General features: G+C 41.8%; 5 protein-coding genes across 13 annotated transcripts in view; 3 read left to right on the top strand and 2 right to left on the bottom strand.

Annotated features, from left to right (window-relative positions):
- The window catches only part of NHLRC2 (NHL repeat containing 2), a 34,083-nt gene extending 30,195 nt beyond the window's left edge, over positions 1-3,888 (top strand). For 2 of the 3 annotated variants that reach the window (XM_083504795.1, XM_083504796.1), the window contains exon 11: positions 1-3,888. This exon is cut by the window's left edge and continues 1,187 nt beyond it. The gene's annotated coding sequence lies outside the window, so the exon portion shown is untranslated. The other variant, XR_014526631.1, reaches the window with a different exon arrangement.
- A 27,904-nt stretch (positions 3,889-31,792) lies between these two features.
- On the top strand, positions 31,793-103,311 carry LOC310707690 (uncharacterized protein). Of its 3 annotated transcripts, XM_083505040.1 has the most exons (6): positions 31,793-32,035; positions 32,223-32,278; positions 41,372-41,439; positions 64,135-64,196; positions 98,617-99,666; positions 99,910-100,947. In XM_083505040.1, the coding sequence occupies exons 1-5, from the start codon at positions 31,984-31,986 to the stop codon at positions 98,724-98,726; spliced, it is 348 nt and encodes a 115-aa protein (XP_083361166.1). In that variant the 5' UTR covers positions 31,793-31,983; the 3' UTR covers positions 98,727-99,666; positions 99,910-100,947. The 3 variants fall into 3 exon arrangements, 1 of the variants encoding a protein (XP_083361166.1); XR_014526646.1 differs by lacking the exons at positions 31,793-32,035; positions 32,223-32,278; positions 41,372-41,439; positions 64,135-64,196 and adding an exon at positions 76,578-76,712 and having other exon boundaries at positions 97,680-99,666; positions 99,910-103,311; XR_014526647.1 differs by lacking the exons at positions 31,793-32,035; positions 32,223-32,278; positions 41,372-41,439; positions 64,135-64,196 and adding an exon at positions 96,719-97,990 and having other exon boundaries at positions 99,910-100,976.
- ADRB1 (adrenoceptor beta 1) lies at positions 76,866-80,769 on the top strand. Its single transcript, XM_083504974.1, has one exon. The coding sequence runs from the start codon at positions 77,787-77,789 to the stop codon at positions 79,071-79,073; it is 1,287 nt and encodes a 428-aa protein (XP_083361100.1). The 5' UTR covers positions 76,866-77,786; the 3' UTR covers positions 79,074-80,769.
- A 23,499-nt stretch (positions 103,312-126,810) lies between the features above and the next one.
- On the bottom strand, positions 126,811-139,157 carry LOC310707670 (uncharacterized protein). The gene is made up of 2 exons (XM_083505010.1): positions 137,655-139,157; positions 126,811-127,042 (listed from the first exon to the last, which is right to left on the bottom strand). Exon 1 carries the CDS (start codon positions 139,115-139,117, stop codon positions 137,933-137,935), a length of 1,185 nt encoding a protein of 394 aa, XP_083361136.1. The 5' UTR covers positions 139,118-139,157; the 3' UTR covers positions 126,811-127,042; positions 137,655-137,932.
- A 902-nt stretch (positions 139,158-140,059) lies between these two features.
- CCDC186 (coiled-coil domain containing 186) overlaps positions 140,060-144,179 on the bottom strand; it is a 46,335-nt gene continuing 42,215 nt past the window's right edge. For all 5 annotated transcript variants that reach the window (XR_014526626.1, XM_083504777.1, XM_083504780.1 and 2 more), the window contains one exon: positions 140,060-144,179. This exon is cut by the window's right edge. The gene's annotated coding sequence lies outside the window, so the exon portion shown is untranslated.

Here is a 144,179-nt window from a genome sequence, read left to right as displayed (position 1 = left end):
ATCACTTAGATTTATATGTTACTTTGAAAGTCTTAGGGCATCATTATCATTGATTTGTTAATAATACTCAAGTTCTTCCAAGAGGCCATTAAAATCATTGTTCACCAAAATTACTAGTTGCTGGAGTCTTATGATGGATTTAACACAAAGCTCAGTGGAAGTAAATCAATAATCTTTGCATTTGGTTTCCACCAGCCTTACATAAAGAAAAGCAAAAATGTTAAACCCGAATAAACACAATTGTAAAAGGCTTTTCAAAATAAGCATCTTATATATGTTTGAAGAGACAGATCTGGATACACATATGCACAATGATGTGCACCGAAGTGGCATATCTTCCTGTGCAAAAGCTATGAAAAATCATATTTAATATACTTGGAGCAGCATGTTAATTGTAATGACCATTCTTCTGAACTACTTCACAGCTTCACTAACACTCGGAAGTTAAATTGCTAGAATACTGGTCTGAGACTTTTCCTGCTCTAAAACTATCTTAAGATGTTGCTGAAGAATTGTCTAATGTTTGTGTTTGAAGGAGAAACCATATGGTGTGGTATGGCTTTTTTTTCCTCTTCACAATCACTTGCCAGCATAGCAGAGAGTTAAAAGGTCACTCTAATACCAAAAATAACAGTATTCCTTCCAGCACTGGCTAAAAATTGAATAGTTCAGCAGCCTTCCTGGCCTATCATTCAGGCCAGGTTTTGGAACTCTTAAGTAAGTTCATGCATGTGACAAAAAAATAATAGATACAGAATTTTCTTTGCTTTTTGAAAGCTTTTTTAATACAGAGAGAAAAATGCTCTATTCCAGAGTGACAAGACAAGGGCAAGTGATTAGTAATTCATTTTTTTAATAATGTAATTTTTTCTGCCTTTTTACAATGCTCTTTTTAATTCCTTGTTGGCTGAAATCCAGGAACCAGTTCACACGTTTTCAATCACTAGGTTTAAAAAAGATTTCTGTTTTTCAAAGAACTCTCCACTAAGTCAAACTGTTCTCTTAGCTCAGGAAATTAATGGGCTCTGTCCATTCCCAGTGGACAGGATACTAAAAATATTGATTTAAGCAATTCTGTATATCTGCAACAAAGTTTTTGTTGGCTATCAGTAGAATTAGGATTATTGAAATGCAACATATGTGCACTGCAGTATTTAAAATCTAGACTTGAATTTTGTGTTTAATCTCTCAGTATCTATTTTATATGCATCTATGTTTAGGGACTAACAAGCTGCACTGGAGCTTTTTAAATGTCTGCTGTTTTATAAACTTTTTCAAACCGAGAGGCTAATATAGGTTAACAGCCAGATGTCCTTGTATATGATTGTGAGTAAAGTGGTGCCCCGCAAGACGAATGCCTCGCAAGACGGAAAACCCGCTAGACGAAAGGGTTTTCCGTTTTGGAGGTGCTTCGCAAAACGAATTTCCTATGGGCTTGCTTCGCAAGACGACAATGCCTTGCGAGTTCCTGCGGGAGTTTTTTCCTTTCCCCCCTTTTTTCTAAGCCGCTAAGCCGTTTATCAGCTGATCCAATCAGCTGATAAGCCGCTAATCCGTCAATGGGCTTGCTTCGCAAGAGGAAGAAACCGCTAGACGAAGAGAATCACAGAACGGATTCTTTTCGTCTTGCGAGGCACCACTGTACATGCTCATAGAATCCAAATCTTCTTATTCAAACCTTTAAAAAAAAGTTATTAGTAGAATCTAAAAATAACTTTCTTCTGGACTCAATGTTAGTTTGCCTCTTTTTTATGAGTAAAGGTGAATTTATTGCTTTTGTATAAAAGCCATTAAGGGTAGGTGATAATTTGCCATTTGCTTTCTATAAAAAGGCCAAATGTTGCATTATCTTCTTAAGTTTACTTATATTTATTTTACTGCATTTGATTGGAGACTTAGTTTAGAGTGTGGGAAATAATTTTAAATTAGTGGTATAGAATGGATTCAGAGTATAATTTAGTAGTTATTAATATTAAGTTAATACATTTATATCTAGCCTTGCTTCCATCATAGAACTCAAGATGGGATACATGTGGTTTCCAGGTGACCTTTACATAAGCATTCCGGACTTGTTCAGTTGCAGCAAGGTGGCTGCATCGCTAACACTTTTGAAAAACCAGTTTAAGTAGGCCACTTTAAGTAGTCACTAAAGTGATTCCTTCTGGATTTGATTACAACTCAAATCATTTCTGACCTTCATCAATGTTGGCTGGGGATGATGGGAGTTGGAAGTCCAACAGCAGCTGGAAGGCAGTACATTGGCTATTCCTAAACCAGACACCAGGGTACTATGCTATACAGGTCTTTTCAGAAGTAAGTTCAACGGAGATATTTCAAGGTAAGTAAATATAGGATTTCAGCCTTCGTACCATTCCCCCACATTGCAAAACCAGCTATATTTTTCAACCACTTTCTTTCTGCTCAAGTAGCTTTCAACATTGACCTTGCAGTTGTTGTGGTTTAAACATTTTCAAAGGCTGGCAGTCACTTGTCAAATCTTAGAAAAGTAAGGACTCCAGCTTGGAATGTTTGTGTAAGTGTAGTTTATTGATGATTTCTTTTACCTCTTTGATGGCATACCGATTTTAAACATGTCAGAATGATTGTCCAGCGAAAAGCCCTAGAGCAAAAGGCGGGGGGGATTTCCCGAATTGTATCTACCTACCACACTGATAGCTATGAGTAAAACAGTAAAAAAATGGCAGTACACTTGTACAAATACTCTGTCAGCCGCAGAACATTACACTGAAACAAAATCAATAAAATGTGTGTTGCTGAGCTGTTATTCCCCACCCTCCTATTTTAGCTTCTCCTTGATATAAAACTGAATAAACAGGTTCATGTTGGCCTGGTTCCGACATCATGGCATACCATAGCTTAATGTGATGAGAATGAACCACAATGAGCCTCAGGATCACATATTCCCCTCCTCTTCTGCAGTGGCCATGAGCAGGAATTCAGAAGCTTTTGCTTCTGGCTTAGATTAACCACAACTTGTTTTAAACCATAGTTTATGAAGCTGGCTGGCTTAAGCAAACAGTAGTTTACATTAAGCAGATTTATGGTTTGGACAACCTGCTACACTATCTGATTGAAATTGGAAATAGAAGCTTTTGATCTCATGATCGTCCTGGAGATCATGGGGGGAGCACATGAAACTGAGGCTCACTGCAGGTTGTTCACCTTATGCTAAACTTATGCTAAATCAATAAGCAACTATGCACGTGCTTAAAAAATGCCACTCATCACTTAAGCTGTTTTTCACTTTGGGACATCCTATTTGTGTGTGTTTTCTGTTTATCTCTCTATAATTTTCATTTGTTAACAGAGTTGACTAGAAGTATAGTTTGAAGGTCTAGTCCAGTTTTATGTGGGTTTGTTTTATTAAGACATTTAAACTCTTTCAAGGCACCTAGACTTTGTCAGATAAATGACATAAAATGAAAATATAGTTTTGTTGCTACAGAAGAGGAAGTAAAATTGATAGCTTTCCTTTAACTTACTTAACTTTCCATTAAACTAGAGTAAGCTGGATCAAAATAAACTGGCTGAGGTCCTTAATTAAGATAGGTCTGGAACTGATTTTGTTGTGTTTTACTAGCATATGCATTAGCAGAAAATCTCAAATTGAAAGTCATATTCCAGAAGGCAGAAAATTATGTAAGATGAAGGGGGAAAATATGATTTAACCTCACAGTGAACATCTTGAACTGTTGTTTTACTGTAATTGATTTGTTTGTCATGCTCCTGCTTTTTCATGATTATTCTGATGCACAAGAAGATATTCTCTTCTTATAGTGACTTAATCACAAGCATAATGTGTGTTTGAGCTAATGCAGTTTAATTCTGTATGTGATATATTGCAATTAAAGGGCTTTTAACATCCCATCACATTTTCAACTTTTCACTTTTTGTACTTCATATGCAGTTTTTGTTTCCTTTTTTATTTCTTCACTTTATCCTGTTTAAATATTTTCAATAAAATATGAATATTAACAAAAAAATTGAAGCTTTGATACTAAGAACTTTGGGGTCCATGGGGCACAAATAACTTATGTATAGTGATTTTATTTTAAATTTAGATTGTTTTATTTTTAGATTTAAATTATATTCAGATTTAAAAGCTGCCCACTGTTGCTGGTACTTTAGTAAGTTGTGAACCTTAACAGGTCCTGTTGGTTTCAGTTGTAGGAGTTATATTTTCTACTACCTGAAACAAATCAAGTTTCCTACAGCTAGCGCTGCTAGGGTATAGAGAACCTACTTTCCCGATATTTCTAGATTTTAATTTACCTCACTTCAAGATGCTTTATTACTTCCTCTTCCTCGAATACATCTGATAAATTTCTCAAAGGAGTGCAAGATTCTTTCAGCTTTTGTCAGAGTCAGGTTTGAATTGTACTGAGGAGATGCACAAAGAGCAACAGATCATCTTTCGCTAACATGGAACATTCCAGTTGAAATTCCTCATTGTAGAGGGTTGGACTAGATGACTCTTAGTGTACTTTCTAGCACTACAACTTTATGATTCTATGGTTCAGAGTTAATCCCAGAATATATTTAAGTGAACTGTTGAATGTGCCTTTGGAAATGTAATCTCTGCAATAAGGGTTGCGATCTTTTAAATTTATATAAAAAGAACAGAGTCAAAGTAATATGTTTGAAATATTTGGTAATTATTTTACAACAAAGATAGTTAATAATAGAAAAGCTATATTAAACTATATAATAAAACTAAGAACTAAAACTGTTTGAGTGTTTTATTATAATTCCATTTTTTTTTGTTCTGTTATTATATTTCTCTTTTGTATGTAAATAAAAAAAAGTTAAAAAATAAATAACAAACATTTGAAAAATGTGTTGAATGGGCCCAATCCAGAGAAATATGTACATGACGGTGGATTTTCCAATTGCAGACATTCTCATGTCCCCTCAGCAACAATTAGACCACCTGTTTGAGGTACAGGGAGCCTTGGTTCAGTTTGCTAAGTCCCAAAGAACTTATCAGTACCACAAAAGTGTATTAAGTGCATTTGACTGGTGCTGTGTTTGCATATAATAGTTTGGTAATGGGAACTGTTTACTTTCTCAGCCCACCACAAGGGCTGCACACATGGCACTCATTTTCACAAATATAGTTTCTGATCCATGCAGCCTATTAATGTATGAGCATCATTACTTGAAAATGTATAAATCAAGGAGAAATGGAAAAGCTATGTAAATAACTTTTTTAAAAAAATAAATGAGAGTGGGGGGGGGGGAGAAATACCTAGAAGCACAATTTGTATGTAGGTGTTGTTGTTTTTATGGTTAATCATTCTAAAATGTCTTATTAAATTTCTGTACTGCCCATCATCCGAATATCATGGGGCAGCTTACACACGCAACAGCAACAATAACATGGTGTGTGGACCGGGGGGGGGGGGGAGTTCCAAAAGATGGGAAGAGGAACTCCTTCTGTCCTCTTCACCTACAGCTGCTTTCCTGTCTCATGGCAGGGCTTCCATCTTTATGGGCAATCACCAAGGTGAGTGGTCCTCCCTTAGGCTGCCCACAGCTGTGTTCCATTCAGCTGCACTCCACACCCAGTTACAGGTACAGCAGGTTTCTTGGTGGTTCTTGCCATTGGTGGCTGGAGCTTACTGGTCATCTGTTTTTAGTTGGCACAAAATTGTTCATTCTCCATAGATGCTTGGGTTTACTGTTCTCCTCAAATATACTAGAATTCACCTTTTTTGCATTCAGGGAATGATACCCTGTAAACATACATATGTATAACTTCTAGATGCATCTTATCAAACCTAGTGGAAGTGTCCTGCTATCAACAGTACTCCCTATATGTTCACTTACAGTGCAATTCCTATGCATATTTTCTCAGAAGTAAGGCTGACTGAGTCCAGTGAGATTCACGGCTAGATACAGAATTACAGCCTTAAATGCAAGAGAAGCCTAGAAAGTTGTCCAGTGTTGAAGGTGTGAGGCTATTTATTTTTAGTTGTACACTGAAAATCCCTTAATCAAATCTCAGCACATCCCCTTGGGCAAACCAGCCTCTCTCAGTCTTAGCCCATATGGGGTGCCTCTTACTCTCCTACTTGGATTGTTATCACGATATCTGTGGGACACTTTAAACATGTAAAATAATTGAGCATTTGTAAATGCTTGCATTAATCAGGCAGCTTGGAGCCTCTCATGTTTCTACAGCCCACCAGTAATACATTTACTAATTATTTTCTAAAACTAGTACAGATAATCGTAAAAATCTAAAGCAAATTAGATAACACCGAAAAAACCAGAGAAAGGTAGACTCAGCTGTGTTAACTATACATACAAAGGTAAACATGAAGGACACTCCTTATACTAGTGATGAGGTGAATGTATTTTATTTTATTTTAAATTGCATTGATTTTGAACTCCACAGTACAGATCCATCTGTCATCTTATCTGAATGTCCATTTTCTATCAAGGACAGCTTCCCCATTATGAAATGAGTGTTTATCAATATCCTTACTCCTTTTAAATCCTCTTGTTGCACTCATGGGGAAAATTTAGCAGAACTAGAACAGCAGAATATTGCCTGTAAGGCAGATTTTGAGCACAATTCAAAATGGCATGAGTGGACTGAAAGTAGGGGCAAGGCATTGCAATACTTGGATTCTGTGTTTCATGTAAGATGCAGCAATCTTAAAGTGAAGGATTATCAGAATTAAAAACATTTATAAAACTTGTGGTTAGTCAGCAATCTGCCAAGTAAATCGTTTTACATGCAAATCACAATTTCAAACTGCGATGCAAGAGAAAAATTGATTATCTGCCCAGGAAATGTAATATCCACCAGTCTCTAGATTCCTCTGTCATTACCAAATAGAAACGCTTCATGATATATACACTCCCAAGACTAATTGCAATACTATTTTGTGCTGCTTAATTTAGATCTGTCCCCGTATCCCATATATGAAAAAAATGTACCACAGTATTTGAAAACATTTCACAAATGCCAGAATGGCATGCTACAATAAACACTTAGATTTGAAGTCCATTTTTGGGGGAGGGAGATACAACTTTACTGTGGAAGGCATTAAATTAGGTAAAACTGGGATTTTTTTCTAAACCTCTAGCCTATTAAAATTCCGCAGCTGCTTCATGGTTCCTTCCTGAGCAAAGCTAACAAAATACCAGAAAGATTTTCTGAATATTTTTTAAAGCACATGCCGCTTTCAGTCACTGTTCAGGTTTGATGTTTATAGGGTCTTTCCTCTTATCTTTGTAGGTAAATACTGAGCCAGGAGATTAGGAGATCCTTATGTTTATCGCAGCTCCTTGGCCATCTAAAATTTAGGCAAACAAATTAAGGGGATTGAGGGTCCCAAATGAGAGGAGAAATCTGCCATTTCTGTCTCTCTGTTGAGTGTTCAGAAGTAAACAAGTTGATGCATCCCAAAGGGGTGGGATTAAGTCACCAGTTTAGCAATTTTATAAGCAATACAGAGTTCAATTGAAAGAGTATCTTTCCAGGTTTTGGCCCCTCAAGCATCTATCAATGTTTCTCTCTACAGTTAGATTTTTTAAAACCAGTTGCTTAATCTTTCGCTTGTCAAGATTGTTGAGGAATGCAGAACTACTAGCAATATTTAGTTTGAAATGCTAAAGAGCTGCCTAGAGGCTGAGTCTACACACAAAGAATCCATGCAAGGTCTGATTCGCTACCACTGTGGGCCATTTGGTGATAAGGCTTGCAGCTCATTCATGGAGAGCTACATATAAACTTTAGATGCCACCTTGTACTTTTCAGTGACATGAAACCTAAAATACATGCCATTTTACAAGAAGTATAAAGTGGCAAATATACAGGTAAAAGTAAAGGACCCCTGACAGTTAATTCCAGTCGCAAACAACTCGGGGGTTGCAGCACTCCTCTCGCTTTACTGGCTGAGGGAGCCAACGTTTGTCCGCAGACAGTTTTTCCAGGCCATGTAGCCAGCATGACTAAGCCGCTTCTGGTGAACCAGAGCAGCACAGGGAAATGCCGTTTACCTTCCCGCTGGGGCGGGTTTCGAACCGTCGACCTTCTGATTGGCAAGCCCCAGGCTCAGTGGTTTAGATCACAGCGCTACCCGCATCCCTATAAAAAAATATACAGGACTCGATAACAAACAAAAAAAAAACAATGGAAGAGCATCACGCAACACTTAGAGATGGGGATAAAACAATTACAATTAGGAAAAAGAAGAAAAGCTTACAGTATTCATCAAACAAAAAACCTATAAAGTGAACCACACAGACTGGTAAAGAAAAAGAGAAACAAAATATAATTGGTTCTTTACGAAATTCAAAACATCTCAAAACCATACTGTATGTTTGGGAGAATAAAGTTCTTTTGTCAGTACTCAGGACAGAATCTAATTTACTACAAAATTATTTCATTTTTATCCTGTGTCTTTTGACCTCAGCAAATCCGTCAACTAGAATATTTTAAAGGGGTGGAAATGAAAGGCAGAGGAGACGGGAGCCAGAGGCAGACAATAACCCATTAGGGAGAAACAAGAGCTTCACAGTCTCAATTCTTAATTTGTTACGTCCCTGAAAATTAAGCAATGACCATCTCTATACAACAAGAAATAAACCTGTGGTACAATGGGAAAGCCTTTAAATAGCTTTTTGTGCTTTTTTATCTTGACTCATTCAGAATTGTGCTCTGGAATAACCTTACCAAAAATCTTATGTCTCTGGCTCCAAATGGCATTCTGCATTCCACTGTTGAGAAAACACTGTTGTTACAATAAAATAATAACCTCATCCCAGAATTCCCTCAGGATGATAGGCACCCCATGCTGGGATGGAAACTCGAGTATTGTCTGAACGGCATAATTTGGTTTACAGATGGATGGATGTTTGGTACAGCAAGGGATATCTTCTCATTGACCTGAAAGAGTCACACAGCCAGAGTTTTACTCTTTGAGGCATAAGATCTTTGAATGCTGTTATTTGGCAAAAATGCCACCCTGTAAATAATTGTGATTATTCCTCCACAGTGATAATGCCCTCAGCAGGAATAAAGCCTTTACTGTAATTACACAGGATTGGCATGAACCATAGTGAAAGCAGAGTTAATAACACAGGTGCATCAAATCCTTCTGTGTCCTACAGCTTGGAGTTTATAAATTGCTAGCTATTTCTGGCATTCAAATATTCCGGTTGCTATTACCATGCACATTTTCCATATACATAATTTAGAAGTCTTTAGTCGTAGTAAGGTAAAGGTAGAATTAAAAGCAATTACACATCAAAACAGTCCCAAGGACATTATCAAACAACATTACTATAATAAGTTACAGTATTAGAAATTAAAGAAGCAATCAAAATACAATTCATAAAATCATAGAGTTGGAAGGGACCCTGAGGATCATCTCATCCAACCCCCTTCAATGCAGGAATATGCACCTGTCCTTTACAGGTATTAAACCTGCAACCTTGGCATTATCAGCACCATGATCTATAATTAAAAATCAGTAAGTCGTAGACCCCTGAATGAAGTTTGCAGACCAATGGTGGCTCACAGGCCACTGTTTTGGAACTCCTGCCTTAAATGTTTACCTCACCTTCCTGTCTTGCGTTTCGTGCCTATGTACCTCGGGTTACAAACGCTTCAGGTTACAGTCTCTGCTAACCCGCAAGTAGTACCTCAGGTTAAGAACTTTACCTCAGGATAAAAACAGAAATCGTGTGGCAGCTGCGCAGCGGCAGTGGGAGGCCCCATTAGCTAAAGTGGTACCTCAGGTTAAGAACAGTTTCAGGTTAAGAATGGACCATAGCTGTCCACATTTCCCTTTTTTAAAGAGAAATTCCCTTATTCCAAATAGGATTCCTCGCAAGAAAAGGGAAAAGTTGACAGCTATGGAATGGACCTCCGGAACGAATTAAGTTCTTAACCAGAGGTACCACTGTATTGCATTGGCATAACACCGCTAATGGTTTTGTTTGTCCCGCTTGTTTCATTTGGCTTTGGCATCCCGATAGCCCTATTCTCTTGTGGGTATCCTGTGCTGCTTTGAACAGCTTGGCAGTAGAACAGCCCTACAAAGCAATTAGGGGCTTTGTGGGAAGTAGTGAAGTGTTGTTTCTGGACTTAACGTGAGCATACAGCGTGTAACTCAGCACTCACCCGATGGGTCTGAGCTCTTAACTGGTACTTTCAAGCTACTAAGCCAATAGTGATAATAATAAATGTCAATAATAAGGAGCTACTTTGTACAAAAAGACAAGTAGTTTCTATTTAAAGCTATTGCTTTAGAAAAGTCTTGGCTACAGACCACCACTTCTCCAAAATGAGGGGAGAACTCTTTCTAAGCAGTCAAATTTGTTGACAGATATATGATTATATTTAAATAGCCCTGTCCAAAAAATATCTGTCACCTAAAGTATGGGAAAAAATATTCAGGATTTACCCTTCACATGTGCTCTGTTTTATGCCACTCTGCTCCTGTTGTATAAAGGCAAGTTAACAGCAGCATCCTATACGTACCTACTGAATAGTAAGTTTTATTCTGCTCAGCTGGACTTACCTCTGAGGAGATAATGTATAGGGTTGTGCTGTAATTTTCTTCCCTGGTGGAAAAATGGGAGAGAGGTTGTGGAAATTGGCTTATGTACTAGTTGGCTATTTAAGCTTTAGGGCTGAGGTAAATAATTGTTACAGAATGGCAGAGGTTTATGCATACAGCTGCCCCCCACTAGCTATTTTCAAAGCCGTGGTGAGCTGGAGACCTGCCTTCTCCCTTTCTAGCACTGTGGCAGTATGGATGGTAGTTTTTGTTAGCCTTATTCTTTTACACAGTGGTTGGCTTAAAACTGTCTCAGGCACATTCAGTCCGGAGCAAGACTAACAATATAAGTAATTGCAAATGTAAACATTTGTCCTTTATTCCCCTTTTTGTCAGTTGCTGACTTAATCCCAGGCACCTGGTCTACAGATTGGTAGCTGGGATTCCCACCTCCCTTCTCCCGTTGAGCAGCTCATGATGCTGGGGCAAGCTGTTTGTGTTTGTTTTCAAATTTGGGAGGTTGCTTGGCCAGTGGCCAGGATTGCAGTTTCTAGAAGTGGACATCTCAGATAAATCAATTAATGTACAGAGCTCACTACCTAGTCCTTTGCAGCAAGGAAGAACACCATACATAAACATACATAGACTTGGTCTCTGGAAGTAAACAGTTGGAAAAAAAGAGTATTAAAAGAGGGGTGTGGAAACCACCGGCCCCTGGCTACTCCTCCTCACCCTGTCTGCTCCTCCTCAAGCCCAGCTTCTCCCCACTCCACCCCATATGCCTTTCCCAGCAGAAGGTAAATATCAATATTTAAAGGAACATTTTACTAATTTTGGATAAATGTAAACATCACACCAAAAAGGATTCCAGTTCTCTTTGCCCTCCCCAGAATATTCATTATGAAACTGTAGACCAAATTGTCTGAATCAGCATACTGTAAAATTGGTATGCAAATGTGTCCAGACATGTTGCTATTTTCTGTAAAAACAACAAAAGAAACTCGGATGTTCACCTTGGCATGCCATTGAGAGGGAGCAGCTGGCTGCTAAGAAACAAGACAACAGATAAGCTATGTCAGAAAATGTAGTGATTTATAGAAAACAGCCATAGGCTGGTTGGTTGTGTAGGATGCCTTTAAAGATTCTCTCTGTGTCAGTCTGTAAGATCACGTGCAAACACTAAAGGACCAGGGGGGCAACCAGAAAGCACAGGTTATTGAAGTAGCTAAATGAGAGAGATCAGAAGAAAATGCTTGTGGAAAACCAAGACCCAAAAAAATGGTTGGGGAAGGGAAAGAATGAGAGCTGCTGGTACATTATAGAACCCAAAAGTCCATAGTATACACTAAACCAGAATACTTGAACATAGAAACAGAGATTCAAGTTGGCTGACCAAAAAAAAGGTTCCACCAAACACCAAGTTAGCCTTCTCCAACCTGGTGCCCTTGAGACGTTTTGGAGTACAACTCCCATGAACCTCAGCCAGCAAAGTGAAGTCCAAAACATCTTGAGGGCACCACGTTGAGGAAGGCAGTGGTAAATTTTCACATTGCTTCTTGTTGTATTCCTTGCCAATTATTGCAGATTTGCAGAGTTGTTACACAAAACGTTAGACCACATGTGGTTCTATCCTACACATGATTTCTCAGAAGTAAGCCACTGAGTTGCATCCAATGAAGTCATTGTGCTGACACTTATGTAACGGAACCTCTTCTCCCTCTCACCCTATTGCAGCCCTTCAAATCTGCTCCAGAGGGTTGGGGAATCCTCAGAAGAGGTTTGGGTGTGTGTACCGGATAGTTCTATTTCATGAGGGACTTCAGTGGATACTGTTGGGAAACTGCCAGGGAGATAGTGTCCATCATGAGCCCCCAAGCCGGAGTTCTGGACGATCCATCGATCTTCCGTAGATAGGCAGATCCAGCAGTTAGCGACACGAAGCCTCTGGAAATTCCTAGCCACATTCCAGGGCTGGGTGTACACTGTTTATCAGCAGAAACACAGCCAAAAGCTTGCACCGCAGAAGAGCATAATTTACAGACTTTATTAGCGTTTAACAGAACAAAAGAAAACGTGACCGTTCTGTGTCAGCATCTTCGGCCAACTGAGAAAACGAAAGGAATCTCAGACCATAAACATCCTGTGATTAGGACATGCGCAGACTCTGTGACTCCCCAAAGCCTGCTCCCTTTAAGGTGGAACGGAAATATCCTAACATCCTCCCCCTTTCCGTGTAACCTGTTGTACCTGTGGTTCACCCAATTGCAACCTTTGTACATAAACCTTAAGTTGTTCTTTGTTAACAACCTTAGACAACAGATCAGCAGGAATTTCATTTCCTGCCATGTAGGACACCTGAATCAGTCCTTTCTGGATACACTCTCTTGCACGATGTAACTTAATCTGCAAGTACTTGGTTCTCTGCTTGCAACTCTCGGAGTTCAGCAAAGCCAAACAAGATCTATTGTCTTGATACACTTGTATAGGACATTTCACAGAAACCCTGATGTCCTTAAACAGTTGCATCAACCATTCACAATCCATGAGTGAAAATGACAGAGCATTGAGTTCTGCTTCACAGGAACTTAGGCTCACTGTTGTCTGCTTCTTGCACAACCAGTCAAACAGGCAGTGGTTGTACATGTAGCATACTCCAGAAGTGCTTGTACCATCCGTGGTGTCACTTCCAAAACTTGCATCTGCAAAGATTTCAAGACCTCCAGTCTTCTGACTGGTGAACCTCAGCCTGTAGTGCATAGTCCCTTTCAAATAGCGGGCTATGCGCTTCAGAGCTTTCCAATCCTGAACCGTAGGATTGTTGGCATGTCTGCTAAGCAGATTACAGCTTACAGCTATGTCAGGTCTTGAACATCTGGCAATGAAATTCAGCTTGCCTAGAATGCATCTGTATAGCGTTGTGTCAGAAAACGCTTCAGCAGTACTGTCTACCTGGTAACCTGTCACCATCGGTGTGTCTGCTGGGTTTGCATCAACCAAATTCAACCTGGTTAACACATCAGCAATTTTCTGTGTTTGGTGTACCAGAAAATTACCTGCTTGGTCCTTCTCCACCTGCAGAGAAAGATAGTTGGATACCTCACCAAGATCCTTCATGTCAAAGTGCTCCTTCAGCTGAGCTAGGGTGCTTTGGTAAAAAGCCTGATTCTTCCAAAACATCAGAAGATCATCAACAAAACATAAACAATACAGTTTGTTTTGCCCCTCCTCCTTGACAAACACACATGGATCAGCTTTGCCCTGGTGAAAACCTAGAGAAAGCAGTGTCTCAGTGAGTTTTGTGTTCCAACACCTGGCACTCTGCTTAAGACCATATAAGGATTTCCGCAATTTACAGACCATACCCTTCTGTATCTCCATCCCATCAGGTGGAAGCATGAACAGCTGTTCATTCAAAATCCCGTACAAAAAAGCTGTATTAATGTCGTGGTGGGAAACATGCAGTTTCTCCTCCGCAGCGACCTTGAGCATCAGCCGAATGCTCTCATATTTGACTGTGGGAGAGTAGGTCTCGTGGTAATCCTGTCCTGGTACCTGTGAAAAACCTCTGGCAACCAATCTGGCTTTGTGTCTAACTACCTTGCCATTCTGGTCTGTCTTGGCCTTGAAGACCCATTTGCTGCCAACCAGTCTCATTCCTGGGACTACCGGTACCAATTCCCAAGTTTGGTTCCTGTTTAAGGAATCAACTTCAGCCTTCATGGCATTAAGCCAAGGCTCAGCATCTTTAGAGGTTAACTCCTGAACCTCTTTGAAGCTTGAAGGTTCCCACACCTTCTCTGAGCTACTAAGTACAGCAGTTGCTGTCTTAGCAAACTCATCAGCATACCTCTTTGGAGGTCTGCCCTTGGTCGCCCTTTCAGATCTGCGTACTAGACGCAAGTCTTCTGGACTCATCTCCTCTTTCTTAGGAGAAAAGTGGCCAATGGTGAACAGTGGTTCTTCCAGTTCATTGTCAGACGCATCAGATGGTCTGACTGAGGCCTTTGCGCTCTGGTAGTCTGCTGTGTCATCACTCTCACTGACATCAGCAGCCGCGCCGCCCACTGAACTGGAATCCGAACTCTGATCATCATCATCATCCTCATCATCATCATCAGCATCCTCATCAGCAGCAGCTTTCTCATCTTTAGCTGCTTGCTTGACATCACCTTCTTCCTCCTCTGGGTAACTCTGGAAAATTCCCACATTTTCCCCCCACTTAGGATTGTACTCAACACTCCTTGTGAACTTAATGGACTTAGAGTCAGTCATCCATACCCTGTATGCACCTTTTTCGTACCCCATGAACAAACCATGTGCCCCACGCTTCCCAAGCTTGTTGGTTTGTTGTGTGCGTACCCACATGTCCGAACCAAAAATCCTCATGTGTTTGGTGTTGGGTTTCTTACCAAACATCTTCTCATAGGGGGTACAACCAATGGGTGATGACAATCTGCGATTAACGGTATAAACCAAATTCCCCAGAGCTTCCCCCCAAAACTTATCAGGGAGATTGGCATCATGCAACAAGGTTTTGATTCCTTGCAGCAATGTTTGATTTGCTCTCTCCGCAAGCCCATTCATCCATGGCGATCTGGGCGTTGACATGTCATGCTGGATTCCCTTCTCAGTCAGGAAAGCTTCAAACTGCTGAGAAGTAAACTCCCCGCCCCGATCAGTAAACAAACAAGAAATACGTTTACTGTGCACATTCTCCAACCAAGCACAGAATTCCTTAAACTTTGGAAACGCTTGCGATTTCTGTTCGAGCAAATACACATGAATGTACCTAGAAAAAGAATCAATCAGAATCATGAAGTACCTTGCTCCTCCTATAGAGGGCGCTAGTGGACCAACCAGGTCCGCATGCACTAGCTGGTAGGGCTTGGAAGCCTGCCTGCTAGACTCCTTGCCTTTTGGAGCAACCTTCACCTTGTTCTCTGCACAAGATACACATTTCATGTGAAATTTACAAGGTTTGATGTTCAAACCTTCAACCACCTCTGGCATCTTGGCCAGTGCCTTCCAAGAGAGGTGACCAAACCTTCGATGCGCATCGTGAATGCAACCTGCATGAAGAACTTTGTTAGTTTGTGCAACACAACAAGAATCAGCATTATTCACAGCAACAGTGTCATCATAAGTTATATGGAACAAACCATCCATAAACTTTGCATGCAAATAGTCCTCTTTGCCTTTACTGATGACACAGACGCTCCTCTTGAAGGAAATCTGAAAACCACGCCCAGTAAGCTGTGGGACGCTCAACAAGTTGCTTGCAGCGCCTGGAACATATAGTACACCGCTGATGGTTGTGTGCAAACTTGCAAGTTTCACAGTCCCTTCTCCTGCAATTTGCAACGTCCTTCCATCAGCCAGGTGGATCTCACCTTCTTGAGGCTTGAAGGAGATAAAGAGATGCCTGTCTTTGGAAACGTGGCGGCTGGCACCTGAGTCCACAATAAACCTGCCTTTGGCTGTTGGAGCAGTCCTTACAGCAAGCAAACCCTTGTTTTCCAGCGGTTTGGGCTTTTGCAGCTTGCCCCCCTGCTGCTCCTGGCCAGCAGACGTGCCTTTAGCCTTTGGTGAAGCTGTGCCAGCAAGCAAAACCTTGCTTTCCACTGGCGTGGGCTTTTGCAGCTCGCCCCCCTGCTTCTGGCCATCTGCAGACGTGCCTTTAGCCTTTGGTGAAGCTGTGCCAGCAAACATCGCTTTGTTTTTCCCTGGCTCGGGCTCTTCACCCCCCCTCTGCTCCTGGCCATCTGCAGGTGTCTGCCTGTGGCTCTGTTTACCTTTGCCTTTCCGGCCTCTGCAAAGGCGATGGCCTTGGTTCCCATGAGAAACATAGCTCTCAGCTGCCGACTCCTTGGCTCCCCCTGGAGGCTGGAATGCTGCCTGGGATGACGTGACGGTCAGCTCCCCCTGCAGCTTGCAACCGGTGCCCTCAGCATCCCTGCACTCATTCGCATTCTGGGAAACAGCTAGGACCTCCGATGCAGTCAAACTCTGGGCTGGGATTATTGGTTTGTGAGCTTCCATTAAAGCAGACCACATTCCACGTGCAGTGGTGTTGCCAGCCAGCGTCTTAATTTCCTCAAGAGATACGGATAGGACTATTATGTCAATCGCTTTCGAATTCTGGCCTTTCCATCTCTCTGTCAGAGGAACTGGGGGGGCTTCAAAAACGACATGCCACACCCCAAACTGACGCAGTAAACTCTCACACCATTTTGCCCAGGGTTCATAATTCTGCCCATCCAACTTAAGGCACTGAGCATCTCCATCAGCTTGGAAAAATTCCATTTCAGCTTTTGGCAGTAGCCGCGAGTCTTATGCCTTCAAAGACCCCTTATCTTGGCAGCTCATTAATCACGAAGCCTTTCTGGCTCGGCTCCCAGGCCAATTAATCTGCCGGAGATCAAAGAGGTAAAACAGAAAAGCCAAACACCTCCCTTTTTTTCTTTCGCTTTTCCCACCATACCTCTTTAACGCAGTCTGTTGCAGCTTTACTCTCCTGTAGGTGCCGTGAATCTGGGCCCGAAACCTTGTTGTTGGGAAACTGCCAGGGAGATAGTGTCCATCATGAGCCCCCAAGCCGGAGTTCTGGACGATCCATCGATCTTCCGTAGATAGGCAGATCCAGCAGTTAGCGACACGAAGCCTCTGGAAATTCCTAGCCACATTCCAGGGCTGGGTGTACACTGTTTATCAGCAGAAACACAGCCAAAAGCTTGCACCGCAGAAGAGCATAATTTACAGACTTTATTAGCGTTTAACAGAACAAAAGAAAACGTGACCGTTCTGTGTCAGCATCTTCGGCCAACTGAGAAAACGAAAGGAATCTCAGACCATAAACATCCTGTGATTAGGACATGCGCAGACTCTGTGACTCCCCAAAGCCTGCTCCCTTTAAGGTGGAACGGAAATATCCTAACAGATACAACCTTCTGAGTTTAATGGGAGTTATTGTTTATATAGAACTACAGCCTAAGAGTCCCTTAATTCCTCAGCTGGTGAACAATATGGATAAAGTACTGGTGCTAAGTAAACAGAGCCGTACAACCAAACAGAATACATATAAATAATGAAGGAAGTTGAGAAAGCAAATAAAGTGTGTCTCCAGCAGCAGCCAACAATTCTGCAGCTTTGCAGGTGAGAGAGCAGAGCATTTTCCATTAGCCTGCAGGATGGTGCCAGTGTGGTGGTGGTGATTGTTTATTACTATTATGACTGTCATTATATTCATTTAAATATCACTTAATTGCCAAAGTGGCTGTTAAACTGTTTAGAAATATAAAACCAATTATGAAAAAAATTAAAAACATAGAATTAAAATACCCAATAAGATAATACTATCAAAACAATAAAATAAACATCCACAATTAAAATGTGCAACACAACAATCCCATAAAAACAGTTAAAACAGCAATTGAAACAAATAGGAAGTTCAGGTCAGTAGATTACAGGATTGCAATTTGAACAGATCTACTGTATCTTCAGGAACCAGCAGGAAGGGCATTCCACAACACTGGTTGCACAAGTGAAAAAGCCTCCATGATACCACAGGCTGGTATCATTAATTCCATGGAAAACTAAGCAGGTTGCTTTTCTTGATCTTAATGTCCTTGCCAGGCAATAAAAGGGAAGATTCTTCCTCTAGGACTCAGGTAGCAGCCAGCTGGCCTGCATGCGACAACAAAAAGAAACCCTTTTTTTCTGGCCTGATTTGACAATTATTTACCATTACTTCCCCCCATCCTATTCTTCCCCCCTTTTACTCATTGTTTTTTCCTTCGTACATGTTGTCTCAAGACTTCATCTTTACATTATAGCACTGGCAGTGAAGCCCATGCTACTTCTAACTTCAGAACAGTGTGCTGAGCATATTTTAGTCACCAAACATGTTTTTTTCCATGGAATTCTATCAAAACGAATCTAACCAATTGATTTAGCAATATGCACTTATCACAGGTGATGTTCCCTCCACCCTTTGTTGGCAGCGTCAAAGACTCTAATAACCTGGCAGAAATCACAACTTACTAGAAGCATGACTGCCTGATAAAGCACCTATAAATCAGGACAGAGTGTTATTTATGGCCCTTGCTGGCTGCTGATTCAATATCTTTATCAGACAGTACATACAGTAAGATCAGCACTGGGTTCACTCCCAGATAGCACTAATGGATTGTTTCAGGAAGATGTTGAATGTGATCTATCTGGCCAAACATTCAGAATCATATTGTCATGCCTGCAGAACTGGGCAAGCACTAAGCAGTGTAGAACCGCAGGATAAAAGCCACTTGAAACAGCCTGTGTGTGACAATTACTCAATTTTCTGGCCCTACTGAATGGAGAAGCTTGCCATGTGGATTGCTCCCAACTTGTGGAAATAGACTCAAAAACCCCTAGGATCTCTGGGAAGTATCATTCTGTGAGGGAGCCTAAGGCTTTCTGACAGAATTGTTAGCTACTTCACCAAACTACAGTTCCCAGGATCCCTTGAGGGAAAACCATGGTGGTAAATGCCTGAAACCTTGAACAGTAGTATATGAAAATGAACAAATCATCTGATCTGGCATAAGGAAATAGCCAGTTCCTGTTAGTACATTCTGCTTCTCATTCTCCAAGTCCCCAAAGAGGCTAACAATATATAACAAAGCCTCAAATAAGTAAGCTTAAAAGCAAGAGATGACATTAGCTCTTATCTCAGAAGCTTGGTCCATTTCTTAAAGGTCAAACTACACCTTTGGGCTCTCAGAGAAAGCAAAGCATTTCTAAAATAGTCTGTCTTCAGTGCCCCAAAGAGAAAATCTAACTATAGTAGAATATAATGTAATTTTGGAACTAATTTCTGCATTATTTGCTTCCAGAAAAAAAAAATCCACCTCCAAACAATTTCAGAATGAGTGCTAAACTTGTGCTATTTTCTACCAGAGTTCCGGAAGTGGCTTTTGTGTTGTGTGAAAGTTCAAAAATAATGTGCAAAATAACATGGAAACATGGAAATGGAATAAGCTGCCATGTGAATGCAGTCTTGGTGTACCAGTCATATAAAGTACCCAAGACCTATTTATCGTTTTGCTGTCTGAGGCAATGAACAAGATGGTGCTTCCCTAATTCCATAGAAAGAAGCTGATTTGTCTAGTAGCTGAAACTTACTCCGACACTGGTGATGGGATAGCACACCTGAGGGCAGCAGGCTTAATACGGGGGGTGGCACTGTAGGTTGAACCACAGAGCCTAGGACTTGCCGATCAGAAGGTCGGCAGTTCGAATCCCTGCGGTGGGGTGAGTTCCTGTTGCTCGGTCCCTGCTCCTGCCAACCTAGCAGTTCGAAAGCACGTCAAAGTGCAAGTAGATAAATAGGTATCACGGGAAGGTAAATGGTGTTTCCGTGTGCTGCTCTGGTTCTCCAGAAGCGGCTTAGTCATGCTGGCCACATGACCCGGAAGCTGTCTGCGGACAAATGCCGGCTCCCTTGGCCTATAGAGCGAGATGAGCTCGGCCACGACTGGACCTAATAGTCAGGGGTCCCTTTACTTTTACCTTTAAGGCCACATCCACACCTTACATTTAAAGCACTCCAATACTACTTTAACAGTCATGGCTTCCCCCAGAGAAGTTGTTAGGAGACCCCTGTTCCCCTCAGAGTTTTCTGGGAACAGGGATTGATAGATAAACCACTAAGAGAACTGTAGCTCTGTGGCATCTCTTTAAATGTATGCTGCAGGTTTGCGGTCTGACACATACAACTCTGTCATCCAACACGTTGTTGCTGCTCCCCATATCCTAGCATCTGCTGATAGTGCCAGCCCTGCATTCGCTTATTTTCCTGGTAAAAGTGCAAAGTACGAACTTAAGAGTCGAAGGTCAATCTTTCTACGGTAATATTATCGATCACCTTCTAATATGTGTTTAATGGGCCTGACCTAAAAAGGATTACTCCCAGCTGAATAACTGGAACAATTAAGTCCCTGGTTTAGCAACACACTCCCCTCTCTTTACCCTGAAGAATGCATTTGGTCAATTGATGTCTCATGAATGCAAAACTAGCGCTTCATCCATCGATCTGTCCACCTGCTGTATTTCAAATGGTTTTTCTTCAAAAACATGTTACCTCACTGAAATGTAAGTACTGGAAAGATGCTCTGTTGATTCAGTGGTTTTTTAAGTGAGCACTGCATAATGGGGTCAAATGCTGTATCCATTTCCAGTCTGAATTCATTATGCTAAGGAACCACTGAGCCTGGCTGTTTTTATTCTTCTTCACCCTGACATTGAAAACAATGCAGTAAATTAGATGAAGCTGTCATCTGAAGTTCAGTAATGACTGACTGCCCATTCCTTTATGTGGCTTCAGGGAAGCTCTTTGACCCAATGAGTCCTCTCTGAAGTGAGGTACAAAAACAAAACCCAAACCCTTAATGCTTTGAAGGCATGTTCTTAAAAAAAAATAAAATCTGGCGCACCTTATTAACAGCTTCTTGCAAGCACTCACATTTCCTACATATTTCCAACCTATAAGTTTTCCATTTAGCGGCCAGTGTTTGCATTTGACAAAGCAAACACATTTCTTGTAACACATTGTGTGGTAGGTGGGCAGAGAATCTGCAAAACATATGTATTGCAGGCTAAAGTTAGCCGAACAGGAACAGATGTTATCATGCCAAACAATCCTAAAAGACCTGCTTGATTCCAAAATAACAAATGCCAAGGCTACCATTCTTGTGTGTTTGGGGGCAATGCAAAATGAAATACTAAGTTTCCTTGTCAGAAGGGAAGGTAGTTAGTCCTAGTGATGAAATTCAATTCAGTTTGCATTGAAGGCCAAATTTATCAATTTTTCACTTTCCTAAACAACATGATACAAAAAATAGCCATACTTCAAACTTTACACTTATCTGAATGTTGTAATGCAGTTCTCCAAGTAAACAAAATTTAGAAAAATGGATATATTAGGTAAGTGAAAAATAAATATATTAGTGTAAATAACATACAAAAATGCATTATATTAGGGAAAATGGCTTGCAAAAATGTGTATATTGATCTAAACTGCATGCAGAAACATGCATATTAAAGTCAGTTCTTCACATTTTTGTATGAAAAATTCTTCAGCATTTCTCTTTCATTCGTTCTTTCTTTCTTATATATGTTCCTTCTTCTTATCTTCTTCTCTCTCTTCTTTTCTTTTCCTTTGATGTCCCCTGTTCTGGACCATTACTGGGTACCAAAATTACATACCCATGAAGGTGGTAGATGGAGGGACCCTGGGTCAGAGGCCGGGATGGGAAGATCTCCTGGGGTGAGAGACTGGAAAAGAAAGGAAATCTCCCAGGTGAGAACTAGGAGGGTCCACCAATTCCTGTGTGAGACAAGGGTTAAGAGCTAACTTTAAGAGAGAACTGCATTTCCCCCCCTTCCTTTCTTTTTTGTGATACCATAGGATAAAAGAAACTAATCTAGATAAAAACGAAAGCGTTTTTATCTAGATTAGTTTATTTTCTCTTACTGTATCACGAAAAGACTTTAATATAATTTTATGAGAAAAGAATACTTCAGCATTTTCGTACTAATTTCCCCTGAGGGTTTTTTAAAAAAAAGAAATGTGGAGAATTGAATTTAAGGTTGGGGAAATGAAAAACGGAGAGAAGCAAAACTGTCAGATCCTTCCATTCCTAGACCTAGGCATATATAAGTCCAAGCAAATCACATTCAGGCATCCCCCAAATAGGGTTTCAATGTAGTGCTGTAGGCAGAAGTGACCTGCCCAGTGGGGCAAAGCCACAGCACTAGCCTCCAGGCAATAGCACTGCTGGTTGCTTACCAGGAAGGGAGAGATTAGAGCAAAGTCAGGGCTATTTGGGCACAATGGCAGAAGTACCAGATTGGTTCCACTAGTGCACCACAGCCTTGTCCCTCCCCCTTTTTTAATAAGCATCAGTAATGTCATGCCAGGAGGCTAATGCTGAGACTTCTACCTCACTAGGGAAGCCAATTCTGGCTGTGGGAAGTGATGCAAGCAAAACAGAAACACAGTCGCTGGCTATCCTCCTCTTTCTACACAACACACACACACATTAGACCAGGTGTAGGCAAACTCAGCCCTCTAGATGTTTTGGGACTACAATTCCCATCAGCCCTGACCACTGGTCCTGTTAGCTAGGGATCATGGGAGTTGTAGTCCCAAAACATCTGGAGGGCCAAGTTTGCCTATGCCCGTGTTAGACACAAGGAAGGAAGTGGAACCACACTCCAAATGCCTTTGCTCCTGCTGCCCCTGTCCTCTTCTTAGTTTGCTATGTGATTTTCTCCCTACCATCTTCTGCTTTCCATACTGGTTTCCCCATAATTCCCCACAACTTCCCACAGCCTCACATTTTGACATCCTTTTGATTCCAGCAGCTTACATCATCACTTTATCCACGAAGGTTCTGGGGAAAGTTCCTTTTTGTCATTTCGTAGTCTGACGTGGGTGAAATTAGTATTAAGCCCTATCTTCCTGCTGCCTCCCCTTTTTCTTCTTTAAAGCATCCCCACCTGACGCATAATTCAGACAAAGTGTCAACCCACAAGCATGCAGACTTTTAAAAATGGAAATTAAAAGTTACCCCTTTTGATTAACCTTTGTGTCGGGGATTTGAAAATTAATAATAATAATTACACTCGCTTCCATGTTAAGAGAGCAATAACTCGTTTTACAGCATTTGGGTGCCTGGAGCTCCGTTGTTTACTTACAATGGAAGTTATTTATGCTTGATATTCTCTCAGGCCACTTTAATATTTTACAGGTACACCTACATGAGTAAATGAGACAATACAGTCAATAGAGAACAAAAGCCAGCCCATTGTATCAACTACACTCCTACCTGCTAGCTGTTCTGTGCCTTTGACACTCAAGACTTTAAATAGAATGGTGACATTTAGGCTAAATGTACTTTAATTTGGGGAATAAATAAAGCAAACCCTTTTATTTCCAAACATCTTTATTTCCCTCCACTTCAGTTTATATTCAGTTTCCTTTGCACTTGAATGCAAAACTTCCAAGTTAAGCAAAGTTGTCAGAGCCAAATTATAAGAAAGCCCCTACAAAAATTAGAATCAAATGAAGAGTTCTTTTGCACAATCTGTCCAACACAGAAAAAAGTGACCTCTTGTCCAGGGATGGATCATTCCCTAGTACTTCATAGGCTTTATTAGAACTTCTGTGAGTCAGAGGACCACCTCTAAATTGCACATTTCAGAAGCACATAATTTAATCTTCTCACAAGTAGGGATCATGCTGGCAATTTGCATCCAATTCTGTCAGAAAATTAGAAAGGTTACTGACTGAGAGGAAGAAACACTTAAGACACATAACCTTTTTAGGTGCTACAATAATCTTAATCATACCATCTCACATAGCCCCCTTTACTATTGCGTTTACTATCTGTTCTAAAGCTAGAAATTGGCTCAGGGCATGCTGCTGTCCTTTAATCTTTATTAGGAAGTAATATAATAGGGAAAATAATGAGGTGCTGCCTGACTTCGTGTCCTACACAAACAAATGGCTACATCTCATCTCCTTTGGCCTGTACACAAAGTCTCAGACACAGTTTCTTATAGTACAATCTGAGTTGATAAAACACAGCAGAGATACTTGGGGGGAAATTATGTAACTAGAAAACCATGCAAAAAAGTTTTTTGGGTGGTTTTTTTTTAAGAACTGGATGTTAAATCTGAACTTTGTTCATTAGCCAAATGTGTAGGAGGCATCCTGCACAGAATACTAATGGTGAATTGTATCTTAGGCGTAAGAAGACTCTGACAATCGCTGCTGTAATAAAACAAAACTTTATTAGCTTCCTTCAGGATCAGCAAGCATTATGAAAGCTTTATATATATATTCCCTATCTAGTTTTCTGCTTCACAGATTAAAATGTTCCAGAGGTGTTCTAGCACTATAATTCTGATTACCAAATGCTGCTTTGAGGCCCAGCAAAGTGCACAAAACATGCTACTTTTTGTGTTTGGTGTATCTGAAGAAGTGTGCATGCACACGAAAGCTCATACCAAGAACTAACTTAGTTGGTCTTTAAGGTGCTACTGGAAGCAATTTTTTTTACTTTTTGTACAGTGTGTCTTTAGGTTGCCAGCATTGTGAGGTAAATTTAAGACCCAAGACAAAGGCCCCATCTGCACTATATGTTTAAAGTAGTAGTATACCACTTTAAGGGGACACGGGTGGCGCTGTGGGTTAAACCACAGAGCCTAGGACTTGTCGATCAGAAGGTTGGTGGTTCGAATCCCTGCTCCCGTTGTTTGGTCCCAGCTCCTGCCAACCTAGCAGTTCGAAAGCACGTCAAAGTGCAAGTAGATAAATAGGTACCGCTGCAGCGGGAAGGTAAACGGCATTTCCGTGTGCTGCTCTGGTTCACCAGAAGTGGCTTAGTCATGCTGGCCACATGACCCGGAAGCTGTCTGCAGACAAACGCTCCCTCGGCCAATAAAGTGAGATGAGCGCCGCAACCCCAGAGTCGGTCACGACTGGACCTAATGGTCAGGGGTCCCTTTACCTTTACCTTTATACCACTTTAAACAGTCATGGTGTTCCCCAAAGAATACCAAAGAATACCAGGAACCGTAGTTTGTTAAGAGTGCTGAGAGTTCTTAGGAGACCCCTATTTCCAGGGCTACCTTTTCCAGAATGGTTTAACAGTCAAGCCCTCTTCCCAGAGCTCTGGAAATAGGAGCTCTTTGGGGAAATAGGGGATTTATGTTGTCAACCTCCTTGCAGGAGCATTGCTATTATAAGGAAGAATGACCAAAGTCCATCTGGAGGGCTGCCATACTAAACCACTTAGTAAATTAGCTGCCCCATCTGTTTGTGTTCCTCAGACTTAAGCCACTTCTTAGGCTGATCTATTACAGAATGTGGGTGGCTTGGTGCTCAACCACAAATCCTCAAGATTTTGAATGGTATCCATCTTTGTACATTGAGAGTGCACAGGCAGCTACTGGGAAGAGGAGGGCAGGGTAAAGTTCCATAGAAAAGCAGAACCTCGTTATAGTCATATTGAATTACAGTGGTACCTCAGGTTAAGAACTTAATTCGTTCTGGAGATCCATTCTTAACTGATACTGTTCTTAACCTGAGGTACCACTTTAGCTAATGGGGCCTCCTGCTGCTGCCGCACGATTTCTGTTCTCATCCTGAAGCAAAGTTCTTAACCTGAGGTACTATTTCTGAGTTAGCGGAATCTGTAACCTGAAGCATCTATAACCCGAGGTACCACTGTACCTGGAAAACAGTGGGTGGAGCACAAACCTGGGAGTGTCTACGTTATTTGCCACATGTTGAAAAAGCTTTTTTCCTGGTCTAGTGTCTTTTCATTTTTTTAAAGTCCATCATCATGGAATAGGCAACACCTATTTTCCATCTTAGCTGAGGTGTGAACAAGGTGAGAATTTTATTCACCCTAGTAGTATCTGTATGCTACAGCTGAGAGAGCACACAGATAATTAAAAAATATGTGCTGTTTGACAATAAACAGGCTTTCAAATCTCTGGAGCTTTTTTCTCTCGGCTTCCATGTGCACTCAATTTATTCAGAATTAATATATGTTAGTAATCTTGGGAGGGATAGAAAATGGTTACTCAGTTCCCCATCTAGCCTTGCAGAGTATTCTCCTTCTTCAATTTACAGGTGAGGAGGATTTTTCAAACCCTTTTATAAAGTCCCAGTTATTCCCCATTCACATAGTCTGAAGAACAAAAATAAGCCATATGGGATGGTAGCTCGGGCACTTGACAGCCTTTTAGCAGTTCTTTATTTTCCACAATCACACCAGAAATTCCCAGCCGTACAATCTGGAACAAGGCTGTTTCTGTCTCTTTCAAGTCTGACCTATCAAAGAGCCAATTACTTGAGAGCACATAATAACTGAAAAATAAGTAGCATGTCAAGCAAATAACGAATTCTAAAAATAATTTGGGCAATAGGTCTTGCCTTGGTAGTTTGTTTAAATGACAGATAAACACACACACACAAATGGATTCTGAGCTATGACAATGAAATGAATTACCATGCTACAACTGAATGTTCTCTTTGTGTGTGTTTTCATTTTTTAAAAAAGTACACTGCTAACTGCAACTTAGCATTTTCCCCTTTAGTTCCATGTATGTGTGCTAGAAACTCTTTTTTCCTATTAATTGGGTAGGTGCAAGTTAAATGAAACCCTCCCCGATTTCTCTGAAATTTTGGGGAGTTGCTACTTTGCTTGGTTATGTAGATGAAGTGGCCACAAGGCTATTGCTTCCTGGACACCCTGGAATACCTTGGGAGTGACACACCATATTGGTAACATCAACAATATCAGAAGACTGACTAATATCCCTCTTCCCTCTAGAAATTGTGGCTCTTTGTGGCAAATAGGGGCCTCCTAACAACTTTCAGCGCCCTTAACAAACTTCAATGCGCAGAATACTTTGGCAGAAGCCATGACTGTTTAAAGTGGTATTGCAGTGCTTTAAATGTATGGTCTGGATGTATGGCGATAGTCAAGGCAGTAGAAGCAGCAGTGTGTTGCTTGAATTATAAAATTGCTATCAGCTGGTGAGTCAAGTGACATAATGCCCTTGTCTTCTCTGGACCAAATGTATTCAGAAACAAGCACAGCAGTGCAGTACATGAAGTGCTGCTTTATTCATGAATAAAGTTACTGGAAAGGAGACATAACAATTTGGCACACATCACAAAGCATACTTCCAAGAAGGTACTACCTCTTCAAAATTTCTTACAACAAAGCCTGACAGTCAAACACTAATGGCCTGAAGATAACAGCCGGTTCTCAGTGGCTTCTGTGTGGTATGCCTTGAAAAATAGCTGCTGCTGCCTGGCATAGTTTATCATCTATAAAAGATGTGAGTTGTTATGGCTCCTTTTACTATTGTGAAGTCTGAGATTGAATTCAAGAATTATTACGCTCATAGAATGTGACTGGCATAGTGTTAGAGGGTCCATTCATACTTATCTAAAATGTGAAATAACGTACGCATCTTTCTAAAGTGTATACTGATTATAGTGTGATATCATTGAGCTCAGATCATGTTTTCCCAATTGACCGCCAGAGGGCTTCTACTTGGAAATAATTAACATGCAAATATATAGTTCTGGGTAGAATCTACACACATATAAAAACTTTTCTGAAAATCCTTTTCTAGTGTCACATTGTATATAGCACTTAAAACACACTTAAGACATTTTATTTGCAGTTGTATAGCTGAGTCCCTGGTTTGTCTAAAAATTACACGTGGGTAGGTGAGTAACGAAAGAACTGCCTCACATATCCATAAGGTCCTCAGCCTCAGACGTTGCTTGTGCAGTTGAGAATTACTGGTAAATTAAGATGATTTCCTACTGTGCAAGAAATTACCGGAACTCAATTCTGGTACCTCTCAGGTGGGCGCCATTGCCATTATAAGAGAACAGGGGCGGTGTTATTGGTGAGTTCTGGCACCTCTTTTTCTAGAAAACTACCACTAATTCTATGGTTTAGTAAAAAGGCTAAGATTGCAGGATCTTCAAAAAGTGGGTCAGAATCACTTCTGACCATTTCCATTTAATATCTTGCCTTCTTCAGAGTGAACAAATAACCAGCTTGTCTCTTCCCAACCTCTGTCAACTGCATAAAAATGTCCCTACTAATTGCATTTCATTGGTTCTGCAGTATGTACAACCATAGCCAAACTAATACAGCTTCGGGAATCTGAAAGTATCCCCAGCTGCATACATAGGGAAAGCAACTTATTCAAATTTGTCATGAATTGGGCCATATTCCATTTTCTCAGCTTGTTTGGAGAGCCAGGAAAATATCTTTTGCATTAGCACTGCTGTGGAAAGTGCTAATGGAAACCCATTGTGTTTGTGTGAAAGGGAAGATGATCATTTTAAAATGTCATTGCACCAGGAGAGGCTTGTGTTTTTTCCCCATTGCAGGCAGGGTCATATTGAGTAAAAGTATTATTCTGTGCCCAAAGAGGGAGCTTGTTGTTTAAACTGAGGGAGAGTGGCTTGGGGATTTAGTGCCTGAAAACCAAGAAGTCTGTTAAATAATGAGGGCATCATTAATGAAGAACATTTATTGCCTTGTGGATTTCTAGTTCTGGTTTTTTATCTCCTGCAGCAATAAAACTAAAAGGCCCTTGAAGAAGTTCCATGTCCTCTTTTTTTACATACATATTTGATACAAATGTACATTTCATATCTAATTGGAGAAAACATCAACTGAGGTGTTTTCAATGGTTCGCCTTCCACATCTTCCTGTAATGTTTATGTACAAGTAATTCTATTTAGCAAAGACCCTTTCAAATTGTTAAGATTTCTGTTTGCAGGCCCTGCCTCTTCATGGCTTCCTTTTAATTGTGCTTGAAGGATTAGATATTCATAGCCTCTTGAATTTTGTTGTTTAGTCGTTTAGTCGTGTCCGACTCTTCGTGACCCCATGGACAAGAGCACGCCAGGCACTCCTGTCTTCCACTGCCTCCCGCAGTTTGGTCAGACTCATGTTTGTAGCTTCGAGAACACTGTCCAACCATCTCGTCCTCTGTCGTCCCCCTCTTCTTGTGCCCTCAATCTTTCCCAACATCAGGGTCTTTTCCAGGGAGTCTTCTCTTCTCATGAGGTGGCCAAAGTATTAGAGCCTCAGCTTCACAATCTGTCCTTCCAGTGAGAACTCAGGGCTGATTTCCTTAAGAATGGATAGGTTTGATCTTCTTGCAGTCCATGGGACTCTCAAGAGTCTCCTCCAGCACCATAATTCAAAAGCATCAATTCTTCGGCGATCAGCCTTCTTGATAGTCCAGCTCTCACTTCCATACATCACTACTGGGAAAACCATGGCTTTAACTATACAGACCTTTGTTGGCAAGGTGGTGTCTCTGCTTTTTAAGACGCTGTCTAGGTTTGCCATCGCCTTTCTCCCAAGGAGCAGGCGTCTTTTAATTTCGTGACTGTTGTCACCATCTGCAGTGATCATGGAGCCCAAGAAAGTAAAATCTCTCACTGCTTCCATTTCTTCACTCTTAATTGCCCCAATGTCAGTTTCTGTTCCATGAGAAGAGACGGGTTATAATTACTTGTTTCCTTAGTTTTTCATTTTGCTGTTTTTATAATGCAATAGTGATATTATGCTTAAAATTAATGCAAGGAAACTAACAATTATAGCCCTCTCTGTCACGATAAGAACAGAAAAGGGCACCGGATCAACTGAGACTGTTTAAGGGACAAAGCAGAGGTTACTCATCACAACCCCTCTCTGTCTGCAATCTGAAGCTTTAAGCTTCAGTTGTTCTCTGCCTGCCCAAAATGAAAATGTGGGTGTTGCAACTTTATTTTATTACACACCCAAAATAAGCACAAATCAGGTATGACGGCAGGGAGGGAGAGATGGGAGAGCAGCACAGAAAACACTCAACAACACCAAATTGAAAATGTGCATTTTTCATAAAAGTTGACTAAAAAAAGGGAGGAAACTGGAAATATAAGGGTAGCGTCACATTGCTCAATGTATTATTGGTGAGAAGGAAGATACCTAAGAGTGTCTCTTCAAAGTATTTTAACAGCACGATCCTGAACATACTTAGAATTGAGTGCTTACAGGTATGTCTACTCTACATAATCACACAAGCTGATTTAAAGAACCACACAATTAAACTCTTATTTGTTGAGTAAAGATGCAAAGGTTTTCCAGAATCAAAATTCAAAACAATATTGGTGTGCTTTCTTAAAAGTTTTTTTTTCAGATTACATCAACCACTTTATTATTCTTTGTTAAAAATGTATCGTATCTAATGTTTGACTTTGCTTTAGTGCAAAGGGCAAGGAACCTTTTTTGCCTGCTCAACTGCACCTGCCCACCTAAATTAAGATAAGGACAGCTCCCTTTGGTTTTATGTGCAATTAATTCATTCACAACCTTTTAATAAAATGGGAATTACAAATGCTACAAATGAAGTCAGCCTTCTGATATGACAGCAAATATTTGTGATAGGGAATAGTTCTAGGAACGATCTTGGAGCAGAGCTGCCACATCACCATCGTTGGTTGCTGGATGAGATATTGGCAAGTTCTCACCGTACTAACAGCACCCACTCATTGGAAATCCTAAGTGGTTGCTGTTAGAAACGGAAATAAAAGGACTGTCCTGTTCACTTTTTTTCTAAGACATGTTTTTTTCAGTCAATTTCAGCTAAGATTTAAGTAACAGATAGTTAATACTTAATGACCACTGCAAACATTTGTGAGACTAGAACTTCATCACAGAATCACAGGCCTCCTGACATTTTCTGTGGGCAATAGAAGATAACCAGTTAGTACTTTAACTCTTTCAAGAACTACTCGGGAGCTACAGTAATGGAGCAAGTTATCCAATATATCAGCCTTCACCAACCTTGTGCCTGCCAGATGTTTTAGACCAGTGTTTCTCAAACTTGGGTCTCTAGCTGTTGTTGGACTACAATTCCCATCATCCCTAGCTATAGCAGGACCAATGGTTAGCGCTGATAGCTAGTAGAACTGCAGCAGACTTGAGTGGTGGTGGGAAGGTTAACCTTTTCTTCTCTGGTACAGTCCTGAGTCAACTCTGAAGGTCAGATTTGTTTTCCACTGGGGAAATTGGAGCCAACCCACACCTTCAGAGGAGGGGTTTCCTCACAACCACAGCAGGGGAGGAAATGGTTGAATTCTTCCTTCATGTATGATGCATTCATAACCAGTATCAGCAGCCCTTCCTTCCATAGCTGATGCTATTTGCAATTTTAAAGACCTGAACATTAAATGCAAAGACATATTTTAGCATCCTGTGCAGTTTGCCTTTCGCTTGCTTGTGCCCTCACAGGTAGGAAAGTTTGGAAGGTGGTGCCTCACGGTGACATAGTAGACTGTACAATTTAACAACTATGCAGGAGAAGACAGCACATGACAACTCCACCTAGCATCTAATGCAGTAGATAGCTTGTTGTCCACAATATTTACTGTAAAGTGAGCTTTTTGTTTTTAAAAAGGAACATTACAAAAGGAAATCAAATGACCAGAACATTTTCTTGTCTGCAGCTGGGATGGCTTTGTTAATTGTTCTGTGATGAGCTGATACAAGACATGCTTTCCTTTTCTTTTCCACAACACCTGTTTGTGTCACTAGAGTCACACCACAGCAGTTATTGACTTTGGTTGAAGCAGTGAGTGCTGGTGCACTTCTCTTTGTCCAAGGTTGCTAAGTTATAAAACCACAAGTTCCACAACAGGCTGGTAGATGACAATATTTTGTTGTCGTCTCTGAACAATAGACAGTACTGAGGCCTAAAGGGCTGAGGCTTGTGAAGCAAAGAGAGTTTTGAAGGCAGACCAAAAATGTACCCTGGGACTATAAAACACAGGCCAAAATTCATCACAGAGTTTTGCTGAGAAATGGTGCCATTGTTTAGAAAACCTGGACAGTTTAAACTCCCTCAGGCTGCCGGTAAGAGTATGAAACCAAAACACAGTACAGAGGGATCCATCTGTTGACACATCACACATTCCTGCTTGTTTGTTTGTTTGTTTCCCTGTGGTGCATAAAAATTAGCCTCATACATTTTATTTATTGTCTAACAAAATTCTATGTGGCAGGATTTTACTTTTTTAAAATTATCTTGCCTTGTCTCCAGGTGTGTTGCTTCTTCCTGCAGGAACATTCTGGAAGGATCTGTGTGATATCTTCAAAGTAAGTCAGTGCAACCAAATTATTTGATTTTGTTGTGATGGCATGATTACAGACAATAAACTCTAAAACTTTTTTTTTACTTTTTTTAAAAGGAGAGCGCTACATTTCCTGAATCAAACCTAAAACATGAATGTAGTGTAACCTTTAAGAAAGTATGCTGATTATGTATGGAATTTTACTCAAGCAAACAAGAATTTGGGAGGGAATCTAGATAATTTAAATTTACCCTTAATCCCATGATTCACAAAGCATGATGTTGGTTCAAGATGCATGCAAAGGAAATATGAGCAGATATAGAAAACACACCTGGAAAAGAGAGAGCAAAAAATTAAAAGGGAAGCAAGCCTACAAAATAATGTTTCTTTTATTTTATTTTCACTTGATTAAGGAACCAGGAAAAAAATATATATAGCTAAAAAACAAACAAACCCAGGGGTGGGAGAAACTATCTATCAATCTTAGACATAAACACATAAAGCTGAAGCACATAAAAATAGTACGTTAAGAAAATACAGTATATCAATTAAAATCAGCATCATCCAAGAAGACAAATCCAAGCTATTAAATTAATTATGGCAGGTATAAATCACTTCATGAAAGGGAATCTTTTTGAAAGCACAGGAATATCGCTTTAAATTGCCAGAGGGAATTTCTCTCTATATTGAGAATCACATCGAGGGTACCATCAAACCCTTTGGGGAGCGAGTTCTGAAAAACAGGCTTACATAATTCTTGGATATATCTTCATATAGGTTATCTGTAGCTATGAGTGCCTCCCCACCCCCAATGTAATAATAAAAAGATTGACTTTCTTTAATACTTGCTATCATGCAACCCAATGCTATGCATGTTTGCTCAGAACAAAACTCCACTTCCCAGTAAGTGTGCCTCATATTATTACTTAATATATTATCCATTGGATTGTAGCATCGTTAACACTTGGGGAGATTCACTATGATTGGTTTTGAGAAAGTATTCTTTGTGCTAATATAATGTTTACTGCAGGTAGCAATGGCTGCAGTTCAGCAAAACAATTTCCTCAGTTCCTGAGGCACTATGAAGCACAGACGCAGTTTGCAATGGCATGCACCGTGTCCTTTGTGTGCCAGCATGAATGCATGTGGCTGGCCCACCAGGGACCATAGCTGGGAGCCAAGATAGGCAAACAAATTTCAGTGGCCCCATAGGGTAACTACTTCATGCATCACCAAAAAATGACAATGATTTGCATAAAACCTCCATATGTTAACTTACATGCATAGACACAGATTTAGAAATAATGTATATACTGTATTTCTCCGTCTATAAGACGCCCCCATGTGTAAGATGCCCCCTATTTTAAGGGACTCAGATTTAAGAAAATAGGGAGAGACACTATCTGTGGATAAGATGCCCCCTAATTTTTGACATTATTTTTTAGGGGGGAAGCCTAGTCTTATACACAGAAAAATATGGTAACTTACACAGAAATACATCTCACCATAGCACGGAAGACTGTTACCTTGTACCTGCTCGGTCTGATGTCTATGTCTAAGTGCTAACCGGTAATAGGCAACTTCAAAGAACCCTGCTCTCCTTTCTTAGGGTTATCTTCAAACAAGGCAGCAAAACCAGCTGTACCAGAGTGTGACACCTAACTCAGGAGGCAGACCCTATAGGATGGCGCCTGCCCTGTGTCCGCTAAGCTTCCCTGCTGTGCTCAGGTTCCATGAAGAATCCTGTGCTATTGCCAGTGTTGAAGTAAACTCAGCTGCCAAACCGTTCAGTTTCTGTACATGAAGTGCCGGGAGGAGGCCATTTTGTCATTTGCCTCAGGCAGCAAAATGTATTGGGCCAGTCCTTCACAGAGGACTCCTTCAAATAGAAGATTGCCTACTGTAAAGTAGGATACATGACCCCTTGGGGATGGAGTAGGGGGGGGGGGAAGGGGTTGTTTAAAAATTTGGCTACGTTAATAACAATAGGTGGCTTTTCCATTCATTGCCTTTCAAGATATCACAATAACAGTTGAGACACCTTTCAATAGAAAGCTTCTTTCCAGTATTAACCAACCAGTCTTTGCATATACCTGACTGCATGGAGTGACCTTTTCAAAGTGCTTGATATGCCCAAAAGTGGGAGGCAAGAGCAGGGTAACAATCAGCATTTGAATGCCTTTTGTTATTGCCATTCTTTGATATTGACAATATGCTTTGTCTGTCAGCCTCACACCTGGGAGTTCTGCCTATGCCAATGACTAATAGTGATATAATAGCATAATAAGGGGCAGAGATTGGATCTTCCCTGGCAGATCTAAAAATGAATTTCAAAAGTCAGCTTCTCAGACGTTTGTCATTTCTCTGTTTATGAATGATTCTGAAATGGAAGTTTTCTGGAAGCAGTGAAGAAAACCTGGCAAATGAGCAGTTGCCACTTTCAAATTATGTGTTAAGTGGTTCACACTTAGATCCCATTGCTTTCTATCAAATCTCTGCAGATGAATCTTCATACATTATGTGCAATATCCTGCAAGCCTGTGGTTTCCAACCATAAGGAATCTGCAGTGCATTATAATTTCTGATTCCTCAAGAACACCTACATATGGCAGTTCCCTCACTGCGAGAAGCCAAGTTACAGGGAACCAGGCATAGGGTCTTCTCGGTAGTGGCGCCCACCCTGTGGATCACCCTCCCGCCAGATGTCAAAGAGAACAACAACTACCAGACTTTTAGAAGACATCTGAAGGCAGCCCTGTTTAGGGAAGCTTTAAATGTTTGATGCATTACGGTTTTTAAATATTTTGCAATCTAATCTTAAATATGGCCAAGATCAGAATATTCCTCTTTGCTGTGAGTCTTGCACCCCACCCAACCTCAATTGCACTGCTATCAGGATTAGCTCTGGACCCATTCCAAAGATGATGAGGTTCCCATCAGCTCTGCACTTGGTCCCAACAGTGACCGGGTAAAGCCTTCCTGCACAACTTCCTTTGCACTAAAGCAGAGGTGGGGAACCTGTGCCCCTCCAGATGTTGCTGGACTAGCACTTCCATCACCCTTGACCATTGGCCAAACCAGTGGGAGCTGAAGTCCAGCAACATCTGAAGAACCAGAAGTTCCTAACACTTACTCTAAAGCGCAGCAGCAGCAGCAGGAGAAACATGAGCTGCAGGTTTAGCCTATGACTTACTGCATGCAAAATCTATACTGTGACGCCTTCTACGCATCTCAACAGAGTTATTTAAAAATCAAATGCAGAGACATATTTTCTTCCGAGTTTTTAAAAAATCACTTTCTAGATGTACTTCACAGGGTTTATAAAAAAAATGGCGAGAAAACTTGCTATATCAAACAGCTGTCCATGTGGGATTTGTGGGTTTTTATGGAGGGGGTGCATAACTTCAGTTTTTCAGTTTGAACATGAATTATAGTTAGTTTTAACTGACTCTAGTGTTGTTATTTATGATTATGTTGTTTGATTATTAGTACTAATCACTTTCTACAAAACCCAGCAGATTTTTTAATTTTATAACAGTACAAATTAGTCATCCACAGCAGAAACACACTGCATTATATTTGATATATTTGTTTTATTTCTTTTTAACTTTGTATTCTGGCCTGGTATCTTTGTAGCTGCATGACTATCTAGAAGAACTTTTATATATCTTTTTTATTTTATATATTAAAAGATAAAAATATATATTCAAAGGCGATATTCATAAACTTTGTAAATAAAATGTGCATTTTGACACTTACATGTTGCGCATATTGTGAGCATCTTCTGTGAAGCACCCAGTGCAGAATTCACAGGCTACATTCAAGGGGCACAGATAGCATTTACAACTACCTTCAAAAAGTTTCTTTTCTCCAGAAATCTTGTGGTATCCAGCCCTGAATATACCCATAGGTTATATATTAACTTCCTTTTCCCCTGCTGTCACTGTATGAAGTAATTTGGAATCCAAGCTGCTAGAGACAAGTATACAGATCTGCCAAAAATAAATAAATAAAATAAATATTTTTTTTATTTATACCCCTTCCTTCCCGGTTCAGAAAACTGGGCTCAGGGCGGCTAACAACAAATTTAAAACACTTAATTGATGCAACAATCAATTCATCAATTCATCTCATATCTCTTCGCTTCTATCTGTGATATAATCTTATACGGACATATGAGAGTAGAAACAACCTCTGTGGCACACTTATCAGGTGGAAATATCTCCTGAGTTCCCTCTCAGACCATCCGGCTAGCAGTTTCTCCACTGACTGGTACAAAGCTGCCAATGTCATACACAGCACCTGTCCTGTCCTGTTCTGTTTTACTTTGTCAGCAAAGCAGATCAGGTTGCTTCTGGCATTTTCACAGTTACTGAGCCATCATTACTGGAAAACGTTGAAGGTTATTAACTAAGCAATCTGAAGGCGGCAGGGGATGTGGCGGGGCAGGAACCAAGTTGTAGTGCATCTGGCATATCCAGCACCCTGCTGGGATCTTGCTGGCACTGCAGGTGGAACAGGACAAGAACAATCCTCTGTCCTTTTCCAGTTCATTTTCTTTTTACAGTTTTTTCTCCCACAGGGAAATTAAATTGGATAAACTCACATGGTCCAACAGAGCCATTCAAATCCACATTATTATTACAATATGGTGACAGGTGTGATGACTGTGCCATATCCGAGTGCAGTATTTCAAAGTTCAAAACATGGAGGAAAATGGAATGAAAAATACTAGGAAGGATGCTGAGAAGATGCAGCCATTTTTAGCTTCAGCAGATGTAACTTCAGCTTTTCAAAAGTTAAGAAGCAAACTTTTGCCATCTTTGCCGCTTCATGACATTGACGATCAGGATAGCAAAACTGTAACCCTCTAGGTGAAACCCTGACAATTGGATAATCCAAGTTGGATATCTGTGATATGTATAGCAAGTTCAGAGATGGACAAATCTGTTAATTTCAGTTTCTCTCAGCTTCACGTTTTTCCCAATCTTAAATTCAGTTCACCACACTCCTACATCAGTTTGTAATTTTTTAAGTCCCCATGAAATTTTATCAGCATTTTAGTGCCCGTTTCTCCTCATATCCAAAGTTTTGTATGTTATTTTTGCATTTTTGTATATTATTTGCACTAATATATGCATTTTGTGCACATTTTTTGGTTGGAAAGCTGCATGACAAAATTCAGAGATGTGCAAATTTCAGAGAGTAGCGGTGTATGTTTCAGATATTGGTTTGGGGAACAGCACATTAGGTAAATCTGCATTGCAATGTGAATCAATTCAAACTTCTCCTCCATCCCTAGCAAGTAGCATCAACTGCCACTTAGTGGTCTGGACATTAATACTGACTTTTTGTAGAATGCAGCAGCCTGAGATTTGCAATAAAAATAAACAAGATATAGTGCGACATTGCTAAGATTTTTTTTAACTTGGGGACCTTTTTTTCTCTGGGAAATTCATGATCTTCTTTTCTGTTTGTAAAGCTAATGATATCTTACTCCTCAGAGGATGGAAGACTTACGTTAAACTCTATTTCAAAACATTGCCTAATCTTGGGGCACAATCTAGGACAGAGTTTGGTTCATGCTCAGGTCCCTTAAACACTTTAGACACAGAATATCTTGCTTGCTGACGTAGAATAAAACATGCTAACAAGCTATCTGTTTTTTATGTTAACAAGCTATCTGAGAGTCAGGGCAAGTTCTGTTCTTTGTACTGCAAATCTCAGCCATTATAAAACCTAGGCTGTATTTCTTAATCATAGCATGCCAATGGCTTATATCTTCACTATAGTATAAATTCCATTCTTGCAAACATACAGCCAGTATGAAGGCAGTGCTTCGTGTCCCTAGAAGTCCTGAGAAATGTTCTACCAATGCAACCTTTCTTTTACTTAACAAAGTATGTTTCTAGTGCTTACGGTGAGTAATCACTTGTGGTTTTGACTATGATTTTGTAACCCTCATGAGAATGAACATTCAAAAATGACAACAGCCCAGCTTCCAGTCATTGCAGGAAGTTAGGCTGTAATGAAGAAAACTATGGCATTTGAAAGAGGGAAAAAATGGTGTAAAGATACTAAAAAGATAATGTGTGAGAGTGAGATAAAAACATTTGATATGAGGGTCATCCGGTAAAATCAATGAGCGATAGGTACATACATGTGTGAGAAAGTTTATCAACAATATCAAAATACTATTGCAGATGGTCCTCTTTGCAGACATCTTTAGAAAATCGCAGTGAATGTTTTGAGCTGCTACTGCAAAGGTGGCAACCTCGTTTGTAATGGTTTTATTGTGGTCTGTCAACAGATCACAAATAATACCAGTCAGGGTCCAGCCAGCTCTTGCTCTCAAAAGGTCTAACCCAAAAGAGCTCTGAGATCTCTATACAAAGGACAATGCATTATGTCTTTCACCTCCCCAGTACCACAAACACATGTCTGCTGAGTATAGAGGGTCCTTTTATACTTTTTCCTCCAAATACGGTAGGTTGAGGCATTGCTTGGAAACAAAGGGCAGTAAAAGCTTTTCTAAGGGCAACAAAAGTTAGGGAAGTTAGATCTTGAAAGTACTGTTGAAAATATTGCTCTCTCTCTAATAAAATAAACCAAAGGTAAAACGCTTGGAGTTGGCTAGCAAGAATCAGCTTGAATGAAATGCGTAATTTAAAAAAAAATGACTATGGATGATTTGTGGAGAAGCTGAAGGAAGTCCTAAAGAAAGTAATTTGTGATAATAAGATGTAGAATTATTATTTTGTTTTGGTGTAAATTAATAAAAATTATGTTTGAAAAAAAAAGAATCAGCTTGAAGAGATGGGCATTGGAGGTCCTATTTTAGGGTGGTTTTGATCCCAATTTGAGGATTGGTTTCAGATAATAGCATTGGATGATGATCTGTTGGCCATCTAGAGATTCAGCTGTTTTGTGCTGCAGGGACTATCTAGTCCCCAATGCTATTTAACTTCTGTATGAAGCTGTTGGGAGTAATTATTAGGAAACGTGGGGTGAGGTGTCATCAGTACACTCTATCTCTCTGTAATAAATGAATCAAGCAAGGCCACTGCCTTGACTTGGTGGTGGGTTGGATGACAGCCAATAAACTGACCCTGAATCGTGTCCAGATGGAAGTGTTGTAGATGGGCAGTTCCTGAGTGATCAGTTGCCTGCTTTGAGGAGTTATCCTTCCTTGAAGGAGTGGGTTCATAGTCTGGGAGTGCTACTGGATCCATCACTGGCACTAGAAGCTCAGGTGATCTGTGCTAGGAGTACCTTTCACAGCTGGCACTCAGACAACAGACTGAGCAGGCACATAGTCTGGTCACATAGTTCCACACCGGTGAGATATATTTCTATTTGAATTAAAGCAATTTCTAAATTTGCATCTCAATTTGCAGCCTCTTTTGTCCTCTTGGTAATGCATTTTATCCTTTTTGTCATAAATACGTTACCATCCTTTGCTCTAATCACTATTAAAGTTCAATGTGCATATCTTTGATTGTTTCTGAAACCAAGCATCTATTGTACCTACAACAGGGTTGGGATCTTACAGCCTAGTATAAAATGAACCATTTTGCACTGTGTGCATTTGAAACTCAGTTCCTCCAAGAAGATTCTTAGCAGGAGTCTGCAGGTTTCTGTAAACAATAGTTCTGCTTTTATGTTCATACAGTATCCAGATGCAACGTCCAGTTTAAACAATGTTTGATGTATGGTTCACTGATCATTTGTAGCATCTCAAACTCTTTCATAAAGCACCCCAAATCCTAAGCAACTTTCTGGAAGAAGAAAAGACAATTAGCAGTTACCTTAATTTTCTGCAAGTTGCTAACTTTTGTCCTTTTGGCATTTGCTTTTTAATTTATTTTTTTATTTTTTGCAATTAATAAGTGGCTGTATCAAGATTGATTTTCTGCAAGCCGCAAACTGCAGTTGGTTCTCTTATGTGGTAAAAGCAGATTGCTTCCTTTATTGCAGGACTTTATTGCAGGCCTCCATTATACCAGGAGGAAAGGAAGGCAGTATTGATGCAGTTTCATTATTTGCAATATCTGATTTGCTGGACACAACTGGATGCATTTCGGGGGGGGGGAGTGTTTAACCACTTTCAGTCTTATGTCAGGGGCCAAAACCAGTTGATATTAATCAGATTTAAAATTAGGCCGCGGTCCAGATTCAGAGTATGGCGTGTAGGTTACTGGTCTCCTTCCAAAAAACCCTTGAAAAAGAGGTGATTTTCAGCAGGAAACTGGCCCCCATGCATCATGCTCCCGATCTGGATCAGGTCCCCGTGGGGCTACTTCTTCTTCAAAATAAAAGTAGTAGCATTAACCATGCTTTTTAGAAGTGTGCTTAATGTTATTTGTCGCTTTCCTCTTGGAGTGTTAGATATCCTCAAAGCACATCATCAAAGTTGTCAAGAATATGCATGTGTGTGACCTTAGGTGCCTATATGCATGCATACATCTGGCTTAAGAGAAAATAATATTTAAGAAGAACTGTGAAAGATCCAGGTACATCACCTTGCAGCACAGGAAGGAGAGTGTCAGTGGATACTAGTAAGGATACTTAGAACAGAAGAAAGAGCAAGTGCCTAGGCTAAATACTATGAGTACCAAGAAGTATGGCGCAGGAGCAGCTATGATTCTACAGACCACCCAAAGAGAGGGAAGCAGAGGGAGCTCTGTGCTCCTGAATTCTAGTGGGATTCATCTGCTCTGCTTCTAGGCTGCAGCCGCCACACTTACCATGAAGCAATGTGAAGCAATGGAGAGGCAGATCTCAAAATGGTACCAGTTTCTTGTGCCTACATATGGAAGAAGCAATATTGTCTGCTTCCTGTTTATAGAAAATGAGAAACTGGGCGCAGGGGAGGAGGAGATTATTTTCATGATTTTCTGAAAGCTCTCAACAAGTTTTGTTGGTACTTTGGCATGGCAAACCAGAAAACAACATCAGAGCTAGGCTGGCTTAGCACACATCCTGTTTGCAAAATGTGGGGTTTTCAAAGCACAGGAAGCACAAAACTTCTAGTTTCAGTTGTCTTGGACAGTCTAAGACCCAGATTTGTCCTTTTTTAACTTCTCAATTTCCTTTTTATTTTTATATTGATTTTCAGACAAACACAACACAGGAATCCCCTCTCCCTGCCGACAGATGGGTACAGCACTCTGTACTTGGAAAGGGGTGAGTTAAAAGCTTGTCAAGTCCTATTGCCCAACAAATAAAAGTTTATTTCCACAAGTCACTTTGAGATGCTGGAACTCTTCTTTTGTCAAAACTGCATGAAATTTGTCTGATCTCTTACTGGGTTTTTTTATTTTCATATTTTCATTGTCAGTTTTCCCATAAGAATTAAATCCCACAATTGTTGAAACCATGTTTCCATCAAGTTGGTATTTAACTATCTCCAAACCTTAGCTATAGTTAGTCTTGTTGCTGTCATAAGATGAGTAATGAGATCTTATGGAGTGAGATCTTGAGCTTCTGAGTCCTATATTGATTGAAATATTTCCAGGGAAATCTTTTGAGTAGGGTTCAGTTCATCCAACAGCACTGGGTTGGTTAGCAAGACCACCTTTGGGAAAGAGAACTCTGTTCCTGCAACAGTTAGCAGTATTTGTTTGGGTGATCCTCCTTAATAAATTTGTCTTTAAAATTAAACATCTTAATCTAATTTTTAGTTGTTTAGTTGCAGTTCCAAAGGTCCAAAGGTCCTGGGTTCTCCCTTAATAGATGCATTGGCAAATGTGGGAGGGGGAAGAAAGGAATCCTATAATGTTCATCATATCTACAAGTTACAGGATGTATCTGGCTAGTCCCACCTGCCCCATCAAGAAGCAGCTGGGGAGTAGGGGTGGGTTTTGAACTGGGTTGAATGGTGGGAAATCCTCTTTCTTCTGCTGCAACCTATAGAAATCTAGGGGCCTGTCCAACATGGACCAGACCAATGTTTTCCAGCGTTTGGTTCAACCCTGATCGCCCTTTTTGCCACAATGTGTTACTCAGATTGCCTTGTTATGGTGTGGTTGCTATGAATGCAGAGATGGCCCCCACTTCTCAGGGTCAGGAAAGGATGTTACCTGAGATCACAACTGGTGGCTGGGATTTGCAGAGGCGAGGTTGCCTTCCTTATAGTATTTTTGTGGGCATATATAGTTAGTCTGTTGCCCCTGCAGGGTGGTGGATTCTTCTATAACTATCCCACTCAGATGCAGGCAGAATCTTTAGTAAAGAAGGAGTAGGGATGGGCTTCATAATCCCTCGCATTGTGAGAGGCCTCAGGGACAACAGCCCTGAGAGTGCCATCCACTTTCAGAAAGGTGGCCTCCTGTTCACCTTTCCAGCACAACCCAGCAGATAGACCCGGTCAAACTTTTTTCTCACAGCACTGGGACGTGATCTTCACTTGTGTCATGTGTATGTTGTTTTCCTCTGTCCTTGCCCTGCTCCCGCTTGCTGGCACAAACGATAAACAACTCTGCATGGAGGTAATCAAGGAGGAGAGAAGATGGTATTTGTGAATTGAGTGTAAATGACGTACAGACATATTTCAGCAATGTCTTTAATCCTTGTTCAATAGATTTATAAAAAGCCAAGAACAAAGGCATTAATTAGAATCAAAGAACAGGGCAGTTTTGCATTGTTTTGGATGTGAGGATTTCAATTGTGAAAAATAACTGTTGATGCTTAGCACATTTCTAAATATAAAAATCACTGCAGTACTTTTTGTTTTGATACTCTGGCTCTCGGCATAAGAAGAACAAACCCACTGTTTCTCAAGCAGGGACAAAATGCACACGATAAAAAGGAAATAATGATGAAGGGGTGTGAGTGAGTGAGAGTTTGTAAAATGGCTTTGGAATCAAATCCCTAACACCATCTGGTAAGATTATGGCAGTATTCAGATGATTTTTTCAAAATCTGGTGGCAGATTAATACTTTGATACTGACAGCACAATCCTACACAGAAGTAAGGCCATTAAGTTCAATGGGCCTTGCTCCACAGGTTAAATGTGTATAAGCCTGCAGCCTGACCATGCTTCTTTGCACACGTAAATGTCCACCCAGTATCCCATCATGAAATCCACTTTCCCCAATCCAAATCTGGAATATGATTTGAAATGGCTACAGCAATTTTGGATTCCGCAATCATGGCCAGTCCTACCATTAGGCACAGTGAATTGGCTGCCTCAAGAGGCAGTTGCTGGGCAAGCAGCACCAAGACAGTGGAAGGCTGACCTACCAACCCTCCATCCAGCCCCGCAATAGCCAGATGCCCTTAGCTGCAGAGGTGAACATCAGTGTTAAGTAAGATTTAACCGTCAGGCCAGTTGGGTTTTGTACATAAAATGATTGACACATCTCATCCCTTGACTCAGGTAGCAAAATGTCCTGGGTCAGCCCTGTCAACTGTGTTATAGCTGGGGGGGGGGGGGGTTTCACACATTCTGTTTTTGGACGCAATACAAAAATTAATAGCTAGATTTTTGGCAATTCTTGGGAGTAATTGGCTGGATACAATGCGCTTTTATATCCAGCACCATAAGCAGGCTTTCCATAAACAAAAGCCAGTTCTCTCTGATCTTCGTCTCTTTGGGAACTACTGCTACCCTTTGTTTTGAAGATATTCACTAGGGCATAGTTAGCAAGAGGGAGAATTTGAAGACTGTGGTGCCACACCCGTGCAAGAAGAACCAGTGTTTCTTCCTAGCACTTCTGCTTTTAAAATAGAAATAATATGTAACTGGATTTATTAATTTTTTTAAGTAAGCCTACTCATGGAAGAAGGAATTAACTCAAATTAAACTGCAGGGCCGGATTAACCATTTTGCTAAGTAAGCCAGGGCACAGAGAGCCCCAGTTGGTTTCAGAGTTAGTCAGAATCTATCCCACTGTAGAGGCAAAGGGGGAGAGAGCTGCCCAAAGCAGGCGGCATATGAACCATACATTTAAAGCACTTTTTTGCCTCAAAGAATCCTGAGAATTGTAGTGTAAGGGTGCTGGGGTAAACTACAGTTCCCAAGATTATTGAGGAGTGTGTGCTTTAAATATTTGGTCTGTATACACCCAGATCTTCCACCTCCACACTCCAGCCACTGCCTAGCTTTAATCTTTGTACCAACAGAGTTCTGCTAATGCCATGGTGATGCCAGTGCAACTCTGAGCTAAAACTAACGAGGATCCTTCACACCAGCACATCTCTGGTTTCCTACAGCGCAAGTGGATTTCACAGCAATCTGCACCTTGGTGCCTGCAAACGATGGGATTGTGCTGATATTAAATTAGCTCTTCAATCAAACAGCAAGGAATTTCATGCCTCAGAAAAGAAATAACAGCTCCCTTCCTTCCTTTCTCCTCTCGGGATAAGTTTATTGTCATCCACCTATTAGGAAAGTGCATTTCTTTCCCTTTGTTTCAGTTTTAATGCAAAGGTTTATTTTACAACGATAGCCAACAGAAACAAAGCCAAACTTGTTTCAGCATGCCTTCTGTAAACAAAGGAGAAGCTGTTGAAAACGGGATGCGAAAAGGAAAAGGAAAAAGAGCATTGAAGGCTGTCTGCCTCTCCAGCTTTGCCACCACATTTTTCTTAAACATTTGGCATCCGGCACAGCGTGAATGAAAGTATTGTTCAACTTTCCAGACTGGTACTAAGGGTAGCTGAGTCTGGGAAGGAAAGGGAAAAGATTCTGAAAGGATGGAAAGGTATGCTCTCCAGGTGTGTGTGTGTGTGTGTGTGTGTGTGTGTGTGTGTGTGTGTAATGGTACCACAAATACCATTTCACACATCACCCCCTGGCCTGTTCCAATCAAAGATTCACCTCTGGATTTTGCTTTTATTTGTTGCTATTGTTTTGGCAACCCTATATAGCAGAGGTGGGGGACATTTCTCAGCTCTTGAGGTCTGCATTCTGTTCTTTGCAGCCTCTCCAGAGTCATGTCATGGGCAGGGCCAGAGACAAAGATTGGGTGGCAAAATGTAAATGGTACCTTTGCACACGAGGACACTTTCTACACACACTCCCACAGCCCGCTCTATCTTATCGCCAGCCAAGCAAGAGGCATTATCTGAGTTCAATGACACATCCTGGCCAGGCTCAGCAGGGACAATGGGGCATGTAGAGATGTGGGTATAGCCTTGGGAGAGTACCCTAGGGACAGGTAGAGAGAACTGGAGGACCACATTTCATCCCAAGCCTGAGATCCCTCACCCAAGCTATATAGTGTGTCTATCAGGTGTCCTCCAGATGTTATGGATTACAATTCCCATCATCATGGGGTTGTAGTCCAAAACAGATCTTGTCCGTCCCCAATCTATGTATTATAGCATCATGTGATTCCGTCAGTTCAGTTTGAAGGCGAACTCGCAAAAGTGTGCTGTGCTTCACTCTGCTTTTAATATGCACACACTACCTGTTGTGAATAATGCTACTGGGTTGAACAAAGCAGTGGGGGAAATGGCTTTCTTCTGAGCTGGGAAATTTATTGTTGGTGATTATGATGTGCAACTATGTGCAACAAAAGGCAGTTAGTTCTCGTAAGCCTCTTGAACGCGAATCACATCCTTCTGCTGTAGGGGTCAACATTTGACTTGCCCACTTATTGGAAATGAGTCATGCAGAACTCTGAGCAAACGTCCATAAGGTTGAGCTATAAGTCTTAAGTTGAATGGCAAGCTGTTTGGATTTTGAAAGAAAGGACTGATGTGGCAGAAGGATTTAGCACTGCTTGCATGCATGTTTATTTCTGCACTCTACTAAGATCAGCTCAACTTCTGCATTTGTAAATAAACCAAAAACCACATGCCTGCGGTGTTTCTTTCCTCTTTCTTTTTAATCTTTAAAAAAAGATGCAAATGTTTGAAAAAGAACAACTAAACAACCAAACACGCAGGTTCCCAGAGATTGCAGTTGCAGCACTCTTTCCTTGATCCTTCTGCTGCTGACCTACTCAGGGCTAAATTATGGTTTGGCTTGGCATTACGTCTGAACCCAGTCTTGTGGTTTGTCTGTCCCAGACAAACCAAGAACATTGCTTGGTTGAGTGACACAAACAATGAACCTGGGTTTGAACGTAATGCCAAGGCAGGCCATTGCTCTGCCCCCCATAGGGCAGCAGCAAGAGGGCCGAGGGAGGCATACTGCAGCTGCAATTCTTTCTGCAACCTGCACATTCACTTGTTTGCATTAACCCAAAGTTTAGCTTAGAGTTACATGCAAACTGGGCTATTGGGTATCAGCTTAGCTCAGTTCTGCTGTTCCCTCCACATCAAGTTCTACTCAAGTAGCAGCAAACATACCAGTGCAATTATCTACTACATAAAGCAGGGTGTATCTCTTCCTCTTGTTAATCAATTAACCTTGGCTACACCATCAGTATTTTATGCCTGACACCTGAAGCAGGGTGGGCTTAGCATAACTGGCTTATTTTAGGAAGGTCTAGCCTCCTCTGCCCCTTATCTTCTAGGTTCCCCGGTGTAACAACTTGTGGAACAAGGGGATTTTGAAAGAGTACCATGCAGTTTGTTCAATTCAGTTCCTACAGAATTAAACCCAGGCTAGATTATTTTAAGTCTGCAGGAATCAGCAGTGAGGTTTTCTCATGTGACTTCCTGATTGAAAGTTAATTGCAATAATATGTTTTTCAAAAATAAATAAATCCTGGCAGTTCTAAACTGTAGTGCGACAGGTTTCAAAAGCAACTGTTCAGCTACACAACTGATCTCCTATGTCATATCTAAAAAGAACTTGATCTAGTTCCCTGGATCAGTTTTTACAGACCCTTGCCATCTTTCTTACTAATAATAAGCTTTTTGATAGAAAATCAGATGTTATTCTATCTCTAAAAATATTCAGCCAGATACACCACCATTGTCTCTTCAGCTATTATCAAGCTGCCAACTCAGGGGGAGAAATCCAAAAATTGCAATATTGAGGATCAATCCATAAAAATCTTTTTCTCCCACTGTCTGTGTAGAGGGGGAAGAATAAATTTCTAAATTCAGTATGGGAGGTATTTTAAACCTGTGTCTAAACATTAAGTATCAGAAAACAGAAAACATTTCAGAGAAGTTTTAAAAAGTTATTGGATTAAATATATGTTACCCACAAACATGCAATGATATATAACAGCAATATAGCAATGGACATAGCATTGGGGTGACAGTGTGGTGCAGTGAATAGAATAGTTGATATGGATATGGGAAAATGTGGCTTCAAACATTCTGATCTCATATATAGTATTTACCTGGTGGTTTGGGGCAAGTCATGATCTCTCATGAAACTGTAGAGCTTTTTTAAAACAATATATATCAGGCAATGTGGTGAACATGATGCCTGTGATGTTTCTTTCATGCCTGCAAGTCATGACTTGATGTTGCAGCCTCGCCCTCACTTTCATCTTGATGTTACCCTGCCTTACTTTTATTTCCATTTAAGAATAGTGTGTTGGAGATTAAAGAGCCTCCCTTTATTTTTATTTTTAAAAAGTATAAAGATTAATGGGGAGAACGAAAGAGCTTGATTACTGCTGGGAACAAACTGTAATTTTCAAGGACTGCATATTTAAAATATCATTGTCCCTGATCACCAACAGCCTGGTGATGGGCTAATATTTTGCTGTGCTATTCTGCGCTGATACTAACATCTTCTTTTATAAATCACAGGTCAGTTGACAAAGAGATTAGAAAATGCTCCAGCATGTGCCAAACATCTTTAATCCCCTTACTTGTCAAAGAAGATAAAGGTGTTTGGGGGCATGGGGCCAGAAACTGTAAAGAAACTCAAAGAAAGCAGGAAGTCAAACATCTATTTTTAAAGATATTTTTTTCCCCTCCAGCTTCACCATGAAGGGAAATACAGCATGATTTGCAAGGACTCTCACTTACACAACCTGTGCAACTTTTGAAAAGGGCCTTGAAATTTAGAACATTTAGCTTGGCTCTGTTTTAAAACTTTTGCCCCAACTCTATACACTGGTGCTTTCCCAGTTGTTCATGTGATTTTTCTTCCTTGCGTACTATCATTCCTTCGTCAGGCAAGTTTATAAGAGAAAAGCACAAAGGAACTCATCCTACGTGAAGGGTGACACAAGGCAGAGGGCACTCTACAATCTACCCATAGCCCCATCTCTTTTACATACAAATTTTACTGTGCACCTTTTCCTTCCCACATGGCTGTCCAGGTTCCCTCTTAACCAAGGTTTTCTGTTCACCAGCTTCTTACTCTGATTTCAAATCCTAGTTAAGGGGGATTTGGGTTTTTGGCTTTTTTAAATAACCTCATATTTTGAAAAGAGAATCAAACTTATTTCTACATTTACTTGAAACAAGGACACCATCTCACCTTCTTAACTCCTACACATCTTCTTAATTATCTGTAATGATGCCTTTAAAATGTTCTGATCTAATGTTGGTTAATGAGCAAAAGCTGAGACTTCTGCAGTTTTTGCAGCAAACACCATGGTAATCTCTTTCTTTTCTTAAGGCCTCATCCTGTCAACTCCATCTATTAACCCCCATTATCTCAATTCAGCTATCAGTTGTATCACCTAGTCTGTTAGGTATTTAGGGCAAGACCATCTCCTTCCATTGTTTGCTGGTCTATACAGAAGTTTCTGTTGTTGTTGTTGTTGTTTAGTCGTTTAGTCGTGTCCGACTCTTTGTGACCCCATGGACCAGAGCACGCCAGGCACTCCTGTCTTCCACTGCCTCCCCCAGTTTGGTCAAACTCATGCTGGTAGCTTCGAACACTATCCAACCATCTCGTCCTCTGTCGTCCCCTTCTCCTTGTGCCCTCCATCTTTCCCAACATCAGGGTCTTTTCCAGGGAGTCTTCTCTTCTCATGAGGTGGCCAAAGTATTGGAGCCTCAGCTTTATGATCTGTCCTTCCAGTGAGAACTCAGGCCTGATTTCCTTCAGAATGGATACATTTGATCTTCTTGCAGTCCATGGGACTCTCAAGAGTCTCCTCCAGCACCATAATTCAAAAGCATAAATTCTCCGGCGATCAGCCTTCTTGATGGTCCAAGCTCTCACTTCCATACATCACTACTGGAAAAACCATATCTTTAACTATATGGACCTTTGTTGGCAAGGTGATGTCTCTGCTTTTTGAGATGCTGTCTAGGTTTGTCATTGCTTTTCTCCCAAGAAGCAGGCGTCTTTTAATTTTGTGGCTGCTGTCACCATCTGCAGTGATCATGGAGCCCAAGAAAGTAAAATCTCTCACTGCCTCCATTTCTTCCCCTTCTATTTGCCAGGAGGTGATGGGTCCAGTGGCCATGATCTTGGTTTTTTTGATGTTGCGCTTCAGACCATATTTTGCGCTCTCCTCTTTCACCCTTATTAAAAGGTTATTTAATTCCTCCTCACTTTCTGCCATCAAGGTTGTGTCATCTGCATATCTGAGGTTGTTGATATTTCTTCTGGCAATCTTAATTCCAGCTAGGGATTCATCCAGCCCAGCCTTACCTGAGGCCTAATCCCCGATTAGTTTAATCTGTGAAATAAGTGATATTTTTTAAACCCAGTATGTCTTTGCTGACACAGCTCTTACAGACCTTAAACCTATTCAGGTACATATGACATAAAGCCCCCCATCAAAATCCAAAAAAATTTACATCTAGGGTATCTCTTTCTGCAATAGCAAAATCCCTCATTCATTTAACGCATCACAAATGATAAAACACACTCTGTTGTGTGCTTCTGAAAAGCAACATCAGAGAAGGGGCTGCAGTGGGAGCAGCATCAGGAAGAAAACTCTTTTCCCCATAATTGGTAATGGACACCCTGACCAGCATTATGAGTTTATATCTAACTTGAGGTGGTGAGGGTTGTACAAAAATCTACAGTGCACAAACTCAAGAACAATGTCTGGTTTTTTCCTTCCTTGACTTTCAGCTTTCTCCAAACAAAGAGATTAAGACTTGTGTTTGCTTCATAGCTTTATAATGACCTTCATGACACAAAAACCAGGATGCCAGAGTTTTGGAGCCTAGATATACACAATGCTGTCATTCCACTAGACAAAAGCATTTGGAACGTTCATCGGCGTCTCCTCTCAACTATCATTCCAAGACGGTGCAAATTTTATATGCTGCAGTTACGCTTCCCGGTGGCTGCTCCAAGTCATTCGGCTTCATTAGCTCCTACCTTTGCGATGTTTACCAAGCTGCGAGGAAACAAACATGGAGGGTCAAATCCTGCATGGGTGTAAAGGACACGTGGCCCCATCGCTCTCAAGCAATTTCTTTACTGTGACACCGGCAGCTAATTTGACCCAGAATGAATAACTCAGCAAAGGATGATTACGTCTTCCTGTAAATAATGAACATCTGGCAAAATGTTCCCATTCAGAGCTATTAAGCATGCAGAGCTTAGTGGCATTTGTGTGCAGCCCCTACCTATAAACACTGTCTCTTGCCACTGGGTTTAAAAAGTGGACTGCCTGGATACAAAAGCAACTCCCAGGAAAGTTGGATTCTGTCTCCAGGCAGTGCCTGTCTTACACAATGTTGTTTATAGCATTAAGATTCCCTCCCCCCATCCCCAGCTATGGTCTGTATGAGGAAATGGCCTGGTGTCATTTAAGTAGCTGTCAAACCACACCAATTTGCAACCGTCTGTTTAAAAACCTCCAAAGAAAATGTTTAGTTAAATGAGCATTAAGTGGTTTCCAAAGGTAACATGTTGGTTACACAAGAGATCTAATTTCTCACAGCTCCTCAGCCAACCTGTGCACTCGACTTTAGACTCCATGAGTTCACAGTCTGTGAAGTCATCCACAAAACTGGAAGATTCCCAGGGGGATTATTTAAATTTGATCCTTCCTCCTCCATAAATCTGCACTGTGACTATGAGGTATTGACAATGCCTTTGATGTTTTGGAGTGTACAGGGCATTGGAGAGGGAGCTGCTTGTGAATCAGTCCAGCACAGCATCAACATTTCTTTCCTGCCTTTCCATCCAATTCTAGGTCCTCCCCAGCATGCATAATTTGAAACCAGCCAGTATAACAAAACAATTAAAACCTGAATCTGAGGCTGAAGAAGGAAAACAGTCTTTATAGGCTTCCTAAAGGCCAGAAGGGATCCATCAATGAATGAGGGTCTCAGCACAAGGCCAATAGCATTCTGCAAAAAAGGGCATCACCACTAAAAAGGCCCTAGTCCTTACAGATGCCAGCATTGCTTCTTTACCCGGGCACAGAAAAAGTGGGTAGTTCAAAACACAAAGGAAAAATTTAAATTAAAGTAAAAATAAGTTTCCCTTCAGCATAGTACACTACAGGTCCCCCACCAATGGCTTAATGGTTGGGGTGTGGAAAAGGATTCCTGGCCGCCTCACAGCAGGTTTTACTGCAGACTGGACTCTGCCCAATCTCAGAAGCACTTTGCCTTTAGTGTCAAATGGGGCAGGGGTGGGTGGGAGAATCAGGTGAACAAAACAGGTAACCATCGTGATTAAAAAATAATACATACAATGTGACACCATGACGACCCACTTTCTCCAAAAGTGGAAGGTGGGTGGTGCTGCATAGGATGCACAAGTTAGGATGTTTCCAGGGTGCCTGGTAACCAAGGAATCCAGCAGAGCACCGGTAGCAACCACCATGGTAACAGCTACGAATGCCTCCAATTCCCACTAAAAGCAGCAGGGCAGAGAAATAGATGCCCAAATTAAAAGTGCTTCTCAGAAGGTTCATGGGAGCTTAGTCAGGGCAAGGACTCAGACGCCACAGCTCCAAAGGAAACATGAAAGTATAACGACAGAGAGTAAATAATTGACAGATCCAGTTGAAATGTGGGCAGATTTTGAGGTCAATGGCCTCTCAGGCCTAATTGAGTGGGCCACATAGCTGAAGTTCTGGAATAGGTGTTACAAGAAGATGAGCAAATCCACCTGGCCACTTCACATGCTATAAAATCCCCCCATTGATAGTACTTCTATGTAGGAATAAACATTAAATGTGTTTGTTGATTTTAATATCTGGAACATGCTATATATGCTGGAAATATATCTATATATAAATCCTACATGTGTTCATCTCATTTTATAATCCATGCAGGGGCTTCATGTAAATTCCTATAAAGATGTGACTTTTATTATCAATTATTATAATTATTCCTGTTGTTATTTATAACGTATTTGAGAAACTATTTACTACCATAGTACCCAAAACGTTATGGCATGTGAGGCTGAGGGAGCAGTATTCCTTGGCCATTGAGTTCTGTTGCTTACAGGGTCGCCGGTGTCACCATCTAGATTGTTGTCGTAGTTCTATCATCATTGTCGTAGTTCTGACCATTGGCCTTCCTGACTAGATCTGAGATGTGCTAAGAGTCCAACATAATCTGGAGGGCACCACATTGACTACTCCCAGCTGAGTCTGTTACTGGCTTGGAGAATCTTTTCACAGATTGGAAAAGTGCAAGGTTCATGTCTGCTTGACTTATGACACACCACTATTGTCTATATTTATTGATGTCAGTCCTGAATGTTGATGAAGCTAGTCCACCCCCTTTAGATTCCACAAGCTCTGGACAATGTGGTCCATTGATGGTCCATTGATGTCATAATTGTGCCTTGAAAAAGCAGAGAAGACAGACCCAAGCGTCATACCTAGAATTTCAGAGTATGAAGTTTCAAAACGTCAATTTCACTTTCTTGAATGTCCACAATCTTGAGTGCTTTATTATGGGGACTGTTTCACATTACCTGAATATCAGGGCACTGAACAAAATAACATGAGCTTGTTATCCTAACCTTCTACTTCCAACACCATAAATACTGGAATTCCTTCTTTTCTAGTGCCCTTGTTATCTCTCTTCAGGTTCAATTTCACACTTCTGATTTTGAAGACTGTCTATTCCATTCTACACTTCCATCTCCACTTTTCCACCTCAGAGATCATATCCTGCAATGTAGCAGCACACCAGTGACCCCATTACAGGATCACAGATTCTTTGGAAAAAGTGAAACCTAGGATTAAGCTTCCTTTTCCGGAGGAATTTATCACCATAATATTGATTAAGAGCCTTATGCATGTTGACTGAGAAGTTGCACTGATTTCAGTGGCACTTAATTCCAGGGAACTTTTCATAGAAGCCCGAGGGAATCATTTCCTCCTCCAACACTGCACAGGGAGGTGACACATTCACCAACTTAACATCCCATCTGTTTGGGCCATAAATTTCTGACACTCATGTACCCTGGCTTAATCAAAACATCCATGAAATACTTGCACTTTGGAAAGAAATACAGTTCCCTGCAAACAAAAAATGGCAAGGAGGAACTTTTTTGAATTGCATGATAAGAACATAAAAGCAAATGGTGTTTCATGGTATGTGAAGCAGAACTGACAGTCGGTATTGGACAATGTGTTGGGACAGTCACAGAGCTGCCCTCCAGATGCTACAGATAAGTTCTGCGACTGTCACCAGCACAAGCGCCAGGCTGGCGGTTCTGAGGCCCTGACTCCATCCAGGTGAGCTGTAATGATGCCAGTGTTGGGAAAGCATCTCTGTGGCTCTGCCCAATCACACTAGCCACTATTGTAGGGAGTTAGGAATGTGCTGTATTCTAAAGCCAGAGCACTGGTTTGTCTGCTTATCTGTTTGCAGTATTTTATAGGCCACCCTGCACCAGAGTTCTCAAGGCAGTTGTCATTAAGACAGAAGACAATTTATCAGTCAATAACAATAAAAGTATAAATACAGCATTATAATAGTTCCAGAGGAAAGATAGCATAAAAATGAAGGGTGCCTCCAGACAGCCACTATTTTGCAGTAAGGATTCGCAGTGTGCACTTCAAGTGTGCACATTTTAAAAGGATTACAGGGCTCTGTTACCTTTGTGCAACAAATCCATTTTTCAAAAAAATAGACTTTGTGGTTGGAAAGTGATGCGGAAATGCATTGGAACTTTTTATGCAATTTGGTGGAACTTTATTACATATATTAACAGCAACAATCTACAATTGAGGTCTGGAATACTTGCTTCATTGTACTTTTGAGTTTTAATTTTAGGTACAGATCTATGCTTTTGAAATGTGTTTTTGAATGTTTTCTTTGTTCTCTGTGTTTTCTACCTTTGTAACGCTTTTTTTAGTTATTCATATAACAAAAATAAAAATTGTAAAACATTATAGTATGAGCGAATGATTAATGGGAAGATGTGTAAACACCCCACAAGCAAATCAGGGTGAATACAAGAAAAATACTCCTTGTCATATAACCACCCTGTAAACACATCAGAACAAATGCTTAATATTAGTGGCAATAATAAAGAAAAGTTCCAGGGTGGCAACAGAAAGCAAACTAAAAATGCTTTTGCAGTTTGTCAAAACTATCCAGCAATATCAAGTTATAGGAAAACTGGTGCTGTTAACAGTAATCCTTCTAGTTGGTTAATTGGTTCAGCAACTTCCGTGCACATGACGTGTGTTGCTAATTTTTCTCCCAAGAGTTAAATAACTAATCAGAGGCAGCTACAGTTGCAAATGGCAACAAAATATATGTGAAAGAGGAGCAGGTTTGCTCAAGTGTGTTGCAGGTAGAAATACTGTTTGTAATGAAGTGAGAGCAGTACGTTACTTGCTCGAATTAACAAATAAGAAAGTTTTGAGAATTTTAATTCTAGATTAAAATTGATTACTTAATTGAGAAGGGGATTGTAACAAAAACACTGGGGCCTAATTTGAATACTAGAGTGCCTGGTATCTGGTGGGCAATCTCATCCTTTATTTCCACACTGTGGCTGCAGACCAAATCACCTGTCAGGAAAGTTATGAGATTCAGGCAAGGGTCAGATGCCTTGTCAATCCCAGCAGGTATACAAGATGCCTTCGCCCTGGCCTTTAACAATAATATCTTGTGTCCTTTAGAGCAGAAATTGTGAATTGTAGAATTTTAAATACCCGTCATCATCCTTGGCTTCACTCAATTTTGTTTATAACCCTCTTCCATTTTCTTCTAGTTGTGAGGGTGGGTGATGGAGAGGGGCCTCACAAGTGGAGTAGCCTAGGGCCTCTCTTCATCTAAAGCCAGTCCTGCCTATAGCCAATCAAAAGCCTTGGGAAAATAAAACATATATTTGCCTGGTGCTGAACTGACATCAAGGAATGCACCAGGCAAGCCTCACTGGGGAAGGTTTTCCATATCCAGGGTACCATCACTGAAAAAGCCCTCTCTCCTAAAGTCATCTGCCAAACCTGTTCAGAGGAGGCACTTGTGTAGGGGTCTCCACAGATGTTTCCTTGTATTACAAAGTCAAAAGGTGTGTGGCAGCTGCTTTTCCAAGATTAAGTCAGAGGTCTTTCTAACCCAGCTTTCCAAGGTGCATTGTTAAGTACTTTCTGTATACAACACATATGGTCTAACACTGAGTAATGTCTTACATTTCAGCAGTGATGTGGAAATTAATCTGCACATTGCTTCACTAATTATTCCGTGTCTTTGCTCTTACTGCCAAAGGTTATACAACAAGCTAGCTGGTAGAAAGCAGTTTCTTCAAAGAAGATCTCCAAACAAGCATATTGATAGGTTTATAGATTACTGTTGTGAAATAAATACTTTTTGTGTATTATTATAGGCACACCCTTCTTAATTTATATTTCCCAGCCTTGGCATTCAAAACTGATGATTGGATTCCTGCACTGTGAGGCTTGACTCACCATGCACCAGATAGCAAGCTTACCTGGTTGTTCTGGTTATGAAGGAAAGGAAAATATTTGCCAGTATCAGAGGCTTTTGCCCAAGACAGAAATTTCAGTACCTTGATTGAGGGATTCTGATGTTTTGCACTGAGATGGGTCCTGAATTGTTCAAGGATTAATTTAGTAAAGTCTTAGACTTCATGAGCCCAATGCACAGATTCGTATTTCATCATTCTTAATCCATTAAGATCAGTAGGACTTGAGCTGCTTGGAAGTAAACTAGCTCACTGATTTCAGTGGAGCAAGTAGAACTGTAACTGCAGTTCCAGACCCACTTATATGGGAGACTTATTCATGAGAAACATGCAGAAATTTGTGTTGTGAATTTCCTACAATAGGGGATCAAAGGTAATGCCTCAAAGGTGAAAATTTAATAGTTTCCAGACTTTGGAGACTATTCTCTCCATACAGTGGTACCTCGGGTTACATACGCTCCAGGTTACATATGCTTCAGGTTACAGACTCCACTAACCCAGAAATAGTGCTTCAGGTTAAGAACTTTGCTTCAGGATGAGAACAGAAATTGTGCTCTGGCGGTGCGGCAGCAGCAGGAGGCCCCATTAGCTAAAGTGGTACTTCAGGTTAAGAACAGTTTCAGGTTAAGTACGGACCTCCGGAACGAATTAAGTACTTAACCCGAGGTACCACTGTATTCTTATTTCAAATAGGACCTTGTTTTAATTTTTGCTACATATATGCAATACTACAAAGCTATCAGTTGAATTTTTGGAGCATGCATACTGACAGCCAGTGTAGTGTGATGTTCACATCACTCGGTTTGGAATGGAAGAAAGTCAGAGTCATGTATGAAGGAGGGATACATGGATGGATCAATCTGTTTTTATTGTATGTCAGTTTTGCAAAGTTTGGCCCTCCAGATGTTGCTGAACTACAACTCCCATGAGCTCCAGCCAGCATGGCCAATGGCCAGAGATGGTGGATGCTATAGTTCAGCAACATCTGGAGGTCCAAAGGTTCCACACACCTGTGCTAAATCATAGGTTTGTTCCATCACATTTTTTTGTGAAAACTTTGTTTTTAAATGGTATGCACTTTCCCCTAAAGTACACATTTTGTATCTATTCCACTAAAATACATATTTTAGCATGCACTTTCACCTGTATCTATATATGGACCAGAATGCAACTGGATTAGGCAAGCCTCCAAATTTCAGTTCACAAAATGTGCAGAACAATGCATATTTTAGGTGAAAATGCATGCAAAACATGTATTTTTGTATAAGAATGGATACAAAATGTGTCCTTTAGCCCAGTGCTCTACAGGCCTTAGTGGTGTTCCTCTTTAAAATACCTGAGAATTATACAGTTATGTTTAGCTGGGGAAAAAGAAAGCATAAGATATAATATGTGATCTGTTTCATTCTCTCCCCACCACCATCATGGATGGCTGTGAAACTGGTCACAGCTTCTGCGAGCAAAGGTTATACAGTATTGCAAATATATCTGACAGAGAAGGAACACCGGATAAAACATGTCAAAACTGATGGAAAACAGCCAATCACAGACTGGATAGCATAGTTTGACCCTTAATGGGGTTCAAATTAAATCTGGACAGTTTTCACTCTCATTATAAAAGAAATATAGGATTAATTTTAATTAAGTGAAATTAAATGCATCTGTTTACTTTGTAGTGCAGTATGTTTTAGGTTGAAAAAACCGATAATGGGCTTGTAGGAGTCAAAAGCCAAAGAAATGTGACTTTAAAAAAAATATTTTGCAGGTGGGGTTGCTACTTTTGTTACTGGCCATAGGTCACAATGTATTGCTACTTGGACAGTCTAAAGACATAGAATAATTTGTTTTTCTATTTGCAATGTTACAGGCTTTTTGCATCTGGACTTTGTGGTGTTATCTGCCTTTCTATTTTCTGCTCATTATCCAACATGTGAAATGCATTAGTTGTTGGGGAGTACCAGCCATTTTCAGACATACTAAGCATTCAACTTTGTTTTGTTTTGTTTTGGGCTGATTTCTTGAAGTCTGTAAACACTTACAATTGATAAATTAATAACAAGTAATCTCAGCCCTCCAGGGAAATATGGAACAATAGCTGAGGGAAGTTACGGTAATCTATTAATTCACTGGTCTATCAAATCCCATCTTATCCTGTTTACTATATGTAAACAGTCTGTTGCTTCTCTCTAATCACACTTCCGTGGGAGGAAGTTCCATGGAAATAAATGTGAAGTGTTTCTACATGCAAATACCTCTAAGAAAAGTTCCACAACAAAAAGTGCCAGTTAGACTAGTTTTTACAACTTTAGTGATGTAATGGCTAGGCAAAATGATCAGTGCCATAGTCAACACTGCTCATGCTATATCAGCAATGATTATTATTATTTTTAAAAATATCTGTAGACCATAAATTGGGGTGGACACAAATTTGAGTGAGTTATTGGCCAATTTCAGGTGGACCAACTAGTTCCTGAGGGCTACTTGGAATTTTTCAAATAATTCTAGTTTGCAAGAGCTGGGATAGCTCAGTAAAGCATGAGACTCTCAATCTCAGGTTCGAGTCCCACATTGGGTGAAAAGGGGGTTGGACTAGATGACCCTTGTGGTCCCTTCCAATTCTCCAATTCTATGATTCTATAATCCTGAAAGACACTTCTTTTATTTGTAAGGAAGACTGTATACTGTGGATCACTTAAAAGAGATTAGTTCTGCCTTAACTATTACATTATCCTAAATAAGCTTTCTTGATTTGTAAATCAAAAACAGGTTGTCTAGTAGAAGAAGAAGAAAAAGAACATTATGCAAGACATATCAGCTGTGCACAACACCCTCTAAATAGGCTGTAGCACATTTAATCTTTGTGTTACTGCAAGCTAAAATGGTTATTTCTCTGGAGTATACCTATTTCGTATATCTGCTTAAATATGTGACAGCAATATCCTCAAAAAAATGTTGGCATACTTGGGAGAAGCAAAAAGGTCCAGATTTATGACTCTTAAATCAGGAACATTATTGCATGGTATGTCCCAGAACAGAAGATCCTGACACCACAATCATACCAGTGACTCCATTAATCTGCAGTGAAGATTATGTGGCTCAGGGTGAGCTCACTCATTCATGCCCATCACTCAATGACTTCAGTTTCCGTCTACAAAGCAGTCAGCACACAAAACATAACAATGAACACAATACATGGAAACAGTTCACAAGTCCAGCTGTAAGGGTAATAGTCAACGAAGTTATGTTGAGAGTAGACCCAAAGAAATTAATCACCGTTAGTCATGTTTATTAATTTCATAGTGTCTACTCTGAGTAAACCTCTGCTGACTACCACCCATAGTCATCAAGTGTTGTGATATCAAGTAAAGGTAAAGGGATCCCTGACCATTAGGTCCAGTCGTGACCGACTCTGGGGTTGTGGCGTTCACCTCACTTTACTGGACGAGGGAGCCGGCGTACAACTTCCGGGTCGTGCGGCCAGCACAACTAAGCCGCTTCTGGCGAACCAGAGCAGCACACGGAAACACCGTTTACCTTCCCGCCAGAGCGGTACCTATTTATCTACTTGCACTTTGACGTGCTTTCGAACTACTGGGTGGCAGGAGCAGGGACCGACCAACGGGAGCTCACGCCGTTGCGGGGATTTGAACCACCAACCTTCTGATCGGCAAGTCCTAGGCTCTGTGGTACCAAGTAGCATACATTAAATGTAGCAACTTTGTCATTTTCAGTCTCTCTCCATTACTTATTTTTCCAATCTTGAATTCATTTTTCTACATTTGCTCATAACAAGTGTTGTTGTTATGTGCTGTTTGTTTTTTAAAAAATCCTCATTAAAATATGTCAGCATTGTACTGCTAATTTCTCCAAGTATACACATTTTTGCAAGTTCGCCCAGAATAATGCAGGTTTCTTTTTGCAATTTTCATTAATATATGTATTTCATACACACTTTGTTTAGCTGGAGAATTGTGTCTTGGTTCACATATTGGTCTGAGAAGTGCAAATAGCGGCCTTATCCACACTTCCTCTTGTCCTGCTCCTTTCCCCTGGGGAAAACTGCTCTTTAGTTTTTTTAAAAATATATTATTAAATTTTCAAAAATTATACAACAAAGACAAAAAACAAAAAATACAAATAACAACACATATAATTTCATTCACTTATTTTCTTTTAACTTATTTCTCGGACCTCCTCATACCTCCCCTTTTTGTATTCCAATTCAAATTATTCAGTCAGCAAATCCTCACCCTTAATTTTCACTTAATTTTATACCTTTCTTTCTCCCCCCCCCAATTATCTTAATCATTACAGCTGATAACCACTTAAATTCTATCCAACATCAATTTAACATTCACTAATTTTGTAGTATTTCCCGAGATAGTCCTTAAATTTCTTCCAATCTTCTTCCGCCGTCTCTCTTCCCTGGTTTCAGATTCTGCCAGTCATTTCTGCCAGTCCCATGTAGTCTCTTTAGTGCTCAATTGAAGCAAACAGCAATCAGGTTTCCCACATATTGCCATTTGTTTCAGTTTAAAGCTAAAGAGTAGGTTTTCCCTGGGAATGGAATGGGGCAAGGGGAAATCCACTGGACCAGGCTTCCTCAAACTCGGCCCTCCAGATGTTTTTGGCCTACAACTCCCATGATCCCTAGGTAGCAGGACCAGTAGTCATGGATGATGGGAATTGTAGTCTCAAAACTTCTGGAGGGCCGAGTCTGAGGAAGCCTGCACTGGACCCATGCTTTCTGGGTGCAGGGCAAGTGAAGTGTGGATGAGCCCCCTATTTGTACTTCATGAACTGATTTCTCCCACAGTCCAAGAAAAGCATGTGGAAAAAATATGGGATTTGAGGGCTCTGGTGGGAATGCACCTGGAGCAGTGTAGAATGCAGTGAAAGAACTAGCCACTCTTTCTCTGATTTCCAAATGGACATGACCTGTATAATCTGTATAGTTTTTCCTTACATCTATGAAAGATAAAAAGAAAAGGATTCTGGGATTCTTAGTACCCTCTGCTTGAATAGGCACCATTGATATGCAGAATACTCTGGAAGAAAATTGTTAAAAGGCAGAGTCAACAAAACATACCACGAAATTGAGGGCAGAGGAGAGCTGAGATAAATAAAAAAGGTTAGGTAGATTTGCCCTGTTTCTGAGGGCAACCCCAACCTTTGTCCCTTCTTTGCTATTTCCTGTTTTGTTCTGGGCCCTCTTTGGCCTTTCTTAGCGTTGTGTGTTTTGACTATGTGACCACTTCACCTCTTTCCCACAATGTAGCAACTGGGAAATGGACTGAAATGGGACAATTAGCCATTTGAATCACAGCAAATACCTCAGGTCAGAGGAGCACCATGCTCCCATTCACATAATATTTGAAATAACATGAATTACAGTTCAGCTGCCTCCGTTTCAAGGGCTTGGTAAAGTGGGCATGCAACAAAACCTGACTCTGTTGTCATGACAGCAAGGGTCAGCATCAGAGAATGGGGTCATGTTTAATGCTCTAGAAAATGAGTGAGGGCATAAAATCCAAGTGGACATGAAAACAGAAAGGTGACGTAAACCACAATAGCAAATCAGTGTTACCCCTGCAGATGTAAACTACGTCAGGCTGGCGGATCTAGACAAAATGTCTTGTAATGGAAACAAAAGGTTCACCTGTAACTTTGAATGGAGGAAATGCCATAAATAAATAGTGCTATGAGTTTGCTTTCTCACGTGTGTGACTTGATCAGTCACTTTTGGTTTGTCCTAATGTGTCAACTGATTAGAGTTTGGGATTTAAAAAAAGGATTTTAGTTCATTTAATGCAGCACTGGGGGACCTGTGGCTTTCCAGATGTTGTTGGACTTTAGGCCCTATCAGCTCTGGTCTTCGTGGTCAATAGGGATGAAATGAGTTAAAGTAGTCCAGCAGGGACTACAGGGTTTGCAGTCTTACAACCCACTTCTTAATGTGGATGGTGAGTGGGCAGTTCACCTGAGGAAGTAGTGTCTGTGATGAGTGTTTGACAGATTGCGAAACCATCTGAGAAACAACAGTTTTGTATCTTCAGTCAAAGAGAAATAGAGAAGGACAAAGAGGAAATGACTGCTGAAAGTGAAGCACCTTTGATTGTCTGTCTAGGGTCGTGGTTCCCAATTTGGGGCACACGCCCCACAGGGGGGCAATTTGATTTTTAACAGGGGCGATTCAGGAATGACTTATTAACATTGAATGGTCTTTTAGGCTTCCTCCACGTTGGGGGGGGGGTCAGGATTTTAGAGATGCTTAGGTGGGGCATGGCCAAAAAAAGGTTGGGAACCACCAGTCTAGAGGGTTCTGAGGCAGAGTAGTGAATCTGCTGCCTTGTAGGAGTGCTTCCTTGTCTCCTTTTATGATCTGCTTGTTTATTTGTAAAGTTATTATACCTTCAGTTTCCAGCACTTTATTGCATTCAAAGGAAACTGAGGTAGCACAGGCTTGGAAATGTTTCAGCACTCAGAGAAGTGTATACAAAGGAAATGGTTTTATCAAGGTACTAGACCACTTGCCTCTTAGTACTAAAATACCAATGTTTTGTCATGGTGCTAGACCACTGTGTTAACAGCAAGCAGTTTAGCTCTTCATACTAAAAGACCGATGTTTCAGAACAGTGGGAGTTAGGCCTTAGAAAATTGGGAGGCCTCCATCAAGACCTAAAAATATAAATACAGGCACAAATACATAAATGTGCTGAACAGGAATGGGTTTCAAGAATCTGCTTGGTCCACCCTACACAGAGATGAGATTTAAAAAAAATCAATCCTAACTACCTCACAGAGTTTCCTCACACAAATGTTCATTCCAGATGACCCAATAAGGCTCCTCAAGAATTAAAATCAAAAATACAAAAATGGCAAGTCATGACAGTCTGCCTGGGGGAGTAATGGGAACAATGCCACAGCCTCTCTGTCCAACTTAATTTACAGAGTTGTTTTGAAGATAAAATGAATTCATATACGATAAATCTGTTTTCCTAAGCCTCTGAAATAGAATTGGGAAGAGATAAAGTGTAGCACAGTACCATTTGCCTACATGGCTCGAACTCTCATTCGGACTTTCATCTAAGGGCAAAGGGGCTAAAAGTGGGGAGCAGGCAGGGATGCATTTGTGGGCCATGCCCCCTCCCACACCTGCTTGTCCTCTGCAGACCTTCCCACATTGAGACGGAAGGTCTGAAGGGAGATTCTGAGGGTATTCAACAGAACGTGCTTAAATCTTCCCTCTGATCAGGAAGCCTGCCATTTTTAGGGTTCCCAATCACAAAAAGAATCCTAAATGTGTTCACCCAAACCTGTTTAAAATCCTTCTTGATATTCCCTCTCAACATGGAAAAGTTCTAAGCTGCGCCAGTGCACCTGATAACACTGAGGGCAGGCTAGCATGCATAGCTGTGAGTCCTTCTCATGGAGGCATTACTCTTGGCAATTTTTTCCCTGTAGCCTTGAGAGCCTTGCACATTTTAGTCCAACTGATTTCAGTGGGATATGTTGCAATGCTGTACCCACTTACTTGGGAGTAAGCCTCTTTTAACATAATAGAATTTACCTCTGAGATATGTACACCCAGTTCCTGCTACCCGAACACAATGCTTTCTCAGGAAATCATTTCTTAGGTGAGTGTTTGCATAATGAGTTGAAAATTTCCATGGATTCCTATGGGGAATTTTTTAATGTGTTTCTGACCACTGAAATCTTGCAAAAGACAAACAAGGGAGGGGAAAATGCTATTTTATTTGCCCAATCTCTGCCTCCTTACTTCTCCGTCCCTCCCACCATGGATTCTGGCAAAACAGCTGCCATGGACTAGCAAAACACAAAAAGTAAGGCTTGTTTAAGTCAGCTTATTTGTTTATAGCACCACACACAGGTCCAGCTGTTTGAATATCTGAATCTGCGGTGAGTACAGGGAACTTTGGGAATTAATTACCCAAGTTTGGATAAGTGAATTTTTGTATAATGAGTGTTTGGCTAGTGGGCCCCGTATGTATAGGAATTTTGCTTTTAAGCACATAAAAATGCTTAACTTTGGCCATACAGTGATCATGAATTTCACTAATATATATTTATTGCATTTCTATACTACCCTTCATCTGGAGGTCCTAGGGCAGTTCACAACAGAAAAATACAGTGTCCATTAGAAATGGGATGTAAATTTCTCTTTCAGATTCCTGACTCTTTGTGACATAATAAACCACTGCTCTCCACTGAAATTCTACTCATCATTATGTGAGTGTTTAACAATTTCAACTGCTTTACTTACATTGTAATTAGATGACAGAATATCACCAAACAGAGTTAAATCTGCTCTCTCTATTGTATCTAAGCCAACTTTGGATAAGACCTTGAATCTGGTTTTATCACTTTGCCAATACAAACTAAGACCACTAGGTTTGGCTTTAATAGCAAGTTGTGCTCTGATGAAGTCCAGGCATTTCTCTTGCTGTGGCAACAATCACTTCACATAGCTCTCCTCTCAGTGATTCTGGAAGATTTACTGTAATGAAGGGTTTACGAAGCAGAAAATACATAGCTGGCTTTTCAGATACTAGGTGGAGGAAGCAACTGGGAAAGAAAAACATGCTTGTTCTGAACAGTACACAAAGCCATGGGTACAGAGGAAATTGTGGTGAAGAACATGAAACATGAAGGTGTCATTTCTTCTCCGATATTTTCTCACCACTATCACTTTTTAAAATAAAATATGCTGTTGTGAAACTGGTACAAATAGATTCTTGGGATGCTACTGCTTCCCACATGAGGCTCTCAATTCCCAATGTGTCTTACTGTCTATGTTTCCATAGAACCTCTGGTTAATTTATGTTAGCTACCATTCCATTACATACTCCATTTGTAGGAAAAGATTCTGGTGCCATTTTACAATTTGTTACAATAGAATAAGCCGCTGTGAGTCCCTTTCAGTTAGAAACATGAACATATGATACTGCTTTGCACTGATACAGAAAACAGAGCCATTGAGCCCACTAATTACTACTTTTTCAATCATTCTCCAACACTGCTGGAAGAGACCATTCCCAACCCTATGACCTGAAAACACCAGAGAATGAAGCCTATGTCCTACGGCAGTGAAAAAACATTTGCTCTGGACCTGAGCTAATGTCTTTTCCATATAATATATAACAAAAAATAGATTTTTCTACATGTATGCATTTTCATACTTGGGTTTTACTCAAAATGTAAATTTCAGTTTTGCAGTAAATTTCTCATAAGGAGCCATCTTGGAGAATGAATAGCCTCCAAAATGGTAACCGTAAAAACTTTGGTCAGTGCTTTTTCTATTTAAAACATCCTACCACATTAGAGAACTGTGTGGTGGTGTTTATGTGGTTTTTGACAATGCGTTTGTGAATAATATAACTCATTTTAATAGTATTTAAAAACATAGTATTAATGTCTATTTTTCATGTTTCCATTTTAGAGATGCAAACTGATATTGTTGCCCTCCAGAACTGAATCAGTCATAACTAGGCTTGCCATATTTCAAAAAGGGAAAATCTGGACAGAAAAGGTTTTTTTTTATAAAGCTGTTGAGCTTTCGGAGCTATTTTTAGGGGAAATCGCCAAAATGACACAGCCGACATGGGTTGCCATACATCCGTATTTTCCTGGATGTTTCAGCGATTTCCACCCAGACACTGTTCCCGACAGCCAGATCCCAGCTATGTCTGGGAAATTCTGAACGTATGGCAACCCTACATCAATGTTCTTTTGATTGGTCTAGTCATCAGCTTTTGGGGAAGACATCCTATACTAGACCAGTCATGGTGCACATCCAAACCTTAAATTCTTATTCCTGCTCTTAATCTATCCACTGGGTGAGTATTGTTTACAGATGCTTTGTCCATTCCAAAGTCTGGCCTAAAAGCAACACACACTGCAAGCTGACTGTCATGGTTGCCATATTTGGAGACAAGCTGATCAGTTCAGCCTGTGTGTTCACTCCCAATAAACGTAAGTGAAATTTCTAGAGCTAGCCATAGTAATCTCTGGAATATGAGATTCATGCCATGAACTGCTGAAATCTGTGTGTATGAAACAAAAACCTGATCACGATTGCCTTGTCCTCTGATGTCTGCCAATTACAAAGGTGAATTTTATTTCTGTGTCAATTACTTTTTGTAAAACACCTGGGGAGGAATTCAGAAACAACAATTATATTTATTTGAAGTCTCCAGTGTAGAGATTCACTCCTGCTCTCTTACCTCCCATGCCATTTTACTAAATTTAATTGTTTTAAAGTTACTGGTTTTATTTTAATATTTATTTTCAGGGTTATTTTATTATTTTTAATGAATGTTTTAGATTGCCTTTAAGGAACCACTTAGAGATCTTTTGCATCCTAAATAATGAGGGTGTTATATTAGAAGTCACTAACGCCTTTCTTTCTTTCTTTTTTTTAAAAAAAGGTCCTTTCCCTTCTACAACTAGAAAAAAAATGTATTATTTTTGCAATATGAATCACCCTAAAATAATATATTTCTGCATGTTATTTTCACCAATATATGCATTTTTGGGTACCTCACCACAGTACAGGTTACATATGCTTCAGGTTACAGACTCCGCTAACCCAGAAATAGTGCTTCAGGTTAAGAACTTTGCTTCAGGATGAGAACAGAAAATGTGCTCCGGCGGTGCGGCAGCAGCAGGAGGCCCCATTAGCTAAAGTGGTGCTTCAGGTTAAGAACAGTTTCAGGTTAAGAACAGACCTCCAGAACGAATTAAGTACTTAACCAGAGGTATCACTGTATATAATTTTTTTGCATGCATTACTTAAGAACTACATTGCAAAATCTGAAGGATGCATTTTGAATGGGCCTTGGAGGGCTAAGTCTTGATTGAGTTTATAACTTCATTCTAGCAAAACTCCCATCCTGGACCTCAGACAAGTACTGCATGGGCTGAAAGGAAGTTCCATTGAACAAAGGGGAATACAATCCAGAGTAAACTGTCTGGGGTCGCACTGTACATATATATTTCTATACTGTATCTAGTCCTCATAAAGTGCGGCTTATGAGTGGAGTGATTTGAAAGGAGAATCCACTTGTTAAGCTTTCAATTAAAGCACAGTAGATGAATCAATTCTACTGCATGTCCTGTCTGGTACAGTGGTACCTCGGGTTACAGACACTTCAGGTTATGCATTTTTGGGTTGCGCACCGCGCCAAACCCGGAAGTACCAGAACGGGTTACTTCCGGGTTTCGGCACTCACGCATGCGCAGAAGCGCTAAATCGCACTTTGCACATGTGCAGAAGTGCCGAATCGCGACCCGCTCATGTGCAGACGTGGCGCTGCGGGTTGCAAACACTGCGGGTTGCGAACGTGCCTCCCACACGGATCATGTTCGCAACCCGAGGTTCCACTGTATTCAGTTTGCATCATTATTCTACACCTTTCACAATCTACTGTCATTTAAACACTCTTGGGGGTTTCTTTGCATTTTGTACTCACTTTTGCATTGGTCTTTTGGAAGGCTGAGGTCCAGTTAAATGTTAACTGAAACAGTGTTGCTGAAATAGACCTCAGCTCTCTATTTTAATTATAACAAATAGCAGCAACTTAAAAAGCTGTTATTCCCAGTTAGACCACTTACCCATCTAACTCAAGCCCTTGGCTCACCAGGTTTTCAGACAGAAGTCTTTTCTAGTCCTTCCTGCACCAGGGATGGAACCCAGAACCTTTTTCATATGCCTTACCACTGAGCACTACCACCCTCCTATTTTTTCCTTTTCTTTTTCTAAACTGCGGTTCTAGTAAAGGAACTCTTAAAAAGAAAATGTGTCCCATCAAAGAAAATGGATGCTTCCATACCTTGAATGGTGTGTGATCCTTGAATGATCATGGATCTAATATGCAAAGCGAGGGATCGGATCACTATTGTTGTCATTCGCATTGCCAACATGAACTTTGCAATACTCCGAATGACACTATTATGGTTATAAATACATAAACAGACTGAGAAGGATTGATGCCATTTCTGATTGGTTTATGCCAAGTGGCCTCATGACAGATTGTGGCTGAAGGTCATAATACTATGAAAAGACACAAAACATGGACATGGAAAAGGAGACTTTTTAAAGCTCCGGAAAAACAAAGGCTTATCGGAGCAGCTGCCTTAATTTGAGTAACAATTATTCCTCTCCTATTCTTCAAGCTTTCTTTCTGTTACTGAGGTGGTTTCAGCTTTGGACAAACAAGTGAAATTTTGATAAGTTAATCAGTCACTGTAGAGGACTTTTTTCTCTCAAGCTAGAGTATTTCACTTTTCCTAAGTTTGGGAGTTTGTTAGTCAATTATGATAAATCTCTCAGTTTCCTCCTGTGTTCTCGTTCTCTCTCTCTCTCTCTCTCTCTCTCTCTCTCTCTCTCTCTCTCTCCTCTTTGGAATTTCAGCATCTACTTGTAGATTGTCATCATTTTGAGGAGATTTAAAGCAGGCTTATAAGGAACAGACTAGTGGTTCTAAAATGGGTGAGTTACAAAGGGGGCCTGCCAGTAACACACTGTCTTCTCATTCAGAACTATCTCTGAATTCTTAAACCAACATTTGATTTGTTTATCACATTTTAATCCAACCCTTCCTTGAAGAAGCTTAGATTGGGATGCACAAGGCTTCCCTTACATCAACTCTGTGAGGAGGTTAGATTGAGAGCTAGTGGCTTAACTGAGGAGGAGGAGGAAAGGGACTGAACCGAGACCTACCTAGTCCAAGAGCAGCATGTCAGACCAAAGACTAGACAGCCTGTTATAGAAAGGACTCCTCAAAATGAGGAGAGTGTCTCCTCCTGGCTATGGGACACATGGCCAGTTTAGCAGACCCCCAGATGTTGCTGGACTCCAACTTCCTCATCCCTGACAATGCTGGCTGGGACTGATAACAATGTGGGTTCAGCATCTGGAGAGCTCTCAAGTTCCCCACCTCTGGTGTCTGGTTACTCACTAGTAAACGGAAAGGATCTTCAGAGTTACTTTCTTTTGCTTCTGCTACTCCAATTACAGAATTCAGCATTTGTCTCAAGGCTTAATTTGAACAAGTTCTGTGAACCACCCTGAAACCTCCGGGTATAGGGCGGTATATAAATTCACTTCATCATCATCATCATCATCATCATCATCATCAGGGTTTATTTTCAGTGCCAGTTCTGAGCCTTGAGGAATTTTAACACAACACCTCTGAGCATGTGCAGAGTGCTTTTTTCTCACCACTGACTAACCACAACAAGCCCACCATACACACCAGGGATTAAGTTATTCCAAGTCAGAAGGTATGACTTTAAGAGCTTTATGCCCCATCATCTCCCATTTTATACATTAATGCTCCGTCTGATACTTGAAACAGGCCCAGTTAAGTCTCATTTTTAGACACCTGGGCATATATACACAATCAATGAGCTCTTAGTAAGAAGAATGGGTTGTATCAAACCAAGTTCTGCTAAGAGGAGACCGGTTGAAATGAATGAACCAACATTAGTTATGTATATTAACTTCAGTGGGACTAACTCTGAGTAGGACTAGTACTGGACTCAAATGGGGTTTCACAGAACCCCCTCACACATAGAAAGCAGGTGTGAGGCAACCATTGTTGTATTGGCTAGTCTCGCCTACCATACATTTGGCAGTGGGAATCATAGAATCATAGAGTTGGAATAGACCACAAGGGCCATCGAGTCCAACCCCCTGCCAAGCAGGAAACACCATCAGAGCACTCCTGACATATGGTTGTCAAGCCTCTGCTTAAAGACCTCCAAAGAAGGAGACTCCACCACTCTCCTTGGCAGCAAATCCCACTGTCGAACAGCTCTTACTGTCAGGAAGTTCTTCCTAATGTTTAGGTGGAATGTTCTTTCTTGTAGTTTGGATCCATTGCTCCGTGTCCGCTTCTCTGGAGCAGCAGAAAAACAACCTTTCTCATGATTTATCTTGGTTCCTCTTTGCATGGAGGACCTCCACCTTGGCATTTACATTGGGCCAATCGCAACAGCCACCAAACACATTGCCAGCAGGGGTGTGATCCACCCTCAACATGGCATCTGAGCATGCCTGGCACAGGGACCCCTTTTCTCATGACCCCCTTGCCTGTAGTTTCACCACATGGTTATATAAACCCCTTTCACATGCCACCACTTCCTGAATTTGCTCTGCCACTACATATTCCTACCCACCTCCCCTTTGCACTTTGTAAACAATGTACTTTGCACAAAATACTTTGCACAAAGACAAGTTCCACAGACAGAAGTTTCAGTGAAATAAACCATTGAGTGACAAGCCTAATCATGTATTCTCATGGTGAGAAAACTCCTTGTTTGAACTGCCCAACAACTTCATTTTAGATCGATTAATATCAATGCCACTGTGAGAACAAAGTGGTCCTTTATTTTAATGCTCATGCTCCTACTGCTTTTTTTTGCCTACTATAATTCACACTAGATGGATTAATTCTCTGTGTTCCTTCTCACACCCTTAACAGAAGGAAACATCTCTCATGACATGACTTCAAAGCACTATGATTTTCTTCCTCACTTGCGAAAGGTGGTATCTGTTTTTCTCTTTATTATGCAATGTGACAGGTTAATGTTGCACATTTGATGTCTAGCTGAGATGACAAAAGGTTTCCAGATGGATCTAACAAGCAAGTAATTATGGTTGATGAAATTAGCAATGTTTGTTTGCCTTATTCGCCCCAAAGTAGAGAGCCTATAAGTTGTTTATTTAAAGGTTACATATGGAACAAAAAGTCTTGTAGCACCTTAAAGACTGACACATTTATTATGGTGTAAGCTTTTGTGGACTACAGTTCACTTCACTAGGTGCATCTATTAAAGTTTATAACTTGATTAATTTGTTTTAGTCTTTAAGATGCTGCAAGTCCTTTTGCTGTTTTTGTTTTGTTTTGTTTTTCTGCAAAAGACTAACATGGCTACTTATCTGGAGATTATGACACATGGAGTAACTTATGGCCCCCAAAACCTGTGCACTACATAAAAGACAAACATTATGAACTTCCTATACATAATTTCCATAGGGATAGCTGTGTTAATTTGTTGCAGCAAAAACAAAGAGTCTTGAGACACCCTACATTTATTATGGCATAACCTTTTGTAGACTGGAGTTATCTGATGAAATGAACTCATGAAACCCGATGCCGCAATGAGTTTGTTAGTCCTGAAGGCGCCACAGGACTCTGTTTTAATCAGCAATTAGAACTTCTTAAGAGAACATTTTAATGTTCTCAAGAGGAAGTTCTGCTTTACTCACAAAGGCACAAATATTGTCCTTCCTGTAGTAGGTATATTTTGTGTTGGAGTCAGATGGAAGGATATAGTGCCAACTTCTCCTAGCAGAAATGAGCCAGGTCTAAGATGGTTTTCAAAGGGTCTCTTCACATACTAATGTTCATCACTTGATCTTTAAGCAATGGATGATTATGTAAAATGTCTCCATTGAAATATATTGCAAAGAGTCCCTGAAGGCAGAGTCCTTGATCACCTTTGTCTCTGAAGTCACAGCCCCAAATTATGTCAGTCAGTCAGTCAGTCAGTCAGACAGACAGAAAGAAAGAAAGAAAGAAAGAAAGAGAAGACAATTGGCAAGGATACCAAAAGTCCAGGGTTTTTCTGAAAACCACTGTGCTTTCCTAGGCAAAACTCACAATAGCCATGGGAAAAACAAGTACTTTTATTTACTTCAACATCCCTCTCCGGAATCACTATGATTGCAATACCCAAATTCACTGTGATTAAAAATCCTTCAAAACAAAGTATCAGTTTTGCCCCCACTCCTCAATCCCCCTCCCCACTAGAGCACAGGGTGTTTCCCTAGCCAAGTTGGCTTAGCTTTTAAAAAACAAATAAATGCAGTGGTTTATTTTAAATAGCAAAATGCATTTTGATGGCACCCTAACTGGGCTCAGGTATACAGGATGGGCTTTTCTTCTGCAAGGCCCACTTAGCAAGGCAGGATATACGTCTCCCACTCCTTGCCTGGGGAGCAAATAATGCACTGGCTGACATGCCCAGTGGGCGAGATGTGGCTACCCTCATTTGCAATCACTGATTCTCCTGCCCACAGTTAATTATTTAACTAATTGACATGTCTTGAGTCTTCTTTCTGCATGTGGGAACAACAATTTCTCAGTTCCTGCTGCCTCCTGATTAGCTGCTGGATAGCATTATCGTTTTGTATCCAAGATGGCTTCAACAGAGTCATTTTCCTTTGGAGAGCAAAACACTGGAGACATAGGATGGGATCCAACAAAACAGACTAGCAGTGACTAGCAGGATCCAACAAAACAGTGACTTGTAGTTGTGCAATGTAGTTTGCTCGCCTTTCTACAGCTTGAGCACTCTCTAAATCTGCTCCAGGGGTTCCCCCAACCCTCTGCAGCCAATCGGGGGCGGGGGGCGCACACAGAGAGGAGAGCGCAAGGAAGTTACATTGGGCAGCTAAAAGTTATTGCGCTCATGTAACTGTTTAGTTGCATACCACTTTTAAAGTTCATTTAGAATATTGGTGATTGAGAAAGAGTGATACGGAAAGCTGTTCCCGAACAAATCGTCAGTGCAGGCTTTATATTTGAGAAAGCCTAACATAAATGCCAACTGCTTCTGTAAAGGTGCAGAGTACGTCATTCTCCTTCGCTCCCTTCTGTACACTGTGAGGTTTGCCGCTGAGAATCTCAAGCGGGTAGATGGAACAGGGAGCCAAAGTTCATGGGCTCTCTGGGAGACAAAGACTGCCAAGCAGCAAGAGGTCACTGGCCTTTAGCCAGGGTTAAACAAACAGTGAGTATAAATAGAGAAATAATTCACTACTAATTTGCAACATTCAATACCACTCCTGGGCAACGAGACCATTTTCTACCATAGAGATGAAATAGTCACCAATTCTTTCTTTTGATGCTTTTGCTGAATGTTGAATTAATGTCCCGCAAAAACAGTGTAGTACGCATTGAGGATCTTTTATACTCCAGGGGTCTTATACTCCATGACTGCTAGCATTGCAGTTTTTAGAAGCTTCTGGGAGTTAACTTGGAAGAAGATCAGAGTCCTGTCTAAGCTGTTACCCAAATATTGTATGATGTGCGTATGACAAATATGTGCTGTATCATATTAATTGCCTAATTTGTCATTACGGTGATCTAACTGAGAGCTAGTGTTATGAATTAAGGAAACCCAAGTGCCTTATCAGCCATGAAGTGTATTATTTTTAATGCAATATACCTATTTATATACTGCTTTTCAAACAAATACAATTTTAAATTAAGCTATTCTGGTGAACACACGTAAGATGTCACTGTGAGCTGCAGCAGTGCATCATCAGGGTTGGCACCTCAAAGGAGACAGGACCATGTGCATTCAGCACATTTTCTCCTTTCAGATTCCTCTCCCACTACCACCACCATTGTGTGCACAGTATGGGACTGGGCCACCAGGAACTGGAATGATGGAGCTACTGCCATTATCCTTCACAGTCATCTGCATTCACCTGGTGCCATCACTTTTTATTCATATGTACAGTAAAGGACCCCTGGACAGTTAAGTCCAGCCAAAGGCGACTATGGGGTTGCGGCGCTCATCTCGATTTCAGGTCTGAGGGAGCCGGCAGTTGTCCACAGACAGCTTTCCAGGTCATGTGGTCAGCATGGCTAAACTGCTACTGGTGCAACGGAACACTGTGACGGAAGCCAGAGCACACATAAATGCCATTTAACTTCCTGCCACAGTACCTATTTATCTACTTCCACTGGTGTGCTTGCTTTTGAACTGCTAGGTTGGCAAGAGCTGGGACAGAGCAACGGGGGCTCACCCTGTCACGGGAATTTGAACCGCTGGCCTTCCAATCGGCAAGCCCAAGAGGTTCAGTGGTTTAAACCACAGTGCCACACACGTCCCTGTCCATATGTAATACCAGTATGGGTTCACTTTATGAGGCTAGGAAGCAAAACTGCAGGCACGAGGTTACAGGATCAGTGTTGGCTAATCCAGTTTCCTGCTAGTGCATGAAATCTATTACAGTATTACAGCATCCACCCAGTTCTATTTGCCTTGACCATGTCTAGGGTTGGAAGATAAAAGAGGACATGAAAGCTCTTGAAGCTTGGAAAGCAATCTTTATATGGCTCCTGTAAACTTTTGAATAGCCGCATTGCTGTAAAAAAATTAAAACAATAGCACAAACTGCCCTCTTTAAGTTAAGCATATAGAAAAGAGTACCACCATATTTCTGTTAGTTTGGTTGCATGCAAAGAAGGGGGAAATACAACACGGATATTATTCCTCTGATTCATGCAATTGACACAGTTGAGTTTGAAGTAAATAAAAGCAGCAATTAAATGTAATTTCTTCTTTCTTTTTCTTTCTTTCTTTCTTTCTTTCTTTCTTTCTTTCTTTCTTTCTTTTTCTTTCTTAATGCCATCCCTTGCTTTGCACCCCCCCCTGATCTGATTAAACATACCATTAGCTCATAATTCTTCCTATATAGATTCACTCTTTCGCTTGCCATATTTACATAGAGTAACACTATCTGCAAGTTATGTCATTCACCCATTTATGTAACCACTGGACTGACATAAGAAGTAACAATGGCTGGCACAGAATTCAAGAAGCTCAGAAAGACTAACCTTCCACTTCCTTGCAACACATCATCGCAAGAAACTTGCAAGCAAACAAAACTGCGGAGACACAAAAACATACAGAAACATCTTTCTCTCAAAGCACACATGCACACTACAGTTATTCCCACAACTGATTTTCTCATATACATCGGGTAGCTTGATCATATGCATGTTTATTCAAAAATAAGGTGAAGAATGGGTAACAAAAAATGTTTAGCATAGAGAAGACAAAGAGGTGATACAAGAGTCATCTTCAAACATCTGAAGGGCTGTCACAAGCTTTCCCCCCTGCTGTTTCAGAGGGTAGGACCTGAACCAGTGGATTAATTTACAAGAAAGGAGACTCCAGCTAAACATTAGGAAGAAATTTATGATGGTAAGAGCTGTTGAACAGCGAAATGGACTACCTCAGAATGGGCTACCTCTCCTTCATTGGAGTTTTTAAAAGAGTTTGGATAGCCATCTGCCAGGACTTCTTTAGCTGCGATTCCTGCATTGCGGAGAGTAACTCATGGGGTCCCTTCCAACTCTACAATTCAATGGTTCTATGGCTCATGGTCATGATGGCCTTTGGTCGGATCCCGCAGGGCTCTTCTTATATTAATAGGAGTTAGTAAAGGTAAAGGGACCGCTGACCATTAAGTCCAGTCGTGGACGACTCTGGGGTTGCAGCGCTCATCTCACTTTATTGGCCGAGGGAGCCGGCGTACAGCTTCCGGATCATGTGACCAGCATGACTAAGCCGCTTCTGGCAAACCAGAGCAGTGCACGCAAACGCTGTTTACCTTCCCGCCAGAGCGGTACCTATTTATCTACTTGCACTTTGACGGGCTTTCAAACTGCTAGGTGGGCAGGACCTGGGACCGAGCAACGGGTGCTCACCCCATCGCAGGGATTTGAACCTCCGACCTTCCGATCGGCAAGCCCTAGGCTCTGTGGTTTAACCCACAGCGCCACCCGCGTCCCATAGGAGTTACTCCCCAGTAAATTAGGGGTGAGCCCACAAACCTCCCTCTGCTCATGCCCCCAACACACAGCTGCCCCCTATGGCAGGAAGATGGCATCACCGAGCATCCCTAGAGAATGCAGTGCCATAGGAAGGAATGGGCTTCTGACTAGTCACTGCTTAGACACAGGCATGGCCAAACTTGGCCCTCCAGCTGTTTTGGGACTACAACTACCATCATCCCTAGCTAACAGGACCAGTGGTCAGGGATGATGGGAATTGTAGTCCCCAAACTGCTGGAGGGCCAAGTCCAGCCATGAACTACCAGAGGCAGGAGCCTTTGAGAGGTTGGCCCCACTTCTTGTGCTGACACAGCAACACTCATTCCCGTGAAAACCAAGTGGAGGTTCAAAAGAGCAGTCACCTCTGTATATACTAGCCTGCCCTCCCAGGGAATACTGGCAGGGAATACTGGCCCTTTAGTGGATCAGCGAACAAGTGATGGTGATGAGGAGCAGCTGCTGCTTCCATATGATCGTTCACCATCTCCATCTGGATGACACTGCTCCTTGCAGATGGAGCTGCAGTGGAAGGGATGCTCGGACGGGAAAGCAAGCAGCAGAGGCTGCAAGAAGCAGCTGGGGTTTTCTGCTCCTTCTGCATTAGAGAACTGGTCGTTAGGTAGCAGAGAGGGAGGAAAGATGGGAAGCATTAACTGCTTCCACCACTCACTGCCGGCGCTCTCTGTGTTGTTGCACTACAACTCCCATCTGCCCTGGCCAGAACGACTTGAGATGATGGGACTTGTAGACTTAACACAAACTGGAGAGCACCAGGTTGGCGAAGACTGCTCTTGCAGGTAGGCAAGGCAGATATATGAGGCCAGTGCTTTTTTCTGGGGGGGACACAGGGGTAACCATACTCCTAAACATTTTGTGAATCTTTTGTCAATTTACTGTATTTATTTTCCCCAAATTTCTTGAGTCAAAATGAGAGTGCCCCTAAACATTTTTATTTTTTTTTTAGAAAAAAGAACACTGTATGAGGCAACCAACACACTGCACAAAACTGTGGGTTCTCACAGCCTGTTATTCAGTGTGAAGCAACCAGGCCAAGCCACAAACCAAAAAACTGAGGGGTTCCAGAGCCTGGTGTGTTTTATTTTCGGTGAGTGTTTCTGTATATGTCTGTTTGTCTATACTTTTTTTTTTAAGTGAGTTAACTTTCCAAATATTTCTGTAAATCGAAGTGGGGGGGGGAGTTGATAACTTAATACAAATAACAGGTTAAATACTGAGAACCCGAGAAAATAGCAGGTTGGCCCACTCTGTGAAGGAAGTGCAAGGTGGCCTCGCCCTCAATTCGAGCGCAGGCTTGAGCCCACTTCCCCTCGTGCCGCCGCCCCACAGCCGGGCGAGAGGGGGCGCCAAGCGCCTTGCACGGAGCGGGAGCAGCCGCTGGCCGCGCTCAGGAGGGACCCCCGCGGCCGGTTCTGGGGGTGTTTTTCCTAGGAGAGACGCAGCCGGGACGGTGGCAACGGGCCCGAGCTGCTCTTTGCGGCGCCGGCGCTCTGCTCCGGCGGCGGCTGTGCCGAGGCTTCCCTCAGCCTCCCTTGCTCGCTCTGGCCAAGGAGGGTCGTCCGCCCCGCGGTGGAGGAGCGGCGAGGAGGAGGAAAGGGCGCCGCAAGGACACTTGGCCGGCAGCGGCTGGAGAAGCGCCTCCCGCAGCCCCGAGACCTCGCTCGTCCCTTCGAGCCGCAGCTTCGGAGGGCTCCTTCGCAAGGGGGAAGCAAAGTGTTCTCTGCGGGCTCCGGCGCCTTCCCTGGCGAGGGGAATCCCCACCAGCTCGGCAGGGGGTGCGGCTGGGCGCGCGGCGCCTGACCCCCAGCCCAGCCCGCGGCTTCCCCTCCGCCGGGACCCGGGGCGGCTCTTGCCCTCTCGCGCTCTGTCGAGCTCCTCTTCTGATCTCCGGAGGAGCGGCCGCAGGCGCCTCGGCTTGCTATTGGCTGCCCGGCGCCTGACGTCGAGTCTGTGGGGAGGCGTCGCGGGCGCGGGCCGCCGGAGGATCGCTCCCAAACATGCTGAAAGCCCCCGAGCAAGTGGCGGCGCTTGCAGCAGCTGCGGGAAGTCGATCGTCGCCGCCGCCGCCGCTGCTCCTCGGGCGCTTGCGAGAGGGCAGATCCTCTTTTCGCCTTCATGCCTCCGGCCGGGCTGCCCTGACGTGAGCCTCACTTGGACAGCCATGGGCGATGGATGGGGCTTCCTGGAGAACAGCGCTCACAACAGGTCCAACGCCTCCAGCGACAGCAACGGGAGTGACGCCTCCGGCGACAGCAGGCAGCTGGCCCCCCAGGAGTTGTCCCAGCAGTGGGTGGTGGGCATGAGCCTGCTGATGTCCTTGATGGTGGCATTCATCGTGGTGGGCAACGGGCTGGTGATCGCGGCCATCGGGCGGACGCAGCGGCTGCAGACCCTCACCAATGTCTTCATCACCTCCTTGGCTTGCGCCGACTTGGTCATGGGCTCCGTGGTGGTGCCCTTTGGGGCCACGCTGGTGGTGCGCGACTCGTGGCTGTGGGGCTCCTTCTTGTGCGAGTGCTGGACGTCGGTGGACGTCCTGTGTGTGACGGCCAGCATCGAGACCCTGTGCGTCATTGCCATTGACCGCTACCTGGCCATTATCTCGCCCTTCCACTACCAGAGCCTCATGACGAAGAGACGGGCCAAGATCATTGTCTGCGTCGTTTGGGCAATTTCCGCGCTGGTGTCCTTCTTGCCCATTATGATGCATTGGTGGAGAGATACGGGCCGTGATGCTATGGAGTGCTACGAAAACCCCAGCTGCTGCGACTTCGTCACCAACAGGGCCTATGCCATCGCCTCCTCCGTCATCTCCTTCTACATCCCCCTCTTCGTTATGATTTTTGTCTACCTGAGGGTCTACAGAGAAGCGAAAGAGCAGATGAAGAAAATTGACAAGTGCGAGGGCAGGTTCTACAACAATCACCAGCAGCAACATCAGCCAGTCCACCAGGACCTGCCGATTTTGGGCAATGGTCAAGCCAATAGAAGGAAAACCTCCCGCATTTTGGCTGTAAGGGAACAGAAGGCCCTCAAGACTTTGGGCATCATCATGGGAGTCTTTACTCTCTGCTGGTTACCCTTCTTCTTGGTCAACGTGGTCAAAGTTTTCAACAGAGGCCTCGTACCCGACCAGCTCTTTGTCTTCTTCAACTGGCTGGGCTATGCCAACTCTGCCTTTAATCCCATCATCTATTGCAGGAGCCCTGATTTCCGCAAAGCCTTCAAGAGGCTGCTGTGCTGCCCTAGGAAAGCCGACCGAAGGCTGCATGCTACCACTACGGAGCTCTCTCGTTACCCTGGGGGCTTCATCAGTACTCTGGGTAACAGCCCTCCATGCACTCTGGGAGGGACATGGTCTGCTTACAATGGTGGGACGCAGGATGGAAGTGACTCCAGCTTAGAGGACAGGAACAGTAAAACCTCCTATTCAGAATCCAAGGTATAAGGGCAGATGGTGGGGCGCATCAAAGCCATGGATTAGGTGGGCACACTGCAGTTCAAGAAGGGGAACCAAAGAAACAGGCAAGGGAAGAAAACACCCCCACCAGGCGACTGGCTAATATACAAACACCAGACTGAGCTGTCTCACTTGTGTGTGGGGGGAGAGATTTTATTTACTTAAGGTGAAAAGCAGGTGAACGTGTATGCATGGGACCACTTCTGACTCATCAGAAACCGAAGCAAACAGAGAGCAACTGACCATTGAACAAAAGAGATAAACGGCCCATTTCCCCAAGCTATTTGGATTATTATTATTAAGGATAATAATATTTGCATGGAGGGGCTGTTGGTGAGCCAGGAAGAGGGCAGAAATAAGTTGGAAGGACTTTGCACAAGAAGTGTTTCAGGAAGAGCTGAAGTCGTGGCAGGCACTTAGCCTGACAGGCGTTGAAAAGGGCGGGGGATTCTTCTCCTGGTATTGAGGGAAACAGGATCAAGCCCTTGTTGGCTTGACTGCAGAGCTACATGGAGCGTTTTTTTCGTTGTTTGTACTAATCCCAGGCATTCAGTAGCAGAAAAAGTAGCCTGGTTATTTATTTATTTTTTTTAAAAAAAGAAGTGCTGGTCACCCAGTGCAAATTTCAGGCACTCAGCACCTTTGCAAACCGTGCTAAAAGTCTCTTTAATAAGCCATTGAAAAACTATTCCTGCGAGTTTTACCATTCAGTCTGATCCTATGAGTTTGATGGAACTTACTTGCAAGTAAGTGTGTGTTAGCTTGTAGCCTTAATAACTTAGTGGCCACACTCTTCTTAAACATCTAGAAGGTAAAGATACATCAGTAATATTGTTCATTGTCATGTTTGTGTTCTGAACAAATCTCTCCTGTTTTTATTTTTTTTTCATCCCATTGACTTTCTGGGGTGTGTGTGTGCAATTTTCTTGTCCTATGAGACAACAGCAATCAGGCTATAAAACGTCTACCTCAAGCTGTGCATATTGTACAGAAAACAAATGTGTTTATATTAAACAGCTTATTTATGTATCATTAGTTAGGGTTTTGTCTTTGTTTTTTATATATAGAGAGAGAGGCAGGAGCATTGTAGACAATTTGTTCACATTGAAAATTTAAGGGGGGGGATTGGCTGGGGGAACCAGAAATGTTACTGCACATTTGAAAAGAATGAGAGAGGTTTTTCTTTTGCACAGTGTTAGCAATTGTAGTTTGATGCATGCTCTCTGTCTCTTACACACTCATACACACGCGCACGCACACATACGCAGAGAGAGAGAGAGAGAGAGAGATCCACTGGAAAACAAAGAAGGGTGTTGTTGTTTTTAAAAAGCATCAAATTCCATCCTGATATTTGTTGTTGTCTGATACGTTGTCATTTTATTAAAAAAAAGTGTTTTATATTATTTAATGGAGGTACTGTAAGTGTATTCATAGTATAAAAGAATCTGTTCTAAGAGATTTTATAAGTTATATTTTTTATTCCCAAGAGCCCATGTGAACCTGTTGAGACTTCAACACTTCATTGTCATTTCCCATTTTGTGTGTGTGTGTGTGTGTGTGTGTGTGTGCTCGTGCATGTGTGAGTGTGTATGCATTTTATAATGTATTTATATACTCTGGTGCAGTTTACTACTGTATAAGTCATCGGTCTATGTGCAATAAATGCCACTGCAGCACAAGTAAACCTATTTACGGTGTGTCTCTGTAGGTACAGAAACTATACCCAGTTCTGATGAAAAAAGCAGAGTCTGTTTTGCTGAAAATATGGATTGCATTACCAATACTGCTCAACTTAATGGCTTTTCCTGACACAACAATCATTTTTTTAAAAAATGTGCTTGCTGTACCAAATAAGGTAGCGTTCCTGCTAGACTGAAGGCTGCTGACTTGCCCTGAAATTCCAGAGCCAAAGGCAAGTTGTTTCCTGGCTGGCTATAAATACATTGGCTACTTTCCTTTGATAGATGGATCTTATCATCTGTTTGAATCTGCTCTGATAATAAGACTGCCAGGCCAGGTGGCTGGAGACCTAATATTGAAAGTGACAGGGCTGTGTCTGGGCTCATTTGAGAACTGAAAATTAGGAAGGAAAAACCAACTGTTCGCTGGGATGCAGAAGCCATAAATCTCTTACACATGATTAATTTCATTGAAGTTACCAGGTTACTCAGGCTACTGAGATGAGAGATTCTGAGAATTAAAGGCTAGTCTCCTCTATCCACTTAACTTCAATTATCTTTAGCGATGTTTAAGTCATGTATGAGAGAACACCATTAAAAAAACACACGAGTGTTAATCTTCAGGCCGTTTACTACGCTCTGATTGCTTACATGGACCACTCCACGCTAGCTGGTAGGTAGATTCTTAATGTGTTCCTGCGGGAACCTTGTCAGCATTGTCATTTCTTAAATGGAGAAGCTGGTGATAATTAGATAGTGTTGCTTACTGTGATCTCTTGATGATACAAAGCAATCAGGAAAAGGAAATTTATCAGAACTTCAAACTACATTCATCCATGCAGTGAATGCTGAAGTCGTTAACGGGATTGTTGTTGCTGTGTTTGATGATCATTTTGAATTGTTTTATATGATTTGCTCTTGGGGAAATTCAACAGTCTTGGTCAGTTCAGTTCCCAGCTTGTGGGATGTTAGCAGCTAGAGTTGCTACCTTTTTATAGTCGGGCTCCTGTGCCGTTAACAGCACAACAGGCAGAAAATCAAAAGTGGGGGCTTTCCTGCAAGCTCAATATGTGCTAGCCACACTGCCGTTAAGGGCACAGAAAAACCTCCACCAGACAAAATCCAGTATTAACCCTGTTGATCAACCCTACTTGAGGCAATCTTATATCCATGATCTGAACTAATTAGGTTTGGGATATTGATGATCAATACGGAGTGCAAGGCGATGAAGCAATCCTGTTGAAATAAAGGAAATGGTTGCTCCTTTTAACTAATTGCTCTCTGCATTTGGTTTTGGATGGAATTCTGTGTCAAAGTGCAGGTTGGGATAGAGATCATAAACCTTATGGATACAAAGCTGCAGATTTTTTTAAAAAGCATTTTGTGCAGTGTATTTCATTCAAAAGATTACTAAAGAGAGAACCTGCTTTTATTAGAGGAAAATGTTGGCTTAGGTCTGGACTAAGCTAGCTTAAAGGTAAAGGGACCCCTGACTATTAGGTCCAGTCGTGGCCGACTCTGGGGTTGCGGCGCTCATCTCGTTTTACTGGCCGAGGGAACCGGCGTACAGTTTCCGGGTCATGTGGCCAGCATGACTAAGCCGCTTCTGGTGAACCAGAGCAGCGCACGGAAATGCCGTTTACCTTCCCGCCGGAGTGGTACCTATTTATCTACTTGCACTGGTGTGCTTTCAAACTGCTAGGTTGGCAGGAGCAGGGACCGAGCAATGGGAGCTCACCCCGTTGCGGGGATTCGAGCCGCCGACCTTCTGATCGGCAAGTCCTAGGCTCTGTGGTTTAACCCACAGCACCACCCGTGTCCCTTAGATCCCATTGAAATCAGTAGGGTAACTTAGTCATGACTTGACCAATTGATTTCAATGGGAACTAAGTACAGCTAATCAAAGCTTGCTTCCCAAGGCACAAGTCCCACTGAAGTTAATGGTTCTTAGTTCTGAGTCAACGCGCACAGTATTGTGTTGTTAGTCTAATTGCCATGAGGGACATAAAGTGTGCTGCCCATCTCTTACAATAGATTCTGTTTTCTATTTATTGCATTGTCCTGCTCTTGCTCTTAGGAGCCCTACCTGCATCAGTTATTCCTTTTTAATAGGAACATACTGTACTTAGCATTAAGTAGCATTGGATATGTGGGCCAACAATATATTATGGGCCCTGCTTTTTGGCATGGGTATGGCTTCTTTTCAGTTATAGCAGTGTATCCCTCCCGCTTCCCACCATCACCCCCATTTAATAATGGAATGTTACCATACAGGAAAAGTAGGCTTTGGGAGCTGAGTGGATTTTACTGATAGCAGTAAAGCCCCAAAATATTTGTCGGTGGTGATGCAGCAATATATCTTTAAGTGAAGTCATTAAGATTCATTTTGACAGATTTAGGGATGGCACACCGATCCACACGGTCCGGTGTTATAATACCATGATCGTTAGTTGCTTTGGATAGTGTGCTTCAGTGTTCAGTGTGAGCTGGCCCTCCTGACACAATGCCATGAACAGAGCTTCATGTGTACCAAAATTTTGTCCCGGAGTTTGTCTTGTCAGGTTGGAATCACATGTTCATGATATGCACAAAGTGGTTTGTTTTTTTGTTTTTTGTTTTTTTTTGAATCTGTGATGCTCCCCGCTACTCTTACAGATTGACCTTGGTATCTATGGATACTGCACCAGCTAAAAGCAGATGTGAGGGTGCTTTTGGCTGCCATGATATCTGTAGATCGTAATCTGAGATAAGTGAAATTACCCTGTTGCCACACATGCTTTTATTCATGGCAAGAAGCACTGTGCATATAAAGCAGACTTTGATGCATAAATTAAAAATATAACTGCCTACAGAATATGTGATAGAATAAAAAAAGTAGAGTGTTTGAGTTGCAAAGAGTGCTTTTGTCTCATTTCTGAGTATGTCTAATACTCATACTGAGTAAGAGTATTAATCAGACTAATTCTTTGAGGACAGTATAGGTAGGTAGAATGGTATATAGATAGTCAGCAAAGCTGCTGAGATGCTGAGAGAGGTGTAGGCGGTTTAGGATTCATCTCTTGATGGCCACATCTTCTGCTGAAGCATTGATTCAAAGATGCTGATGTGGCTGCACATGTGCTCATCTGGTTTGTGATCCCATGGCAGCATCACACGTCACATGGGATGTGGCTTTTCAGTGGATGCAAGGGGGAGAGATCACCAGAAGCAGGAAGCTGATTGTGGGTTTGAACCTCATGTTGGGCAAAATATTCCTGCCTTGCAGGGGGTTGGACTCGATGACACTTGCGGTCCCGACCAACTCTACAATTCTAGGATTTTAAATGAAAGTAACTTTACACTTCTCTAAATCAAAACCTTTTGTACTTTTTCTGTCGCAGAAAGATCCACAAACAGTTTTGTGGGCAGGGTAAATTAATTTCCTGAGATAATGTATCTGCACATGAGCAACAGTGAGAAGTGTTTCACCTTGCACACAAGCTTGCTCTCTTTCCCGTGCCGACTCAATTACTTATACCAAAATGGTTTCTCTCCTACAGTCATTCCGCCTGGTATAGGGTTCCTTGCTTATTTTTCTTCTTTTATGTCACTGCTCCACACTGTATAATCGCACCTTCCTTAAGAGCAAATTCAGATGTGTGGGGAGGGAGCAAGGTACATCCCTCTGATACCAACACAGGATGCGCATGTAGTCTCTTGGAAAGCACACATGCACACCAAAACTTCTCTGTATAGAGAATAGGAACATAGAGAATTGCCTTATGCCATCTAACTTCTTGTTGTCTACTCGGACTAGCGGCAACTCTCCAGTCTTTCAGGCAAAGTTTTTAATCAGCCCTACCTAAAGATACCAGGGATTGAACCTGAGGATTTCTGCATGAAAATTATGTTACAGACCTTCATCCAAGTCAGGGAGATGGTTTATAGCCTAATCTTCTACTTGATGAAAAGGCTTTCTGCATGCAGGGCTGAGTGGGGTATGGGAGTCTTTTCAAAGAAGCAACTTCCCATCTCCATTCTAATAGTGACCTTTTATACATGGATTGGCTATTAGCCAATTCTCAGCTTGTTAATGGAATTGCTGCATATTGAGCAGGGGTTGGGGGTTCCTACTGAGGCTTGAAATAGTTGAGCCTCATGTTCTCTCCAACTGGCCCAAATTCTTTGTGAATCTCTTTGTGGTCTTCTCTTTTTTAAAACACCCTAGATGGGATTCTTAATCAGAACAATAGTCCTGACAAGGAACAAGTTTTCAATATCCATCTAGCATTACAGCTCCAACCCTGATTTCATAGCTCTGATATCAAACATTATCTGGGTGGGGGTGTAGAGCATAAAACAATAGAAAACTAATTTCCATGCAGGACCATGTTATAAATTGCATCAGAAAGTATGAAGGTCTTGCAACATTTCTTTGAAATTAGGGTGACAGTTTGCATCCTCCTCCTGATTTATTTGTCTGCAGTTAATATTTCTCCTCCCACCAGTAGCAGATCAAGATCCCCGTAGGAAACAGCCTCCAAGGTGAAGCCAGGTCAGTTGTCACTGAAATAAAAATATGCGTCTTGCTGTCTTACAGTGTGATGGAGAATTGTTTAAATACTGGGGTGTTTACAATTCTCCAAGTAGATCTAGATCCCAAGGAGGTAGAATTTAGCACCCAGATTACTAAGTAAAGAAATGTTATGGCTGTCAGTCAAACAATTTAGGCTGTTAATTGTTTTGACTAATCAGTTAACAGCATCAACTTATGGGTGCCTACTCAAAAGTAAACCTCGCTGATTTCAGGTTCGTGTGTATACAATTACACTCAGAGTTTGCAAAAACTATGAAAACAAGAGTCCAGAAGTAGGGGAAAGGCATCCTTTCTTTCTTTCCGGGTGATGCTCACGTACCACAGGAAGCTGCATCTTGCAAGTGGCCTCCATCACATAAAATAAAGGGAGGAAAAGTTTCCTCTAAGAAGGTGGCTGCCACCCATAGCTTTGTACCTACTTACTTACATTTCAGTTTTAAATGAAAAATGCTACCCTATTAATTGAGGGGACCATTTTTTTTAGCCAAACAAAACTTGAATAACCCACTGATCAAATAAAAGATGAAGAATATAATGCCACTGGTCTACTTAGGTGCCTGCATAGAACTGTTTGCGAAGTAGCAGTTTCACTGAGCAGCTGTTTGGCAAGCTATGGAGAGCAGTGGGAAATAATCATTCTGGCTTCTACCCACTGAGCAGCCAATTGGTGCTTCTCTGATTATCAGACTGGAGAATTGTACCCATGGCACCTGTTTGTGTGCACAGCTTCCGGTCCAGCAAGGAATACCCACATGGAAATCTGCTTCTATAAACATATGGCCCCAGCCTGGCTTCAAATTGCTTTATATAATAAATACCAAATGTTTGTTTACCACATTGATACCAATTTTCCAGCATCATTGGAAAGTCCTGTATCTGATCACCTTTTATCCTGAAATCCTGGTCTGGAGGATTGGGGGTAAGGATGGAATTTTCTGAAAATCTCAATGGCAAGTTCATCCACATGGACTTTTATTTATTTTTTCAAATTTCCATCTCTTTCCTTCATCTCAAAAAGAAGCATATTTTTCTTTTCTTGATCTACTAAAAATATGAGGAATTCTCACATATTGCATGCATATCGCATGTGCAAATATTACATGCATTTACGGTACATTCCAGGTATCCTAAAGTAACCAGTGCAAAAGCACAGACATACAACAAAGCATATAAACATGCTTGCATGGGTATGAATATTTATAAAATTATGTGTCCTGCTTTTGGCTTCCCATAGGCATCTGGTTGGCCACTGTGAAAACAGGATGCTCAGCTATGTGGGTCATGGGCCTGATCCAGCAGGACTCTCTTTAAATTCTTAAATATAGTCCCACATAGGGCTTGACCCTTCTATATGCTTAATACACATATTTTTGCATATGGTTGGGCTTTTTTACAAAAAGAAAAAGGAACACACAAGCAGTTTGGAGATAAGCACACAATGTGAGAGGCAGTCCAATGCAGATAGGGCAGGTCAGAATTGCCTATTTCCATGTATAAACTTATTTTAAACAACATTCCCCTCCTTCCTGGTTTGGAGACCTCCAGAACAATGTAGAAGGTGACACAGGAGGCTGCAGGGGGAAGAAAGAGTTGGCAAAGGTCACCTTCTTCTACCTATGTCAGTGGACCCCCTCCCAATTGGAGCCCCCTCTGTGAACAGAAGGAGCTATTCTAGTCATAAAATGACAACTCAGGATTCAAGCCTATATAAATACTCATCATCATGATGTAACCATTGCCAGATGAAGTACAGCACTATTCTGCGATTGAGAATGGGCGAACACCCTACAATGTCACCTTGAACCCGAAACATATCTATAGCCACATCAGTGCAAGGCATACCATATGCTAACTAGGGATGTAGAAAGGACAAAGCATTTATTGACGGGAAGGCTTTGAATGATTCTTGTGCAGTTCACATGGAAGGTGCTAGCATAAGATGCTAAATTCTTACTAGGATCGGTCCTGAAAAGTTCCGACAGCACAATGGACTTTTTTGCCCTCTTGACTTCTCCACACAGCAGATTTGGGGATGGCAGGAGGAGGGCAAGCAGTCCTGTTGCACAAGCAGATGTCATTCCAGTTGTGCATTTATTTAGTTGAATGCCACCCCTAATATCTTTGTTTTGATGATGGTAAGGTAAAGGTAAAGGGACCCCTGACCATTAGGTCCAGTCGCAGACGACTCTGGGGTTGCGGCGCTCATCTCACTTTATTGGCCGAGGGAGCCAGCGTACAGCTTCCGGGTCATGTGGCCAGCATGTGGCTCTGGCGAACCAGAGCAGTGCACGGAAATGCCGTTTACCTTCCCGCTGGAGCGGTACCTATTTGTCTACTTGTACTTTGACGTGCTTTCGAACTGCTGGAGCAGGAGCAGGGACCAAACAATGGGAGCTCACCCCGTCGCGGGGATTCAAACTGCTGACCTTCTAATCAGCAAGCCCTAGGCTCTGTGGTGTAGACCACAGCGCCACCCGTGTCCCTTGATGATGGTACTTCAAGGCAAATGGTGCAAGGATAGTTTACTATAGGACAACAACACTACTAAAGTCAAAGCTCTAGTACTGCACTTGGACCCAGCTATGTTGCCTCTACCATGCAATCCACAAACTGCTTAAACTGGCACTTTTGGACTTAAGATGGTTTGCAGCCCTTCCCTATGCAGGTATACTCAGAATAATACATACTAATATGTATTACTAGTATTACATAGTAATAGATACTAATACATAGTATTAGCCCCTTGCTCCTGTTCTGATAAATGCTTGGGTAAGTCAGAAGAGGGGGTGACGTTTTTAACAACAGTTATTTAATAAAAGTCATACACTGTGCGATGTGTGCTGCTGATACAGTTTTCATTTAACATAGTATTAGAAAAAGCAAACATATAGATTCCAACAGACATGTGGTCTCCATGTGCACAGGAAAACAATGGGAAGAGTACTGGCGAGCGCTTTATTCTGGATTATTCTCCCAGTACAGTGTGTTCTTAAGGATCGAAAGAGCATGCAAAGGGAAGAGTTACAGGGCAACTGAAATATTGCAAGGCAGCGAGTCCAAACATCCATGATGGATATTTATTTGAAGCAAACCAGACGTGGATTAAGAATGGGAGCTGTAGTCAAAAGATCACAAATATCACACACACTTGTGCTGAGCAGTTTGGGTAACCAAAGGAGCAAAGGAACAAAGAAATAAATCACATCCTATGATCGCAGCAGCACAGACATGTTGACCTTAATAGGTCATCCCGTCCATTCTCCTCCAAAGTAATACCCAAAGGATCTTTAATAGATATTTATCAAATCTTTTTTGAAAAATGTCAGATACTCAAGATTCACTGTGTACTATGAGTTTATTCTACTATTCAGCTATGTTTAGTGTTAGAAATCACCTCCCGATGCTCAGACTATTCCCCCGCCCTCCTGTTTAAACTCATTATCTCTTGGCGTACTCTCATTGGTTGTCCTATTTATAGCAGTCTTGGGATCTATTCAAGCACTGTTATTATGTGCTCTCCCTTTTGGGTGAGAACAATGTCCAGTTCCTTCAAACCTTCCTCACAAGATCCCAGGGGCGCCGACTTTTAAAAAATATTGGGGGAGCCCACGAAAGCTCATGAATAATAAATAAGCTCATGAATATGCAGATAAAGTGGCGCCGCCTCCTCGTGAGCAAATAGGGGAGAGCGTGCTGCGCCTATTAATCAGCTCCGAAGGAAATTGGGTGGAGCTTTTGCTCGGGAGGGAGGGCAGGAGGCATGCAGCGCGACCCTGTGCATTTTGGGCTGGGGGAGGGGCGGCGATGGCGCTATGCTGGAGGGGCGCCCGAGATTATTTGAGGGGCAGAGCCCCCCCAAATGAATTTTTGAGGGGGCTCGGGCCCCCTCAGGCCCCATGGAGTCGGCGCCTATGCAAGATCCTATATTTCAAACATTTAAAATGGGTCAGCAACCTTTTTTAACCATGGGCCGGTCCACCGTCCCTCAGACCACGTGGTGGGCCGGACTATATTTGGGGGGCGGGGAATGAACGAATACCTATGCCCCACAAATAACCCAGAGATGCATTTTAAATAAAAGCACATATTCTACTTATGTAAAAACACCAGGCAGGCCCCACAAATAACCCAGAGATGCATTTCAAATAAAAGGACACATTCTTCTCATTTAAAAACATGCCCGCGGGCCGGATTAAGAAGGCAATTGGGCCATATCTGGCCCCTGGGCCTTAGGTTTCCTACCCCTGATTTAAAATCTATTTACATTTATGAGACATGCCCTGCTTGAAGTTTATGAACTGTTGCATACTGGAAGGATATCATCTAATGCATTGATTTAACTGGTGGACAGAGACTCATAAAAAGGTTGCCATCTGATCTAGTTGCCCCACCACCCTTTTCTCTTGTTTCATATGTTTGGTGCATGGGGGGGGATGCAGTGCCCCCCACCCAGCACGGCTAGCATTCAAGGATTATGAGAGTTGTTCAGTAATCCAATAACACGTGGAGGATACCAACATTACTTACTCCTGGATTAGAGCTTGTTTTTTAAGGCCTTAAACTTATGACAGTTACTGTTCTAGTCCAAATCACTGTATTGATGCAAGATTTATCACAGGAAAATATTCTTCTCACAGATAATCCATGCACACAATAAATTAAGGTATCTAAAGTTAGGATTTTGATGTCATAATATTGGCTTGAATTTCAGTAGCCACTAGAAGTCAGTCCATGCAGTTGTTCTCCAGTGACGTGATCTAGTTAGGTACTTCCATAGAGCTTATTTATAGAAGCATTCATTAGTTATTAGTGGAATGGATTTTCATAACAGTGGAATGGATTGTCATAACAGAGGTAGCTATTGACTATTTCCATTTTACAGAAGGACTAAACCAAGTCATGGGTTAAGTTAATTAACTTACTCAATGCCACATGAGAAATATAAAGCATTCTAAGGAATGAAATATAATTCTCACATGTCAACTATACCATTCAGAATGATAATTTCTGGAGTTTTAGACACGCTAATTCACTTCTGTTTAGATAAGAAGCTTTGAAAATATCGAATTGCTTTGCTCCAGATGGTAGCATAGAGAGGCTTGTTTCCAGAGCATGCCAGGACCAGAGAGCTCTGAGATGAATGGAAAATGCACCCCTATTTGGGCCGCCATTCATAAACTGTGCGGGGGCAGTACCTGCAAAAGTCATCAGTGAGTGGTAACTTCAACTAGCCAAGCCACACACATAGATCTGAAAATGCTGCCAACCTGGTCTTTGTGTTGTCCAGGACATGCAATCCAGTCAACCGTTCGTTTCCAGCAGCATGTGCTATTTTTGTTGCTAGCGCTCTCTTTCATCGGGAACAGCAGTGTTTTAAGATTCAAAGGCCAAATTCTTTATATTCTCTCTCTCTCTCTCTGCCTAATTAGAAGCTCAGTTTTTATTAATAACTTCTAAGGAGCTAGTGTGCAATGTGGCTTTGTTCTGCACCCTTTCCTAATTTATTGTAATTTCCTATCTGGTTGAATGTGTTGACTTCCTCTCTCTCTCTAGTAATATATCAAATTGCATGGATAGGAGCCCTGACACAGACACAAACAAATCCTTTGCTGAGTTTTTATTGCACAATCTTGATGGAGGCTTAATTTGGCTCTAATATTTCACCAGATCCTCCAAATGGCACTAAATAAGCACACTTTTATCAGCACAGATTTGCAAATACAATGTGAAAGGAATTTGTTTCTAATTTCAACAATTACCCTCTTATTTGTTTCTTGAATCTCAAAGACTCACCCACCCTTTACCACTCATTGTTCATGTGTAAAAATCTTTAAATTTAAGCAGGTTAAAAGACATCCCACCATTGTCTTCTCATGGAGAAGGTGCTACCTTTGCCAGACCAGTGCCTGAATGACTGTAGATGACTTGGTCATATCTTGGTCATCTCTAAGAGGTTCAGGGCACTGCTGTGGTTCAGTTCAAAATCATTAAAAAGGTGAGCTGGGATGAAACTGTTAAAATAACTTGGCGTCTTGTTTGTTGGCCTGTGGTAGGTGATGGGTTGGGATGTAATTGTCGTTTGACTAGCAGCCAGCTTTGTACTAATCAGAAAGGAGAAGACATGTTCTGCTGGAAGGATTAGGCAGCTAAAAATAGTTCTGCCATAGCCACATCAGCAAGTGAAATGATATGAAATTCATTCACGCAGTCCCACCACACACACACACACACACACACACACACACACACACACACAGAATTATTTCAGTTTCACTCTGAAAAAGCCATAGGTTAGTGAATGCCTCTCTTTGAGCGTGTCAAAAAAATATAGTAATGTGATCTGCCCAAATGGTGTTAAGCACTTTCTCCCAATAGAATGACTGTTAGCATGCCTCACTGCTTTGCATTCAGAAGCTGCCAAATCTTAAAGGGCTAAGGAGGAAGTAAGCACACTTGCCTTTGTGTAAATAATCATGTGGCTCTTTTAAGACCTAACGGCAGGATTGTTATGATTGCCTTACACAAGAAATCAATATGGTTTTGTTAAAACAGATGACCTCTGCCTATCCCTCCAAAAGAAACAGCCACAGTAACAGCAGCAGAGTCGGTTACCTAATTCAATAACCCCTTGGTGCCCAACAAAGCCAGAGAGATTGAACTGAAAAGGAGAAAGAGAAAGAGCACGACTTTGATCACAGAAACTGCCAAAGCTGGAGGATATCCCTCCAAGCGAACAAAGAGCAACATCAGAAGAACTACAAATGACCTGTTTATCAGCCTGGAGATGAGACTGCCCTCCACCTAACTGGTCTTCCAATCTATGAAATGTCACTAAGGGCTGAAACAGATGTTATGTGGGATCTTTCTCACTCTTTGTGTGTGTGCCTGTTTCTGTTCATAGAAGCAGCAGTCCTGCAAGCCTCTGTTTGTGATTGGAACAGTGGTGCTGGCGAAAAGGTGCTAACCTTTCCCCATTTTACAATTTTCTGCTTCTAAATCTATTAGACCCCCCCTGAAGCTGCTAAAATGCAGAGCCAATACATGTTACCTGCATTCCCCCCTCCTGCGCCCCCACACTGGTGGGGATTCTAGAAAACAGCAAAGAGGGGAGTGGATTTTTCCCACCTTCCCTAGTGTCACTGCTCTAATCACCCCCCTCCATTTTCCCTGGTTGTATTTAAGAGCATTTAAGGTGGTGTGGTGGTTGTTATTGTTGTTATTGCTGTTGTTAGGCTTCTTAGAGAGATTCAGTCATAGAATCAGCTCTGTCACGTCTGTTTTGGCAAACTTTATCACCCATAAATGCCCAGAAAATGTTTTGTTACTGGGTGATAGATAAATACTGAAAGTAAATAAATTTCTACAATAAAATTCTATAAACAGATCAAAGAAGAGAGTATTTAGGAAGCACATCAGTGTGTGTTGGGAGGAGGGGGTGAATAAACTGGATCTGCTTTTGAAAAGGTATGTCTCCCATCAGTACTGTGCCTGTCTACACTGGACACACTAGTATTACAATTGCATTTGAAGTGAAATAGCTCGTGGCATGCTGCATCTCTAAAAAGAACATCGGGGAAACACTGGAATGCAACAGTTTGTCAGCACAGTCATCTGGATTCTCCATAATCACAAACCCCTGAACCAATGATGTGCATTCCAGAGGAGGAACATGGGTGGTGCTGTGGCATAAAGCACTGGAGCCTCTTGGGCTTGCCAATCAAAAGGTCGGCAAGTCCACATGATGGGATAAGCTCCTGTTGCTTTGTCCCAGCTCCTGCCAACCCAGCAGTTTGAAAGCATACCAGTGCAAGTAGATAAACAGGTACTGCTGCAGCGGTAAGGTAAATGGAAATGGCTTCTTTCAAGACTTATTATTCCATGAAAAAGTTCAGGTGAGCACCAACTGATTTAGCAAAACCAAAAGAGTGTAGTACTTTACGAATTTTATAAAGAACCATATCTTTATTGTGAAATGATCAAGGCTAGTCAACAAGTTTACTATTCTCACTCTTGATTTGATTCTCTAGAAACCAGTTTACCTAAGGACTACTTCACACACATTCCCCCCCCAACATAGCTATAACTCCATGAAAAATACACACCCCATCATTTGCAAAGTGTGCTGCAACTGTTTATTTTAGCACGAGGACTTGGATTGTGCAAATCAGTTTCCTGACCTAGGTACTTCTTGCAAAATAAACATTTGCATCCCACTTCACAAATGTCAGTGTCCTGCTACTTTTCTCCCTCCATGGAGACGATCGTCATGTTTTTACACACACAAACTTCAACAGTTGTATGTGAAGCTACCCTGCAAGTTCTCTCATAGTGCTCTCTGGGCTAAGAACCTCAGCAGCATGTGGAAATGACCATTACTTCTTATTAATGTGCATCTCTGCTGAATCTGAAAATGCAGCTTCCTTTAACAACTTATTTCAGTCTTTAAATGAGCTCACACAGTTCTCACAACCTCAACACTTCACCCACACTAGCTCTCATATGTAGTGTGTAGCACAGAATATGCAATCTACTGTTAAAAGTGAGCTATAAATAAGGACTTGAATTCCCAGAGCAGGCTAGAAGTCATCATCCCCATGAACCCCAAATGATCTTCCCAGAGCATCCAACAGCAGAATAGGTGGGGGTCATTATCCTAGACACAAGAAAAATGCATTCTTTTTCCCACATGAATAAACATGTAGCTGCAGTTGTGTGTTAGGCATAACAAGATATCCCAGTTGCATCTTTGGGTACCCAAGTCTAAAAGAGAGGGTTAGATGGACTTCTGGCATGGACTGTGTAGCATGGTTTTGTCTATATTGACTGACACAAGCTCTTCAGGGTTTCAGACATGGGTCTCTCCTAGCCCTACTGAAGATTTTTGGGATTGGATCTGAGACCTTCTGCATGCAAAGCAGATCTTCTGCCATTGAGCCCCCTCCTGCGTTTTAATCCCAGTTCTTCTGCTTTCTGCTTCTGATGCAGCCAAATTCCAGGATTCACCAGGATTACAGGATTAATGGATCCTGTGATCAGTTTGACAGCTGCTATAATATCTGGAAGTCATTTCAGAATTGAGTGGCTGCAGAGCATCTGCCTAACAATCAGAACCATTCCATTTTCCACCCCGCCTCCCAATTCTCCCTTTGCTTTTGAACATCTTTACATGTCAATCCTTCTCCCACTATGATTATTCAACCAGGCTAACCAAAATTACCGTATTTTTCACCCTATTGGACGCACCGGCCCATAGGACGCACCTAGTTTTCAGGGGGGGAAATCAAGGAAAAAAATATGATCCCCCCCCACAAGCTCTGGGAGCAGCGGACAGGCTGCACGCAGCCTGTGCGCTACTCCAAGACCTTCTCCCTGCTTTTGCGGGAGGTGGCGGAATTCCCCCACCTCCCGCAAAAGCCCACAGGAGCCGTGCGCGACTCCTACGGGCTTTTCGACCAGGAGGGAAAAGGGACTGAAATGGCCAGTCAGTCCCTTCTCCCTCCTTGGGGAAAAGCCCCCAAGAGCGGCGCACTCTTCAAAGGGTGTGCGGCTCCTGCGGGCTTTTCTAGGAGGTGGGGGAATTCCCCCACCTCCTAGAAAAGCCAGCAGAAGCCGCGGAGCCCCTTTAAAGAGCGTGCAGCTTTTGCCTGCTTTTGCGGGAGGTTGGGGGAATTCCCCCATCTCCCGCAAAAGCCCACACGAGGGTTGGAGAGTAGCGGGAAGGCATCGCATGCCTTCCCGCTGCCCCCCATCCTCTGGGGCTGGCCATGGGGGAAGCGCTGCTTTCCCCCACCGCCAGCCTCAAAGAGCAGACTCTCCTGGCTTCAGTGGAAGCAATGCAAAGCCTCCGGAGCGCAGGCTTCGGAGGCTTCACATTGCTATCGCTGAAGCCAAGGAGCCTGCATTTGCCCCATAAGACGCACACACATTTCCCCTTCATTTCTGGAGGGGGGAAAGTGCGTCTTATAGGGCGAAAAATACGGTATTAAAAAGGATGTTGCTTAGTTTTAACAATATGATCTGGGTCACATGAATAAGAACAACTAAAAACCTAGAAAATCTCAATAATTAAAAAACAATTAAACATTTATAGAATTAAAACTATATCTATCTATAAAACACATAGACAATCACAACAAAAACAGCACAGCACCAGCCCCCTCAATAAAAGCAGTCAGCTTCCGAAAGCCTGTTGGATCAAACCTGCCAGCAGAAGGATAACAAGGTGGGAGCCAGTCTAACTTCTCTACGGAGGGAGTTCCAAAATCTAGGAGCAGCCATTGAGAAACCCCTGTCCTTCATCCCTACCAAGTGTGCCTATGACGGTGGCAGGACAGAGATAAGGACCTCCCCAAAACATCTTAAAACCTGGGCAGATTCATAAGAAAAAATATGGTCTTTGAGATAGCCTAGACCGAAGCCACATGGGGCTTTATAGGTCATAACCAGCATTTTGAATTGTGCCCACAAACAGACCAGCAGTCAGTGGAGCTGTTCTAGTAAGAGAGTCATTTGATCCCTATAACCAGCCCTGGTCAGCAATCAGGTTGCAGCTTTTTGAGCCAGTTGAAGTTTCTGAGTACTTTTCAAAGGCAGTCCACCATAGAGCATGTTACAATGATCCAAATGTGATGTAACTGAGGTGTGTGCCACTGTGGCCAAATCAGTTACATCCACTTAGTATCTCTCTTCAGATAAAAGCCACTTCATGCCCTCTTTCCAAATCACTGTGTAGCTATGCCTTGAAGAGTAGGTTCACTTCAATTCTTCTGGGAATTTGGGCGAATTGCTCAAAGGCATTCAAAAAGACACGTTCTGTGATTTCTGATTAATTAATCTCTAATGAATGTACTCTCATTCCTTTGTTACAATCTCTAATACGGATAAGAACCACTACTTCAGACATTAGGCTCTGTCACTGAGATCAGTCAACACGGATTAGTTAACTCAGAGTACTTCAGGCATCCTTTTGTTCATATAATATAATCACTTTGCCTTTCAGTTTTTATTTCATAATTGCATTTCTAGTTGGCCATATCCTACCACTCATACCCTGAATGCTATATAGGTTTGAAGAGTTGTCTCCTGTCATTTTATTTTCCACAGAATATTTCCTTTAGACTAGAATACATGACCAAGATTCTAATCTAATCAAAAGTCATTCAGATTTGGGTGTTGAGTATTTGAACATGTTAATTCATGCATTTTTTAAATTGCTAATTGTATGGCAATGGAGCTAAGCTTTTTTTTAAAAAAAATTGAAATAGGAGAGGTCAAATCAACTGAAAAACAGGCAGGTGTTATTGCAAGATTTGTGTATTTCTGCATAGTAGAACAAAGCCCTGCCTGCTATTAACACTCACAACTGAGGAATGTGGAGATAATAAGCTTGAGCAATTTCAGTGTCACAGAGTTGTGTCAGCTAGGGACACACAGAGAAAGGATGTCTAGAGTTGGGGAGTGTGTTTAAGTACAGTAAGTATATTATGCAATAAACAGAGACAGACAGACAGACAAGCAAGCAGACAGTTTCTACCACAGTCTAAAAGAGTCATTACAATCAGCCAGGGAACTGGGAACTAATGCAGCAAAGAGTTAGTAAACAGTCTTTAGTAAGCAATTCTTAGAGATGGGATTGGATGGAGAAAGTTGGAATGGGAAGGCATTTTAGTGATAATCTGTCTGGGACATGCATTATGAAAGATCCCCAGCCCACAGCCAGATTCTCTACAGAAGCAACAATGCAGAAACTCAAAAAAGAATGGGGAAACTCAGCCATTGCAAGCCTGTGCAAAAATCAATGCACAGAGTGAAAGATAGAGTCCACAGGCTGAAGGTTAATATCACAACTAGCTTCATGAATATGCACATGGTTATGCCTATAAACCAACCAATTATGTTATAGCAACAGCCAGGTATGAACCTACTATTCAAAACAATGAGTGTGTAAGAGGGCAAATTGGCAATATGAAAGAATGCTTGAAGTGTACAAAGCAGAGAAGAATAAGCAAGAGGTGTAGCATATCAGAATTCAGCAGAGAATTGCCAATATCTTGGAAAGGGCCTCTGATGCCTTCATTTGCCAGCAACAGCTATGTTAAATGGTTGACAGGTTGACTTTTCTTGCCATGGCGTTGCAGCTGAAAGTGGCAATGGTACTCCTTGTCATCATGTGAAGGATAAGCCCCTAAACTGTCTTCCTGTTCTTTTAGAGAAAGAGGCATGAGCCCATATAAAACAAGTAATCTAAGCATTCCAACCCAAAATTGGAAGGGCTACTAGCCACCAGGACTTATTTATTTACTTATATAAAATATTCCTGTCCCACCTTTCTTTGCACAGTCTAAGGCAGCTAATATGAGAATCAAAAGCATACAGTGAAAACCAGCAAACAAAACGAAAGCCCACAGGAAACCTGAGCACCAAATTCTGCATCAACTGAAGTTTCCAAACCATCTTCAGAGGCAGCTCCATGTATAACGTGTTGCAGTAATCTAAGCTAGAGGTTATCAGACAGGGGCACAGCTGGGTCTGGTTAAAGGCACTTCATGGAACTCAGGCCATCTGAACCTCAAGGGACAGCAAGGGAACCAGAAGGACCCCCAAGCTATGTACCCACTCCTTCAGAGAGAGTGTAACCCGATCAAGAGCAGGTAATACCATCCACCCCATATGTCTACCCTTTTCCAGCCTGTAACAGCTTCCAAACATTGACAAAAGCAATGTGCTGCCACTCCTGGCTTCAGTGTAAATTGATCAGGGTGGGGAGGCATTCCTCTGCTTATGAAAGCATCCAGGTATAAATAAGTTGACAGAATTCACTTCTGCGCTTGGATCAGATGCAAATTAAAATGTTGGGTTTGATCCACATTTTATTTAGTTACCGTATGCTTAGCACAGATCCTGTTCAATGGGACTTGAATTGGTCAAGGATCTGCTCTAAGCACAGTTAAGTCTGAATACAACTGGTTGTATTTTGGTGGCCCCAGTCACGTATGCCTACTGTCAGAAGCAACCAGAGTCTGTCAAGTACATTGCAATCATGGACCAGGAAATGGAACTGTACAAGCAGCTGCCCTTTGTTTAGGCAGTTCCCCATTTATCTAGAGATGTCCGTGCATAAACCTGTTTGCTAGATCAGACCATGATTTTTTTAAAAAAAATACTTGAAAATAATTGTGGATTTTTCTGTTGTGTTCTGTGTAATATTGTGGAAGTTTAACCGTAATGAAAAGGAAATTAATTTACTTTCCCCTCCTTGTTTTCGCTTATGCTACAGTGCAAACTGAATTTCCTCTGCAAGCTATGATATCTGAAAATCTGAATACACGATTCATTTTCAAAGCACAGACTGTCATAGGTCGGGCCATTCCTTTGTCTTCATGTTAGGAGGCGCCTCATAAATTAAAGGTTTGATACTGTCACATTCATGTCATTAACACTCATCGTCGATAATCTTTCGGGTGACTTCTGCAGAATGCCTGGCTCCTTAGATAAAACCTCTGGAAGGAGAACAATGATGCTCTGAACTTATTATGACCTCTTTCCTTCAGTTTTGAGGTTTTATGTGGAAGGAGGAAGGCAACCATTATCTCTTAATGTACTGGCTCATTTTGAGATGCCATTTTTCTTCCTAAATTTCAGACTTTTGCCATTTTTATTCACATAAAACAAGGCTTTGAAAAGACTCTCTGAAGAAAGAAAGGCATGTTTTTCTCTCTCTCCAGCAAAAGAAGCAATTTGATCAGACAGCAAAATTCAATACTTTATTAGGGCGCAGTACTACAGTCAGCAGAAGGTTGGCTGAGGAGCCATAGAAAATTGTGCTACAATGCCACTCTGCTGCATGTACGCCACTGTGGCCTACCTCCCAGTATGCCTGACAAAAGAACCATCAGTGAAGATGGCCCATTGGCATGTGGTGGTTCTGATAATGAAGTGTGGCACTCCAGGGGCAGCTTGGGGGGGGGGATCTTACCCTAACCTAGGGAGGAAACTGTCAGTTTAGGTTTCTCTGTGTTTCTCCTTTTTCCAATCTTAAATTCAGTTCTCCACATTTTTGCAGTGAAGTGCAATAAAAAAAGCCTTATGAAAATTCACCTCAATGTTAGAGAACATATTTCCTAATATACACATTTCAGCTCATTTTATTTCTTCCTGTTGGTCTTGGCTAAGGTGATGTGTGATGAATGCCACTTGAATAGCCACTTTTAATGTCTCCAGTGTCCCTATTACTGTAAGGATTTAAGTTACTGATTTTCCATTTGTTTCTTTTCCTAATAAAAAAGTGTCATTTTGCTATTCAAAACTGAAAACAGAATATAAGACAGTGGTACCTCGGGTTACATACGCTTCAGGTTACATACGCTTCAGGTTACAGACTCCGCTAACCCAGAAATAGTGCTTCAGGTTAAGAACTTTGCTTCAGGATGAGAACAGAAATCGTGCTCCGGCAGTGTGGCAGCAGCAGGAGGCCCCATTAGCTAAAGTGGTGCTTCAGGTTAAGAACAGTTTCAGGTTAAGTATGGCCCTCTGGAATGAATTAAATACTTAACCTGAGGTACCACTGTAGAAGGAAATTTAAGTAAAGGAATCTCTCACCACTACCACCTCATTGCAAAAAGGGAAAGTGACATTGCAAGCTCAAGACCAAGGAGCAACTAACATGCTGCTCATTGCTAATTATATAACTCTGATTTAAAAAGTAGAGAAAAAAATAACCAGCGACTTTTTCTGAACCAGTTTAAGATTCAAAATTTGTAGATGTATGGAGAGCAGAACAATTGTACATTTTCGGGGCTGCATGACAGAATGAGGCAGGAAGGTGACTGTGGGTGTTGCGGTCCCCATGAGCTAATCTCCTTCTGGTGCCTTTCATGCAATGTGAGGGTATTGTGAGGATTGGAAGGTAGCAATCGAGTTTCCAGGGACACTGTTTCTGCTGCTGCCTTAGTTCTTGCTTCTGCACCTATATCTCTGCTTTCTGCTTTTGTGGTGGGAACACACAAGATCACAACAACATGTGGCATAGCAGGGCAATAGTTCAGTAGGAGAACCCATGTTTTGCATACAGAAGGTCTCCTCCTAGGCTCAGGTCCTGCCATCTCCAGGTACGACGGAGAAAGGTCCCTGTCTAACACTCTGTAGAGCTGAGAGCCGCCTTTCTGCAGAGCACAAAGTAACATGGACCAAAGGTCTGACTTGGCACAAAGCAGCTGCCTTTGTTCTGCAAAGGACAGAAAATAAATGGTGGTTTGTTTACCTGCACACAAATGTCTATTTAACTTCTCCACATCGCACAAAGGTGTATTAAATGAGTAATTAACTTCTGTCCTGATCCTGTTCACAAAACCTAAATGAAATTTCAAAAGTTCACACAACCTTTGCTGTCATGTGTTGATGGTATTTTCTTTAGCATTTTCTACAAAAGTAGCAAAATATGATTAACTTGTACCACGCAGGATCTCTATTCAATTGTTACTTAATAAGATACTTTTTTATGTAAAAAGAAGGCTTGCTACTTTATCCCCAAATGAAACAAAGCACCCAAGTAAACTGAAATACATATTTTAAGGCATTTTGTATTTTAAATGTATATATATTTGTAAGTGTGTGTGTATGAATGAATGAATGAATGAATGAATAACTAACTAACTAACTAACTAACTGATAGCCACCCCCTCCTGCCAGAAGGAAGTAACAGCTGAACAAAACCTCCTTTGTCTGATCCCCCATCCCCAGGCTGAAAAACCAATTGGAATAACACATAAAAGGAGGGATTTGTCTTGACCTGTCATCCTATTCCATCCTATCCTCAGTCCTACTACACTACTCTGGAGTCATTCCACTATCACTCTGCCTGGACCTGCTCCACATGAAGCCCTATTTTGCTCTGGAGAACAGTATCCGCTTATTTTGATTCCCTTGTGCTGTGCTACTCAAACGAGGGCCCCAGAAATAGCTTACATAGAGAGGAACTTTGCCTCTCAACCCATTTACCTCAACCCTACTCACTACTCTCTCTCTTTTTAATACATTTTTATTGGTTTTTTTAACATATGTTAAATGATTGTTGGAAATGATAACTTCTTATCTTATACAATATTTTAGACTTCTGAAGATTTTCCGTTCTTTATCGCTTGTTCTGCATTTCTTAATTTCTCTATTACTTTTAATAATTCTCATCACAGTCTTTCTTGCAGTGTTTCAAATAGTCCTCCTTACAGAACTTCTTGCAATCCTACTAGCATAATCTGTTTATTACAGTTGCTTTTCAAATAGTTCAAATATTTACTCCAGTCTTCTAAGAATCTCTGATCCTGTAGGTTTCGAATCCTTTCTGTTAATTTATCTAATTCTGCATAGTCCATTAATTTCATTTGCCATTCTTCTTTCGTCGGTAATTCTTCTTGCTTCCATTTTTGTGCCAATAATATTCTTGCTGCTGCCATTGCATATAAAAACATTGCATATAAAAACAACGACTCACTCCTCTCTCATTGCCCATTGGTGTTGTGGCCCTGTTGCACATCTCTTGTCATTCTTGCCATTGGAGCTTGCTCGCTCCTCATACTACGCGCTAGGAAGAATGATAGAATTGTAGAATTGGAAGGGTCCCTGAGGTTCATCTAGTCTAGCCCCTTCAATGCAGGAATCTCAACTAAAGCATTCATGGCAGATGGCCATCCAACCTCTGCTTTAAAACCTCCAAGGAAGGATGATCCACAACCTTTTTTAAAAAAGTCTGTGGTCCAATCATTAACAAGAAGTATCATGGCTGATGTTGTGAATGGTCACTAGGCTTATTTTTGCTTATTTTTCATAATTTAATTTAATTAATTCAGATTGTATTTGTTGCACTCTCTTTCTATTTTATCCCACTGTTTATAACATTTTCTCGTGTGTGTGTGTGCGCGCAAGCTGAAATATATCTGCAAAGTCAGGGTAAATGCAAAGAAGGCCCCGATTTCAATTCATGACATCTCTCAATACGGCTAGGAAAGAATTTAGATAAAGCTGAGCTAGATAAACCAATGACCATCTGACTCAGCACAAGGCATTTCCATGTATCTGTTGACGTGGATGATATGTCAGGAAAGCTTATAATAAATTAAGGTGCTTTGTTGTTTTCACTATGTTGCAATTCTGCCCATCCTTAACATACACCGGATGTTGCGCTATTGCCTTTGAAATGGGACTTGTAGACTTTCCCGGCAAGGATAAAATGTGTCACTGATTGCCTGGATAAGACTCATGTGTTTTGTCTTTGTCCCAATGGGCAGCAGACACAGAACAATCCATGTTCTTGCACAAGTTATGTTTCACATTTCCACATCCAAGAGCATCAGACCACTGGGATAAACCTCAGTGGCGTTTCTAAATTTGCCTAGCTAGTGAAGATTGTGTGTGTGTACACATAACATACACATAATCTTCAAACATTCTTGAAGTTCATCCATCACTCGCCTTATCTCAAGCAAGTTACCAAAAGACTCTTCGCCACTGCAGGCTTAATCTATCCCACATGTGATAGTACGTGTGCAACTGGGACCATCTAAGCAACTAGCTGTGTTCCTCCATCCATCTCACTCTGTCTAGATTCATTAATTCAAGGTCATCTGCTTGGTCTCCTGCCACCTTAGTGACAGCTTCTGAACATACAGGCGATCAGAGGGTCTGGCTTGCAACATGATTTACAGCACGCAAAGGTTCTCCTGTTAGGATATTAGAGTTGCACAATAGCCTTGCTGGCCTCCTTGAGTAGCTAAGCATAGAAACACAGCCACTGGGGGTTGTAGTTTAGGTGTGATAGCAACTGAACACTGCATCTAGCAGGCTCCAAACTGGATGCATTTTTTCTATTTTTAAAGGGCAAATCCACACCATACATTGAAAGCATAACCAACTCACATACGTCCAGATTTCCCTGAACATGTCCTCTTTTCCAAAGGTAAAATCACCATCTGGGCAGATGTTTAATATTTTGCAATTATATTAACCATTATTACTAGGGCCACTCTAGGACTCGTGGTGGTGAGGCCTCATGCGGCATTCTGGGGGCCACTCTAGGCCTTGTGTTGGTTCTGGAGGCCGTGCCAGGCTTTGTGTGGTTTCTGGCGGCTGTCAGACCTGGCACAACCTTCCTGGGGCCGCTCTAGGCTTTGTGTTATTTCCAGCAGCCACCAGGCCTGGCACGGTCTTTCTGGGACTGCTCAGCCTGGCATCGTCTGGAGATTCAGTATCTTGTGAGCAGGAGGCCGAAGACAGCAAAGGTAAGAGAGGGGAGGGAAGGAGGGGACAGGCTGGCAGGCGAGGAAGGGCTCAGCGCCAGGGAAGGGGCGAGCGATGGAAGCCCCGAATTTTCCTCACAAAATGTGAGGGTATGTCATTTTCATTTTTCATCACTATTATTAAATATTTCAATACACCTGCATACACACTATTACTTCCTCCCCACCTCTCCCTGGCCCACCTACAAATGTGCCCTGTTTTTTGCTCTTTGGAATATGGCAACCCTACATTCAAAGCACCCGACTTGCCCCAAAGGATCCCAAGAACTGTAGTTTGTTAAGAGTGCAGGAAATTGTAGGTTGGTGGTGGAGAACTAGCTTCCATGATTCTTTGCCGTTTTCTTAAGTATTTATTATTTTATATGAACACTGCCTTCGAAATACCTATTTGGAGCACGATATATATAAGAAAATCAATAAATAACATTCTAAGCAGAGAGGAAAAATGATTCAGCCATGCCAGATTCAACCAGTGGTGCTTGTCCTCAAATAAAGACTCCTCCAAAGGATTCTCTTAAAATATAAACAGAAGAAGCTAAGGAAGACCAGATGTGAACAAAGCTAGCAAACTGTAGGCACTATACCTTTAAATCACATTATTTCCCTCAAAGAATTCTAGGCACTGTGGTTTGCTGGTATCTGTAGATCTGTGAGGGGTAAACTAGAAAAAAGAAAACCGGTATAGCTATATTATAAATGGACTGCTTCTGTTTGCATTATTTTGAGATACAAATGCCTGGATGGAATCAAATTAATAAATATTGGCAGACATGACAAAAATATGTTCTGCTCTAGTAAAATCAAATTCTGCAAATGTTTGGAAATATTCACATGCAGTTCCTCCCTTTTTGCTTTTGCTCAAATCTTGTCATGCATACATTGCTGTTTGGAGTAATGTTACATTCCCAAACTGAAATTAGATTCTATAGCTATTACAATATTCTACCCAGATCTAACCGCAGAAGCATACAAGATGCAGGAAAGATTAGAAAAATGAAGTACACAGACCAAACAGAAATGCTTTTATTCCAAAATTTGCTGGTCTAAGTGGTTAAATAGTCTACCCATACTGTAATCTCCAGAATAACTTTATAAATCATTCCCAACTTGGATACCTTGGAAAACAATACCAAATGTACACCTTTCCTTCATAGAACTGAAGGTGGCTTACATAGCTCTCCCCATTTTATCCTCACAACAACCCTGTGAGGTACGTGACTGGCCCAAGGTCACCCAGTGAGCTTCATGGCCCCTTCCCCCCAAAAAACGTTTAGGATACGTGATAAATCTATGGCAGGCAAACCTCAAACAACATTTGCATCAGTATAGACCCCTGAGCAAATTCATGGTAGAAATACAGCCTTTCTACTAGATGAGTTGGTTGTCTATTTTGGCCATAAGTTTCCCCTTTTGCAAGCAATTTCCCCAAACAATACATTTCAACAATGTCTCTTTCCCCTTGTGTGCCATGTTTCTTTATATTGTAAGCCTGCGGGCAGGGGCTGTCTTGTTTTCCTTCTGCAGTGTTGGATGGCAGGTTGAGAGGAGTTCCCTACCAGGACAGACTTTGCTCGTGTGCTCAAGACATCGATTCCATAAAACATATTTTGTTACACTGTGCAAAATATGAGCAAGCCAGGGCTGAACTGATACTACCCTTGCTGGTACCTTTCCCAGGAAAATCAGAGGCTCACTATGTTAGGTTCCTATTGGAAGACCGGACAAATGCTAGAACATTAGCAGTGGCAAAGTTTTTATCGGTGGTTGCAAGAACCAATGATCCCTATATTCTGAACAAAATGCTTGTTTAACCTGGAGGTAGGCTGTATGAATTGTGTATTGCTTTGTAACGATTTGTTGGGTCTTTGGACTGTAATAAAGATTGTTGTTGTTGTTGTTGTTCTAATTGCTTGTATGTAAGCCACTCTCTGAGCCGTTTTGGCTGAAGAATGGGGTACAAACCTCCAAACAAACAAACAAACAAACAAATAAACAATAAAATAAAATAAAATAAAATAAATGCTTCGGTTCTATACTAGTTTTAATATACAACATGTTTTCCGATTGCTGTTGTGATATTTCCCCTCACAATATACTTCAGTTACCATTATTTCCAGTAGGCAGAGTGAGGTGGCTGGTTTGGGGATTCATGAAAGGGCAACAATTGATATTTAATTTATAACCATTGTATTTTTACTGCCAGTGAGAGGGGGAAACGCTGGGGAATTTTCTGCCAAAATAAATTATATGCCTTGGCTTGGGAAGGGGGAGGGGAGCTGTGTGTTCCTCCACCTCAGGCAGCAAAATGTCTTGGGTCGGTACTGATTCTCGTTTTGCAACAGAAAAATTTGCCAAAGACTATAGAATAATCCCATGACAAACATGGGACTTGCACAGAGGCCTTCTTAAGCCAATCCTGACTTTTTACCAACTAGTTGTTGGCACCTGTCTGTCCCAAGAGACAACGGAAGAAGCGTAAAGTTGGAGAATAACATCACCTGCTTACACTGGAAGTAGCAGACTTGTGTGAAGAGCTTCTGTATTGTTTCACAATCCAGATTATTTACTAGAGAAATTAGGCACAGAATGATTATACGGCTGCTAATTCTCCCTAATTGCGGGAGACAATCGGGAAGTAGCAGGGAGGCGGGGTATAGAAGTGAAGCTTCCTGGACACGGCCAATTTGTTTTCACATGATTGCAAAATTGGCAGCCTAGAATGGGAGGGGATAAGGAAAGGGCATTGTCCAGGAGAGCTTGTTCTCTTCCCTTCAGGCTTCTTGTGCACTAGCTGATAAAGCATTTCCTAGAAACCTTCCCAATACTGAAGCAGCAGAATTGCCTTTTTCAGAGGTCAACAACCTTAATTGACAGCCTGGTCTTTAAATTGTCCCAACAGCACATGCTCTGTTCATTACTGTGGGGGGCATTCACCAGATATATGGTTTGTCACCCACTATCCTGTTGCCCAAAACACAGATTAGGTGCTTGTCCACACCAGAGTTTACTATGTGTTTGCAGCTGTTTGCATTTTCATTTAATTTGTGTAGTCTGCATGAGAATACCCTCAAGCAACAACAATATCGATGCTTTGCCCCTGTTACTTAGTTTGATATAGGATAATCCAACAAGGTAGAAGGAACTGGCCTCCAAATTGCTCCACTTGGAGTTGCAGACCATTTGTTTCTGTGTTTTTGGGTTGGTGGATCAGTTGTCTTTCCCTGCTACTCCTCTTTCCATGTCCAGTGCTTTCATTACTGACAGTGATGATAATATTCTTTTTCATCCCTCCTAGCTCTTCTTGGCCAGTCATGTCACCTGGATCCCTCAAAACCAGAAAATTGCACAAGGAAGCCACATTAAAAATGTCTTCACCAAATACTGCAAAGCAATCTGAAAAGTGTATGCTGAAAATTTACAGTTTCATTTTCATTTCTTTTCCAGCTGGTTTGCTCCTGAAAAGCAGAGCATAGTCTTATATATTTATATATATTATTATATATTTTGATTCTTCAGATTTGCACAAAACCAGAAAATTGCAAAAGTGTGTGCTGAGTTTTCACAACTGTCTTTGTGCTTTGGGGAACTTACTGGGTGGTGAAATAAATAAATAGCAAAGTGTGCACTCAGGCTATCTGTGCACATGTCCTATCAGTATTTAATCAGCATAATAGAATAAACAAATAAGAAAGTGGGGGCAAACACAGAAAGTAATGCCTATTGATATGCATGGGAAAGACTCAGTGGCGTAGCGTGGGGGGTGCCAGGGGTGCCGGCCGCACCGGGCGCAACATTGGGGGGGGGCGCGTTTGGCCGGCCCTTCGCAAGACAAAAGTCCATAGGGAAATCTCCGGGACAGCGGGGAAGCGCAGCGCATCTTCCCCACTGTCCTCGGACCTCCTCCGAAGCCTGGCGGTGGGGCAGAGAGACCTCCTCCCGCCGCCAGGCTTTGGAAGGATTCTCCGAAGCCTGGCGGTGGGAGGAGGGCTCTCCGCCCCACCGCCAGCCTTCGGAAGGCTCCTCCGAAGCCTGGCGGTGGGGCGGAGAGACCTTCTCCCCGCGCCAGCCTTCGGATGGCTGTCCTGAAGACTTGTGGTGGGAGCAGTGGCGTAGCGTGGGGGGTGCAGGGGGGGCCTGCCGCACCTGGCGCAACATCTCGGGGGGCGCGGAAGAGACTCGAGTGCTAAAATCCACGGGTTAGGGGGCGCAAATTACTTGCCTTGCCCCGGGTGCTGAGAACCCACGCTACGCCACTGGAAAGACTGCAGTTGCTCTTAATATATAAATATAAATATGTGCATGGGGAAAGTAGATTAACAGAATTATTATTACCACGAGGAGGGAACAGATAAAAATAAATATAAAACATTAAAATTTCATACAGCATATGAAAATAAAAAGGCCTCCCCCATAACTAAGTAGAACCACCCATATAAAATTACATGTGAGCCAGTCTCAACTACCCCAGCCAAATTTCTGGATTTTGGTTGCTGGTGCTTCTGTCGTTCTGCAGCCCTGAACAGAGACAAAGCTGACCGCCAATAGCCATCTAGAATGGCAATAATGCCAAAGGGCTGGAGGTACTTAAAAAAACAACCAGGGTCCTCCAATTTACATCTCCATCCTGCAACATTTCAATAGAGTATATGGAGAATAACATACTGATGGGAGTCATCATATAGGACAAGTTAGTCATTTATTGAGCTAAGACTGGTTAGAAACAATTAAATAAAGGGACATCTTATGGATTCTCTCCCTGTTCCTTTTATCTAACATTCTTTATAAAGTGAGTTTCAGAATCTTATTTGATTTTGAACTCTCACGGGAACTTCTTTTCCCCTTTCTTTGAGGATGTGGCAATTTGCTTCTAGAATTCTTCTCTAATGACTACATGAGAACTCCCAACTGGAATATTATTTGGGAAAGTCAGTGGGCAATATCTCTTCTCCCTACCTCATGGGATTGTTGCTGGAAAATTCTAATATCCTCATCAAATTTCACAGCAGACTTTTGCTCTAAAATTAATAATAGGTAAAAGGTGTTTGGATTAAACACACACCCATTTCCAGCAACCGTTCGTGGCACTGAGAGTACAGCAATTTGTTCCAGACTTCCATGCATGTATTAGAATTTCTGAAGTCTAATTCAAGTAGTATATATTAAGTAGCTCAAAACAATGCTCAAATGTGGACAAGCCCAAAGTTTTGAAACCCTGAATCTAACTGCAAGTAGCTTCATATAAGAAAAGCAAAGGATTTCAAAGACTGACTTAAGATTCTAAGAAGTCATTTTTCTTTCTTTTTGCAAAGCAAACATAAACACACCTGTGTTTTTCAAGTGTATTTTGTAACTCTGATGAAATCTAATCCTGCATTGGGAGGAACACTCCCCTTCATGTGGCTCAGAACTACTTGTGTTAAGAGTTTTCAGCCATGTGACCTGAGAGTATTTGTGGTGATGTTAATGCTTTCATATACATAGCAATGAGTCCTTTCACTGCTGGGCTTTTGTTTCTAGCTCAGTTCATGTCAGGGCAAACTATCTAAACAGAGTGGGCATTCAAGACACGCAGAGTCCTACTCACAGCAAAGACCAGCAATTGGACAGGTTCACATTATCATTCCAGAGCACCATCACCACTTTTCAGAGTTTGATGGTCACATAAAGTAAGCCGGCAACTTACGCACATTTAACTTGTGCACATTCACCTTTATGCGCACGGCAATTTTTTTAAAAAAGGGAGCAGGTTTCTGGGGGAAATGACCGGCAATCCCACCTGCTATTGAACCCAATATGTTTTGACCACACACAATTTTGGCTTTAGGCACAATCCCTGGAACGTAACCCCCACATAAGTTGAGGGCTTACTGTTTATGTATACTGGGGCAGCCCCAGAAGGATTAGCACTGCAAGAATTCCTTGACTAGTGCCATTCCAGGCTAGTGAAGCACAAGTCCAGGGATGGGCAACCTGTGGCCAGGTATGAAAGGCACTGCTATGTATCTGGACAGTGTGAGAGCAGGTTGGTGGCAAGATCAGGTATGTGAAAGGGCACCAACAGGAGCATGGGATTGGCTCTACCAGCCCTGATTTTGCAGCTGCCCTGTCCTTGCACCATCCTGGTATGCAGCAGGGACACCAGTGTCAGGAGGGTAGCTTGGCACTGGCTGCTCCTGCCTGTGGTCCAATGGATGCTATTGGGCTCCTGCTCCCATCAGTCCCAGACAGCATGGCTGATAGACAGGGATGATGAGCGTTGTGGTCCAACAACAACTTGAGGGTCACAGGTTCTGCACCCCTGACCCAGTCAGGACAGCAGCCCATATCAGAGGCTGATTTTGAAGTGATCTGCAACCTGGTTGCAGGAAAGATCTTGACATTTCATGTCTACTTCATTCAATTCCCTTTTATCTTTTTTATCTGCAAATCACGTACATTTTGCAAACGATTTTCTCATGATGAAATAGTGTTTTATTTATTTATTCTCAATCAATCAATAGCTGGAATTTGACAACTGGGCTCTTACAACTCTTGAACAGACTGTTAACAAGTTTACCCTGGTGTGCTTTTGTTTAGCTATAGTCCAGCTATGAAGTTATGACAACCAGTGAAGGATGTTCTGAGATGTTTCCCAAGAGTGCCCACACCCATTCCTGTAATAGGATTCCGTTTGTAGTTCCTGGGCACATATTTTAAACAAACTGGTGCTAGGAAGGCAACGGGTACATATATTACGCACATAAAAGTGTGTTTTGGAAAGAGAGAATATGGATTCACAGACAAAGCCTGCTTTTATGTTTAAAACCGGCATTGTGACCCTCAAGACAAAAAAGTGCCCTCTACCCTCTTGCCGATCTCGTTCTTAGATAGTTCCCTGCATTGGAACAACCTGTACTGAATTCAGCCTAATGATAGCAAAGAACCATCCCATAATTCAAATAGTTCTCATCCACAGTTTATAATTATCCAAATCATTGTAATCCTGTGTTTAAAAGTCACTTTTTATTGCAAATTTTTCAGTGGTCAGGATCCAGACTGGTGCAAGTAGATGTTTGCTTATATACAAGGGAGGGTTTTTGCAAGCTCAAGCATCCAAGCAGCAGCTTCCTCCTCTTTATCTCCACTCATAAGGTGCAGCACCTCATGAGACATGAGGGGCTATCATCGGAAGAATTTTTTGTCCTTTCCCAGTGCATGGATGGACCCATGTCTCTGTTGCAGACCATTCTATAACAAAGGAAAATGCGCCCTGTTTATGTAATGAAAATTATGGAGATTGTAAACATATATACTGTTTATATAATTTTGTCTGGAGGAGAAGCCTTTCCTATAAATCTAAGGCAGAACATCCTCAGATGGTTAGAAATGTCTGTGGCAGAAAAGGGAGGGGTTCAGACTAGGAGATGGTAATGTTAGTCCCAGTTGCACCTCTTTGAGGAGAACATTCCAGAAAAGGTCCTTTCCTCTGTACCTATAGAGCATACCTCTGCTCAGAAAGACCACCAGAGAAGGGTCCCAACCATAGAACCTGAGACATGGGTAGTCTGATACGATACAGGAAAATATGTTCCTTCGGCTATTTGTATCCCAAGCTGTATGGAGCTTTAAATGTAATAACAGCACCAAGTGTCTAATACCAGGTCCCTTGATGAACCTGCTAACTCGCAACATGGGCTGCCCTGCATCCAACTACTGTAATATCCTCACAAAGGAAGTGAGGCCTGCCTAAATTGCAAACAGCTTTAGCTTCCCTTGTCTGCTGTATTTGGTGAGTTTCTCTCTGAGAAAAATCTATTTATTTGGCATGCAGAAGATTGGCAAATAGTGCCCCCGGAGATGACATCATTATCCCTGCTTTGAAAGAAGTGGCAGAACTTTGTCCAAACCCACCCCTATTCCACTGCACCACTGGTACAGTGGTGCCCCGCAAGACGAATGCCTCGCAAGACGGAAAACTCGCTAGATGAAAGAGTTTTCCGTTTTGGAGGTGCTTCGCAAAACAAATCTCCTATGGGCTTGCTTCGCAAGACGAAAATGTCTTGCGAGTTCCTGCGGGGTTTTTTTCCTTCCCCCCCTTTTTCTAAGCCGCTAAGCCGCTTATCAGCTGATCCGATAAGCCGCTAAAAGCCGCTAAAAGCCGCTAAAAGCGCTAATCCGCTAATCCGTCAGTGGGCTTGCTTCGCAAGACGAAAAAACCGCTAGACGAAGAGAATCACAGAACGGATTCTTTTCGTCTTGCGAGGCACCACTGTAGTTACAAAAGCAGGTTGAATGGAAAGGATAAATTAGCAGGCCAGTGAGGTAAGCATCTTATGTTTTGGAACTTAATTAAACAATACTTCGTTGATAAAACTGGATGCAAGCAGGTTTAAAAAATGAATGTAGCTGTTGACACTGCAGACTTGGAGACTGTGAAAACACTGCCATGGTCTGTTGTATCAACTCTTTTTCACCTGCAAGATGGTGTCATTAGGAAACAAAAGCTAACTCACAAGTGAATGGATTACATTAGATAAAACAATTTTTTCTCAATGCTTTTCTCAGTTTCCGCCTTCCAGGTGGTGAGCCTACATAGTTCTTCGCCAGCCCTTCCTGCCATTAGAAATCCCAGCTATGGATAAACTGCATGGAGGTGCCCCTTTAGAATTTTGCATCTGGGGCCATGGCCCCCCTGGGCCCCCCACACTATATGCCACTGCAACAGACTATTGGTCCTTCTGGCCTGCGATGTCTATTCTGACTGACAGCAACTCTCAAAGGCCTCAGGAATGGAGAGCTTACTTACGCAGCCCTCCTAACTGAAAACCTGTTTTATGAGATATGGAGCCTGGAGTATGCAAAGTACATGGCTTGCCTCTAAGCTACAATCCGTCTCTAACATTTGAACACTCCTCCTCACGGAGGAGAAAGCTATCAGTGGCTACTACCCATGTGTGTTGACCCGAAAAGGTGAGCTGGCATGGAAGCCCTACTTGCAGCATATTGATGGTCAAGATGCCCCCCCCCCCACCTAACTGGTAGCAGCAGTAGCACTGAACTCATATGTGTTTCACACACTTTGAAGTATCCACAGGCCCCATGCATAGCTAGAGGGAGAGTTAATGGTTAATACCAGTCTCCTGTGTTCCCAGACAATGGTTAATACCAACCACCTGTGTTCCCATGTGACATGGCCTGCCTGGGCCTATAAAGCTTGTGTCTATCCTTACTTGGGTGTGGAGAAGTCATCTTCTTCCTGTGGGCTGCTGTGAGCAGGAGCAAGGAGGGAGCTGTTGGACCTCTGCTGTAAGTTTATACTCTTCTTTAAAAGGCCTCCCAGGCTATCATTCACTGATATTGTAATATACGCAAGAGAGTAACAAAGTCAAGTCTCGTGAAGAACAATTGCATTCTGAACCTGTGGGGACCCCTTGCATTGAAAAAAGTGAGGGTAATTTATCTATGTGCAGGATATAAGTATATAATTCTGTATTAATAATAAATATGATGATGCTGTTTATGGATCTGTTTATACTGCTATTTACTGCAGGTTTTACTTGGAAAGTGCTCCTACGTTTATTTTAACTGCCTATTTCCTGCAGTAAACTTTCCCATTGAGAGTTCTGAATTATTACAGGCATCTCCTGTGGTTGTTTAAGGTACTCCTAATCTTTTTTATTGTGGAACACACTTTGTAGTACATTTTCTGCCTTTGTCTGTTCTGGCCACCTGGAAAAGGCAGCCTGTTGCCTCGTTCCTGAGGTCATTTGTCAGGCTGGAACTGAGATTTCTCCCCTGCATTGGCCAACCACCACTTGTTCCACTAGAAGGCTGGGGAAGTGAATGTGAGTTGAGAGAGAACCTAACCCTGTGGTATTTTCCGTCCATGGGAGACTAGGAGAAAGTAAAGTGGGCCAACGCCTAGTGGCAATTGCCTAGCGCCAATGATGCAGCTAGGGCTGGGTGTCCAAGGCTTCATGACTTCCAGGTGCCGTCCAATGACAACCCAGAAAGGAAAAGGTGATTGGAGCAGCAGAATTAAACTCATTTTTTACTGGAGTCATGGTACTGCTGTGATTTAAGTGAGTTTTAAATGTGAAACTGCACATGTTCAAAGTAGTTCTTCTAATCAGAGATGGTAAACTGGTTGGTTGTGGGGTTTTTTTTTTTGCTCTAACATATTGAAACAGAAGCAGTTGCAAAAGCATTTGATGAAGGAGGGAATGGAAAGAAAAGAGATGGTGATTATGCGCTTCACAGCTGAAGCCTCTTCTTCTTTAGCGATCACTCGTAGCTGTGTAAGATTGTCTTCCATGAACACGGTCTTAATAGTGAGTCCGTAAGTGACTGTGGAGGCAAATTCTGGATCCACACGTCCTTCCACAGTGGGGACATAGGTTTCCAGGTGGGAGTTGATCATGGTGAGGGTTTGCCAAACATGCCTTCCTCTTAGCTTGTTTATCCTTTTCACCCTGAGTTTGTGCATCTTCAAAGTCCATGACACCTTGGTAAAGGCTGTTCTCCATTTGGAGTGTTCACAGGCCAGTGTTTCCCATTTATCGGGGCTTATAACCACATTTTTAAATATATGCCTTGAGAGCATCTTTAAACTTCTTTTGTTGTCCACCTGTATTTCACTTTCCATTCTTAATTTGGGATTTGATTAGTTGCTTTGGAAGACGATAATGTGGCCATCAAAAGCCTCCCCCCGCACCTCCATTAAGTTCAGGGTCTAATAGGGAAGGGCTGTAGCTCAGAAGTGCTAGATGGACCAATGTTCTGACTGGGTATAAGAGAACTTCCTCTGTTCCTAAAGTTACCAAGCTGCATCACTGCAGTTTAGAGATGGAGAGTTAGACTATGATTGTCAGGCAACAAGAACTGAATTGTAGAAGTTTTTGTTTTGAGTTTGTGAGTGCCAGACCACCATAATCCTAGCAAATGTTAAAAGCTGATCAAGCCAGGCTGGCTTTCTAATGAGGTAATCACCTGGGTGATGGGCCATTAACAGAACAAAGGAAAGGGGACTTCTTGCCAGATAATAAATAGGGTGGAGCCTCTCTTCCAGTTCTTAGATAGTTAGAAGGAGAGAACCTGAGTTGGAGGCCAGAATTTGCTGTAATCTAACACTGCTCAGAGACTTGGGTGTCGCACAACATTATTATAAACAAGTTATACAGAGAACTGCAGAAAGGCAGAGGGCAGAAATACTTGAACATGGAGGAGTAAATGATGTCCAACATTGAGTAACATCAATATTTCTTTAACACTTAATATTGAAAAATATTTGTGCGTTCTTGACAACATACTGATTGTGATCTATAACAGAATGAAAAGCACCAATAATGATTTGATCCGTAGTAACACCTCTTTACATAAACAAATGAAGGACCAAAAGTTCTGCCAGGATTAAGCACTCCAAATGTGTTTCTTTATGAACTGTTTGCTTTAAGATGAAGGAGCACATGCAAATCATAAGCATAACCCTTAACACAACATAAAACATTATCAAGCTAATCCCTTTTAAAAGATGCTGTTCTACCCTACAGCTAATTTTGAAAGATTCACTGTAACAGAGAGATCAGACACAGAGTTTAAGTAATCAGTGAATCATTTAAAACTATGCTTCATTGGGCAGTTCTACGCTGTGCATTTAAGGACACAACTTCCTGCAAATAATCCTGGGAAGTGTAGTTTCTGAAGGGTGCTGAGAAGTGTACCTTTGTCGGGGAGAAACTACAGTTCCCATGATTCTTTAGAGGATGTTATATGCATTGAATGTGCTTTAATAGTATGGTGTAGAACTAGCTATATACTTCAATCCATTTAATAATACGTAGCCCAATAATAATAATAATAAAATACATATACATACATACATCAGTTCAAACTGTTGTTTTAACCATATCTGTCAACAAATCTCAGTAAACTAAATGTTGCAAATTAAAGTCTGCAGAGTTTACTTAAGTTTCCATTTTGGTTGTCTGTGTGTCCTACTTTACATAGGACAATCCTCAGCTTGAAGGCATTCTTCTGTTTGAAGATGTCTTGTGTTAGAAGGGCTGTCTGGTCAAAGTCCGGTTTTAAGATAAAAAATGATAAGACAGGACATTTGGGGCTTTGAAGTTGCCCATTATCAGTGAGCATCTGGAGAGCAAACTGGGCTGACAAACAGACTACCTGGACACAATCATTGCCACTATGTCAATATATATTTCTATTTAAATTATAGTAATAGTTATTATTGCAATTGCAATAGTTATTATTGCAAGTTATTATGCAAATAGTATTAAATTTACAGATATTAAGAAGCATGCAAAATTTATGCAAATTTTTATAGAGAGCTGTATCCTCTTTTGTCCTCTATTCTGGTCATGCATTTCCTCATTTGTGAGTGGTCACCCAATTTCCTTTTGCATCTCTTTTCAGAGAGACCAGGGGCATGGGCAGTATCCAACAAACACATTCCAACCACACAAACACATGTTTGCACAACAGAACTTGCCCCCCTCTCCTCTCCCCACACCCTCCCCAAATCACCTCCAGAGGGCTAGGCTGGGCAGCCCTCAGAACAGATGCTCAGAACAGAGAGTGCATGGAGGGAGTTCAAGTTAGACTTGAGCATAAATCTTTGCACTGATGAAATGAGTTACTTAGCACTATTTTGGATACATCTCCAGGGGGTCTTTTTTCGCTTACTTTGCCACTTCAAATTTACTACTTCTTCAGACATTAAATTAAATCAAGTGACTCTGTTCGCATAAAACAAATCTGTATAGAATCAACATATGATGCAGGGATCAGGATCACATCCACTGGCTGTGCCCCTGACCTCTGCACATGTATATACTGTACCAAGAATGTCATCTAAGCAGCTGTAATGGAAAATGGCCCAGTTCTCTCTAGTCAAGTGTAAACTTATATTGCCTGAAATGGACAGAGGCTGCAAAGCAAATCATGTATATAGCCAATAAAGGTATTCTGGAAAAACATTTTTAATGTGCAAACATTGCATTTTAAAACTTGGTGCAATTATTTTTTTTAAAGTGCAAGGAAAAGCAAATCCATCAATAAAGCCTGGTTCCTATTAAAATTCTATTGGCTCGAGAAATGCTCTTTCCCATAAACAAGGTTATTTCTTTAGCTTCTGGCATGCAAACGATAGGCATCCTATCCAAAACTCGGAAACTTGTTTCTCTATTCCTTCAGCTTTAAAAGATGACAGAACAAGTTGGTTTGTTTTTGTTGTTGAGATTCATTTTGAAGCTGAGCCCTTGTAGTGCCAAGTTTTGACCCAGAGCAAATATTTATGGCGGAACGATAAATCCAGAAAGACAACAGCTTGACTTGAAATCCTAGCCAGCTCTCCCTGCTGCCTCAGAATCACTTCGCGCATTATGTGGCAAGTGTGTTCAGCCACCTGTAACGTTCAAAGGGGATATAAGTTGGTTCATTAACTTGTAACGTGACTCTAATTTTTGTTGAAAGATTTGGCAATGGAGGGGAGGGGCAAAGAAGCACTCGCGCATCTCTATATTTGAATCGCTAGCACGGACCCCTCGGCACCTGCTTGCCATTGGAATTTATGGTTTCTAAGCATGCCATTTCTTTCATAACGCTGGAAAGGAGTTTGAGGGGCCAGCGGCCAACATATAAGCCTCGGGAACCACAATGGGATAAAACCTCAGCAAACCTGAATGCGTGCTTTATTACTTTGCATCCATAGACATCAAACCTTTATTTTTTAAAAAAGAAAGTTATAATAGTCACTATCTACAGTGCCTTGATGGGCTCCACCTCATGCATTAAAGCCTCATCCTGTGACTTCGCTTCTAAATTTGTGCAACTTACTGCCCGAGTGAAGTCCAAGCTATTCTCAGACTGTTGCTACCTCCTTACCTCCTCAATGCTTGCTTTGTGCCTATAGAGCTTAACACAGGGGACCTAAGAGAGGATGAATGGATAATTGGGAATGCCATTCCCTCCCATGCAGCAGGGAGAAAACGATGACAAGGGATAGATGGAGGCAGAAATTAATATCTGAATGGTGCAGCATTGAAGTCTTGGGAGGAGGCACTATTTGGGTTCTGCTTCCAGCAGCAAAATATCTTGAACCAGAATTGACTGGGAGTAGGGGAATGGAAGCTGCAGCAAAGCCAGCTGAGAACGGAGGAAGGAAATTTTGAAATGACACTCAGGCATCTACTCTGCTACATCTTTATCCCTGTGCTTTCATATGCGCCAGTGTAGTGTGGTGGGCAGAGTGTTGGAGTAAGGAGTCTAAGCTTCAAATCCTCAATCAGCCACAAACCTCACTGGGTGACCTTTGGCCTAGACTACCACATAGGGCTGATGTGAGGATAAATTTAATTACTCCATTTATATTCCACCCTAAGGAGAAATTGTGGGACGCAGGTGGCGCTGTGGGTTAAACCACAGAGTCTAGGACTTGCTGATCAGAAGGTCAGCGGTTTGAATCCCTACGACGGGGTGAGCTCCCGTTGCCCGGTCCCTGCTCCTGCCAACCTAGCAGTTCGAAAGCACGTCAAACTGCAAGTAGATAAATAGGTACCACTCTGGCGGGAAGGTAAACAGCGTTTCCATGCACTGCTCTGGTTTGCCAGAAGCGGCTTAGTCATGCTGGCCACATGACCCAGAAGCTGTACGCCGGCTCCCTCAGCCAATAAAGCGAGATGAGCGCCGCAACCCCAGAGTCGGCCACGACTGGTCCTAATGGTCAGGGGTCCCTTTACCTTTACCTTTAAGGAGGAATTGGGGGAGGGGAGCCATGTAAGCTACTTGGAGGAAATGTGGGATATAATTGTAACAACAACAACAACAACAACAACAACAACAACAACAACAACCTTAGCAGAAGGGTATTGTTGACCAAAGCTGGATTAAAACCTAGCGACTGAAAGTTTGTACTGAAAATCAGTTACCCATACCTTGGACCACCCATTTCCTAGCTAACAGATCAGTTGGCCAGGGAGAAAAAGGTCTGTAAGGCATAATGGAGGCATTAGCATTCAGTAGGCATTTGGCATGTTTCTCAACTAGAAGAATTCAGTTCATGTCCAAATTGGACGTCAGCTTGGGCTGGCTGGGAAATACTACACAGAATCCTTTTGAAAGGAAAATATATATAAAAATGAAAGTAAATAGGGAAAAAAATACTTCATTTTAAGAAACACTGTTGAGTGGCTAAAGTTGCTTTTGTATCTAGACTCTGCACAACACACTAAACCCCATCACCCATATGCTGAGAAATAACTAAAATAAGATGTTGTCTGTCAACCGTCCAAGTTCTTCTTTATTGAACTCAGAGTTTTGGAATAAGCTAACCAGATCAAACCAGGAAAAGTAATGATGTGTGAAAATTCACTCTAATTTTTCACTTTTTTTTCTTTTTTTTTTTTGAGGCATGGGGTGTAGTAAGGGACTTTACTAACACCATATGAGGGAAAGAACTATTTTTAAAAAGAATGAGGCATGAGTTGAGATTTGTAATACAATTTTTACTGTTGAATTTAGAGTAGGTTTCTAAGAAATGTAACAAGTGAAAAAGCAAAGCAAGTCTTTCTTGGTTCAGGAGAAAAGAACATATTGCCAAGATACAAGTTTGGGGCATGTACTCTTTGGTGAGAGAACCTTAGAAAAGATGTAAAGTCACAAAATATGCAGCAACGTAAAGCATGGAAATCTAGGCTGTAAAACCTTTAAAATATGCCCTTTAAAGTGAGTTCCAAAAAGCCCCTAAAAACATTTTTTTCTGAAGTTTCCCTCTTCCCACAGCATAGGAGAAAACCACACGTCTGGTAAGTTTAAAAATGGTTTACTTACAAACTCTTCAAAAGTCAGATTCATGTGCTTTTCTGTACATCAGTCAGAATGCACAGGTAGTAAAAAAAAAAAAAAAAGTTTCCTCTTTACTTCCTTTCCCCTCAGGAGTGGAGGTGGTGTCAGGCCTGCCAAGAAGTTCAGAGACGTGCCTGTGGGGTAGCCAGATGATTTAATTTTTGGGAGGAAAGAGATGCCAAAGGTGAACCAGGTGTGCATTGGGACCCAACAAATGGCCAGGAAGGGAGAGCCATCACAGAGGATATAAACCTTCATGTCTCTCCTGGGTCTTTGCTAGGATAATAATTCCCAGTTACAGGAAGCTGGTGATGGGCAGCCTAGGGCTCATCCACACTTTTGCTGGATCTGCATTTTGATCATACTGTGTACCAATTAATTCTCCCAAGCCCAGAGCTTGTCTCATTCTTCCATCTCTGAACCTTATGAAATTCCATTATTTCCCACTGAAATGAAGCTCATTTAGCAAAATTTCTCTTCAGATTTTCCCGCACATCTAATAAGATCTGACTCAATGAGGAAGACTGGATTTTTGCAAGGCACAGCTCCAGAACAACGAAATCAACAATATGATCAAAATCTGGGGGTGGAGAAGCCCTTAGAGGAGGTCAGGCAAATGCAGTAGGGGTTGTAAAAATGATGCCCCTTTAGTAGCTTTTGGGAATAATTGCCTCTCCCTGACCCCAATATATGGAATGAATGGATCATTCAGCAGAATTCCTTCAGAATGGTTTACCTATCTATAAAATGAAGTAGTGATGGGAAGAATATCCTTACTTAGGGATAAAAAAATGCTAGTTGACATATTTCTAAAAGTAGAAGCTGCTGAGGAGATTCTTTCTTTCAAAAGTGCTGTTCCACAGAAACATTCACCCAGAGTGTTCGGAAAGGCTGGTTGGTAAATTGCTGCATACTGTAACCTGATTTGTTTCATCTGTAACCGTGTATTGGGAAAATCATCTGAAGTCAATGTCTCACTGACAGGGAGATCAAGTGGCAATAAACATTGCGGGGGGTGGGGCAGTCAAGGTGTAAGCTCCATTGGGTCTTGCCAAGGTGCATGGGCCTCAGCAAGATGGTGCTGACATTGCTGTGCACCAGGATTTCTGAGAAAGGGCCAGGATATTTTCTTCAATTGGCAGTAGGAATACGTGCCAGGGCCTTTTCTTTGGTGTCCCAGTTCTGGGCAAAATCAGACAAACCTCATTGTCAACCTCTTTTAAAAGAGCTTTGAAGACTTACTTTTTAAAAGGATTAAAATGTGAGGTCAGGTGTTGGATTAGAATGGTTGGGCCGTGTCTGATGCTGGCTTACTGCTATGATAGTCTGTTGTTGTTGTTTAGTCGTTTAGTCGTGTCCGACTCTTCGTGACCCCATGGACTAGAGCACGCCAGGCACTCCTGTTTTCCACTGCCTCCCGCAGTTTGATCAGACTCATGTTTGTAGCTTCGAGAACGCTGTCCAACCATCTCGTCCTCTGTCGTCCCCTTCTTCTTGTGCCCTCCATCTTTCCCAACATCAGGATCTTTTCCAGGGAGTCTTCTCTTCTCATGAGGTGGCCAAAGTATTGGAGCCTCAGCTTCACGATCTGTCCTTCCAGTGAGCACTCAGGGCTGATTTCCTTAAGAATGGATAGGTTTGATCTTCTTGCAGTCCATGGGACTCTCAAGAGTCTCCCCCAGCACCATAATTCAAAAGCATCTATTCTTCGGCGATCAGCCTTCTTGATGGGTCCAACTCTCACTTCCATATAGTCTAGGTTTGTTTTAATGTCTGGTAGTAGAAGGATACCCCTAGTGTATTTTAGTGACTGTAAACCATTTTTTGAGGCAATTTTTTTGAAAAGCAGTTTTTAAGCCTTTTAAACAAATAAGAAAAAAAAACCAAACAGATGAGTGTCCCATCCTTAAAGATGATGAGTGCTAAAAATGGCATGTGGGGAAAGGAAGTTTGTCATAAAGGGGGTACATTTAATAAAGCTCTTCTACACAACTATTAAAGGCATGAGAATCCTATCCTGGTTTACACTGGATATCACTACTGCTAAACCAAAATCTGGTGTGATGATAGTAGGACTGAAAATACTGGTTTCTTTTGTGCACACGCCCCATGTGAGATGAAAATTCTGGTCCAGTAATTTTCCTTTTCCGCCTACACCCCATCCTCTTGGCTATTAACCCAAGTGAGTCCTCTAGCTCCCCATCAGCCTATGGAGCCCATGTGCTGATGGTTAAATTCTGACCGTTCTGGTACCTGAATCTTCTTCTTTCCATACAGAATAAACCTGTACAACTGCAGCTATCTTTAGCCTAGAGGTGCACTGACTAATAACACGAGCATCCTCCAGGGCAATCCTGAGCCATCTGGGTGTGTTTTATTAAACTTGCTCTTCCGCATCATGCACCAGCCTGTAATACTTCCTGCTATCTGTTTGTGGCACATTGCTAAGGGGATATTCATCTGTTAGTCTGTTGTGGAGGTTTTAAAGTAGACGAATCACTCACTCCCTCTCAGATATCGGTGAGAAGAGAGAATCGTCAAGGTGAAGGTGGGACCCAGGTGCTGCCAACAGGGTAAGGTATGTGGCACCTCAAGTAGGCATGACTCAGACATAAGAAAGCATTAAATCTGAAAAACAATGAAACCATCATAGTCTTTGGTATTTGGCCAAAGTTCACCTCCAGTGGCATTGTAAACAAAGTGCAAATGCTAGCCTTCCTGTTTACCTAAACTTCTGGTTAATTTGTATTAAGGCTCCAGGATGATCTCTAGGGTTCTATATTCTCTAGAGCAGGCATAGGCAAACTCAGCCCTCCAGATGTGTTGGGACTACAGTTCCCATCATTCCTGACCACTGGTCCTGTTAGCTAGGGATCATCGGAGTTGTAGTCCCAAAACATCTGGCAGGCCAAGTTTGCCTATGCCTGCTCTAGAGATTCTGATCAAGGTCTTGTAACTAAAAACAATCTGCCATGAAATCCATGGTTTCCACTATAATCATTTTAGTTATTTCCCCCACCCCCTTTGGAAATTGTGTTTGAGTAAAGCCTGCAATTTTCTTGTGCCCCTTGCAATGCCACGATTTTATGGACTAGTAAAGTATAAGTTGTGAACTACTGATTCTGAGGCATAGCTGAAGATGAGCTGCCATTTTCTATACATCCGAATACATTTCTCCATAAGGACAAAGTGTGCTCTACACTCAATGCATGTATGTGTTAAAATGAGAGTGAGTAAATAATGTTTTGTAAACGATGGTGATGGAAGAATCTCAGTCTCCCAGGGTAGCTTACTTCCCACCCCCCGGCGGTGCTGCCATGTAGAAATGGCTTTAATAGTTTTTAGTGGGGTTTCTTTGGTATATTGTATTATCTTACACTGCTTTGATGGTCCCAGGCTGTGAAGCAGTTTATAAATTTGTCAAATAAAAATAACTAAGGAGCAGAACTTTAGCAGGCAAAGCTTTTCCCCACTATTCAAATAGAAACGCAAGAGTCCTCACTACAAGCTATTAAGAGAGTTGACAGAGGACATTTCAACAGTTACACCTTTTCTGACCCCTGTATGACAAGCTGCACTTGCCAACATTCATTTTCTACAAAGCTCCCTCCAGTGGTTTTGTCCTTTATATTCCACTGCCCTAATTTAAGTCTGGTTTAATTCCCTGGTTCCCAACAATGACTGTAGGAGAACCTCAAGGTGTCTCATCTGGGGATTTCTAAATGCCACCAAGGAAATTGATTCCCAGTGCTCTTTGGAGAAGCCCATGGCCAGTAAATCGGGTTGGGGGTTCTGCTGCCAGAATAGTCTCCATTTTATCTAACCACGATGGCTATATTATCTGCTGGAGGCAGGATGCTATACCAGTCGCTGTAAAATGCAAGTGGGGAGAGTTCTGTTGTGATCAGGTCCTGCTTATGGCATCCCATAGGGAACTGGTTGGCCACAAGATCTGGGGAAAAGTAACAGGGAGGAGGGGAGTATCCAGGAGAAAAAGTAGTGAAGCAGCTTCTTTCCTGCCCTGTCCTTCTGCTTAAACTTACAGCTGGTGTGTGTTTGTGTGTAGAGAGAGGTGGTGTATTGGTTAGAGTGTTAGACTAGGACCTGGGAGACCAGTGTTGAATCCCCACTTGGCTATGAAACTCACTGGGTGATCTTGGGCCAGTCAATACCTCTCAGCCTTGCCTACCTCACAAGGTTGTTGGCATTAGACAAGGAGGGGGAGTACCATGTACATAGCCTTGAGTCCCTTGGGTGGTGGTGGGAGGTGGGATATAAATGCAAGAAATAAGTTACAGAAAGGGTGCATAGAGGGCATGGTGGTCAGGGAGGAAGCTGAGGAGCAGGCAGATTCCTGTGTCCACCTGCACATTTGAGGAGGGAGGAGGGAGCTCTGCATCAGCAGGGTGCTCTTGGTGTTACTTCACAGGTGGCAGAAGGGTGTTGGAGGCTGGGCTGAGGGGCAACCTCCACCCAATTCAACACACACAGCCTGGGGCAAAGGGAGGGTTGTATTCCTCTGCCAGTCTGGCCATCAGAGAGGGAAAAAACTGATGGACTTCCAGTGTAGGGAGGGGACCATGTCAGTGCTGGATTTACATATAAGTTAAACAAGCTATAGCTTAGGGCCCCACTCTCTTGGAGGCCCCAAAAAAATTCAAAGGGAAAAAAACCTGGATGTACATCTCTAAAATAAACAAATAAAATAAAACCTACATACAGCAACAGTGTTTTGTGTTGTGTAGGCTCCTATTTGTTATGTGCAAATGGCTTTAGATACCTATTAGGTCCATAAATTACTATGTAGCATTTATTCAACACAAAAAACACCGACAATTTGTTATTGGCAAAGGACAGGTGGACATATAAAGGGCCCCATTACCTTCGGTAGCTTAGGGCCTCATCAAACCTAAATTCAGCCCTGCATGTATTGTATATACTGTAAATACAAAGTGTGGGGAGCTCCTATGCTTACCCATAGTTGTGATGAAATCTCAGCCGTTATATGCATACATACACAGAGCTGTGCCTGATCAATTTCCTGTTTCTAAACAACTTATCCTGCCCATGTTTACCTGCTGGTCACCTTGCTTCACACGGCGTCTGGGCAAGGAAGAAGAGCTATAAAAGGAAGTCAACTTGTGTCCCATCGCATTTTCAGGGAAGGCCCGCCCTTAGGCAAGTCTGAATGCTGTGGTTTCTGCCTACTCTTCAGACATGTCTAGTGGGTGTGTCACATTCCAAATAAATTTGTTTTCAGTCACAAATATTTGGCATAGAAGGTAATTCAGGGGTGTTTTCATGTTTGTAGGAATGAAGCAAGAAGTGCAGGGTCCTCCATTTAGTTTTAATCTATCACTTATGTACAACACTGAACTGAAGTCTAATCCTCAAGCTGCTGAAAGGTACCGCTTATGATACTTTTTTGAACTGTGTTCAGATACTTGAGTACAAAGTACACACGTCTCAGCAATCCTACAGTTCTGTAGGGACTAGAGGGCAGCTCTGATGATATTTTATATTTATCTGGGTAGATACAGTTGTGTGAAATGCAACTAGTGTAGGATCCTGCTTCCAGATTTTTTTTGAGGAAGTAGATGGCAGATACGTGTCTTCTGCATTTAAGTCATCTTCAATCGGTGTCCAAGTACAACAGCTGTTGTACTTTACTAGGCATTTACCACTGAGCCCTACATCAATACATGACGCAAGGCCAACAGAGGTCATTCTTACACAATCCAGACTCCCAACAGTGTAACCAGCAAGACTGAAGAATGAAAAGAATTCATGCAGGTGAAACCAAAGTGACATGTATTTGCAGCATATTATTAAGGAATTAAGTATTTGAGACATCTTAGAAAACATGTACCCATTTTATAAATGAGGAACAATGAGGCCAATAGTATTTTGAAAGGCAGTTGGTGAATCCATGGCAAAGAATTAAAAACCCATGCAATGAGCCAAGATACAGACATTGAAATCAAACGAATCCATGAAAGAACTCAAAATTGATGCAAAGTAGGTAACCGAATGAAATTGTGCAAGTTAGTCACTATAAAACAAATCAGTAAATGAATTAAGGATCTAGGAAACAATGCCCATGGCAAATTCCCTATCTTATAAACACCCCTCTTCTCTCATCTATCCAAACACACAGAAAGTCTCCACCAAACAGGCATGCTCTCCCTGAAGTATCTTCAGTTGCTGCTTCAGGCAGATTCCAGTTCCTCACTGGGCTGAGCAGGAGACTCTGAAGGTAAAAATGTGTCACGTGAAAGCACAACAACAACAACAACAACAACAACAACAACAACAACAATTTATTTGTACCCCGCCCATCTGGCTGGGTCTCCCCAGCCACTCTGGGCGGCTTCCAACAAAGATTAAAAATACATTAAAATATCACACATTAAAAACTTCCCTTCAAGGGATCATCTGAAAATGATGGCTTCAAAGGTCAAAAGAGGTGATATCATAACTACTGCTATTCAGAAGTAGTGACACCTGAGCACTATCCCTAACAGTGGAATTTGTCTACAATGACCTTAAAGAACAATAAACTCTTAAGGAAAAATTTAAGGAAAGAACAACACAACATTTCTATGCATGCATGACAGTTACTTGTAATTCGGTTCTGCTGACATCAGCTTGAGGTTTTTGCTCTTATTGTGCAAACAGAAATGAGTTGATAGATGGTGAAATCATTGCGTTCAGGGAGCTTGCTGGAGATGAGTGAGCTCAATCAGCAGCTGCCTGAGTTTTATGGGTGGTGGTGGGGGGGTTAGATGTTGAAATGATCTCCTATCTGTACTTCATGTACTTGGGCAGCTTTCACATTATGGACAATGTCCATTACACAGTGCACGTTGAGGTGAAGCAGTCCATACTGCTTTCTCTAATGCTCCACTATGGATGAACAAATCTGCCAACTTCTCATATTCCCAATCTTAAACTCATTTTTTTAAAAAAGAAAGTACTCAACATTAATCAGCACTTTAGTGCACACTTCTCCAAATACATACATTCATGTATGCAGTTTTCTCTAAGCTAATGCATTTTTGTATGTTATTTTCAGTAATAAAGCCATTGTTATGAACACTTTCCTTTAATTTGCCCAATTTAATTTTTTCATTCATTTCACGGGGTTTGTATACCACTTACTCATCAAAGCTCCTAAGCAGTTTACATACCGATTTACATTAAAATGTACACATCATAAGCATTCAGAAGTGTGCAGATTTTGAAGGGGAGCTGCATTTTGTAGGTTCTTAAAATGTAAACCAAACCAAATCCTTCCTCTGCCCAATTTCCTATCTTCTATCTATCTCTGGCTTCTATTTAGCACTAGTGGCAGGGACGCGGGTGGTGCTGTAGGTAAAACCTCAGCGCCTAGGACTTGCCAATCGCATGGTCGGCGGTTCGAATCCCCGTGGCGGGGTGCGCTCCCGTTGCTCGGTCCTAGCGCCTGCCAACCTAGCAGTTCGAAAGCACCCCCGGGTGCAAGTAGATAAATAGGGACCGCTTACTAGCGGGAAGGTAAACGGTGTTTCCGTGTGCGGCTCTGGCTCACCAGAGCAGCTTCGTCACGCTGGCCACGTGACCCGGAAGTGTCTGCGGACAGCGCTGGCTGCCGGCCTCTAGAGTGAGATGAGCGCACAACCCTAGAGTCTGTCAAGACTGGCCCTTACGGGCAGGGGTACCTTTACCTTTACCTTTTATTCAAGTGGCATAAACCTTCTTGTATCAGTTTGGGCAGACACATTGTCCTGTCGTTCTTCCTGATGACCATCTGGGGAGGGGGTGTTGCCTGAGGAGATTCATGAGGGCCCCATAGAGAGGCCTGGAGGGCTGCATTTGGCCTCCAGGTCTGATAGCCCCATTTCTGGATTTAAAAAACATAATAGTGCAGCAGATACACTCAAAAATCCCCTTTCTCCTTTTTCTTCACCCGTAATTCAACAATTAAATAAAAAGTGGTTTTATGGGTGCTAAAGGGAGCCAAATGTTCTCAACAGCCTCATTGTCTTACTGAAGATAGGAAGGCTATTGTTTCCAAGTTCTGTTCTACAGTTCCCTAACCTCTGATTGCTTGGATTTACCTAGGACACTTCCCTTTTCTCTAGCACCTGTTGTGTAGATGGTTATGTAATTTACTTGCAGGTATTGGCAAGCTGTCAAATTTGAGGATTCCGTCCATGCTCTAAACATTGTGGCTCTCTGATCTGTGTCCCATACTTCGCAGTTCCCAATCTGTTTGGGAAACTTGCATGTATTTTTAACAAACCTATTAAAACAAGGCTGCCACTTACCTGGGAAGCCAACCTGTGGGGCAAAGCTAGTGGCGTTTGTCTAGGCAGAAGGAATTTCTACTGTTTATTCCTGTTCCCATCAGTATATTATGCCGTTCTTAAAATTCCTTTAACATGGAAATCTCTCTTCTTTGGAACTCCCTGCCAATTGACATCAGGCACACACACACCACCACTGTAGTTTTTAAGGCACTTGCTGAAAACTTTTCTGTTTCAACTGGCCTATCCAAGGCATATGATTTGGTTACACCTGTTCTTAAATTTATTTTAGATGTCTGATTGTTTTTGTTTCAAATGCTTTTGTTTTTCATTTCATTTTATTTTTGCCACAGGAGTGTTTGCCTAAACTCATTTTGGAGGAAGAGTGAGATAAAAAAATATGAATGAATGATTAAGTAAATCACATGCCTTGGCTTGCTTTTTAAACATTTCAAGAGCAGATTGAGAACCTCTGATACTTTTCTGTGAACATGATACAGTAAGCAGCTGGAACTTTCTAGAAGGGTTGGAGAGGCTGGGGTGGGACTTTTGAGGACAGAGTTTCCAAAGAAATTGGGTGCAGCAGCTACCAAGATTGTGGCCTGCGAGGTGTGGGTGGGAAAGAACCCTTCTTCCCTGAACAGGAAGGTGGGAAGTTCAGCCCATCTCATAAAAAAAAAAAAAAATCCCCATTGGCAGTGAAGCAAGGAATCTTTTGATTAGGAATCCCAACACTGTGATGTTTGCCGAGTTGCTTTTTTAATGGGGAAGTGAATACCACTGCTGCTGTTTTTATATTGTTCTTCAGGTCATCCCTTGGGACAGCTCATTTGTATCTGATTCATGCAATAAAATGGGCTGTGGTCTCATGTGTTGGCATATTTACACATAATTCAGCACTTCCAGTAAAATACACACACACACACACACAGAGAGAGAGAGAGAGAGAGAGAGAGAGAGAGAGAGAGAGAGAGAGAGAGAGTTGATTGTATCTTGGCAGTACAATACCTGCCAACCATCCCAAGGTAGGATAAACTGTTTGTTAGAAAGCTGTAACATGAAGTGTTTGATGAGCAAAAGCAGATGGGTTAATTGGCAGAATACGAGTGTTTAGAACAGAATAAAAGAATTGTAGGGTTGGAAAGGGACCCAAGGGTCATCTAGTCAAACCCACTGCAATGCAGGATTGGCATCTCATTTCCTGCAATTTGAATCCATTGGTTTGGGTCCTACCTTCTGAAGCCAGGAGAATAGCCGTCCTGGTCTTGGTGTGGAGAATATTATGCACAAATGCAAGGAAAACATTATCTGGCACCTTAACGATTAAGAAATAAGCTTTTGAGGACTGAAATTCATTTCATTAGATTATGTATGAAGTGCTATCCTGAGTTGCAGGTGGGGGCAGGGGAACACACACACAGACGCACACACACACACAGAGAGAGAGAGAGAGAGAGAGAGAGAGAGACCATATGGGGTGAGGAAACAGTGAAGTCAGAAGGAAAGTATACGCAGAAAAAGTACATAATGCAGCACTGGTTTCTACCACCAAAAACTATAGAAAAGACTGACAATAATAGCACCTTTGTACTGAGCCTAGGGCTTGCCGATCAGAAGGTCGGCGGTTTGAATATCCATGACGGGGTGAGCTCCCGTTGCTCAGTCCCAGCTCCTGCCAACCTAGCAGTTCAAAAGCACATCAAAGTGCAAGTAGATAAATAGATACCGCTCCGGCGGGAAGGTAAACGGCATTTCTGTGCGCTGCTCTGGTTTCGCCAGAAGCGGCTTAGTCATGCTGGCCACATGACTGTACGCCGGCTCCCTTAGCCAATAAAGCAAATGAGCGCCGCAACCCCAGAGTCGGTCACTACTGGACCTAATGGTCAGGGGTCCCTTTATCTTTACTGTTAGAGTACAGAACAGTCAGAAAAGCAAATAAGAAGGGATGTTCTTCATGAAGTTTCCTACAGGAGGAATTTGCATTTGAGCTTTGAACTCGGCTTTGGCCATAGTTCTAAGCGTGAAAACTGTAACCCTACAAACAGAATCCACAACACAATGTTGCAATGCATCTTCTTTCTTTAAAGGAGTGCCCCTGTTCAGTCATTCCATCCAAATGGGGCATTCCACTTCGTTGGCATAACCCTCTGTATTTCTTTTCATACTGTCCTTCTGCATTCCATGACTACTACAAAGCACACTTAATCCTATTTGGACTGTTTAGGGGTTTTAAAAATACTTTTTGTACTTCTGCAAACCTTGGGATTCTCCCCCAAGTATCCTGAAACTTCTTATTTCTCAGTAGCCCCATCTTGGCTACAATCCTGGCAACATGCACCATTTGAGTTAGCTCTCAGAAGGAGTGATAGTTTAATTTATTGGGAAATTTTTGCTTGTGAGACGTTTTAGTATTTTAGCAATGTTTGTATTGATGTAAAGCATGGATTTGAAGTAATTCTGCTTAGTTCACACAAGAGAGAATTATTTCTGAGCGTGTGGGATTTCTTTTTTGCCCTTTGCTGACTGTTGCTTTGTCTCCTTAACAATGGTAAAAGCATATCTTTGGTTGATAGGAAGGCAAATAAGAAGAATGCATGCCACATTTATAAAAGCATAGAGATTAGGTAAGGGGCTCTCCCTGTTAAAACTGATAATGAAATGACACGAAACGACACAGAATACATACAAATCTTACCAACTGTCTTAGCAGCCAATAAACCTCATAAGAGCTGCAGTTTGAAGGGAGGGACTGGAGTCTCTAATGGAGGCGAATTATGGCCCTCATCAAACTACAATCTCCAATAACTTTGAGAGAAAGCCTCAGCAGTTAAACCAAAATCATAGGGCTGTGCAGTGCTTTTTATCTAAAAAAAATAAAAAATGTTTAGGGTTACTCTCATTTTCCTACTCATACTGAAATACTGCCTCTCAATGAGGCCAAACTTAGATTCACAAAATGTTTAGGGGTATGCATACCCCTGCTTCCCCCCAGGAAAAAAAGCACTGGTGCTGCGTACACACAAAGTAGTTAAAGCACCCCCACCAGACTGTAGTTTACTTTACACAGCTACAATTTCCAGCACCCTTGACAAATCAGTTCCCAGGATCATCTGCGGGTGGGTGAGTGTGCTTTAAATGTATGGTGTGTCAGCAGCCAGATAGATCCTTATTAGGCCACTTCCTGAGAGAGCCAGAGACTTGCTTTGGGTGCCACCATACCTGCCAGACAGGCTATGCTGGTGAATGCTATGCCAACAGCCAGCTGAGCCAATTGGATCATTGGAGTGGCAGAGTCTAAGAAAGTAACTGTTGTGGAAAACCCACCATCACCTCAACATGCCTCTTCAGTTATTTTTCCTTCCACTTTCTCACAAATTTTAAATCAACTTGAATATCTGCCATCTCAATGCAGCTAGATTTCAGAGGTGTAAAGACATACTCCGTCACCCAGGACCAGATCAGAATTCTCCCCACGACTACAAACTTCAGAAATAAGCCCACCATCTAGGCTAATAACAACATGCTGAATCCAGCAGTGACGCAGCTAATTTCTCTTCCCCGAAAACAAACTGTGGTGCAAAAGATAAGGTTGCCTTTCACGGTTCTATTATCAAACCTCTTTTGCTGGCCCACAAACGGTTACAGCAAGTGAACAGGTTTTGGCACGTACACACAGTGTCTCATCTGAAAAGGCAAGATGGAGGAAGGGGGCACACTGTGTGTGTGTGTGTGTGTGTGTGTGTGTGTGTGTGTGTGTGTGTTGCTCGGTATGGCTTCTTCTGCTCAGGAACTAACACCCAATAATTGTTCTCCTTCTCTTAAACCTTTCTACTTTTATATTGGCCTATTGGGGGAATTAAGTCGCTTGATATAATCAAAGAGACCGGCACTTCAGTCACAAGATGCTGAATTTCTAGCACCATGTGGCTTTGGGTGAAGCAGTCTCATTGTTGAAGTGCAGAAGAAGTGTGGCATGCATGGGAAAGGAGCATACTTTGCTTTGAGATCAATTTGAAGGTCAGAACATGCTTGGAATTCCAGGCCGGGTGATGGCGGATGATACTAATACTATATATAAACTACTATTGCCATTGTTTTGATAAACTGCCTTTAGAAGGAACCAATATAGCAATAACTGTTTTACAGGCCACTTAGCACTCTCATGGGCAGAGATAATCAGATCTGGAGGAAGTAACAACAGTAACAGAGAAACGGATCAAATAAAGGCATATGATATATTTTTATTAAACCACAGAAAAATCTAAATTTCTCTCTTGAATGACCATTCGGACCAATAAAGGCTTTCCTGTCAACTTGTGTCAAGAATCAGGTTCGGAACCTGTGAGCTGAGGGAGACTCGCCTTATGTGCCACCACTCACTTCTGGCCAAAGTAAGCCTTTTAATCACAATACAGTAGGGCAGAGCTGATAAATTGATATTCCCTGCCAGCTTATAAAGGATTGCGGGTTAGGCTTGCTCACTACTCTGAGCAAGCAGAGGACACTGCTGATCCTGCTTTGCCTTGTCTACATAGGGTTGCCATACATCTGGGAATTCCCGGACATGTCCTCTTTTGGGGGTCCTACCTGCTCATTTGGGGGGAATTTTACATTTTAAAGCAAATGTCCTGGATTTGGGGTTTGTGTGTAGGTGTGTATGCCTGCATGCAGTTCTGGTTCAGGCTTGGGCTCTGGCGACCTGGGCTCTTGTTCATGGGCTTGATGGTGGCAGAGGGGCTATGGGGCAATTGCCCTAAAAAGCTCAGCAGATTTTTAACTCTTGAAATATGGCAACCCTACAACCCATAATTCGTGGGTATTTATTTCTGAAATGTTTATTCCATCACATTTCCAAAGAGTTCAGGGTAGTGTTAGGGTTTTCTGTCCGCTTGATTTTATCATTACAACCACCCTATAAGGTTAGGCTAGGCTTAGAGAGAGAGAGCAACTGCTCCAAGATCTCCTGGTGAGGTTTGCAGTTGCGTGAGGCCTTAAACCTGGATCTCCTTGGCCTTAATCCAGTACTGTAACCACTACTCACACTAGCTCTCCAGGAATATGAATGTGTGGCAAAGAGGGGGAACCCTGCCCTCCACGCCTTCATCTGACTCTCCTTGTTGCAGGAAGATGTTCCTCTTCCTCCGAGACATTTGTAAATGTCCAAGCTGGAGATGGTGTATCCTGATTTTATGAATATTTCCTCTCGAAATATTTATGTGTATCCTGATTTTATGAATATTTCCTCTCGAAAGCTTTGGTGGTTTTTTGTGATCAGTTGTTGTCATCTGAAGCAGAAGGTGGCAATTGTCATGCCTTGTCAACACACAGCGAAACGGGGTAGGTATGAAGCCAATAGAAACTCTGTTCCCTCTGTCCTTATTACTACAGGTAATTACTACACTTATTTGAAAGCCTAGTATCAGGTAAGTATCTCAAAGGAAATATGCAGAAGGCAGAATGCATTGTGTCCACTTCCATCAATATAGTGGTACCTTGGGTTAAGAACTTAATTCGTTCTGGAGGCCCGTTCTTAACCTGAAACTGTTCTTAACCTGAGGCACCACTTTAGCTAATAGGGCCTCCCACTGCTGCTGCTCTGCCACCACACTATTTCTGTTCTCATCCTGAAGCAAAGTTCTTAACCGGAGGTACTATTTCTGGGTCAGCGGAGTCTGTAACCTGAAGCAGCACTGTATTCCGGCTTCTTTTTCTACTGGTAACATCACCCTTCAGCCTTATTATTTATTTTTCTGAACAACAGTTTGGGTGTTGTCTTTGAGCCAACTTATGTGCAATTGCATTTTTCCTATCAGTTAAAGAAAAAAGGAGTCGTGGAGGGATCCAGGACCCCGCCTATCTGTGTTTCCTTTTCTGTTCTCCTTAGTCCTTCCATTCACCAAACATTAAGCTTATCAAACCTCCACTTCTCATGTGCACCATGTGCTCTGTCTTATCTCTATGCTTCCTCTCTCACGGCTCCTTAAAATATTTTGCTGGCTGCCTCTGCAGGTTTCACTTTCAGGTGGCATCCTGACCATTCAATCTGGGGGGTTCATTCAGGCAAGTGCTGCTGCATTGCTCCAGTGCTTGAGAGCAGGACCAAAGCAAACAAGGAGCTGTTTGCTGTGATCCTGCGAGCCACCTCTGCCTTTTGCTTCTTTTTCTGTTTCGTCTCAAAGCTCAGAGATATGCTTTGAGAGTGCCGAAGGCAATCTGAGGCCCCGACAGATCTTCGTTCACCCAGAATCCTCAGTGGGAATTTTGCACATTATTTTTTGTCATGGAGATTACTCACTGGCGCCTTCTCCTGGCCAAAGAGGAGTTTTGCAAACACTGAGAATTTCCAGTTGTGAAAATAAAAAGCTTTAAGTAGGCTCGAGCCCTTTTGGTGTGAGCAGTGGAAAACTCGTACATGTAGGCTAAGAAATTATTAAAAACTAATTGTTTCTCCTTTGCATTACACTCTTGATGGACTGACTTCTGTTTCTTCCTATTCCTGTGATCAGTAGCTTGTGAAACTTCCCCTTTCTCCAAATGGTCTTTTCTTTTGTGTCATGTTTTCAGATTGTGTGCTTTCAGTAAGCAACTTGTCATTTTTCTATTCTTATACAGCGCCTGACATCTTATTTATGAATAGAATATGAACTCTGTTTAGAAATTGCTTCCCGGTTGTTTTTTATTTTATTTTTGTCCATTATTTGCATTTCAGTTATTCCCCATAACAAGCACTCTTCAAAACTATGGTCAATGCAATGCTCAGTCATAGCAGAGGCTTTTAATCAAAGTAGTGCTAAAATGAGATGCTATTTAGAGCCCACCCTTCCAATACCTAGCAGATTAAGCAAATAAAATATTTTTGAATAACTTAAGTAGTTGAGAGAAAGGCAAGAAAAAGGTGATGTGCTGTTGGGATGCACAGATCTGCCAGTTTCAGTTTCTCTTTTTTCCAGTCTTAAGTTTATTTTGCCCCATTTCTGCATCAGTTTTTTGGTTTTTTAAAGTTGGTATGAAGTTTTGTGCACATGCCTCCTAATATACACACTTTTACAAGCAACTGTGCTTAAATGTGATCATGGACATTATTTCACTATTACACATTTCTCTAAAACATACATTTCTAAATACAGTGGTACCTTAGGTTAAGAACTTAATTCGTTCTGGAGGTCTGTTCTTAACCTGAAATTGTCCTTAACCTGAAGCACCACTTTAGCTAATGAGGCCTCCTGCTGCCGCTGCGCTGCACAATTTCTGTTCTCATCCTGAAGCAAAGTTCTTAACCCAAGGTACTATTTCTGGGTTAGCGGAGTCTGTAACCTGAAGCGTATGTAACCTGAGGTACCACTGTACATTTTCTTGGGTTGCAGTACTGCAACACAAAATTCAGAGATGTGAGGATTTCAAGGTGATATCTGCATTTCAGTTCTGAAACTACAAATTCAGTAGTTTGGGGATTAGCATGTGAACTGAATTAATTTCTCCCTTATCCCTCACTGTGGTGCAGTGCTTAGAGGGGTGCCCTAGGTTTAGGGACCAATGTTTGAACACGTACTTGTAGCCACCAAGGTTATGCAATGTGCTTGGCATCCATCTGTTTCTAGAAACACTGGATTGTCCCTCTGGGGGTGAAGTCAAACTACTGTGTTAGCAGCACTGAAGAGATTATAGGCTAATCTAAGATACTTGATAAGTCTGTTAGGAAGATGGAGGAGGGACCACATTCTACGTATTGAGCTTTGGAAGAAGGAAAGGTTTTTAAAAATGCAAATAAAATGTTAATGCAATTTACATAAGAAACTACAAGGATAAAAAACCCAGAGATCGTTTACTGCCAGCACCTCCCCGCCCCCTCTGAAAACAGCATCTCCGTTGTTGCCTGTATAGCGAATTAAGACTTAAGCTGAGCTCCAAGCTTTCTACAATTGGCAGTTGCCTTAGGTTAATTCAACATTGACAAGGTTAATTTAATATTACCTGTTTTTCTGCTTTAGGGCATTGCATACAACATTTAAAAAAGAAATATAAATGGAGTGTCCCATTCTCACCTGCCTCCGAGATCAAGCTGGTTCTATAAGAAGTTGAGAGCTTGCAACTGTGAACTCTAGACAGGAGGCAGAAGGCAAAATAGTTTTGTGTTCAGACCCAGAGACGTCCCCCCTAAATAAATTCACACTTGACTCAAATTTTAGTTTGGTTTTTGGCAGAATTTAGGCCACAACTTTATTGATTACAGTAGGTGAGTGGTTGCATAGGCTTTGGTTCGACTAGCTCCCCGCACCCTTGCAGACAACGCTGACCCAGGGCACCAGCATAGGTCAACCAAGGGTGAACACCTGGGTAGGTGAAAAGCCGGGAACAGGCCATGTTCACCACCCAGATGCCCACCTGGACTCAGGCACGGGCACAACCCCCTCCCAGGGGTTGACCAAACCAGTTGAGTCCCTGGATTCCTTAAACGGAATACCCTTCACACAGGGATGGTGAGACCACTCTCCCATCCCTATCACCTGAACCAGTGCCTATCTGCAACCTTACAAGTTGTGATGATTTGCTATGCGGCAGGCGAAATCCAAATGGCAACAGCCAATCAGTCAAGTGGGGAAATTTCTGCCGTGCCCCTGTCCCAACGACAGACGACGGCATAGCAAGGTCAATCACACAAAGCCCTAAAATTAAGCAGAGGTAGGCGCGTGTTCCGAATGGACGAGCCAAAAGGAGAAGCTCTGGGTCATGCGCATGGATATAAATAGGTCCCTCGATCCATTCAGACTGCGCCCCATTGGCCAGGTTGAACCCAACATTGAGGGACCTACTAATCAGGACCTACTGATCCAGCCTACCCACAACACAGGAGGTCAGTCTCCAGATCTCACCCCAACATGTGCCCTCTTTTAGGGAGGACACGATTTATCATTTCTTTCACACAGCACATGCACCAAGGGACTTGAAGATACCATTATGACAAATCCCCAGAAATCTGATATTCCGGCCCCAGCAGGGCTGCCCAGTCTGCTTCAGCTAGCCAAGTTCGGCACTGTATTTGTTTGTGCGCTTTCTGTCTGTCTGTGTGTCTCTGGCAATACAAGCGTACGATTCATCCTGTTGAAACTCCTTGTGTCCGGCTTAAGAATTTGGTTTAGGCACACCTGGTGTACTCCAGCCTTTCTTCAGAGAAATAGGTTGTGATTACTCAGACAATCCAGGACATGTTTTCACATACAGGCCAATTTGTGTTTGGGAAGAATGAGGCAATAAACAGGACACTATTAAAAAGGTATGCTGGGAAGTGTAAATTATAGCTTTCAGATAGGATCATAGAACCCCTTTTTTTAAGGCAAGTTTTTTAGGTTTCACACTGTCAAGTGGAAACTGCGCTACTGTTCCCAATATCGTTCACTGTTCTGCCCCCACCTCCCTCCCCTTAAAGGTGTGTCTGCCATCTTCATTTATATACGGTAACTTCCAGTAAATGCTGAATACGTTACCCTGGGCTTTTGACACCTGAAACAGTGTTTGAAACTCCCATTGTTCTAGGCGCATTTTGCGACAGAGAATCTCATTAGCGCAAAGAGTTTTGAGCTCTGGGCACAATCCTGTGCCTAAGATTTCAGATTAAAACAGCAGAGTAGAAGGAAGGGAGGACCTTTTTCTGCCTCCCCGCTTCCAGCTACTCTCTGAAGACTAGAGAAGAGACCCTCTTAAGAATATTAGGGGGTTGGGCAGGGGAAGGACTACTAGACCATGTAAAAAATGTATATAATACTTCAGAAATATTTTAATACTACTTCATTTTCAGCTTTGTATTCTTTTTATTTAAAAAGCATGCCTAGACATTTCGTTGTTGCACCCATAACCTAGGTTTAAGGTGTCATTTAGCTCCTAGCTTTCATATCTGTTTCTAACACTGACCTAAATAAAAAAAATCCTTCCAGTAGCACCTTAAAGACCAACTAAGTTAGTTCTTGGTATGAGCTTTCGTGTTCATGCACACTTCTTCAGATACACTGAAACAGAAGTTGCCAGATCCTTCTATATAGTGAGAAGGTGGGGAGGGGTATTACTCAGAAGGGTGGTGGGAATGGGAGATTGGCAGATAGCTGGGATGAGCCTGTTGACGACTCTTAACGACTGTAATAGGTCTTACAGGAAAAGGCAAGGGGTGAGAAGGTGAGAAATGGCTTAGTCATGTATAATGGGATAAGAATCCAATGTCTTTGTTCAAACCAGGTCTCTCCATGGTTTTAAGTTTGGTAATGAGTTGCAATTCAGCAGCTTCTCTTTCCAGTCTATTTCTGAAATTCCTTTGTAGTAAAACAGCTACTTTGAGATCTTGTATAGAATGTCCTGGGAGATTGAAGTGTTCTCCTACTGGTTTCTCTGTTTTGTGATTCTTGATGTCAGATTTATGTCCGTTTATTCTTTGGCGTAAGGTTTGGCCTGTTTGTCCAATATAGAGAGCTGAAGGACACTGTTGGCATTTGATGCCATACACAATGTTAGATGATGAGCAATTGAATAGTCCCGAGATGGTATGTGTGATGTTGTTGGGGCCAGTAATGGTGTTGTCCGGGTGTATGTGGCAGCAAAGTTGGCATCTGGGTTTATTGCAGGCTCTGGTGCCAGTGTCCGTGTTAAGTCTGGTTGTAGTATTATTGTGGGTTAGGAGTTGTTTAAGATTGGGTGGCTGTCTGTAGGCAATGAAAGGTCTTCCTCCCAGAGCTTGAGAAAGAGAACTGTCATTGTCCAGAAGAGGTTGTAGATCTCTGATGATGCGTTGTACTGTTTTAACTTGGGAGCTGTATGTGATGACTAGAGGTGTTCTGTTATTTTCTTTTTTGGGTCTGTCTTGCAGCAAGTTCTCTCTGGGTATAAGTCTGGCTCTGTTGATCTGTTGTCTAACTTCATCTGCTGGGTATTTTAGTTCTGAGAAGGTTTGCTGTAGATCTCTTAGGTGAGAGTCTCTGTCTGTAGAATTGGAACAGATGCGGCTGTAACGTAGTGCCTGGCTATATACAATGGACTGTTTGGTATGTTTGGGATGGTAGCTAGAGGCATGTAGATATGTTTGTCGGTCAGTTGGTTTACGGTATAAGGTGGTGTCTATGCGCCCATCCTGTATTTTTATAGTAGTGTCCAAAAAATGTATTTCTTGCATAGATTGATTCATTGTAAGGTTGATTGTGGGGTGAAAATCATTAAATTTCTGGTGAAAGGTGTCCAGGGTCTGTTGACCATGTGTCCAGATGATAAAAATATCGTCAATGTATCGCAGGTACAAGAGAGGTTTGAGTGGGTAGGAGTTTAGGAAACGTTGTTCTAAATCTGCCATGAAGATGTTGACATACTGTGGGGCCATGCGGGTGCCCATTGCTGTGCCGCTGATCTGAAGGAACAGGTCATCACCGAATTTGAAGTTGTTGTGGGTAAGGACAAATTGGCAGAGTTTGGTGGCAAGGTCCGCTGTGGTTTTATCTGAAATGGTGTTCCTTATCTGTAACTAGTTACCTATCTGTAACTAACACTGACCTGAAATGCATATTTATAGGACCCACCTTTCCGTAATTAAATCAGCTTTGTAAACTGTTTTAATGGTTGTATGCCAAATTAGGCCTTATGGTGAAGGACAGCTTACAAATCATCATCATCATCATCATCATCCTCATCCACCAGGCGTACACCTAAAGGGAATGTGTATATCTCCAGCCTCATCAGATCCATTAATTTAGTCAATAAGAAGTGGGTATGCATTGCAATGAGGGTATATAAAGGTAAAGGTAAAGGTACCCCTGCCCGTATGGGCCAGTCGTGTCCGACTCTAGGGTTGTGCGCCCATCTCACTTAAGAGGCCAGGGGCCAGCGCTGTCCGGAGACACTTCTGGGTCACGTGGCCAGCGTGACAAGCTGCATCTGGCGAGCCAGCGCAGCACACGGAACGCCGTTTACCTTCCCGCTTTATAAAGCGGTACCTATTTATCTACTTGTACTTAGGGGTGCTTTCGAACTGCTAAATGGGCAGAAGCTGGGACCGAAAGACGGGAGCTCACCCTGCCGCAGGGATTCGAACCGCCGACCATGCAATCGGCAAGCCCTATGCGCTGAAGTTTTACCCACAGCGCCACCCGCGTCCCTAATGAGGGCATATATACGTACATTAATTTTTTGCAGGATGAAGGTGTATAAGTTAACAAGAACCAATTGTTAAAATGTCTTCTTAAAAATCCATAAATTGTAGGTTATGTACAGAGGGTCAAAATTAAGTATTTTCCCAGACATGTTGCTGTCAGAAGTACTAAACAGAAGCACCCACACATTTGTTTGTGGCATTTATTATTTCAAAGTCCAATATATACATAATGTATATCCATGTATTGGGGGGCATCATTTATACAGAAATATCTACAGAATACGATTTAGTCAAGCCATTATTTTCTATATTTTTGTCATAATACACATACATACAAATGGAAGATTGGACATAATGAAATTATCAGCACTCAAAGTAGATAAATAATATAATCATTTCTGGAAAAATATGTTCAACACCTGTAATGAACTGAGAGATCCACACAGATATGGCATCGTTTTCCCTTCAATTTGTTTTCGCTAGAGGATATGAAGTGTTTTCTAGCACCACCTACTGTTGTTTCAAAATATTAAACTACCTTGCTTTAAAAGGATTATGAATAAAGTAACATTCATAGGGGCTTGTTTACTCTAAAATTATATTATGAACAGAAAGAACACTCCTACCCCTCTATTCTTCAGGAACAAGATGCACTTTTAAAGTAGAACACGTCTGCTGTCTTAGAAAACAGGTGGTTTTGGTCCTCATTACTAAGCCTTAGTACTATTTGCAAATGATTAACTTGAAAGAAATGAGTTGCAAACAAATTAATCATCAATAAGAGCAGAGTATTTTTTATTTTATTTTTTTGCTAAGGATGGCAGTCAATAGTAACTGGAGGGGAGCTACTCACCTCAGTGGGAACATCAAGTGATTGCTTGCATGTATGTATGACTGAGCTGCCACAAATGTTAATTCCAAGTTAGAACCATCACCCATCATCACCTGAAATACGACACTCTTCAATGCAGTCAGGTGATGTACATACTTGGGTACACCATCTAATTTGCGCACTCTTTTAAAATTCCATGAACGTTGTCTACATGCATATACAAGTCTTGCATGACAGATGTCCACAGATGACAGTAACCCTGCCTCTAAGTATGCATATTTTCTGTTACAAAAATATCTGATTTACCACTTTCATGTACATGCAGACAGCCGCCAAGAGGAATTACTGTCATTTTTCTAAACAAAGAATAACGTGGGTTGCCTCACAGATAGAGGTCAACTTGTTAACAACCAACACTGTGATTTTGACACTGGGTAAAGGTTGTTGCTCTTCAGGAAATGGAATTGAAAACTTGCTGGGGCATACCAAGATTTTGAACCCAAATCTGTGAGTAACCTCCTCATTTAGAACAGATATCGGGACTGGCTGCCAAGCTGACCTGTGTCTGAAAACCACGTAGCACTTGAATTTAAAAGCCTAGAAAGAGAAGAATAAGATACGAAACCCAAGTCATTCTGTTAACAGAAGATGGAATCTTAAATTCTGATGGAAGGAACAGCTTTGTCCTTTCAAGAATGCTGCCGATATCTTTGTCTCAAAATGAAGAGAGCTCGTTCTTTTATCTCTAACACTTTCTGTGAATTGTGCCATGGTCATTTCAGACTCTGCTTTTTAAGAGGCTCCTATGAGGCTAGAAAGATTGGACAACCGACTTAGCATCTCAGTCCTGGTTATGGCCCATCTGCGCTCTTCATGTATCATGCCACTTAACAGTCATGGCTTCCCCCAAATAATTCTGTGACCTGAAGTTTGTTAAGGGTGCTGAGAGTTGTTATGAGTCTCCTATTTTTCTCCCAGGGTTACAACTGCCGGAGCTCCCTGGAAGGAGGGACTGATTGTTAAACTACTCTGAGAATGAGCTCTGTGAGAACAGGGATTTCTTTACAACTTTTGAGCATCCTTAAAAAACCTAGTGTTTCCATGAGTCTTAAGGGGGTAAATCATGATGGTTCAAAGTGGCATGACGATGCTTTAAAGGTATGGTGCAGGAGGGGGGGGTCTGTCTATAAAGCTCCATGGGGTTCAAGGGGAGGTTAATCCCAGAAAAGTGCAAAGGTCTGCAGCCAAAGGACTGGGTTACTCTTAAATATATTTTCTTTCTTGAACGGGCTTTGAAAAGGAAGAAAAGTAACGTGCAGTTTATTTGGAACATCAGAAATGCATTAGATAGTGGTAACATCACTTTATTTTTTCTAATTTCTTTATTTTCATATTGAAGCACTTTCCTATATATATTTTCCCTGTTCATAGCATGCACTAATCCTTGTATTACCATTGTCTGACGAAAACTCCCTTATTTAATTAGTTTAAATTATCAGGAATTAAAGACCAATTAAGACGTCATGTTGCGTACTGGGGACATACAATGCTGCAAAACATGTGCCATTCCTAGAGCAAGTTTTCTCCAGATACTGCTTGATAATATTTCATGCACATGAAGACTCAGGCCCATGAAAGCTTCTATGCCATAACAAATTTGTTAGCCTTTAAGGCGCTACAAAACTCTGTGTTGTTTTTTTTATTATTACTAACCCCTTCTATAAATGGCTGAATCACCATTTTTATCATTTGGACGGTTTGCTGCAGGTAGCCCTGAAGAGGTCTCTAATTAAGCATTCTGAATATTCAAAAAGAAGGTGGCCTAATATGCTGACCTAAATACCTCTGACGGTAAAAGAATAGCATTAAGTATGCCTGCTTCCTCTGGGTGGTCAAAGCTACTTCTACTGCACAGAAAAGTAGGTAGGCAGAAAACTATGGTAGTGGTAAAGTAAACTCAATATTGATAGAGTCGTGCATACTCCACAATTCAGTGCAAACACAAAGTACAATGCTGGCCATGAAGATGCTCTGGTTATGGTGATAATGATTGGCTTGCCCATATAAAATGGCAAATTCAACTGTCTGTGACAAAGATTTGGATCAGGAGGAAGAGGTGGTTAACTGTTCTAGGGGTGGAGACTGCAACCCAGGAAGATAAAATCTTATTTTTTAAAGAATGTGCTTGTGGGAGGGTTTTTTTGTTTGTTTTTTGGGGTTATGTCTTTTGTGTTTTTATGTTGTGAACTGCCCTGAGATATTTGAATGAAGGGCAGTATAACATTTATTATTATTATTTATTATTTCCTTCTCATGCTAACCCTTTGCTCCCACAGCACTGCTATTTCTCACCTGAATCTTCCCTGGCTACTTTTGTCAATTACAGATCTCCCCTCATCTTGTCAAGTTGCCCTCACAGCATTTGCAAATTGCATCTATGAAAGAATGGCAAAGACACAATCAAATTAAATTGCTCTCCAATAATTCCACCTTCAAAGTGATCTTCAAATGCAAAGGGCTGATTCAAATTGATAGTCTGTCGGAACACTTCCTTTAGAAAATACCTTGAGACATACTCTAACAATTTGGGGTGTGCAGTCTCCCGGTTGTACAGAAGTACAGAAGTTGTTCATGCAGCAGTTACTATCCTGTTTGTTGGCATATTCTGCAGAGAGCACTCGCTCAATACAAAAAGCCGTTTTTCATTTTGCATGCCAATGAAAACAGATGGCTTTGTGGCAAACCTCTTAAGTGTTGTAGCCATCTATGTTTTACTCAGTGTAGTCCCACTGCAATTAATGGTGCTAAGTCATCCATTAATTTCTATGGGTCTACTCTGAATATAGCTCACACCAGATACAGCACCAAATATCCAGTTCTGCTTGTGCCATCTACCATCACACAATTGGTTTACCACAAGCTGGGAGTTGCTGTCCAGGCATATCACACACACTCGAGTTTATTGATATCCTCCATTCAGAAAAGAATAAGCAATCAGGCCTATTAAAAGGCTTATCAAAATAATGGCTTCCACCACATCACCCTTCTCTGAGCTCTTTTTTCATCTTAATAGTCTAAGTCAAACTCTGTCCTGGACCAATTCACACAGGTGAAAAGGAAGTTCTTCCCTTCCAGAACATCTGTGTTCCTCATGAAAGGAGAAAAGGAGGTTCACCCCAGGCTGGATGTATTTTAAACAAGACTCAGTGCAATTGCAAATATAAACTTTTCAAGCATATATAGTAGATAGGCTAAATTTGTGGTGCGCAGTGATGCACTATTCTGAAAATAAATACACTTCTGCCATTAAAAACCCCAAGAAATTCTGGGTTGGTTGGTTGGTTGGTTTTGTGTGTAAACACTCCTTAATTCCTGACCCTTAAAAACAAGTAATTGGTGACTAACAATGACCCCCCTTGAAGGAAAAACTGCAGACTTGTACAGTTTCAGTTACTCCAGTTCTAATTCATACAC

The sequence above is a fragment of the Podarcis liolepis genome (genome assembly GCF_965112155.1).
Source record: "Podarcis liolepis genome assembly, chromosome: 5".
Lineage (NCBI taxonomy): Eukaryota > Metazoa > Chordata > Lepidosauria > Squamata > Lacertidae > Podarcis > Podarcis liolepis.
Note: the sequence above shows the minus strand (reverse complement) of the source record. Positions and strands in the feature narration are given on the sequence as shown.

Excerpts from the sequence above, each read along its gene's own strand:
- LOC310707690 (XM_083505040.1), top strand. The coding sequence starts at position 31,984 with ATGGTGCCATTGTTTAGAAAACCTGGACAGTTTAAACTCCCTCAGGCT. Across the intron at positions 32,036-32,222 it reads TAAACTCCCTCAGGCTGCCG|GTGTGTTGCTTCTTCCTGCA; the intron begins GTAAGAGTATGA and ends CCTTGTCTCCAG. Across the intron at positions 32,279-41,371 it reads ATCTGTGTGATATCTTCAAA|ACAAACACAACACAGGAATC; the intron begins GTAAGTCAGTGC and ends ATTGATTTTCAG.
- ADRB1 (XM_083504974.1), top strand. The coding sequence starts at position 77,787 with ATGGGCGATGGATGGGGCTTCCTGGAGAACAGCGCTCACAACAGGTCC.
- LOC310707670 (XM_083505010.1), bottom strand. The coding sequence starts at position 139,117 with ATGGGCACCCGCATGGCCCCACAGTATGTCAACATCTTCATGGCAGAT.